Genomic DNA, 144179 nt, shown 5'->3' with positions numbered 1-144179 from the left:
CCGATAGTGGGATAAAGGAGTTTTTAATTTTAAATCTTTCTGTTTTAGTCCTAATGGAAAGGAGACGACCACTTCGTTCAGATCTTATGTAACAGTGATTTAATTAGGAATAGTTAATCAGCTAATTGTTAATTTTTATATTTTTTTTTTACAGATTCTTGTGTTGTCAGGTAAAAAAGATAATTGAGCAAAAATTTCAGTTTGATCCAAGATTGGGTGTGGGAGAAATAAAGTGTACACACTTTTTACCAGACAGACAAAGTGAGTTGATAAAAGCTTTGTTCAAATAGCTGTTTCTATTTTGTACCCATTTAGAAACGTTGAAATAATAAGGGTAAAAAAAAAAGAAACTTGGTTCAGATGTGTTTCTAATTGTAACAATGGTTTAGGCTGGTGCATGTGTCTGTGTACTTTCAGAAGTGAAATCAGATGACCGCGATATCCAAGTGTATGCCGGACATCCTGGCTTAATTTTTGAAATACCAGGATTCTTCTTTACGAAACAAGTAGAAGTCATGAAAAGGTTGAACACACACCAATCAAAAATACACTTAATAATCAATGAAAGTTTCACAACTGTAGGTAACAAAAATCTACCAACTTAGGGTGTGAATAAACTCTGAAATATGCACGTCTCTTGTTTTGATTGGTTTTCAAATCCAAAGTTCTAGAAAGGGAACTAAATTTAAATTTTTAAAAATTACTTTTAACTATCTCGCTTACATTATTTACTTTTTGTGTGTGTAGAAACTCGAAGCTAATGGAAGCCTAAGTGTACATTTTTAGTTCTACACACTTCTCTAGCAACCTTGACGCGTACATCACTGGACACAAATCTACTCTATTTCAATCGAATAAATGCACCTTTAGAACAAATGTTATATATATATATATAAAAGACTATGTGAACGATACAGAGTGTCAATAAAAAATATAAGTTGCTAGAGCCATCAAGGTAACCAGGGCCGGATTTAAAGGAGAGGACTCAACATGAGAGGGGCACAAACAAGAGAAAAAAAATCCCATTTCGATAGATCAGAAACTTTCACTACATTTCATTACAACATTTGTTTTCCTCGTAGTCTTTAAATCTTACAGTTGGCAACACTTTGGTGGTTAAGAAGTGTGTCCGTTTGTAGAGTACTCTTACAGTTGGCAAAACTTTGGTGGTTAAGAAGTGTGTCCGTTTGTAGAGTACTCTTACAGTTGGCAAAACTTTGGTGGTTAAGAAGTGTGTCCGTTTGTAGAGTACTCTTACAGTTGGCAAAACTTTGGTGGTTAAGAAGTGTGTCCGTTTGTAGAGTACTCTTACAGTTGGCAACACTTTGGTGGTTAAGAAGTGTGTCCGTTTGTAGAGTACTCTTACAGTTGGCAACACTTTGGTGGTTAAGAAGTGTGTCCGTTTGTAGAGTACTCTTACAGTTGGCAACACTTTGGTGGTTAAGAAGTGTGTCCGTTTGTAGAGTACTCTTACAGTTGGCAACACTTTGGTGGTTAAGAAGTGTGTCCGTTTGTAGAGTACTCTTACAGTTAGCAACACTTTGGTGGTTAAGAAGTGTGTCCGTTTGTAGAGTACTCTTACAGTTGGCAACACTTTGGTGGTTAAGAGGTTTGTCCGTTTGTAGAGTACTCTTACAGTTGGCAACACTTTGGTGGTTAAGAAGTTTGTCCGTTTGTAGAGTACTCTTACAGTTGTACAGAAGCTCGTCAACCCTAGAATGTGCTCCTTCAATGTAAAAAAAAGAAAGAGAATGATATGAAATGAACAAATACCCGATTTCTTTCTACTAAAGTAGGACATGCTTTCATATATAAATAGTATCATTAAAAAGTGGATTATTTGTATGAAGACATTCGAAAAAGTTTACAGGTCTCCACAAAATCCTGTCCCATGGCCTCCACTTACTTAGATCCGACCCTGAATACTGACCATTTGTAAATAAGTTTTCTTTTTCATCTTATTTGGGAGACAAGCAGCTTCAAAGCAGTGTCCTGTTCATATGTATACTAAATACAAAGATTAAAAGTAGATTTAAAACTTGGTTTTAAATAAATCAAAAGTTCTAGTAACTTTAAACCAGATAACAAACAGATAATTAGGCGGCAGGTCAGTCGTACTCGTTACGTTTGCACGCCATACTTAAACCTACATCGCATTCTTTAGTAACCCAGAATCAACCAAACACAGACAATTATTATCAGTATGATTTGTCGAGATAAAAGATGATCTTTATCGACATATGTTACTTTCTATTGCTATGACAATCCTATGCGGCTGTTAAATAACTATAATGGCCTCTTACAAATTTTGATTTAAAAATGGTTTACACATAGATGCATATAATATGTCTGGTTCATACTTAGAATTGTTCAAGATATACTTAGTAAAAAATGTTACTAAATGATCTAGAGCAAATAAAAGAAAATCCAATGGGAACTGTTGGAGAATACATTGAGGTGATCACTTTGACACTTGCTTTACAGTTTCAACAATCAACTTTACTTACACGTACTATTGGTGGAAACATGATTTGGTCTGCCTTCATTTAATCTATCAGCGTAGCAAGGTATCCGTGGGGCCTGCTTCAGTGATTTGGTCTGCCTTCATTTGATCTGTTAGCGTAGCAAGGTATCCGTGGGGCCTGCTTCAGTGATTTGGTCTGCCTTCATTTGATCTAGTAACGTAGCAAGGTATCCGTGGGGCCTGGTCCAGTGATTTGGTCTGCCTTCATTTGATCTATTAGCGTAGCAAGGTATCCGTGGGGCCTGCTTCAGTGATTTGGTCTGCCTTCATTTGATCTATTAACGTAGCAAGGTATCCGTGGGGCCTGGTTCAGGAATACATTTCACTTCCTTCAATAAGTTGAATGTGACTGAACCCAAACTGAGCCATGCTGTATTTAATGAGAGACTAAATCTCCAAGTCAACTAGACAGCACGCTAAGAGCACGTGCTCCGCGTGGAGTAACGAGAATGAGGTCCTCTAGCTTCGGGTCATTTGAAAAGTCAATGTCATTGGTCTACCATGTAGCTTACTAGGAGTCCATGCAGAATCTTCCGATATTCTGAATGAGTATGGCTCGTCACTAGTATAGGAAACTGCAGATATTGTCCTAAAGGGCTCAGCCACAAAAACAAAGTCATCTTATCTTATCTTATGTAATATAGACGTTACTTCAAAAAAAGAAGATGATTACGTCCTACGCGTCATGCATATTAACCAGCCAGCGACCGCATCATTACAGATCGACTCTAAGCAAACCAAATAAAAATCACCACCATCCAAGTGTATGCCCCTATAGAAGATGCAGAAGCAGGGCCGGCCCAAACAAGCGCGGTGCCCTATGCGAAACGGATTGAGCGGGGCTAAGTCTGGGTAGGGATAAGAATAATAAGTGAAAATTAAGATTTGTGTTAGAAAGTAAATCAGTCTTTGCATTACATTTTTTATTAAATGAAATCAGACAATGCCGATTTTTCTTTTAAATCGCGCGTAAGATTGGCGTTTTCCATATTGAATAACAATCTAAAATAAACGTTTTTGTCTATTTTTCATAAGATCTTTTATGAGTGTTCATGAGATTTTAATAATTTCAGATTTTCAAGCGCACCTGTAAAATTAGGAGTCCTCGAGAAGCATGTTCTAAGTTATAATGATTTAATATAATAATTGACACCTAGAATTAGCTCGAGGCCTATGAAAGTGCGGGACCCACTGCAGCCGCATAGGTTGCAGTGGCCTAAGACCGGCCCTGTGATGAAGATACCATCAAAGATAATTTTTAACTTCCAACCACACTTGATCAAACACCCAGCCATGATCTAATTCTACTGATTGGAGACTTTAACGCCAAAATCAATCCCAACCGAACTGGCTTTGAATACTTAATGGGACCATATGGCTCTGCAGAAAGCATTAGTGATAATGGTGATCGTTTGATTTCTCTCTGCACATCAACAGCCTGTCAATTGGAAACACATATTTTAAGCACAAACAAATACACATACAAAAACAAAAAAACATGGCGATCCCTAAATGGAGAAACCTTCAACGAGATAGATTACATTTGCATCTCCAAACGATGGAGGTCATCTCAAAGACGGCAATATTGCAGCATAGTTCCAATTGAAACTAAAGAACCGCTTCGAGGCTCTTGCAGATATACTGACCCTTGAAGAAGTGTGGGCCAACTTCAGAGAGACCACTATTGAGTGCGCGGAAGAAGTTATCGGAAGGAGGCGAGGTTCATACAAGGAACGGTGGATACAAGCCAGAACACGGAAATTGATAGATGAGATTTAAACTTGTAGACATTTAATTGACTTGTGATTTCTACAAAAAAATTGGACCGCCCCCTCCACTCGAACGGGACGGGAAAGATGCCATCGCCCCCTCCCACCCCACCTAATCGGTCAACATACTAGAGGGGGGGGGCGAAGTAATCTAAAAATAGTTTTCAACGGACAATCGACAAGATCATAGAACAAGAGTCACTGACATTACATATTGACAACATCACCAATTGTGGTAAGGACACAGAAGAGCATGATAAACATCTGCTTAAATTTCTTGGGGCCATACAAAAATATGGACTAACTCTTAATGAGGAAAAGTGTGCATACGCTTCTTCAAGACTAAGATTACTATGCTATGAAGTCTCCCATAATGAGATGAAGCCAGACCCCGACAGAATACTGCCCTTGCGTCAACTTCCTCCATCCGAGAACCTAAATGCACAAAGGCGAGCTATTGGTCTATTCTCCTACTATGCCAACTGGATAGGACATTTCTCAGATAAGATCCATCCTTTGGTACACAACAGAACTTACCCACTCCCCGAGAGAGTCAAAGATGCATTTCAAGCGCTAAAAAAAGAACTAGAAATGGCTGTTGTCACTAATGTAGACCACAAAACGCCGCTGGAAGTTGAAACAGATGCATCCGGATATCGCTATATCCGCTACCTTATCCCAGAACAAAAGACCAGTTTCCTTCTTCTCCACAACACTATCTCTGAGCGAGAGACGTCAATCCTCAGTAGAGAAAGAAGCAATGGCTATTGTTGAATCAGTCAAGAAATGGAGACATTTTCTATTAGTGTCGCATTTCAAACTCACCACGGATCAAAGGTCAGTATCATTCATGCTTAACACGGTCAAATAAAAAACGACCAAATTCAGAGATGTACAGTTTTGTGAACTGATTTGTTCTAGTGTGTCAAAATGTCATGGTGTCCAGGTCAGCTTGTGTGTGTGTGTGTGTGTGTGTGTACTGTGTTATTATGAACAGTTTTGTCATTCTTGTTCAATAAAGCCTAGGATCAAGACATGTCTTCCTGTAGTCTTTTATTAGGTCACTACAGTCTGTCCGTAACTTGATGTTTGAGAATGTGTGTTGGTATGTAGTGACTATTGGCTTATTCTGTACATTACCCCTAATGTAAATGAGCCGCACTGTATGTCGCGTTCAATCTCCGTCAAGTGAATCTTTTTTTTTGTATTCAGTACTGACGAGATTACATTGCCAACAACATATAAGACACAAACATAAGTTTACGGTTTACACAATGGTTCACGTTAAAATTGTTCATAAACTGTCCAAACTTGACGATCACTGGGCTATCCATTGTCCTTTGCTGTAGACAAACAAAATTTTTGGGATTCTTTCGGAAGGATCTGTCATTACTTCCTATGGAAGCCCAAAGATTCCAAGAAATATAAATGGTTATTCAGTACTGAAGAGATGACATTGTCAACAACACATAAGACACTATTTTTTTTTAAGGTGTTTGATGACGTTTTATTAAAGACTATTCGTTGTCTTATAATTCTCTTTTTTTTTCAGTACTGAAGAGATTACATTGCCAACAACATATAAAACACTAATTAAGTTTACGGTTTACACAACAGTTCACATTAACATTGTTCAGAAACTGTCCAAACCTGACGATCACTGGGTTGTCCATTGTCCTGTGTTGTAGACGAACGAAGTTTTTGGGATTCTTTAGGAAGGATCTCTCCTTATTTCCTACGGAAGCCCAAAGGTTCCAAAAAGTATAAATGTTTTTATTGGTGCGATTGAATTCCTGAAACTGTTGTTATGTACCACAAAGCGGGCTAATCAACAAAAAAATTTGTTCGTGTACATCACTCAGTCATAAGTCCCACGCCATTGTATACAGGCTGAACTCTATTACTATGACCGCTTTCCCACATCACTAGTAGAGAAGCCTCCACAAGTTGACAGACCGGTACCGGCTTCCAGATGTTAACTTGTCGTCAACCCAAGATTGAGGACACACAGCATTGTAGTGAGCTCTTGAGGAACATAGAGGACTAGATATAATCTAAGATTAATTATACATTCCAGTATGTCTGGTCTTTAGATAATGTTTTCCCCAATGATGTCCGGGGACAACTAATCTCCACCAGTTGACACCGAGAGGTCCTGGAGTTCTGTTAGAATCACCACAGACTGAAAAACAACCTTCTTGGCCATGTAACGCCTTCATTTGGTCAAACTCTTACCTTACAAAATTATAATAATAATATATTTTTTTTCTTTTAAAGCAAAGATATGCTGAATAAATATTGAAACCATCAGAGAACGAAAAATGATACAAGGATTAGCAAATTAACACCTAAAGGGTAACTAACCAAGAATAAAATTAAATGCACACCAATACATACATGATCGCACCCACATAAACAGACATAGATATAATATATACACACAATTATCTAGTACATAACCAAGAGGGCTACAAAACAAGGTGTCGAGGACTTCTGAGTGCGAAGTCCAACACATTAAATATCTCACAATACAAGCCAAACATTATTTATTTTTTTTTAAAAGGAAACCTCAGAATTTGCGCTATTCAATTTTAGCTTTATCATCATAGCAATCCTTGGTCCTTAGGCCTCTTTTCTTTGCCTCTTTTTTGGGCTTTATGTTTAAATATAAGATATATATAACAGCAGATTAGGGGGATTAAAATATACCGTTTTTGCAGTAAAAGTAGACATGTCCCAGTATAATAAGTGGTCAGTAGACTCGAGAATCTGTTGTGGCAAGTATTTGCAAAAATGTAAATGCCAATATCGGTGTGTCCTTATTTGTCAAAGCCAGCTGTTGGTTTATAAACTTTGTTACTTCGTTATGGTGACATAGGTAGGCTGATCATTATAAAATCTAGTTTTAGAATTTAACAACACGCTTTACTGACATTTATCTTATCTTATCTTATATAATACAGACGTTACTTCAAAAAAGAAGATGATTATGTCCTACGCGTCATGCATTTAGTCATGCATTAACCATTTAAGAGTTACATTAATTTAAAAGATTTCCCACTAGAGTAATAAGATTTATATCTATTTGATAACTTGCTATTTCGATAAATATAGCAGATAATTTAAGAACAATAAACATACAGCATCTATCCCTTGGTCTGTTGGACCGTTGGGGCACTAGGCAAGATTTGTCTACCGTCTTTCTCCATTCCTCTCTGTCTTTTGTCTTGGATATTTAGTTAATTAACGTCATTTGATCTATTGATATTTAGTTAACGTCATGTGATCTAGGAGCTCTGGGCCTACGGAGGCTTGTCCTAAGAGTTGAGTCTACGACAGATTTGATGGTGGCCTATTCTACCCGAGGCGTCTCAAAGCAAAATCAAAAATAAAATCAGCAGATATCAGGGACTTGCTATTTGCTGAAGGCTGTGCCCTAAATGCCTGCTCTGAAAATGATCTGCAGAGCATCGTTAGTGACTTCTCAAGAGCATGCTCAGACTTTGGCCTGACCATTAACCAGAGACGCCTACATGCCAAAAAGGAAATGCGTATTCCTAGACCTGGAAATGTGTATTTTGAGGGTCAAATTCGTATTTTCCTAAATATATAGAAATACACTGAGGAAAGACTAAAACATCATTCAAGCACGTAACATACACGAAATGCAACAATCCTAAAGTGAACACAGCATCAAGTTATAGAAGTCATTTTGTACATCTGTTAAAATATGGACACATTGAGTTTTTGTCATAAACTTTTCTAGAATATGTTAGAATGATGCTGTTCTTGTCACTTGGCAATGATTTTACGATCATAATGACTCTAGTGTATTCCACATTTCATAATAGCGGCAACAGAAAATTTTTTTGAAAAGAATAGGAATTTTTGTTACAAGTGAAATTAGAGTTAAACCAGATGTAATGTTTAGCTGGATCAGTGACATCTTATTTTATAAAAGTATTTTCTTTAAAAGCATTTTCTTTACACTTTATAAGGAATCCAGATACTGAACATATTTTAATCACATTTTGAAAGAATTCCGATTTTCTTTCAAATCATTCTTTGCAGAGTTAGCAATGAAAGCTTTATTAATTGGCATCATCTACAATCGCAAATTATAAAGATTTTAAGGATTTTTTTTTCAGGCAGATAATCCTAATTAGCCATTGAACTTGTTTCTAATATAAAAGCTGGGCTACTGAGTCTGCTGAATAACTATTGTAAGAAAAAATTTATTCATTCTGGTTTCTGATGCTTGAAGTTGTTTTATAAAAACCAACAGATGTGTTGAAGGGGGGCGCAAGGGATCATGAATTTTGTATTTTTTGTCAGCATAATTAAAGCTTTTCTTTTGCAAACACACTCAGCCTTCATAAGTAATGGGGTATCTAGGAGGGGTAGCACCTCTAGTGGACAGGCAGTCGTACCCTCTTTTTAAGGGTAGCTTGGCTCACTCTTGGTCCCCACTCGGTACCGAACTCTCAACCCAACCCAAGTGGTCAGCAATAAACTTATAAAAACAGAGATATCGTTCATGAGAAATTTTGTCTTTACCTCGCTTCGACTGCACTTTGTCCATTGTTTATATAGACTGCCACCAGGTTTTCAGTTAAAAATATAATAGAATGAAATAAAATAAATGAGAAATGGACGAGCTCTCACCCAAATCACAAGAAAGATGACGCTTACTATAAGTTATCTCGACAGGATCAACGTCTAATTTTATTTTCGACAAGGGGGAACATCTTGGGTAAGCACTTGAGAAACACTGGTGTAAAAGTTATTTTTGGATTTTTTAAAGCAAGGGAAATAATTAAGCAAAATAGTTTGATTTAACTAGATTTTAAAAGTTATTTCCCTTTCTTCATCTTTCTTTCATTTCAGAAGTTTTTTCATTAAAATTAAATCGTGCAATCTTAAGATCCCGTTTACGTTCTTCATGCAATACAAGTTAGGAAAAGGAAAAAAAAAAGAATAGAAAGCGTTATGGAGAAATGTGGTGGCGACATATTGAAATGTAAAGAAAAACGTCACATATAAAGAGTATATGATTGTAAATGTATAGGCACGAAACACATATACGCAATGTCAAAGCGACAATACTGAAAGGTCGACTGTGGCCAACTTCATAATAAAAGTACTTTATGTGCTCGAAAAAATGAAACGATAAGAACTTTGATTCGACGCAGTTGTAAAGTGTACGGATATTATTCTTTTGTTTCTTCAAATAATTCACTTATCAATACTTCCGTGTACATCGGTCGCGAGATACTCCAATAGGATATTCTCCATGAAGTGGGCGAACACTTTAAACCTTCGACATACAAATACAAACACGCACACTTATACATTTGATAACACATACATAGTATACATTCATACATGCATACATCTTCTACACAATAAAATCCTTGGCCCTGATCATCACTAATTGCTGTGAACAATCTAATACGACAATTTAACCAGCTACTTCTTTCTTGGTCATTTTCATGATCGAAAGATTAGGTCGTTAGATTGACCAAAAACGAATTTTTAAATTCAATTCGACCCAATATGTTTTTAAAGCCGACATTTTTATTTCTAAAGTACAAAATTATACATCCTTAAGCACTTAAGAAGCATCAATGACTCAGTTAAACTCATTAAATTCGCTGATGATACTGCCATAGTCGGTCTTATTTCAGGAGACGAAACTCAGTATCAAAGCTCGATAGTAGAGTTTACAAACTGGTGCACCGACAACCTTCTAGAACTGAATGTCACAAAAACTAAAGAACTTATAGATTTCAGAAAGAAAAAACAAACAATACATGAACTGCAAATAAACAATACATCTATAGAACAAGTGAAGGCATATAAATATCTAGGCGTTATCATCAACAACAAGCTTTCATGGGAAGACCACCTTGGAACTCTGACAAAGAAAACAGCCCAGCGACTCTTTTTTCTATACAAACCCAATAGCTTTAAAATAAACAAGAAGATCCTTAAGACGTTTTACGGCGCGACTATACAAAATCTGCTAACATACGGAATAACTTGTTGGCAAGACAACGCCTCATCTAAACTGTTGCGTCGTCTAGAAAACATCATTAAAAAAGCATCAAAAATTACACTCACAACATTTTTGAACAAACGTGCCTAAGAAAAATCGAAAAAATCATGGAAGACAACGGCCACCCGCTCCATCAGAACTACGTCAGGTCGTCGCGAAGTTGGCGACTTCTGTCAATTAAAACAAAAACTCGTTCGTACCTCACTCGGTCAGACTCTATCACCGCCACTCATTGATCAGGGAACATGAAATGCACCAAGATACCTGTGTGTAGTCGCTGATTGAACTCTTTATGTTGTCTGTCGTATTTATGTGTATTTTTCTGTTGTGTTGTCTTTATATGAGAAAAGAGTCCTTGTAATCACAAAAAATTTCCGTAAGGATCAATAAAGCAGTCTTAGTCTTAGTCTTAGTCTTAACACTAATTGGGTACATTTCTTTGGTTCCAGTTTTTTTTTTTTATGTATGTTTCTTTCTATACAGATCTAGACCTAGATGTAATTCTCTACACCTACAACAAATGATAGTGATGATTATCCTTAGATCAGAGTGATTATCAAATGTGCGTTACAAAGAATATGGAATATCTGAATGAAAGTTCTAGAGTTTGAAATATAAAGACTGTAACTAATGATAATGTGTAGTACAATTTTAGTAGTACAATCTACCAGTAGATTCTAAATCAAAAACTAACAAAGACAGTTTGTGTGGAAACTGGAAACACAAACTCAAAATCGGCCCTCGAAGTGGTCCACCCAGGCAGGTAAAAAGGCAGGTTTCAATATTTTTAGAAAGAATATCAGAATGAAATTCTATCAAAGACAAATGACAGAGAAGAATGGAGAAAGAAGGTTGACAGATCCTGTGTGGTGCCCAAAGTTCCAGCAGACCAAGGGATAGGTGAAAGTGTATGTGGAGTTCGATGTGAACCTGGCCTAACTGATGTCTTATAATGAGTATCTAATTGATCTAATTGTTTTGTAAAGGGACAATCTCTTATGTAAAGACTCAAGAAAATAATATTCGTAAAAAAAAAATAATTAAAAAATTCCTTTAGTTACATTTTCTATGGTTGGATAGTTTCATTGCAGTTCACGTGATAATATGAAAAATTACTTATTAATTATTGTTTTAAACTATGCCCAACTTATATGCATACTAAATAGATTTTTTCTCTTTAAAAAGGTAAACATTTTTTTTTTCAAATGTAGTAGCTAGTAGCCTATGACAGAACTTATTAGCTTAGCAATAAAAATGTAAAAAAAAATAATATTTAGACAAAAATCTAAAACTATTTACTTTAATGTGTTTACAACAATGGTACATAACCATCTCCCCAACTAAAGAGCCACCGAGTATTGCGATATCATAGGCTAGGACGCAGCTAGGATGCAATGGCTGGCTCAGGGAAGTGTTCCCTTTCAATTGAAGGATGCCAAAATGTATGCGATGTTATTGTAATGCTGGCTGTTCCACTTGTAATAAAAGATTCAGGTCAAACTAACCAGAACTACGTTACAGTTATGCGACTTTTGGAACTCAAGGAGCTAAAAGGTGTATCGTTTGTATATGTCAGTGTATGGTCAGCCGTTCCATTAGAATGTACAATGGCCAGAAAGTGTTGTATTGGGTGTGAGAGGCGTTTCATTTAAAAGTAGATTGTTCATTGTGTGTGTGTGTGTGTGTGGCGGACGTTCAATGCAGGCACACGAGAGGGATACAACTGTGTCGGGTCTAAGAAATGTTTGTGCATACAACTGTCGGGTCTAAGAAATGTTTGTGCATACAACTGTCGGGTCTAAGAAATGTTTGTGCATACAACTGTCGGGTCTAAGAAATGTTTGTGCATACAACTGTCGGGTCTAAGAAATGTTTGTGCATCCTCTTTATTAGGAGATCTCAAACCAAGCACAGCACGGGTATCAGCTCGTATAGAACATAAATAATGGTAATACTATGTTGGGATATATTCGTTTCCTCTCTATTTCAGATTATTGTCATTTCTAAATTGCCGTAAACATGATTTTGATTTGGGTTTTTTTTAGAACATTATATGTGGATTTTAAAATCCTTTAATATCGGTACGGTTCCGCAAGGACAAGGGCGGGTAACGTCTGGCTAAATCAGTAGGTTGAAGGCACGAGGGGGTGGCTACCCACCTAAGAGAATGAAAACTCATACCCAATCATAGGAAATGCTTCGGGAGTTAATTATGAGAAAAAATCCGGAGCCGGTTACCCTTAGGCAGTTTGCAGCACTGAGTGATACATCCTGGCAGAGCATGCGACGCCGCTGACCCCAAACTGTATCGGCACTTGCTATTCAATTGGATACATCAGTTGCGTGTAGAGGGGAGGGGGAACTGATTGACTCCCAGGCATTCACCTCATTAGCACGAGACGATCCATAGCGACAGAAGGAGACCGTTACAAACTGGTGCGGAGAGAGCCAAACGAAGTTTCAATTGATCACAAGACAACGGTTATGTTTGCTTTCCACTGTGTAGCCACGTGAAATAATGTATTCTTCATTTATCTGCGGACTCGAAGAGATGACTTATTATTTATTATATAGTTTCAATCAATTGGATATCACTTCACTTTTAAATGAACTAAATGCAGACGATATTAGTGGATAGTATAGTAGTAACAGACTGCATCTCTATAGTGTTATATGTATATAATAATTATATATTTATTAGCCATTGTATCCATAGATGCCATTGCATATTTTGATATTTATATTCATACTCTTCAACTCATATTTATTTTAAGATAGTATTTGCTAGGAATTTATTTTTATAAATTAATTATTGGGGTTGTGGTGAATTAACAATGACCTAGAAAGAACTTTTTTGTTATTAAAGAGAGATAATCGTAGGATTTTCTGCCATTGTAGCATTTTTTTCTGAATTACTTCCCTTGGAATTTATTACCTTTTATATTTACTGGATAGTTTCCCTTAGACCGAAATTCACAAATGGACTGTTTTTACATTTATAATTTTGTTAGGTTCATTTTCTTGTTATGATGAATGAGGATTGAAAAATTATACACAATGTATTATATATAAAGTTTCATATCTATTTATGTCTATATGAGCACATCTATTTATCGAACTCAACAGTAAAAAGGGGTGGGGGGGGGGACTCTTTCTTTATTAACCCTTAAAGTGCTGAGCTTTTCTTTTACAATGAGTATACAATAACATGGATTTACAATGCTAGCGTTAAGAGACAAACTACCACAAGCGTCTTTTGGTTAAGGAAACTAACAATTTCGATTAATAATGTTGTCTGCCATGTAGAGGTGTGTATGTGCGTTGCAGTCAAAGGCTTTAGTTACCTCTCTTTGGGGAGTAGAGATGTTGTCAGCCCACAGTGCTACATTACTGCTGTGACCCAGAAGTGCTACACTACTGATGTGACCCAATAGTGCTACATTACTGTTGTTACATATCAGTTCTACATTACTGCTGTGATCCTCTAGTGTTTCATTACTGCAAATGACTATTTTGTATCCACTAAATATTACTATAGGCCTACCATTCAGTTTTATTGGTGTCTGGTAAGTGACGGCCATCTACTCGAAAGTTGTCATGAATTGTTTGTACACTAGCTCCTTCTTCCTAATGTACACATCAGTCACTGGGGAAGAGGGGTGGGCTAGACACGAGTCATACTCAAGTTTTTAAATAGTCTTCGAGTGCTCCGGCTAAATTTAGAAAATCTGAAAATAGCGTGAAAAAAACAACAAAAGAAAAAAACTAGACGAGTCAAACATACGCCGCAAGTGTGTGTAGGAGAGAGAGCATGTGTGTGTGAGAATGTGTGTGTGCGTGTGAGAGAGAGAGAGAGAGAGAGAGAGAGAGAGAGAGAGAGAGAGAGAGAGAGAGAGAGAGATGCAGACAGCGAGAGCGATAGAAAGTCGGTGACCGAGATTTTATTATTGGACCAAAAGATTGGGACACTGTGTACCGGAGAATGAAGCTGTTGGTTTGATGTCTATTTACACGTACGGTGTCTACACAAATTGTAGTAGTGCTAGATCTAGTCCCGAGCTGGGGAGAGACTAAGTTTGTCATCTTGTTAGACATAACTTTCTTGTATCACTTGGGACCAAACATTACATTGAATGTTAGGTTTTTGTTTGGTTTGTTGTTTGGTTGTAAATGTGTGGGACGTTTCTTCATTAGTAGGAATGATTAGCCCACTAACTAGCCAGAGCACTACCAGTCAGCCATACTTGTTATTGTTTTAAGCTTTCATTGTATTGTTTTGTTTGTTGTCGCTGTTGTTTTGATATTTATATTTCGTTGGTTATTATTATTTATGTCGTTTCTGAAATGTGGTGATGATTAAGTTGTTGTTGGTGAAGATGTTGGTGATGGAGGTTTGTTGTTTTTTCTTGTTGATGTTGATGGTCGTGGCGGTGTCGCTGCTCCATTTCTTATTCTAGATATTGCTGGGATGATGATGACGTTGTAGCTGTTTTGAGTTGTCTCCCTTGCTTTATGAAGGCTGGGAAAAGTTGATTTTTTAAATATTTTATATGTGCAGATGCTATTTCAAGAAATTCGGACTCGGATAACTCCTGATAGGGAAACTTTATTAGTATCGTATAAATTTCGAAAAAAAAACAATATTCGCTAGTACTTTCGATAACCTTCATTCATAGAAACATCTGCCATCTAGATCGCAAGATCTAAAAAGGGTACTTTACTGGGTGTTTTTTTTTTTTGGCAACTGTCTTGGTTACTTAGATTAAGCTTCTAGTGAGAATCTTGGTTTCAAGCTACCACACAGCATGTGCAGTCTAGATGGCGCTCATTGCATCGATTGACATAATCTTAGCCAGCAGAGGTGATCTAGCAAACTTTGTGAAACGCTAGGGTCACCGTGGGTCATATAGAGCGCACTGGTCATCCACTGCACCTCAAACCAGCTCCAGTTGTCTGGATCCTGTACTGCTACAGTACTGCTACAGGTTGAAGCTGTCCAGGGACGAGAGAGTGAGGCAGAGGCTGAGGCAGAGCTAATTTCTTTCACTGACAACAATTTTGTATCGCACAAGTCACAAGCCACATTGTCACCTCTTATGTTCTCCCAATGTTGTTTCAAAATGTCATGCAGCCTTGTGTTGCTCAAGAGTTGTGGCCCATTCACATTTCTGACACGTAAAAAATGGAACCATATGCGGCTTAAGTGTGCACTGTGAGGTGTGCAGAAGTTTAGAAGGGTCGGATATGACCCGCAAGCCATAATTTAGACATTGCTGGTGTTTTTGTTTTATATTACATTTAGATTTGGTTTTGTATTTCGATGATGGGCGTGGTTTGCGTTTTGAGTCACACAGTTGAAAGGAAGGATTGAACAAGGTCAAGGCTGTTAAGTAGACATGTGCGGGGGCCTAATTAAGTACACTAACAAGGAAATCGCGAAATCAAAGAGTTTTTAGTTTTGTTTTTGTCAACATTTTTTTTTACCTCTAGTCCACTTTGTTGTTCCTCAAGTTTTTCCCAAGTCAATGACTATAGTCAGTTACCTGGGCAATGACTAAAGTCAGTTACCTGGGCAATGACTAAAGTCAGTTACCTGGGCAATGACTAAAGTCAGTTACCTGGGCAATGACGTAAGTCAGTTACCTGGGCAATGACTAAAGTCAGTTACCTGGGCAATGACGTAAGTCAGTTACCTGGGCAATGACTAAAGTCAGTTACCTGGGCAATGCTTCTCAGCCCTGGTAGAAACGTTCGTTAGAAGAGATGATTGAGCCAATATGGGAGCCCAACGGAACCTCAGTTGTGGCGCCAAGAACCGAGTTCATTGCACTGGCGGAGATGTAAGAAATTCTCCACAAAAATGTCCACACATCGTTCCTCAAAGGGCAGTTAGTATATGGCGACTTCCGCACGGGTGAGGTCTCTCCCAGACAAAACAGCTGTTCAGACAGGCAGATTCAAGGTAGCTTCCATAGGCCTAGAGCTCCAAGAGTCTTCGACTCAATTCTTTAAAAAATTACAAAGAAGAAATTAAATTGTGGGGACAGAGTGCAACTCTACCCCCCTCACGACTCCACACTTCGCTTCTGAATGAGGGACGCACGCGCTTGGGGGGACCCAAAATAGATCGCGACGAATTAGCGTACGATATTCAAAATATTCTTAAACAACAGTGAATATAGACAAGAAAGGTCAGTAAAAGGTCAGGAGTAGAAGTTCATCATAAGTATTAACTTTTTGTTTCCAACTATCTACTAACTCAAGTGAGTTTTAAACAAATATTTTCGTGAGAGCACTACATAACTTTACTACTGTGGCCTTAATGGCTGCGTAATGTATTCAAAAATGTTCCGGATTCGAACCTTGCCATGCATTGCGTTTGGGCTAGATCGTTTCGTTCCAACGTCCTTGAAGAAATGTTTGAAATTTGTCAAATCAAAACCACTAAAATAAATTACACGTGGATTCGAACTCGTGTCTTCTTGTTGTGCTAATGTCAGTGCCCTAACACAAGGATGTACTATGTGGTAGCGTTGTTTAACTAAAACAAACACTAATGTGAACTTTACAATTTACAACTAGATTCTAGTCATAAGGCAAAGTTATAAAACTCAAGATTAGATACTTCTCAAAATGTATTAGAACCCAACTGTTGACCCAAACATCTGGACTGTGTGTCATCAACAAACTGACCGTCTCGTACCCAAACAAAACCTCCTCTTTCCTAAACAAACCTGTACTTCAGACAGTTACAGTGTAAAACCTTGTTTACGCCCAGGGCTGAGCGTTTGCCGTACCCCTGTTATAGTCTGTTTTAATAACACGAATCTTATCTTCTGGGGGCGTATCGGCAAGAGAGATAAGTCTTTATCCATGTAATTACATAGTTATCGTTCTTCCACCGTTATGTGTCCACATTCATGGTTGCATCATCAACTCTTTTCCTCTACTGTCTACACAAACATTCACATGTCAGTTTTGGAAAATCATTTTTTTTGTGTTGCAATTCTTTATTACTTCCCTTTTATACACGTCGTATGCTCCCCTCTCTGTCTCCTTTTCCCGCTTATGTCAGTGTGTTTTACACCACACACACACACACAGAAACATGTTTTGAGCCTGGCACCCCTGCATCAGGCTTTATACCCATTCAATGGTTTAGAGTTTTTAAATAGTTTTTATCTGGCAGCGCCCAACGACATTTTGAATAAATAAATTTAAAAAATAATGGAAAATCGAAATATCAAACTTATATGTTTTTTGAATTATCCCCCCGTTACATTAATTAGAAAAAAAAATTCAAACAAATTCATTAAACGTTGTGATGAGCAACGCGACAATATTTTAATTAGCAAACAAACATTTGTAAAAAAAAAAGTGTTTAATTTCAGAGACAAGCAACTTTAATTACGCCCTTGACCCCCATCCCTCCCGGGTACTTGTTCATCTAATGACGTATTGAAGCGGAAATTCAAAAGTTCTGTATAGACCAGAAGCACCACTAGATCTTAAAGTAGTGCGACATCTCTAATTGGTATTCTACATGTACATCTACTAGATCATAAAGTAGTGAGACATCTCTGATTGGTATTCTACATGTACATCTACTAGATCTTAAAGTAGTGAGACATCTATGACTGGTATTCTACATGTATATCTACTAGATCTTAAAGTAGTGAGACATCTCTGATTGGTATTCTACATGTACATCTACTAGATCTTAAAGTAGTAAGACATCTATGACTGGTATTCTACATGTATATCTACTAGATCTTAAAGTAGTGAGACATCTATGACTGGTATTCTACATGTATATCTACTAGATCTTAAAGTAGTGAGACATCTCTGATTGGTATTCTACATGTACATCTACTAGATCTTAAAGTAGTGAGACATCTCTGATTGGTATTCTACATGTACATCTACTAGATCTTAAAGTAGTGAGACATCTATGACTGGTATTCTACATGTATATCTACTAGATCTTAAAGTAGTGAGACATCTCTGACTGGTATTCTACATGTACATCTACTAGATCTTAAAGTAGTGAGACATCTCTGATTGGTATAATACATGTACATCTACTAGATCTTAAAGTAGTGAGACATCTCTGATTGGTATAATACTAGTACATCTACTAGATCTTAAAGTAGTGAGACATCTCTGATTGGTATTCTACATGTACATCTACTAGATCTTAAAATAGTGCGACATCTCTGATTGGTATTCTACATGTACATCTACTAGATCTTAAAGTAGTACGTCATCTCTGATTGGTATTCCACATGTTCATCTACTAGATCTTAAAGTAGTACGACATCTCTGATTGGTATTCTACATGTACATCTACTAGATCTTAAAGTAGTGAGACATCTATGACTGGTATTCTACATGTACATCTACTAGATCTTAAAGTAGTGAGACATCTATGACTGGTATTCTACATGTACATCTACTAGATCTTAAAGTAGTGAGACATCTATGACTGGTATTCTACATGTACATCTACTAGATCTTAAAGTACTGAGACATCTCTAATTGGTATAATACATGTACATCTACTAGATCTTAAAGTAGTACGACATCTCTGATAGATATTCTACATGTATATCTACTAGATCTTAAAGTAGTGAGACATCTATGACTGGTATTCTACATGTATATCTACTAGATCTTAAAGTAGTGAGACATCTCTGACTGGTATTCTACATGTACATCTACTAGATCTTAAAGTAGTGAGACATCTCTGACTGGTATTCTACATGTACATCTACTAGATCTTAAAGTAGTGAGACATCTGAGACTGGTATTCTACATGTACATCTACTAGATCTTAAAGTAGTACGACATCTATAATTGGTATTCTACATGTACATCTACTAGATCTTAAAGTAGTGAGACATCTCTGACTGGTATTCTACATGTACATCTACCAGATCTTAAAGTAGTGAGACATCTCTGATTGGTATAATACATGTACATCTACTAGATCTTAAAGTAGTACGTCATCTCTGACTGGTATTCTACATGTACATCTACTAGATCTTAAAGTAGTACGTCATCTCTGACTGGTATTCTACATGTACATCTACTAGATCTTAAAGTAGTACGTCATCTCTGATTGGTATTCTACATGTACATCTACTAGATCTTAAAGTAGTGAGACATCTCTGATTGGTATTCTACATGTACATCTACTAGATCTTAAAGTAGTGAGACATCTCTGATTGGTATTCTACATGTACATCTACTAGATCTTAAAGTAGTGAGACATCTCTGATTGGTATTCTACATGTACATCTACTAGATCTTAAAGTAGTGAGACATCTCTCATTGGTATTCTACATGTACATCTACTAGATCTTAAAGTAGTGAGACATCTCTGATTGGTATTCTACATGTACATCTACTAGATCTTAAAGTAGTACGTCATCTCTGATTGGTATTCTACATGTATATCTACTAGATCTTAAAGTAGTACGACATCTCTGATTGGTATAATACATGTACATCTACTAGATCTTAAAGTAGTGAGACATCTATGATTGGTATTCTAGATGTACATCTACTAGATCTTAAAGTAGTACGACATCTATGATTGATATTCTACATGTACATCTACTAGATCTTAAAGTAGTACGTCATCTCTGACTGGTATTCTACATGTACATCTACTAGATCTTAAAGTAGTACGTCATCTCTGATTGGTATTCTACATGTACATCTACTAGATCTTAAAGTAGTGAGACATCTCTGATTGGTATTCTACATGTACATCTACTAGATCTTAAAGTAGTGAGACATCTCTGATTGGTATTCTACATGTACATCTACTAGATCTTAAAGTAGTGAGACATCTCTGATTGGTATTCTACATGTACATCTACTAGATCTTAAAGTAGTGAGACATCTCTGATTGGTATTCTACATGTACATCTACTAGATCTTAAAGTAGTACGTCATCTCTGATTGGTATTCTACATGTATATCTACTAGATCTTAAAGTAGTACGACATCTCTGATTGGTATAATACATGTACATCTACTAGATCTTAAAGTAGTGAGACATCTATGATTGGTATTCTAGATGTACATCTACTAGATCTTAAAGTAGTACGACATCTATGATTGATATTCTACATGTACATCTACTAGATCTTAAAGTAGTACGACATCTCTGAGTGGTATTCTACATGTACATCTACTAGATCTTAAAGTAGTGAGACATCTATGATTGGTATTCTACATATACATCTACTAGATCTTAAAGTAGTACGACATCTCTGATTGGTATAATACATGTACATCTACTAGATCTTAAAGTAGTGAGACATCTGAGACTGGTATTCTACATGTACATCTACTAGATCTTAAAGTAGTGAGACATCTGAGACTGGTATTCTACATGTACATCTACTAGATCTTAAAGTAGTGAGACATCTATGACTGGTATTCTACATGTATATCTACTAGATCTTAAAGTAGTGAGACATCTCTGATTGGTATTCTACATGTACATCTACTAGATCTTAAAGTAGTGAGACATCTATGACTGGTATTCTACATGTATATCTACTAGATCTTAAAGTAGTGAGACATCTCTGACTGGTATTCTACATGTACATCTACTAGATCTTAAAGTAGTGAGACATCTATGACTGGTATTCTACATGTATATCTACTAGATCTTAAAGTAGTACGACATCTATGATTGGTATTCTACATTTACATCTACTAGATCTTAAAGTAGTACGACATCTATGATTGGTATTCTACATGTACATCTACTAGATCTTAAAGTAGTGAGACATCTCTGATTGGTATAATACTAGTACATCTACTAGATCTTAAAGTAGTGAGACATCTCTGATTGGTATTCTACATGTACATCTACTAGATCTTAAAATAGTGCGACATCTCTGATTGGTATTCTACATGTACATCTACTAGATCTTAAAGTAGTGAGACATCTATGACTGGTATTCTACATGTATATCTACTAGATCTTAAAGTAGTGAGACATCTCTGACTGGTATTCTACATGTACATCTACTAGATCTTAAAGTAGTGAGACATCTCTGATTGGTATAATACATGTACATCTACTAGATCTTAAAGTAGTGAGACATCTCTGATTGGTATAATACTAGTACATCTACTAGATCTTAAAGTAGTGAGACATCTCTGATTGGTATTCTACATGTACATCTACTAGATCTTAAAATAGTGCGACATCTCTGATTGGTATTCTACATGTACATCTACTAGATCTTAAAGTAGTACGTCATCTCTGATTGGTATTCCACATGTTCATCTACTAGATCTTAAAGTAGTACGACATCTCTGATTGGTATTCTACATGTACATCTACTAGATCTTAAAGTAGTGAGACATCTATGACTGGTATTCTACATGTACATCTACTAGATCTTAAAGTAGTGAGACATCTATGACTGGTATTCTACATGTACATCTACTAGATCTTAAAGTAGTGAGACATCTATGACTGGTATTCTACATGTACATCTACTAGATCTTAAAGTACTGAGACATCTCTAATTGGTATAATACATGTACATCTACTAGATCTTAAAGTAGTACGACATCTCTGATAGATATTCTACATGTATATCTACTAGATCTTAAAGTAGTGAGACATCTATGACTGGTATTCTACATGTATATCTACTAGATCTTAAAGTAGTGAGACATCTCTGACTGGTATTCTACATGTACATCTACTAGATCTTAAAGTAGTGAGACATCTCTGACTGGTATTCTACATGTACATCTACTAGATCTTAAAGTAGTGAGACATCTGAGACTGGTATTCTACATGTACATCTACTAGATCTTAAAGTAGTACGACATCTATAATTGGTATTCTACATGTACATCTACTAGATCTTAAAGTAGTGAGACATCTCTGACTGGTATTCTACATGTACATCTACCAGATCTTAAAGTAGTGAGACATCTCTGATTGGTATAATACATGTACATCTACTAGATCTTAAAGTAGTACGTCATCTCTGACTGGTATTCTACATGTACATCTACTAGATCTTAAAGTAGTACGTCATCTCTGACTGGTATTCTACATGTACATCTACTAGATCTTAAAGTAGTACGTCATCTCTGATTGGTATTCTACATGTACATCTACTAGATCTTAAAGTAGTGAGACATCTCTGATTGGTATTCTACATGTACATCTACTAGATCTTAAAGTAGTGAGACATCTCTGATTGGTATTCTACATGTACATCTACTAGATCTTAAAGTAGTGAGACATCTCTGATTGGTATTCTACATGTACATCTACTAGATCTTAAAGTAGTGAGACATCTCTCATTGGTATTCTACATGTACATCTACTAGATCTTAAAGTAGTGAGACATCTCTGATTGGTATTCTACATGTACATCTACTAGATCTTAAAGTAGTACGTCATCTCTGATTGGTATTCTACATGTATATCTACTAGATCTTAAAGTAGTACGACATCTCTGATTGGTATAATACATGTACATCTACTAGATCTTAAAGTAGTGAGACATCTATGATTGGTATTCTAGATGTACATCTACTAGATCTTAAAGTAGTACGACATCTATGATTGATATTCTACATGTACATCTACTAGATCTTAAAGTAGTACGTCATCTCTGACTGGTATTCTACATGTACATCTACTAGATCTTAAAGTAGTACGTCATCTCTGATTGGTATTCTACATGTACATCTACTAGATCTTAAAGTAGTGAGACATCTCTGATTGGTATTCTACATGTACATCTACTAGATCTTAAAGTAGTGAGACATCTCTGATTGGTATTCTACATGTACATCTACTAGATCTTAAAGTAGTGAGACATCTCTGATTGGTATTCTACATGTACATCTACTAGATCTTAAAGTAGTGAGACATCTCTGATTGGTATTCTACATGTACATCTACTAGATCTTAAAGTAGTACGTCATCTCTGATTGGTATTCTACATGTATATCTACTAGATCTTAAAGTAGTACGACATCTCTGATTGGTATAATACATGTACATCTACTAGATCTTAAAGTAGTGAGACATCTATGATTGGTATTCTAGATGTACATCTACTAGATCTTAAAGTAGTACGACATCTATGATTGATATTCTACATGTACATCTACTAGATCTTAAAGTAGTACGACATCTCTGAGTGGTATTCTACATGTACATCTACTAGATCTTAAAGTAGTGAGACATCTATGATTGGTATTCTACATATACATCTACTAGATCTTAAAGTAGTACGACATCTCTGATTGGTATAATACATGTACATCTACTAGATCTTAAAGTAGTGAGACATCTGAGACTGGTATTCTACATGTACATCTACTAGATCTTAAAGTAGTGAGACATCTGAGACTGGTATTCTACATGTACATCTACTAGATCTTAAAGTAGTGAGACATCTATGACTGGTATTCTACATGTATATCTACTAGATCTTAAAGTAGTGAGACATCTCTGATTGGTATTCTACATGTACATCTACTAGATCTTAAAGTAGTGAGACATCTATGACTGGTATTCTACATGTATATCTACTAGATCTTAAAGTAGTGAGACATCTCTGACTGGTATTCTACATGTACATCTACTAGATCTTAAAGTAGTGAGACATCTATGACTGGTATTCTACATGTATATCTACTAGATCTTAAAGTAGTACGACATCTATGATTGGTATTCTACATTTACATCTACTAGATCTTAAAGTAGTACGACATCTATGATTGGTATTCTACATGTACATCTACTAGATCTTAAAGTAGTGAGACATCTCTGATAGGTATTCTACATGTACATCTACTAGATCTTAAAGTAGTACGACATCTCTGACTGGTATTCTACATGTACATCTACTAGATCTTAAAGTAGTAAGACATCTGAGACTGGTATTCTACATGTATATCTACTAGATCTTAAAGTAGTGAGACATCTCTGATTGGTATTCTACATGTATATCTACTAGATCTTAAAGTAGTGAGACATCTCTGACTGGTATTCTACATGTACATCTACTAGATCTTAAAGTAGTGAGACATCTCTGATTGGTATTCTACATGTACATCTACTAGATCTTAAAGTAGTGAGACATCTCTGATTGGTATTCTACATGTACATCTACTAGATCTTAAAGTAGTGAGACATCTCTGATTGGTATTCTACATGTACATCTACTAGATCTTAAAGTAGTGAGACATCTCTGATTGGTATAATACTAGTACATCTACTAGATCTTAAAGTAGTGAGACATCTCTGATTGGTATTCTACATGTACATCTACTAGATCTTAAAATAGTGCGACATCTCTGATTGGTATTCTACATGTACATCTACTAGATCTTAAAGTAGTACGACATCTCTGATTGGTATTCTACATGTACATCTACTAGATCTTAAAGTAGTGAGACATCTCTGATTGGTATTCTACATGTACATCTACTAGATCTTAAAGTAGTACGACATTTCTGATTGGTATTCTGCATGTACATCTACCAGATCTTAAAGTAGTGAGACATCTCTGATTGGTATTCTACATGTACATCTACTAGATCTTAAAGTAGTGAGACATCTCTGATTGGTATTCTACATGTACATCTACTAGATCTTAAAGTAGTACGACATCTCTGATTGGTATTCTAGATGTACATCTACCAGATCTTAAAGTAGTACGACATCTCTGACTGGTATTCTACATGTACATCTACTAGATCTTAAAGTAGTACGACATCTCTGATTGGTATTCTGTATGTACATCTACTAGATCTTAAAGTAGTACGACATCTCTGATTGGTATTCTACATGTACATCTACTAGATCTTAAAGTAGTACGACATCTCTGACTGGTATTCTACATGTACATCTACTAGATCTTAAAGTAGTGAGACATGTTTACTGTAAATAGAGATGAGTTAAATTTTTCGTTTTGTTGTATTAAATCAAACCAAATTCATTAAAAAAGCTATTTAACTAATAAACTAATTTCTTTAAATTATATATTTAACTTAATTCAGCATTTTTTCTACTAATTAATTCAAATTAACAATTCTAATTTAGGACTATTTTGTCTCACTAATCCTTATAATTTATTAGATCTAGATCTAGTCTATATTTATTATTATATCCTTAGATTTTAGATCTAGTCTGTCTAGTGTTAGACTTAGACTTTAATTAAGGCTTTAGATCTACTAATCATCTACTAATACTACTAATAATAACTAATAGTAATATTCTATGTAATTTGATTTAATTGTCATTGTAAACTAGCTTTCACTTTAGATTTAGACTTAACTTAGGCATTGTAAACCTTAAACTAGATTTAGACTAGACTCCTTTAAAAACTAAAATCAAGAACAGTCATCATGAAATTGCTCTGGCTATTTATCCTAATAATCACCAAATGCACACTAGCTGAACACAGAACTAGATCTACCTTTGTCAACACTAAACTTAAAAAGGAAACAACAGTCATAATCAATCATCACACTTTAAAACAATGCAACTTCAAAAATAACCTAACATACACATCTATAACATTAAAGAAGATTACCCATCACAAATGGAAGTTCTCAATCAGACACAGCAGAAATAAATACCTATCACTGTTAATATTAATGGCAGGAGATGTAGAGTCAAATCCAGGGCCTAGATCTAAAGATAGATGCAACATCTGCAAAAAAAATATGCACCCTGAAACAGAAAGCCATTCAATGTGACACCTGCGATGAATGGTACCATGCATCATGTCTCCATATGAATACACCTGTGTATTATGCCTTAGGCAACAAAGACGCATCATGGCACTGTGTACCGTGTGGGTTACCTCAGTTTACATCAGGACTGTTTGATTCCTTTGATGCGGACACTTCTAACCCATACAACATCCTAAACACCATCCCGAACCAAACTCACCAACCACTAGCTAGATCCACTCCTGTTAAACCTAAATCTACTAAAATTAATACAACAGCCTCACTAAACAAACCTACTAAAGAAGTAATACCAAAATACCTTAAAACCTTAGTTATAAATTTTCAAAGCATTAGGAACAAAACAGCAGACTTAGAAATTTTATTAGAATGTGAGAAACCAGACATAATTGCAGGAACAGAAACTTGGCTGCATCCTGAAATTTATAATGCAGAAATTTTCAATAGTAATTATGAAATTTTTAGAAAAGATAGGGCTGATAATCATGGAGGAGTTCTTTTAGCAATAAAAAACACTCTTATAGCAGAAGAAATTACCTTACCTAACTCAAAAAATGTAGAATCAACATTTTGTAAAATTAATACCACCTCAACATCCCTAATAATAGGCAGCATTTACAGACCACCAAATTCTAGTTTAGAATACATGCAGGAACTATGTAATCAGATTACTACACTTAAAGAGACAAATAAAAATGCAGTTTTTTGGATTATGGGTGATTTCAACCTACCTGATATAAATTGGAAAACACTAACCATAGATAAACACCAAAACCTTAAGGACATAAATGAGCTTTTCATAGAAACTTTACACAACCTAAGTTTAGATCAAATCATTAAAAAGCCAACTAGATTAAACAACACATTAGATCTCTTCTTAACCAACAGACCTGGATTAGTAGTTGATTATGAAATTATCCCTGGTCTATCAGACCATGAGATCATAAAAATACACAGTCAGATAAAAGCAGTAGCCAATACAAAACCCAAAAGAAAAATCTTACTCTGGAATAAATGTAACCTAACACAACTACACCAAGCTGCACTAAACTTTCAACAAACATTCTTATTAGAAAAAGACATTAACCAACCAGTCGATGACCTCTGGAATTTCATTAAAAACCATCTTAAAAGCATAATAGAAAATCATATACCAACTAAATACACATCAAACAAAATAAATAAATGCTGGTTTAATAATAGACTAAAGAAGCTTTGTAAACAGAAGGAAAACCTCTATAGAAAATTTAAAGAAACTAATGCAGAAAGAGTTTACAAAAAGTATATAAAAATTAAACACTTAACCCAAAAAGTAAGCAGACAGCTGCAGAGTGAATACATAAACAAGGTAATATCTAAAGATAACAACAAAAACCTATGGTCATACATTAAGTCTAAGAAAATGGAAACAACAGGCGTAGCGCCATTAAAAGATGAACATAACATAATACATAATGATAATGAAACTAAAGCAAACATTCTAAACAAATACTTTGCATCAGCATTCTCAGCCCCAGGAGACAAAGACATATTACTGAATTTGAACCAAGTAGACAACATAGAAGATATAGTAGTACAAGAAAATGGAATTCAAAAACTATTAGCCAACACCAAACCAAATAAAGCTTCTGGACCTGATGGTATTCCATCTAGATTACTCAAAGAACTAAGTAATGAGCTAGCCCCAGTGTTCAAAATACTCTTTCAGGCTTCACTTAACCAGGGCAGAGTACCAAAGGACTGGAAAGAAGCTAATGTCACCCCCCTATTTAAAAAAGGAGAAAAATCTGACCCAGGGAACTACAGACCAGTATCACTTACCAGCATCACATGTAAAATCCTAGAACACATAATATGTAGCAACATCATAAACCACTTAGACAAACATAATGTCCTCACACCATACCAACATGGCTTTAGGAAATATAGATCATGTGAAACACAACTAATAGGACTAATTGATGATTTTTCAAAAGGTTTAGATAATAGTGAACAAATAGATGCTATCTTACTAGATTTTTCTAAGGCTTTTGACAAAGTTCACCACCATAGTTTGCTTAAAAAATTAAAATATTTCGGCATTAATGGTCCACTGCATCAGTGGATTAAAGACTTTCTGATAGGGAGAGAACAAACTGTAGTAATAAATGGCTCTAAATCAACACCGATAACAGTAAACTCAGGTGTACCTCAAGGTACAGTCTTGGGTCCACTACTATTTTTAATTTACATAAATGATTTACCAAATTGCATTAGTTCAGGAACAAAAGTCAGATTATTTGCAGACGATTGCATAATATATAGAACAATAAAAACAACACAAGACACAGATATTTTACAAAGAGAATTAGATGAATTACAGAAATGGGAATGAAATTGGAGCATGTCTTTCCACCCAGAAAAATGTCAGTTGTTAAGAGTAACAAAAAAACTAAAACAAATTAATTCCACTTATCTTATTCATGGCAAACCAGTATCACAGACTAAAAACGCAAAATACCTAGGTGTTATAATAAATGAAAAACTGTCATGGAATCCACATATTGATGAAACTACAAAAAAATCAAACAAAGCATTAGGATTTATTAAAAGAAATTTCTATAAATCAAATAAGAACATAAAACTAAAATGTTACTTAACCTTGGTTAGGCCAATAATAGAATATGCATCCTCCGTTTGGGACCCCTCAACTCAAGAAAACATTAAGAAACTGGAACAGACACAAAATAGAGCAGTGAGATTCATAACAAACGAATATTCACATTTGACTAGAGTAACACCTTTAGTAAAATCATTAAATTTAGAAAGCCTTCAGGACAGAAGGCTCAAAAGTAAAGTAGCAATCATACATAAAACACTGAACCATAATCTTCAAATACAAAAACAAAATTTAATAAAATACTCTGAAAGACACAAAGATAAAGGCACATTCCTCGTCCCATATGCTAGGACAAATTTGTACAAATACTCCTTCTTCCCTAGTGCTATTAGAGCATGGAATGGGTTGCCTGAGCTAGCCAGGAAAACCAGTGACTTGGCAGAATTTAAGTCATTGGTTAATATGCATGACTAAATGCATGACGCGTATATATAAGAAGAAGACATCTCTGAGTGGTATTCTACATGTACATCTACTATATCTTAAAGTAGTGAGACATCTCTGATTGGTATTCTACATGTACATCTACTAGATCTTAAAGTAGTGAGACATCTCTGATTGGTATAATACATGTACATCTACTAGATCTTAAAGTAGTGAGACATCTCTGATTGGTATTCTACATGTACATCTACTAGATCTTAAAGTAGTGAGACATCTCTGATTGGTATTCTACATGTACATCTACTAGATCTTAAAGTAGTGAGACATCTCTGATTGGTATTCTACATGTACATCTACTAGATCTTAAAGTAGTGAGACATCTCTGATTGGTATTCTACATGTACATCTACTAGATCTTAAAGTAGTACGACAACTCTGATTGGTATTCTACATGTACATCTACTAGATCTTAAAGTAGTGAGACATCTCTGATTGGTATTCTACATGTACATCTACTAGATCTTAAAGTAGTGAGACATCTCTGATTGGTATTCTACATGTACATCTACTAGATCTTAAAGTAGTGAGACATCTCTGATTGGTATTCTACATGTACATCTACTAGATCTTAAAGTAGTACGACATCTCTGATTGGTATTCTACATGTACATCTACTAGATCTTAAAGTAGTGAGACATCTCTGATTGGTATTCTACATGTACATCTACTAGATCTTAAAGTAGTACGACATCTCTGATTGGTATTCTACATGTACATCTACTAGATCTTAAAGTAGTACGACAACTCTGATTGGTATTCTACATGTACATCTACTAGATCCTAAAGTAGTGAGACATCTCTGATTGGTATTCTACATGTACATCTACTAGATCTTAAAGTAGTACGACATCTCTGATTGGTATTCTACAAGTACATCTACTAGATCTTAAAGTAGTACGACATCTCTGATTGGTATTCTACAAGTACATCTACTAGATCTTAAAGTAGTGAGACATCTCTGATTGGTATTCTACATGTACATCTACTAGATCTTAAAGTAGTACGACATCTCTGATTGGTATTCTACAAGTACATCTACTAGATCTTAAAGTAGTACGACATCTCTGATTGGTATTCTACAAGTACATCTACTAGATCTTAAAGTAGTACGACATCTCTTCTACTATATTAAAGAAAGTAAAGTTTCCATTTCAGAGCTCGCGATCTATAGGCAGATGATTGGCCAACGCTTTACAAGCAGGGTGTCATGTGGCTAGCCTTTACTTTCCCTAATATAAGTCATTAGAGTTGGGTGGACTCAGGGCGCTTTAAAAATCCCCTAATTCAAAATCCCCAGCCTTCACCGAATTTCGAACCCACTCCGCCACCACGCCCCTCCAGCCCCCGCGCATTTAGTTTTAAACATTAAATAGGAATTGATTTTTTTTTTTTTGGTTAGAATTTACAAACTTGTTATTAGAACTACAATCAATTGTATGAGTCATTTTTTTTAAATACTGTGATGAAGTACTTCTGGCCACCTAATCAGTGATTTGTTTATTCCGCACACCAATCCAAGTACCAACCGAGATAGCAAGAGAGCCAATTTGGTCACTAAAACACATTTGAGCTGAACTGTGTTATCAGCCTGAACCAGCCCCGATGAGCCCTGTGACAGCATTCCCATACTGACCGACACCCACGCGAACAGAATCACGCAATCTGTGTACTTTAAGATGAAACCTCAAAGAGTAACTGTGGATAGGATGAGAGAGAGCAAACTAAACAGCGTAGTTCGAGTCCTGATATCACGCAACGTTTTCAAACTAGGTCAAAATTTAAAAAAAAAAAAATTAAAACAACGTTTATGACAAGTTAAATTTCCCAACGGCGTGTCTTTTGGAGGGGACTGATCTAAGGGTGCTGAATGTGGTAGATTAGAGGAAAAAACTATGTGTTAGTGTGTGCATGTGGGGGGGGGGGGGAAGAAAGAGTTTTGGTCTAGTTCGGGGAAATTTTAACGGGTCTTCCCCCCCCCCTTTTTTTCCCCATTAAACACTTTTCATTTAAACAGGTTGGCCACGGATAGAAGGGACCATATAAACCTTAAAACCTTTAGGTTCTGTAGGAAAACATAATATAGACAGAAGACGCGCATTCTCATGACATGAAAACTATTACATACACCAGTGATGCCCAACCTAATTCGACCTTCGGGCCATTTTAATTTTCACTCGTGTCGCGGGCCATATGAACGAAAACGTAGGCCTATAAAACGTAGGCGTATAGAAACGTAGGCCTATAAAACGTAAGCCTATAAAACGTAAGCCTATAAAACGTAGGCCTATAAAACGTAGGCGTATAGAAACGATATCGACCTGAAACCCGTAGATCCTGTGCTTCATTAATTGATGGGATATTTGAAATGTACCTTTTTTTCCCCGCCTCAGAAGATGGCTTCATTTCTTTACTTTACTAAAGTACCAGCAACTTTCTGTGCTTAGAATATGAGCAACATTGTAGTAAGCTTTACAACCGCGTTGTTTTCCTGTCTCTTTTTAATACATATCCTCCAATTTCTAGGCTTAGTTTAACAATCTTTTATTCGCGGCTCAAACCAAGAATGCCGTCATATTTGTTTCATAATGTCGTCTATATGTTTTCGTTTTTTAAAATAGCCACACTTTCTGTATAAAACAAAGATGTTGGCCTAGTATCATGTTCCACATAAAAGTAAAGAACCGTGTCACTTTTCCTGCCTGAAAACATACATTCTACACTCAGATACCTATTTCATAAACGCACAAATGTTAAATGTCATGGTACCAATCAATCAGGAGAAAAATTGAGGGCTCTAACGTAAGTACAGATACATTTTTACACCTTCTAATCTATTTATCCCTTTTTTTTTTTGGAAAAAGGGGGATTTTCTACACTTTGTGCTGACATATCGTCGGGCCGGATGGACTCAGATCGCGGGCCGGATCTGGCCCGCGGGCCGTGCTTTGGGCATCACTGAATACAGTGATCATCTGTACAGTTGTATACTTAACATATTCTCGTTTCTGCTTTGTGCTACACAATCATTTAGGATTACAATCATTTAGGATTGTATGTTCAACTGTTACCACATGAATGCCCTTGAATCAATCCATATAATATAATATTGTTTGCTCAAAAAAAAAAGGGGGGGGGGGTAACCTTGTAAGTTTACTCATTTCTATTCTGAGCCTATCATGAAAATTGTGGGAACCACTGAAGGCCTGGAGATGGTTGATAAGAATGCGATTCATTGTTTCGTTGTTTTTTAATTGTTATTTTTTTGTTTTATTCTAGATTTGATTTTAGAGATAAAAGGTCCGACGTAACAGTTCAAAGGCCAAATTTATGAGTGCCAGAATAGCTGCGTATGGAACAGTGGAGGCTCTAGTTCATTCAGTTATTATAGTGTAAATTCTACAAAAATAAAATAATAATAATAAATTCAGATAATTACATATTATTAGCGTTATTTCCCTTGCACTATTTAAATCAATTGAAAAGGGTGCTCCTGTAAAAACAGCTTGGTTTATGAAGCAAAAACATAAAGCTGCTCTCTATCTCTCTCTCTCTCACACACACACACTTAAATTTAGAGCAGGGGTCGGCAACATTTTTTTTTTTACAAGAAGGACCACATAATTATTAGAAACCTAATGTCGGGCCACATGTTACGATATTAGAAACAATACCATGTATTATTCCTTATAGTAATTCTCTGGTTAGCTTCATCGGAATATGGCGTTAGGACAGTTTGCTTATGAATGTTGCAGTACCGGTACTTAGTTTTATTCTAAACAGCAAAGAGTTCTTTCTGTACACTTTATTTAGAGGAAGATGTCAAGTTGAGAGTTCTGCTGGCCGCAATACTCTCTGATTAAAGCAAAACAAAAAAATACATATACAAATAAACAAATACATTTTATATCATTTTGTTGATGGATGGTAGATGTCACAAGTTTATACACTACACCACACACTTCAATACACTACAACATACACTTCAATACACTAAACCACACACTTCAATACACTAAACCACACACTTCAATACACTACATCACACACTTCAATACACTACAACATACACTTCAATACACTAAACCACACACTTCAATACACTAAACCACACACTTCAATACACTACATCACACACTTCAATACACTACATCACACACTTCAATACACTACATCACACACTTCAATACACTACATCACACACTTCAATACACTACATCACACACTTCAATACACTACATCACACACTTCAATACACTACATCACACACTTCAATACACTACATCACACACTTCAATACACTACAACATACACTTCAATACACTACATCACACACTTCAATACACTACATCACACACTTCAATACACTACAACATACACTTCAATACACTACATCACACACTTCAATACACTAAACCACACACTTCAATACACTAAACCACACACTTCAATACACTACAACATACACTTCAATACACTACAACATACACTTCAATACACTACATCACACACTTCAATACACTACATCACACACTTCAATACACTACATCACACACTTCAATACACTAAACCACACACTTCAATACACTACAACATACACTTCAATACACTACAACATACACTTCAATACACTACAACATACACTTCAATACACTACAACATACACTTCAATACACTACAACATACACTTCAATACACTACAACATACACTTCAATACACTACATCACACACTTCAATACACTAAACCACACACTTCAATACACTACAACATACACTTCAATACACTACAACATACACTTCAATACACTACATCACACACTTCAATACACTAAACCACACACTTCAATACACTACAACATACACTTCAATACACTACAACATACACTTCAATACACTACAACATACACTTCAATACACTACAACATACACTTCAATACACTACATCATACACTTCAATACACTACAACATACACTTCAATACACTACAACATACACTTCAATACACTAAACCACACACTTCAATACACTACAACATACACTTCAATACACTACAACATACACTTCAATACACTAAACCACACACTTCAATACACTACAACATACACTTCAATACACTACAACATACACTTCAATACACTACATCATACACTTCAATACACTACAACATACACTTCAATACACTAAACCACACACTTCAATACACTAAACCACACACTTCAATACACTACAACATACACTTCAATACACTACAACATACACTTCAATACACTACAACATACACTTCAATACACTACAACATACACTTCAATACACTACAACATACACTTCAATACACTACATCACACACTTCAATACACTACAACATACACTTCAATACACTACAACATACACTTCAATACACTAAACCACACACTTCAATACACTACAACATACACTTCAATACACTACAACATACACTTCAATACACTAAACCACACACTTCAATACACTACAACATACACTTCAATACACTAAACCACACACTTCAATACACTAAACCACACACTTCAATACACTAAACCACACACTTCAATACACTACAACATACACTTCAATACACTAAACCACACACTTCAATACACTAAACCACACACTTCAATACACTACAACATACACTTCAATACACTAAACCACACACTTCAATACACTACAACATACACTTCAATACACTACAACATACACTTCAATACACTACAACATACACTTCAATACACTACAACATACACTTCAATACACTAAACACACACACTTCAATACACTAAACCACACACTTCAATACACTAAACCACACACTTCAATACACTAAACCACACACTTCAATACACTAAACCACACACTTCAATACACTACAACATACACTTCAATACACTAAACCACACACTTCAATACACTACAACATACACTTCAATACACTAAACCACACACTTCAATACACTACAACATACACTTCAATACACTAAACCACACACTTCAATACACTACAACATACACTTCAATACACTAAACCACACACTTCAATACACTAAACCACACACTTCAATACACTAAACCACACACTTCAATACACTACAACATACACTTCAATACACTAAACCACACACTTCAATACACTAAACCACACACTTCAATACACTACAACATACACTTCAATACACTAAACCACACACTTCAATACACTAAACCACACACTTCAATACACTACAACATACACTTCAATACACTAAACCACACACTTCAATACACTAAACCACACACTTCAATACACTAAACCACACACTTCAATACACTAAACCACACACTTCAATACACTAAACCACACACTTCAATACACTAAACCACACACTTCAATACACTAAACCACACACTTCAATACACTAAACCACACACTTCAATACACTAAACCACACACTTCAATACACTAAACCACACACTTCAATACACTACAACATACACTTCAATACACTAAACCACACACTTCAATACACTAAACCACACACTTCAATACACTAAACCACACACTTCAATACACTAAACCACACACTTCAATACACTACAACATACACTTCAATACACTAAACCACACACTTCAATACACTAAACCACACACTTCAATACACTAAACCACACACTTCAATACACTAAACCACACACTTCAATACACTACAACATACACTTCAATACACTAAACCACACACTTCAATACACTAAACCACACACTTCAATACACTAAACCACACACTTCAATACACTAAACCACACACTTCAATACACTAAACCACACACTTCAATACACTAAACCACACACTTCAATACACTAAACCACACACTTCAATACACTAAACCACACACTTCAATACACTAAACCACACACTTCAATACACTAAACCACACACTTCAATACACTACAACATACACTTCAATACACTAAACCACACACTTCAATACACTAAACCACACACTTCAATACACTAAACCACACACTTCAATACACTAAACCACACACTTCAATACACTACAACATACACTTCAATACACTAAACCACACACTTCAATACACTAAACCACACACTTCAATACACTAAACCACACACTTCAATACACTAAACCACACACTTCAATACACTAAACCACACACTTCAATACACTAAACCACACACTTCAATACACTAAACCACACACTTCAATACACTAAACCACACACTTCAATACACTAAACCACACACTTCAATACACTAAACCACAAGTAGTCAGAGAAAACGAAAGAATAAATGACTACAATATAAATTCAAGACACTACAATATAAATTCAAGACACTACAATATAAACTCAAGACACTACAATATAAATTCAAGACACTACAATATAAATTCAAGACACTACAATATAAATTCAAGACACTACAATATAAACTCAAGACACTACAATATAAACTCAAGACACTACAATATAAATTTAAGACACTACAATATAAATTCAAGACACTACAATATAAATTCAAGACAATACAATATACATTCAAGACAATACAATGTGTCATTTCTTGCTCAGCCATTGAGGACAATGTCACATTCTTTAGGGCGGAGCATAAATTGAAGGAGGTACGACATTAGCTTTGCAGTGAAGTAAACACTGCTGAATGCTGTGGACCTAACCAGCGATGGCTTAGAAAAAATATCGCTTCGTATAAACACATCTATAGGACATGTGACCTTGAAGAGTGCTTAAGCTCCTACATTGAGTTCTACCCCAGAGGCCAAAGACATGTTTTAGGACAATCTTTCATCTTTTGTCAAACAAATCCTTGATATCATTGGTGACCTCAATGCACACCTCGAGGAACAGTTGTATTGGACATATTGATGTTGGGAAATTGAATGAAAATAAAGATTACTTGAGATCTGCTCTCTACACTCCATCTGCATCTCCAATACATTCTTTAAGAGTACACCACAGCACAGAGTATCATGAATGGACATAATTAGGTCCAATTGTTGCCAAAGTTTGAAACGAGGGTGTTGCCATGGTACTCATAATTAGACGTAGATATCTGAAATTTGTCAAGAGTACCCGACCTTACCGCGGTGCAGACTAGACACTGAAAACTCCCTTGTATGTTGATAGATTTATTTATTGCTAAAAAAGATGTACCAAACAAAACAAAACAGAGTATTCCACTTCAATGTTAGCTCCTAGATCTCCAGCTTCTGTTTGTAGAGTCTTTCCAACGGAAAATGCATCTGGAAGCTCGGCTACATCTTAAGCCTACCATTTAGAAAACTTACTTGAGAACACAAATCAAAGCGAAAGAAACGAATGGTACGACCCCAAATCAGCTGTTATTGAAGCCTAACGTACAAAAAGATTCACTTACTCCGTATAGAAACACTGCATGACGCTGTGCCAATGAATCTTGTATTAAGCACAGGCAAAGTATCCATTTCACAGCTCAAAAAGGCAGCACCAGAGGCATGTAGGATGGCATTGGTAGACACTTGCTTGGATCCACCCAAAGGCAGACGGCTATTATAAGGCTAAAATAGAAAGTTTAAAAAAAAAAAGTTGCCCTTTCAGGTCATCTGCTTCTAAGGCCTACAGTTAACGAGGGTGTCATGTGTCCAGCACAATGACTAACCGCCTTCACTTATCCCAAACTAATGTCAGGTACCTACTAGAGCTGGGTGTACAGACCTTCAAGAGATCGCAATGTCTGAAAGACTAAAATTAAGGCTGCCTTATTGATCCTTCTTTGAAATGTGTTATGAGCCTCTTGAGATATCATCACAGACAAACGTAAACAGATGCACTATTCTCGGCATCAACAACAATGTTCCGTAAGGTTGTCATTGCCGATAGTGGTTATAGAAATAAACACTTCACTACGTATAAATGCTTCCAATGGCATGCGTCTCAAATCGGTTCTGAGTACCCGTCCAACTCCTGGCCTTCACGAATGGCTCAGATATTGGGTCAGGGGAAACTGATAAAACAGGAGAAGTCGAGTAACTGGCATCTAAACCGGTAGGCTTCGGGCAGGAGGGGTTTGTTTGCCATGAGACATGGCTGGCTACCCACTTAGGAGAAAGAAAACTCTAAATTCAAACCTCTGCTTCCTGGTACCTATACCCAAAGATGGGAAAGGCTTTGGGAGACAGCCCTGAGGAAAACTTAGGAGCTGGCGACTCTTAGGTAGCTTACAGATCACAGTGCTACATCCTGGCAGAGCTTGCTATGTCGACGATCCCAAACTGTATCGGTCCTTTGGATAGATCAGCTGCGTGGAGATTGAGGAACATCTGTGAGGGAAACATCGTTCCTACCATAGCTAATGCCCAGGCATTCATCTCAATGCCATGAGATGATTCATAGTCGTTTCGTCACTGAATAAGGCTATACAATAACAAACTCTGCCCACCTTGAAGAAGCTGGATGAAGAAACCAGCAGATAGCTGCTGGTAAAACTAGTCTAGAAGAGCTTCATAGAGATGTAGACCAGATAGCTGCTGGTAAAACTAGTCTAGAAGAGCTTCATAGAGCTGTAGACCAGATAGCTGCTGGTAAAACTAGTCTAGAAGAGCTTCATAGAGATGTAGACCAGATAGCTGCTGGTAAAACTAGTCTAGAAGAGCTTCATAGAGCTGTAGACCAGATAGCTGCTGGTAAAACTAGTCTAGAAGAGCTTCATAGAGATGTAGACCAGATAGCTGCTGGTAAAACTAGTCTAGAAGAGCTTCATAGAGATGTAGACCAAATAGCTGCTGGTAAAACTAGTCTAGAAGAGCTTCATAGAGATGTAGACCAGATAGCTGCTGGTAAAACTAGTCTAGAAGAGCTTCATAGAGATGCAGACCAAATAGCTGCTGGTAAAATTAGCCTACAGGAGCTGTAGACAAGATACTGGTCAAACTCCTGACAATACATATACAAGACATTACACTACAGATGCTAGACAGACCGATACAAATTGTTGACATTGGAAAAATAAAATGCTAACATCAACTTGTTAATTCACAGTACAGTATTACAACGTTAAACATGACTGCTCTGAATAACCCTTCGGGTCTTTTCCCTGCTGCGTCCCTGCATCTTTTCACTAGGCGTAAGTCTAACAAGCAAAACGTGATTTAAAATAAAACAAAAATAAACCACTTGAATCTAAGTGTTCCCCTCATGTTGTTTTGTTGGTTTTTTAAGCGCTTAGTCTACCCCTCCATCTTGTACCCGCCTGTTGAGCTTAGAATGTAGTTTACGATGTGACCTATGACCTATGAACCCACGCTACACATTCAAATGTAGGCCACGTTAGTGACGTAATTGTAGCGTATAAATCATGTGATATGATTAGATGGAGGGGCGGGTTAAAAGCAGAGCTTTAGGTTTTTTTGTTTTTGTATGTGCGTGCGTGTTCGTTACGTGTGTGTGTGTGTTTGTACACCAAAAAAAAATGTGAGCTTCTTGTGGCAACGTATTTCGCCGTATTTGCATACAACTTTTTAAGAATGTTTCTTTTTTTTTTTTCTCTTCTAGAATTGAACTCAGCGAACAGTTGGGCGGGGGGAAGGAAGGGGGGGATGCAGTCGGGATATGACACGGTCTTTGAAACAGTTACTGACGCAGTGCGCCCCCCTACAGCCATCTTTCATCAAGATATGTCACAGGGAACAGTGTCAACCCTCTCCTCCCCCTTCCTTTCCCTCCATGGCCCCCATGACCATACCCCCCCCCCCCGAAACTTTTTTTTTGTCCGTTTAACTTGTCTCCTGTTGCTGCTCTATCTACACTCTGTGCATGGACCAAACTGTCAAGTTAGAAGTGTGTCTAGTCGGGGAGGGTTGAGAAAAGGGGGGGAGGGATGGATGCCGCAGGTAACAATAGGAAGATGGCTGAAGAGATGGGCGATATGTGAGGCGGTGAGAAAGGGACTTCTGCCATCATTGCCACATATACACTACATCACTACACTTAAGGCAACACTCCTGTGGGGCGCTGCGATACGTTGTGTTGCAAAAGATACAGACATAGGCTCAAGAAACCTTGCGACAGACATTGGCTCAAGAAACCTTGCGACAGACATTGGCTCAAGAAACATTGAGACAGACATAGGCTCAAGAAACCTTGCGACAGACATTGGCTCAAGAAACCTTGTGAAGATTTGACAAGCCAGCATAACGTATTAACCTGACTACAGAAATAGACCGCCACATGTCTGTACGACGTGGCAACGTGCTATTGGTCTAAACTGCCCTCAGGATGTGACGTTGCAGGTCAGTGTTCAGGCCTTCTCTAACGATTGGCCTCGAACAGACCCTGTTGGCCGTACACTTGGCATTCGTTAGATCGCCTTAGGAGTAATTAGAGGGGCGTGTTGTAAGGCGCTTGAAGACTGGGATTCCGAATTTCGGGAATTCTGAGGCGCCTCTGAGTCAAACCTGAAAGTAGTTGGATAAGCAAAGGCGTTTGGGTTCTGTGCTGGCCACATGACATTCTCGTTAACCGTCGGCCATAGAAACCTTAACATCATCTTCCTTATAGATCATAAGCTCTGAGACCGGGGCACCTTACTTACTTTGCCTTATAGAGTTAACTAAGAATAAAGACTCTCTTTAACAGTGTCACATTATATCACTTTTGCTTCTTTGTTTTTCCTGAAGTTAGTTGACTAAGTTGTTAAAATATGTCCGAGACCATACGGTAAGCCGGGGCAGTGGCCAACACTTCTGTTACTCTCTTGAACAGATGCCAGGTGTCTATGACATGCTGCTGGTCAGAGGCGTTTAAACTCTTTACCTGGATTCGAGCCCCCACCCTATATTCAGCAGTCAAGCTTCTTCCACGTGCGTCACTTGCCAAACACGCCGTAGATCTCCACACACACAAATAAAGATTGAAACATTCTTACACATTTACAATTAAAACTCGGCATTTACTCTACATACACACATACACATATATAGAGACACACAAGTAGGCCTATATTACTACACGCTCATAAAAACCACATAGACGCACACACAAAGTAAAAGAACTTTGAAGATAAGGTTTCTGCACTGTACATTGTTTGTGTGTTTATATGTGTTAGTGACTGAGTGTGTGTCTTGAATTCCCATAGATATCGCCATTGAGAAAAAAAATGTTTCTGAAGGTGAAGGCCGTCCTTGTTTTCCAGACTTTGCCCTGCGACCTTGAGTTACATAAACGTCGATCACTGAAAATGTAACAATTCAAACAATATCCCTTTCAAACTTTGAGACCTATATAGCAGATTAATGATAACTAAGATGTCACGTGACTAGCACAACGAGCTTTACTTTCCACAAATAATGTGGAGTTGGGTGGACTCAGGGTTATCCTGAAAATTCATATATATATATATTTTTTTATTAAACCTGACAATTCATATATATATATATATATATTATTAAGTCAAGCACTTTTCTGAACTAGTAGTAGGTTGTTGACCAACAAAACGAACAAAATACTGAAATGAAGAGGAAGACTTGAGTGTAACTTGAGGAAGAGAAGACAGAAGCACAACTTGAGGAAGAGAAGACAGAAGCACAACTTGAGGAAGAGAAGACAGAAGCACAACTTGAGGAAGAGAAGACAGAAGCACAACTTGAGGAAGAGAAGACAGAAGCACAACTTGAGGAAGAGAAGACAGAAGCACAACTTGAGGAAGAGAAGACAGAAGCACAACTTGAGGAAGAGAAGACAGAAGCACAACTTGAGGAAGAGAAGACAGAAGCACAACTTGAGGAAGAGAAGTCAGAAGCACAACTTGAGGAAGAGAAGTCAGAAGCACAACTTGAGGAAGAGAAGACAGAAGCACAACTTGAGGAAAAGGAAGTCCTGGGTAAAAACGACCAATGACAATCCTACAATGTTACAAGACACGGTGGGTGGGTTGCCTGGTCGTGCCGAATGCGCTCAAGACCGACGTCAGGGTTTGAATCCTGTCTACCGCATTCATTTGCCGTCCTGCAGGAAGTCTGGGCTATGGCGTGTCAAAGTTCACGAATGTGAGAAAGCTCACTCCTTACAAAACATACTAATGGTGCAAACAGTTTAATGTGCAGGCAGTGATGTCGTTCTATCCTGCCCGGTCGGCACAAAGTAGAAAATCCCTTAGCCCTTTCCAAATATCAAAAAGGTTGAAAAAAGTTTCTTATGTACGTTAGGGTCCTGACTTTATCTCTGATGGATTGGTACCATGACCTTTAACAATGGTACTTTTATGAAATGGAAAGAAAATACAAGTGAACTCTGAATGAAGAATCTACCAGGAAAAGTTGAACGGATCTTTTACTTTTTGTGGAACATGATAATAAGGCAACATATTTGATTTGTACAGAAAGTAGCTTAAAAAACAACAACAACATAGAAGCAGCATTATAAAATAGATATGAAGGCATTCTTGGTTTGAGCCGCGAATAAAAAGAAATGTGAAGTTACGTTTAGAGATGGATGTATGGGAACATTGAACAAAAAGTGACCAAAAAAAAAGTCGTCAGCTAGGTAGATGTTGCTGACATTTTAAGTATTAAGCTATTTTCCGACGCGTAAAAAAAAAGATAACTTGTAGATATCCCATTAATTCATGTAAGTGCTAGGTCCTCAAGTCTCTAATCAAATTGTTACAGGTCGAGTTCATTTCATTTTTTTTACCTTTGCGGTCATGTGGCCCGCGACACGAGTGTCGGAAATTAAAATGGCCCGCAGGTCGGATTAGGTTGGGCATCACTGTGCAGCATAAGTATTAAATGTGTAAAAACAGGTTTCCATGACTTTTTACTTCTACAGAATAAATCGTGCGTTTAATTTGACACCGTTGACTGTTCATCTTCCATCTTAATGACAAATATCGAATTAAAGAGAAAAAAAATTACAGTGACCGAGACTTTTGCTCCTATTAAGATTTGACTCTGTCCTCGTCACTGCTTCTCAAACTGCCTTTGGCGGAGCCGTTATAGTGTTGTCAGTACTACATAGTGATGAGATATAGTTCAAGAGTGTACTGCCTGGCTCTGAGTATTAGAACATTTCATTCACGTCTCGGCTTAAGTAAATGCGTCATCTCGCCTCGTTCTGGTTAAAGGGAGTGGCCATTAACTGGAGTACGGTAACAAGAGTCGTTTGCTTGGGAAGGGGGGAGTGCAGTTTGTACTGAAACGAGTTCATTTAGTGCTCTTGCAATAGGAACAGAATGACGCAATGATTAGCAAGAGAGGGAAACAAAAAGAAACTGGTGGAGAGTGACAGAACAGAAAGTGGCTATGAGAAAGAAAACAAAGACAAACATCGTGAAATTGAAGATAGAAATGAAAGAAAGAAAAGAGAGTGTGATAGTGAAATGGGAGAATGGAAAGAATATGGAAATATGGAAAACAAAATATTAATGAAATGAATTTATTTTCGAGTTGTCACACCCATCAATATGACAGGTCACTTTTGTGTCATTCTTTGATTAGACTGACCTAGATCTATGCTGGAAGACATTGTCTTTTGTAATAATCAGCGTTCAATTTGTGTTTATATGTTTACAGAATTTTATTGTCATTCCAGCCCACCCCAGAATTATTTTAATTATTATTATTTTTCTTCCATCAGCACAAACTTTGTATGAAGTGATGGAAATGAAAACCACATATTTTATTTATTAAGGTAGAAGCAAAATTTTGTGTAACATTTAGTAACGTGAGAGGCGCGGTGGCTTAGCTCTAAAGTGCTTGGCTTTCGAACCGGGGGTCCCGGGTTCGAATCCAGGTGAAAACTGGGATTTTTAATTTCGGGATCTTTGGGCGCCTCTGAGTCCACCTAGCTCTAATGGGTACCTGACATTAGTTGGGGAAAAGTAAAGGCGGTTGGTCGTTGTGCTGGCCACATGACACTCTTGTTAACCTTGGGCCACAGAAATAGATGACCTTTACATCATCTGCCCCATAGATCTCAAGGTCTGAAAGGGGAAACTTAACTTTTTTTAAAAAACGTGACCAAAACTTTAACCAAGTTGTGTCACGATAAACTAAACAATTTCATGGACTCCTAATTCAAATTCACTGCTGTCAACTAAATAAACAAAAAAAAGAGTACTGCTCTAGTTTCAACACTATCTGAATGGTACTTCACACCGGAGTCACCAAAAAGCGAACTATTTATGTTTTGTTTTTTTTTCGCCTTATACGAAACTCTTCAGTAAAGCTTCTTGCTGTTGTAGAAGAATTATTTTCTTAGGACAGCACCAAGTTCTGTAGATTGACTCTAGTGGTACTTTGTCACGTTGGCAGCCGTCGGGGTTCCAAGCAACATACTACGTCAATAGGATTATTTAGTATGCATGTCTTTGTCTCCCAAATAAAGGTGAAAAAAAGACAGCCATTTAATTTTAGTCCAGGATACGTACACACCCCCCCCCTCCTTCCCTGTCTGACCATAATACATTTTGTGCCCCCTGTCTGACTTGTACACCGTGTGCCACTTTCTGCTGCCGCCTGTCTCGTGCTTGTCAAATGAAGACTTTGTATACGTCACACACGGGAATGAGTGTGTGGGTGTATGACGTCCTTCTGATTGTCTGTCAAGTGTCGGAAGTCGCACATCATTCTAAAAACATATGCTTACTTAGATCTACTCTACTTGTACAAACTCTGTGTGTGCTTGAGTAAGTTCTTTAGTCACCGTTTGAAAAGAGGCTGTAAAACAATTATGAAATGCCTGTCTGATCTTGTGGTTTGAGTTCGCCAAAGTGTCGTCACTCTGATCTCAAGCGAGAACTCTGTTACATCATTGTATGGAAATAAATAAAAGAGTCGAAGTCTGCCATTGACAGCACAGCTCTTCTAAGCCAACTCTGTTTACTAACAAAGATTTGTGTATCGTTTTTATGAATTAAACCTTTAATCCTTGAGTTGTGCAGTGAACTGGACACAAGACACAGTTTTTGTAGTAGCCATTAACGGTTACCTCTTTTCAACTTATTTCCAAAGCTTCTATCAACTCACTATGTCTGTCTGTCTGTCTGTCTGGTAAAAAGTTTGGAAGTTTCTCCGACACCCAATCTGGGATCGAGCTGAAATTTGGCACTATTATTTCTTTTACCTGACAACAAACAAAAAAATCAATTTTAAAAAAGTTAACCAATTTGTGAATTAACTATTGGTAATTAATTATTTTGTTTGTTTTTTGTTTGGTATCTAGAACAAGGGAAAGAAATTGTACATGAATGAAACGGTGATATAATTTGAAATAGTCCCCTTTTATAGGTCACTTTAAATTGAATCAAGCAATATATAACTATACAATCTTCTCTATGTATAAATATCTCATTAACAGAGCAGAATGGTTAGCATGCAGGCCCGAGGAGGCATGAGCCACGAGTTCGAATTCAGGTCAATCCTTTCTTTAAATTTATAAATGCTTTTAAAAAACAATTATCTATCCAGATATCCCTTTCTTTGCCCCCCCCCCATTTTCCCAACTGGTCTAGATAAGTGCTAGGATCATGGCGTAGTGAAAACGCTAAACAAAAACAATGGACCTCATTCACTAATCGTAAACAAACAACATTGAGCCACGTGATTCTCTCTTTCTTCTAATTTTAATCAACAATGGTTATCACGGAATATCACGTACAGTTGTTTTTTTTTCCATTGTTTTATCACGTGACCGTTCGTTGTAGTGAATGAGGTCCATTGGTAAAACTAAAATTCATCGCATAGATTTATTATTGTTGGTCTAATACCAATGTACTGACATGACTGATTGATACAACAACACTTAATATAAGCTTTGTTTTGTTTTGTTTTTTCAAAAGTATTGATCTGTTTTTCTTGTCTTTAGTTTTTGTATAAATTTCTTCTACAACGAATTTTAGTGTCCTGGAGTTTTACACTAGTTTACATCTATATTTTGTATGCAAATATTATGCTATTTAGTTGTAGGTTGGGGATGAATGGGTTTAGTAAATTAAATACATGGTTTATGGCCAGGTGAGTAAATTAAGTCATTGTGTACAATTAATCAGTAGTTATCTCAACAAGTCCCATCCAAAATATAGGTCAACCAAACAGACCAATAAGAGAACAAAATACATACAATGAACAACGAAAGAAACTGAAAAGATTGTAAGAGATTTTAAGCTAAATAGACAAACTCGACAATGTCACAGTGGCCAAATAAAATTAAACAAAGCATTTTCTGCTTACTATATAAGAGCTTCAACTCCCATTCCGAAAAAAAAAAAAGTGAACACAGACTATTCTAATGTTTGTACAATCACATTTGTACATTCTACCCTGTTATGATTAAACGTCAATAACACTTTTGTTTGTATTCAGAAAACGTTACTTTCGGTATAGAATTATAGGAAAATGCATGCTCTTTGTATATAACACAATTACACCCTTATAAACCAAAAATTAATTTAATTTAAAGGGGTCAAATCATCGATGGTATCGTCAGTTAGGAGAGAGAGAGTGAAGAACATCCCCCATAGTAATAGTTTCATTAATATTAACCATTTGATTCAGCCTTGAACTTTAATTAAAATGTTGTTTTTTAAACTTGTATTTTTAATACTAACAGTTTATAACATCAAACCGCTGCAAGAGAGAAAAAGAAGAGAAAGCGAAATAAAAGAATGTTGGGGCTAGGTATTGATACTAGAGCTTTTAAAATTGATTCGACGGTGCTGAAAAGTTGACAAAAGTATTACATGGTTTAAAAATACCTCGCTTGTCAATACTCTCGTATTCTGTACACTGGATATACCTAAATGCAGGGCCGGCCTTAGGGCACTGCAGCCTATGCGGCCACGGTGGGCCTCGCACTTTCGTAGGCCCCGCGCAAACTCAAGTTGCAAATTATTAAATTAAACCATTTTTAACTTATTATAAACATGGTTCACGCGGCGTCCTGATTTTTCAGGAGCTCCTGAACTTATTAAGATATTTACTTTATTTACTTTAATAGTCATCGACATATAAATATAGATCTAAATCTATCTCGATCTCTTTAAAAAAATCAAAAGTGATATTTTTCTAGCTGATATTAAATCTAAAAGGCAGAACTACCATCTACTCAAATCTACTGTAAATGGCTCGTAAAGTAAAGTTTACCACAATTTTGCACTTAGTAAAGCATGAATAAAGTAGAAAGATACATTTATTCTCTAACAAAAAATTCTTCATTTTTACCTACCTAATATCCTTATCCCTACCCAGACTAGGCCCCGCGAAATCCTTTTCGCATAGGGACCCGCAATCTGTAGGACCGGCCCTGCCAAAATGCTTGCTATTCATGGATCTCCAATAAAATATGATCTTGTTATGGTCTGCTTATGGTTTTCCGAACGCTTGCCTTTCTTTTTATTGCAATTCCTCTTATAAGCTTGAAAACTCTTCATCGATCGGTGGATGGACGAGGATTTTCAAAAACAGCTCTTAAGATTATTCTAGGACTTGACAGTTTATGTATATCTAGGTTGGGGGGGGGGGGAATTACCAGCTTATTTACGACACAGTGAAAACTCTGGTTTAATCGTTATAAGTTTTCAACATATAATCATCTTAAAATTAAATTAGGCTATTTCGAACACGCACTCATCGGGTATTCCCAAACTCGACTCCAATGTTTCTTTGCATTGACTAAAGAGTTGAATAAATAATTAGACGCTCCTGAACATATTGCGCACCATTTTTTTTGTAGAAATGAGCTGGACTGTAACAGAAGAATTTGATTGTTTATGGTCACTGGAAAGATTCCTTGCAATAGTGAAGCAACCCAAGAAATAAATAGAATGAGAAATTATAGGCTACCACCAGCTTCTTAAAGGAGAACTTGATTAAAAAAACAAACATTTTTTTATAAAGGCAATGTTGATTTGGGGAAAGAGGGGCTGAGTGGTTAAGCACGTGGCTTCTGAACCTGGGGTCCTCGGGATTTTTGTGTCGCCCCTAAGTCCACTCAACTCTAATATGTACCTGACTTTAGTAGCGGTTTAATTTGGGTTGGTCGTTGTGCTGGCCACACGACACCCTGCTCGCTAACCGTTGGCCAAAGAAACAGATGACCTTAACATCATCTGCCCTATAGATCGCAAGGTCTTAAGGGGGAACTTAATGTTGACGTGTAAGACATAGTATAATGGACCATTTAGTTTCAATAATACAACGATCCAAACATTTCTATTATATAAAGAGTGGTTAGAATCATAATGTTTTTAAAAACAGGACCAATGAAACTTTATCTTAAAATCTTTTCGACTCGTGCAACGCCTGATTCTGATCCATTCAAAAGATGACTTTAGACCTACAACTGTCGCCTTATGACGGCCCGAATTTACTGTGCAAACTCACTTCGTATTTTTTTAGGGACCTCCGTGGTGAAAAGTTTTTTGGTTTTGTGTTTGTCCGTCTGTCACGTTTAGTTCTCAAAAACTAAAATCGAAATTTTGTTTTACTGACTGTATGAAAATTAAAAGAAAGCAAGATTTATTAGCCAATTTTTTATGATCTATATAGATGTTTTAAAACCAGAATTAACGTTGGCCGAATTTAGGAATCAGGACTTTGTGCAATGTCTTAACTCTTGACATTATTCGTACGTGCTCTGCTATGGCATCACGGGAAATCTAGTTTGAAATGTTCATTCTGCAAGGAGGAAAAACTCTCATGATTAAGACTTTGTAGAGAACATGGTATTTTTTTTTTTTTTTGCAAACACGAACATTTTTTTTTATTTTTTGATAATCTTAAAGTTCATGCAGTTCTTTAATCTAAAGTTTCTTGTAGTTTTTTAATCTTGAAGTTCTTTAATCTTGAAGTTCTTTAATCTTGAAGTTCTTTTAAAATATATATTTATAATCAGTATTACGGATATGTGGCTTCTTTGAACCCAAAAGCTCAATAGAAATCTGATTTCACCTCATAATCGCGTCCTCAAAAAGTACCAAAACCTGCCCTTTAATTCTCTTTGTTTATCAATAAACGGACCCACGTGAGCAGCCTTCGAGTTCGTGTGAAAACGGGCAAAAGCGACATACGCTATTCCGAAAACGAGCAGAGAGAGAGCACCGTGTATTCATGTGTAAGCATACATAAAGAAAAGTAAACTTTCAGAGGCAGTTGCTGTTAGCTTGAATAAGATAATGTCATGTGATTGTGCAATGTAATGTCTCAGTCCCGGTAGATCAACAGGAGCAGCAGCCCTCGCATCAAGTGTCCATGACTAACTCTCGTTGTTATCTTTCTCCATTGACAGTTTCTCTTGCACCTCAGCTACAACTAATAGCTCTATCTGATGACCTCCACCCCTTCCACACCTCCCTCAGTGACTTTCAATATCCCCCCCCCCTTTTCGCCCTATTCTAGCATCTCATTTTATGTGACACATACAATGTAAAAGCTCCAAGCAAAACACAGGGGCGTGTCTGAAGTCGCTGATTAAACAGAAGAGAAAAAAAAAACACCAGAAAACTCAAGCCCTCATTTATTGACAGGTGATTACGTGATGAGGGTAAGTCTTGATAAGAGAAGGGGGGATACACAAGAAGGCAGGCGGCGTGTACTTTTATGTATAATTGGCAAAGGTCATGTGTACTTTACTGGGGCTGAAAGAAAACAATGCTGAAATGGGGGGTGGGGTGGGGGTGGAGGGAGTGTTTGCAATCAATCAGGGGTTCTGAATCTTTTCTGTCCTTGTCCCTTTGTAGATTTGACTCTATCGCTTTCTATTATTCTTTTAGTCCTTCATCTAAGCAATGCGATATACATGCTCTCCAAATGTGTCTAGAGTCAGTCACTGAAAGAAATAATCCTACATCAATAATACAGTGAGCTACGTATTATATAAGTCTATCATATTTACATAATATTTCTGCTACCGCTCTCTTTGGCTCACTCCATTGGCTTCCTGTAAAATCAAGAATAGACTACATGGTGGCCACACTTTGTCATCAGTCTATATACAATAAATAAATATCCATATGTCCCTCAGAGAACACTGCGCTCCATGGACTCAACGCTTTTAGTGGTACCACGTTTCTCCCTCAAAAGTTACGATTTGGGGGCCTTTTTCACTCACTCCCCATAAATCTCAGACAACATGCTTCACTACATTCAAGAAGAACATAAAGACCTATCTGTTCAAAACTAGATTAGTTTGAAATAAGAAACCCTATAACCAGCAGATAAAAGCAAAAAGTTCACAATTCTTAGCGATTGGCAAGTCTTCCAGTTCAAGTGATTGGAAACATCGTCATAAAAAAAAAATAGACAAATAAAACCTTAACTTTTAATCATCTTTTTATTTCTTTAGAACCCTAAAAAATGTAAACTTCCTGGCAAGGAAATGTTTAGTTTCGTTTTAAATGTACAACAGCTATTTGGTTTCCCGCCATTTCTCTCCTATGTGCACTCTTTGTCCTCGACTGCAGACGACTCTCTCGTCCTTTATTTAGTCTACAGGAGAGTCGGCTTCATCAAGATTGAGACACACTGCAATTAAAAAAATATGAAATGTACTTCCTAGGGCCTGAGACTCCGTTGCAGTGACTAGTTCATTTTGGCAAACACTGAGAGTTGCACTTTTAAATCAGATTACTTTCGTCCGCCGCCCCACAACCCCCTCCCCAGTTTCACAGTGGGATACATCATGAGATCTGATTGAGATTTACATACAATACACGTTTTAAAAAAAAATCCACCATAGAATTAAACTCCCAGTACAAAGCAATCCAAATAAGGAAGTTCGACGCGGTAACTCAGCACTTCTTATTAATATCAGGTTCTATAGATCCAGGGCCGGCACAGACAATTGGGGGGCCCTATGCCAAACGGATTGCGCGGGGCCAAGTCCGGGTAGGGATAAGAATAATAAGTAAAAATTAAGATTTTGTTTTAGAAAATAAATTCGTCTTTTGCATTTTAATCATTTTAATGAAGTAAACTATTAAATACAATAAAGTAATGGAACTTCCGGTTTTGGTTAAATTTCGCCATATTGTTACATTCTGAAAGCTGACAATGCCTTTTTTTTATCGCTCTTAGGGTTGGCGTTTTCAATAATGAATGACACTCAAAAATGACAAATTTTGTCTATTTTTCGGGATATTTTTTTATGATTTTAATACATTCAGGAGATTTCCATAACTTTTTTTTGTTTGTACACTTTGTGATTTCAGGAGATTTCCAGGAGCTCCAGGAAAATCAGGAGGCCGCAGGAATATAAGTTAAAACGTTTAATTATTTACACCTAGAATTAGCGCGGGCTACAAAAGTGCGGGGACCACTGCGGCTGCATAGGTTGCAACCTACAGAAGAACTATTTTATTTTAAAAATACATATAGTCGAAAAACACTTTTTTATAGTATAAAAAAAATCATTTATGTCCATGTATTTATGTATGTCCATGTATTTATGTATGTCCATGTATTTATGTATGTCCATGTATTTATGTATGTCCATGTATTTATGTATGTCCATGTATTTATGTATGTCCATGTATTTATGTATGTCCATGTATTTATGTATGTCCATGTATTTATGTATGTCCATGTATTTATGTATGTCCATGTATTTATGTATGCCCATGTATTTATGTATGTCCATGTATTTATGTATGTCCATGTATTTATGTATGTCCATGTATTTATGTATGTCCATGTATTTATGCTAATTGTAAAACTCTTGATAGCAAATGTACTATAGCAATTTTGATTACATCAAGTCTTAGATCAAGCTCGAAATGGCTAATTAAAAAAAAAACACGATGGATTTATTTTTTACTGCCGGGTAAAATGACGTAACCTTGTGATGTACAAGTAAGGTGACCTGTGCAGGTGACATGTACTGTTTTTACAAAGCCACATGTCAACGTGATCTGACACACTTCAGAGCAAACGATTTAATTAATTGACTTTTTGTGTCTCAAAGAAACAAATGTGTGAATGTATGGAGTGGACACTGGAAAACTCAATGTAAGTTGTCTGTATAGAACTGGAAACAAGTGTTATGGACAATGGTCTCTTCCTTGAATAAATATCAGATGAATCACAACACTGACAAGTTTTTGTCTCGCTCTTTCATTTCAATCTATTTTTAACGGCAACTACTAGAGATACACTATTGTGTTTGTGTTTTCTGTCTGTTGAGCTCAATTCTCGAAAACGTAAAGCGCTAGTACAAATTTGTCGTCTGCACGGTGTTTGATTGCAAAATCTATTTATTGGAGATTTTCAAACATGGATAGAAATCTATAAATAGCTTTTTGGTGTCTCCGGTGCACAGAAAGCGGAAGTGTTTGACTAAACCATAGAAAAAGTTTTTTATAACTTTTCAGAATGTGTAGAAACCAACTTCTTAGTTTGTAGCACATGAATCAACTTTCAATATGGCGTCCTTTCAATTACTTTGTCTTAATATCTTTTCATTATATCGCCTCCGTATTTCTTCATATTCCTTCCTCTCTTTTTTTCCCCTCCATAATTTCATAATTAATTGTTTGACTTATCCGCATAATTTTCGAAAGTCTCTCAACTTATAAGAAGCTATATAAATACGTAGAGATTATTTCTTAAAACCAACAAAAAAATGGACTGACTTTAAAGTGTTCGTCACAGGTACTATTTTGATCAAGCAAAGTGTTGGGAGTTGGCAAGAGCAGTGGCGGAGCAGTCATAGCGCCAAGAGGCTCGTTGATTTCAGGCCCTTGTGTAAGAAGGGCCTACGGGGGCCATTGAAAGAAGGTGGTTTATTACTTTTTTACAAAAGACTTATAAGCATGAGGGGGGGGGAGTTATAAGCACTATCACTTGAAAGAAGTCGTTACTGGGTTGAGTGTGAGGATACTTCTTCTTATGAAAGGTTTTACACATCCGATTGTAACTATTGCAACTCTATAGGTACAGACATGAAGACATGACTTTGTGTTCTCTCTTGATATATATATATTATGTCACTCAACATTCATGTTTCCTCTTTTTTTTCTTTTTTTTTTTTGGGGGGGGGGGGTTTGGGGGGGGGAATGGGGGAGTTGCACCATCATATAATTAAACTCAGGCCTGCGGCTACATTGCCACGTCACGGTTGCATACAGGCTAATAAATGTCGAGTAAGAAAACTTCTCTCGATCAATGAAAAAGGGGGGGGGGGCAGAATGTACTTTTAATCTTTGAATTTCACAAGTAACAAGTGATAGTATTCACAAGTAACAAGTGATAGTATTCACAAGTAACAAGTGATAGTATTCACAAGTAACAAGTGATAGTATTCACAAGTAACAAGTGATAGTATTCACAAGTAACAAGTGATAGTATTCACAAGTAACAAGTGATAGTATTCACAAGTAACAAGTGATAGTATTCACAAGTAACAAGTGATAGTATTCACAAGTAACAAGTGATAGTATTCACAAGTAACAAGTGATAGTATTCACAAGTAACAAGTGATAGTATTCACAAGTAACAAGTGATAGTATTCACAAGTAACAAGTGATAGTATTCACAAGTAACAAGTGATAGTATTCACAAGTAACAAGTGATAGTATTCACAAGTAACAAGTGATAGTATTCACAAGTAACAAGTGATAGTATTCACAAGTAACAAGTGATAGTATTCACAAGTAACAAGTGATAGTATTCACAAGTAACAAGTGATAGTATTCACAAGTAACAAGTGATAGTATTCACAAGTAACAAGTGATAGTATTCACAAGTAACAAGTGATAGTATTCACAAGTAACAAGTGATAGTATTCACAAGTAACAAGTGATAGTATTCACAAGTAACAAGTGATAGTATTCACAAGTAACAAGTGATAGTATTCACAAGTAACAAGTGATAGTATTCACAAGTAACAAGTGATAGTATTCACAAGTAACAAGTGCTAGTATTGTTCATTGCAACGGAATCGTCTATTTAAAAAAAAGATTTATGAGAGGGAGAGGCGGGGGGAAGGTGGAAGGGGAGCAGGTTTAGAGATGGTCAAACTGATCTCCTGTACACGAAATGTACACATACTAGGCCCAATTTAAAGAGAAAACCACACAAAGCTCTCAGCGTAACATGCAACACTGCAGTTTATTGCCGCGCTTAGAATTGTGGGTAGTCGTGGGTCTTTGAATCTAGGTCAAGGCCGATGTTGCGATTTTTAAGTGGCAGTAAATAAAAAAAAGATTTATTTAGCTTTGCGTTTCGAGTAATAAATGTAAATCAATCTACAACTATTGCAAAACGTATATTTTGATGATTTGAAAGTAAAAAGCTGGCCAAATAAAGAGACATTCAAATGCACAATATGCTAGTAGTCAAGGACACTAAATTTAAGTTTCACTTTCAACCAATTTTAAAAATTAAGGTGCAAAAAAAAATTAACTTCACCATTAATTCTGCAGTGCTAAAAATTCAATACAAATTAAATCGCTTAGTTACGGATTGACCACAATTGGGCTCCAGTCTGAATCCCAACTGGAGCAGAGCTGTGTTTGCTGAGCGCCCAAAAGGCAGCATGAAAACCTCCTACCAGATACTCCCAAAAGGGCTTGCGCTTTATAAAAGCAATTTTTAAAAATGTTTAGCTCAGACAAATATTAGAATTGATCTAATGAAACGTTCCATTTTAAGTTAAAAATGAAACATATAAAAAAATACTTTGTTAAAAGACAAAGTTTATATTAGGCATAGTTGTGTCCATAAGTTCATCCTGTATGGACAACTCCGTATGGGAACCAGAAAACTGATCACCCCCACCTTTGAATTGTGGATGTAATCCAACGAAATCTCAAAGCAGTGATAATCGATATTGATTTCTGGGAAAATATGGCAATAGGTCGCACTAAATGGCAAAGACAGCCAAGGGCATCGAAAAAGCTGGAAGAAAAGCTAAACGAACAAACGACTGGTTCCTAACTTCTGTACCCCCAAAACAAATGGCACCTTAACCCGCGTTATATCTGGACGGGACGGTAATGTCTCTCGAGAATAGAGCCCTAAACCATAGTTACTGTACGAATAGGGCACTACAGTCCCAGATACGAGATGAACCATAGTTATTGTACTAATAGGGCACTACAGTCCCAGATACCAGATGAACCATAGTTACTGTACGAATAGGGCACTACAGTCCCAGATACCAGATGAACCATAGTTACTGAACGAATAGGGCACTACAGTCCCAGATATGAGATGAACCATAGTTACTGTACGAATAGGGCACTACAGTCCCAGATACCAGATGAACCATAGTTACTGTACGAATAGGGCACTACAGTCCCAGATATGAGATGAACCATAGTTACTGTACGAATAGGGCACTACAGTCCCAGATATGAGATGAACCATAGTTAGTGTATGAATGCTGAAAGTAAATAAATAAATATCCAATGACCTTTTGAATGCAATTTTCGGAACGAGTCAAAAGTGATTGACCTTACTTAATATTTTTTTCACCTCTGGCTAAGGTAAGATATGCAAAACGCTTGAGTTATTCTCGATACTTGTATCCCTAGGAATTTCAAAACATTCACTTTTCTTTCAGAGTAGAACTGTTTACTAACATTGTATGTATTTAAGATTCCCCACCCCCTTTTTTAGGGTAAAAGTAAGGCGAACCCCTATCGTCCCCTTCTCCATCTCCGGAATTTTGCAATCACGTGATACCTGATGACCAACCGCTGGGAGCGGAAGGACGCGTTAAGACGCCCAAACACGACAAGATCGCAGTCACACGATCAGCGATGTCTAAGTGGACGCAACAAGTTGAGACTCGCTGTAAAATATTTACGCCAAACATCCGGTCTCTCACTGACGCGTACTCCACCCTCCCCCAGCTTTTTTACATTTTATATTTCCTTGCGATTCGACTCTCTCCCTCCCTTTTATGTGTACCCCCCAACCCAACACCTATGCCAGTTACTCACGCATTATGTCACAGAGAGTGCCACATCACTCACGAGCACTACAACTCTGTTCACTTTGCAGGAGAAAAGGTGTTCCCTCAGGCACTTTATAGCCTGTTGTTTCTAACTGGCGATGGGGTGGTGGAAGGACGCTGGCAGCAAGAACTCACAGCATTTCATATGTTTTGTTTTGTTTTTGTTTGTTACGCTAGGCAGTAAATTAATTGTCACTAAGAGTGACAATTGTTCAGGGACATTGTTTTTTTTTTGTTTTTTTTTTGGGGGGGGGGGTTGCATGCAAATCAAATAGTAGTAAAAAAAAACAACAACTAATTATTTAAAGACAATTCCTAACAATTGCACTAGTCTCGTGCTGCCTTGCACGTGCACGGAGAGTTGAACGAAATGTTGGCTTAACATTTTAATTTGTCACTAGAAACAACTGGTCCACCGGATCTCACCATCATCAACAAGAACAACAACAACAACAACAACAACAAACAACACCAACATTGTCGAAAAGAGACCTAGAAGTGGCCCCTGAGGTGATGCCGTGCTCACATATTACATTACAGACTAACCATTCAATCCCATAGACTCCAGTGACCCCTGAGGTGATGCCGTGCTCACATATTACATTACAGACTAACTATTCAATCCCATAGACTCCAGTGACCTCCATTCGCAATTATTTTCAGTTTACGACTTTGTAAGAGAACAACTTTTGTTAGAGAATGAATGAAAGGTTTGCATCTATTCTAACGTCTGAATGTTATTAGGACATTGTTACTGAAACTGTGGCATCACCACAAACACCAAGCTAGGGGTCTACAGAGCCGTCATCCTCCCTACATTGCTCTATGCCTCAGAAACATGGACAGTGTACAGTAAACATGCAAAGAGACTAAACCGCTTCCACATGACATGTCTGAGAAAAATACTAAATGTCAAATGGCAAGACAAAATACCAGATACAGAAGTCCTTCGAAGAGCGTGTCTGCAAAGCATCCACACAATCCTGATGCAGTCCCAGCTGCGATGGGCAGGTCACATCTACAGAATGGAAGACCACCGCATCCCAAAACGACTCTTGTATGGCCAACTAAGCGAAGGAAAGCGCTCGCAAGGTGGGCAAAGAAAGCGCTTCAGGGACACCCTCAAAGCTTCTCTGAAGGCGTTCAGCATAGACCCAGGCACTTGGGAGACAGAGGCACATGACAGAGCTCCATGGCGTCACGCTGTAAAAACTGGCGCACAGGTTGCTGAGGAAGAAAGAACAACGCAGGCAGAAGAAAAACGCCAGAAAAGAAAAGCAAGACAAACGACACTAGCTCCAGCTGGAAAAACCTGCCCAGTGTGCAGCCGAACATTCCGGGCTCACATAGGTCTCACCAGCCACATGAGGAGGCATAAAACCCCAGTGCAAAGCCCTCAGCCCCCTGGATGACAAAGTGGTCATCATCGAACCACGATGGACGAACTATATACTGAAACTGTAGTTTAAAAGTGTTCGTAAGTTGAACTGTTTCCGTCACAGAAGAGTGGAGTTCCCCTTTCAGACCTCGCCATCTACATATATATAGAGAGAGACAAATTGATTTTAGAATAGTTTATATAATTTTAATTTTAAATATATCAAGCTGCGTAACTTGCAAACAATATGCAGATTTAATTTTAAAAATAAAAATTATGCGATTTCAGAAGTAACCAGAAGTAGCCGTTCGCATCTCTGTAGTAACAATGCAGCTAATGGTGAACTCAGATTTTTCCGAGAGCTTTTATCTTGTAAGGTCTAAACGAGACAGAGTGAGGGACAGACAAATAACACAAATAGTGGGTTGCCTTTTAAAAGAAGTACTCGTACAATTTCATCGATCGCTCTCTAGATGACGAGGTCAACTAGAAAGAGAGGTAACATGTGAACGTAAAGAGCTGGCTCGTCGAACGTTTCAAATGGTTGCTCTCTATTGGCCAAGTCATCAGACGATCCTGATGTAGGTTGGGTTTTCAAGTAAGTCACAAGTTCCATTCTACTTTAGTGACCTTTTTTTTTTCTTTTACGTATTTCTTATCATTAGTTAAAAACATTTTCCAAGCTAATCAAATGTTTGCATTTAAGTGAAATGTTGAAACTGAACTTTTATTACATGGGTCTACACTATGTCCACGTTGAAACCTAGGGCCGAAATCAGGCTGGAGTAAATAACGCTGGCCAATCCTTGCATTTAAAAAGCTGTCAAAACCAAGAGATTGTGAAGTGTCCGTCTTGGCTGCATGTAGCGCCAGAAACTCTTTGCGGCGTCTTTGTCATACTCGTTGTTCATACTGGCTCGAAATACCTGCATCTGACAGAATTACAATTCAAATGGCTTGAATAGCCTAAACCTTTATGTGAGTCCTGGATTAACTGAGGTAAAATTTGGATTAAGTTCGTGTTTTTAGGTGGATAAACAAATGAGATGACTAGGAGTTATTTACAAGGATATGACAAATGATGGTCTCAGTCTAGAGCTATGGCAGTGAGAGTTCTCTCGACCTTTTTCTTTCATTATTTCCAAGGTATATGTTTTAGTATTTATAAATAGATTACACTTCCAGCATATTTAGATTGATAGCTTTCGTCCTCTTTTATGAGTCCATGCCAGTGGCACTACGTCTCCACGCCCTGACTCTTAGCTGTTGTAGATCTGCCTCTACATCATCAAGCCTGCGTGTCGTGGTCTGCCTCTACATCAAGCCGCCGTGTCGTGATCTGCCTCTACATCATCAAGCCGCCGTGTCGTGGTCTGCCTCTACATCATCAAGCCTGCGTGTCGTGGTCTGCCTCTACATCAAGCCGCCGTGTCGTGGTCTGCCTCTACATCATCAAGCCTGCGTGTCGTGGTCTGCCTCTACATCAAGCCGCCGTGTCGTGATCTGCCTCTACATCATCAAGCCGCCGTGTCGTGGTCTGCCTCTACATCAAGCCGCCGTGTCGTGGTCTGCCTCTACATCAAGCCGCCGTGTCGTGGTCTGCCTCTACATCATCAAGCCACCGTGTCGTGGTCTGCCTCTACATCAAGCCGCCGTGTCGTGGTCTGCCTCTACATCATCAAGCCGCCGTGTCGTGGTCTGCCTCTACATCAAGCCGCCGTGTCGTGGTCTGCCTCTACATCATCAAGCCTGCGTGTCGTGGTCTGCCTCTACATCAAGCCGCCGTGTCGTGGTCTGCCTCTACATCAAGCCGCCGTGTCGTGATCTGCCTCTACATCATCAAGCCGCAGTGTCGTGGTCTGCCTCTACATCAAGCCGCCGTGTCGTGGTCTGCCTCTACATCAAGCCGCCGTGTCGTGGTCTGCCTCTACATCAAGCCGCCGTGTCGTGGTCTGCCTCTACATCAAGCCGCCGTGTCGTGATCTGCCTCTACATCATCAAGCCGCCGTGTCGTGGTCTGCCTCTACATCAAGCCGCCGTGTCGTGGTCTGCCTCTACATCATCAAGCCGCCGTGTCGTGGTCTGCCTCTACATCAAGCCGCCGTGTCGTGGTCTGCCTCTACATCAAGCCGCCGTGTCGTGATCTGCCTCTACATCATCAAGCCGCCGTGTCGTGGTCTGCCTCTACATCAAGCCGCCGTGTCGTGGTCTGCCTCTACATCATCAAGCCTGCGTGTCGTGGTCTGCCTCTACATCAAGCCGCCGTGTCGTGATCTGCCTCTACATCATCAAGCCGCCGTGTCGTGGTCTGCCTCTACATCAAGCCGCCGTGTCGTGGTCTGCCTCTACATCAAGCCGCCGTGTCGTGGTCTGCCTCTACATCATCAAGCCGCCGTGTCGTGGTCTGCCTCTACATCAAGCCGCCGTGTCGTGATCTGCCTCTACATCAAGCCGCCGTGTCGTGGTCTGCCTCTACATCAAGCCGCCGTGTCGTGGTCTGCCTCTACATCAAGCCGCCGTGTCGTGATCTGCCTCTACATCAAGCCACCGTGTCGTGGTCTGCCTCTACATCATCAAGCCGCCGTGTCGTGGTCTGCCTCTACATCATCAAGCCGTCGTGTCGTGGTCTGCCTCTACATCATCAAGCCGCCATGTCGTGGTCTGCCTCTACATCAAGCCGCCGTGTCGTGGTCTGCCTCTACATCAAGCCGCCGTGTCGTGATCTGCCTCTACATCATCAAGCCGCCGTGTCGTGGTCTGCCTCTACATCAAGCCGCCGTGTCGTGGTCTGCCTCTACATCAAGCCGCCGTGTCGTGGTCTGCCTCTACATCAAGCCGCCGTGTCGTGATCTGCCTCTACATCAAGCCACCGTGTCGTGGTCTGCCTCTACATCATCAAGCCGCCGTGTCGTGGTCTGCCTCTACATCATTAAGCCGCCGTGTCGTGGTCTGCCTCTACATCATCAAGCCGCCATGTCGTGGTCTGCCTCTACATCAAGCCGCCGTGTCGTGGTCTGCCTCTACATCAAGCCGCCGTGTCGTGATCTGCCTCTACATCATCAAGCCACCGTGTCGTGATCTGCCTCTACATCATCAAGCCGCCGTGTCGTGGTCTGCCTCTACATCAAGCCGCCGTGTCGTGATCTGCCTCTACATCAAGCCGCCGTGTCGTGGTCTGCCTCTACATCATCAAGCCGCCGTGTCGTGGTCTGCCTCTACATCAAGCCGCCGTGTCGTGGTCTGCCTCTACATCATCAAGCCGCCGTGTCGTGGTCTGCCTCTACATCAAGCCGCCGTGTCGTGGTCTGCCTCTACATCATCAAGCCGCCGTGTTGTGGTCTGCCTCTACATCAAGCCGCCGTGTCGTGATCTGCCTCTACATCAAGCCACCGTGTCGTGGTCTGCCTCTACATCATCAAGCCGCCGTGTCGTGGTCTGCCTCTACATCATTAAGCCGCCGTGTCGTGGTCTGCCTCTACATCATCAAGCCGCCATGTCGTGGTCTGCCTCTACATCAAGCCGCCGTGTCGTGGTCTGCCTCTACATCAAGCCGCCGTGTCGTGATCTGCCTCTACATCATCAAGCCACCGTGTCGTGATCTGCCTCTACATCATCAAGCCGCCGTGTCGTGGTCTGCCTCTACATCAAGCCGCCGTGTCGTGATCTGCCTCTACATCAAGCCGCCGTGTCGTGGTCTGCCTCTACATCATCAAGCCGCCGTGTCGTGGTCTGCCTCTACATCAAGCCGCCGTGTCGTGGTCTGCCTCTACATCATCAAGCCGCCGTGTCGTGGTCTGCCTCTACATCAAGCCGCCGTGTCGTGGTCTGCCTCTACATCATCAAGCCGCCGTGTTGTGGTCTGCCTCTACATCAAGCCGCCGTGTCGTGGTCTGCCTCTACATCAAGCCGCCGTGTCGTGATCTGCCTCTACATCATCAAGCCGCCGTGTCGTGGTCTGCCTCTACATCAAGCCGCCGTGTCGTGGTCTGCCTCTACATCAAGCCGCCGTGTCGTGGTCTGCCTCTACATCAAGCCGCCGTGTCGTGGTCTGCCTCTACATCAAGCCGCCGTGTCGTGATCTGCCTCTACATCATCAAGCCGCCGTGTCGTAGTCTGCCTCTACATCAAGCCGCCGTGTCGTGGTCTGCCTCTACATCATCAAGCCGCCGTGTCGTGGTCTGCCTCTACATCAAGCCGCCGTGTCGTGGTCTGCCTCTACATCAAGCCGCCGTGTCGTGATCTGCCTCTACATCATCAAGCCGCCGTGTCGTGGTCTGCCTCTACATCAAGCCGCCGTGTCGTGGTCTGCCTCTACATCAAGCCGCCGTGTCGTGATCTGCCTCTACATCATGCCACCGTGTCGTGGTCTGCCTCTACATCATCAAGCCGCCGTGTCGTGGTCTGCCTCTACATCATCAAGCCGCCGTGTCGTGGTCTGCCTCTACATCATCAAGCCGCCATGTCGTGGTCTGCCTCTACATCAAGCCGCCGTGTCGTGGTCTGCCTCTACATCAAGCCGCCGTGTCGTGATCTGCCTCTACATCATCAAGCCACCGTGTCGTGATCTGCCTCTACATCATCAAGCCGCCGTGTCGTGGTCTGCCTCTACATCAAGCCGCCGTGTCGTGATCTGCCTCTACATCAAGCCGCCGTGTCGTGGTCTGCCTCTACATCATCAAGCCGCCGTGTCGTGGTCTGCCTCTACATCAAGCCGCCGTGTCGTGGTCTGCCTCTACATCATCAAGCCGCCGTGTCGTGGTCTGCCTCTACATCAAGCCGCCGTGTCGTGGTCTGCCTCTACATCATCAAGCCGCCGTGTTGTGGTCTGCCTCTACATCAAGCCGCCGTGTCGTGGTCTGCCTCTACATCAAGCCGCCGTGTCGTGATCTGCCTCTACATCATCAAGCCGCCGTGTCGTGGTCTGCCTCTACATCAAGCCGCCGTGTCGTGGTCTGCCTCTACATCAAGCCGCCGTGTCGTGGTCTGCCTCTACATCAAGCCGCCGTGTCGTGGTCTGCCTCTACATCAAGCCGCCGTGTCGTGATCTGCCTCTACATCATCAAGCCGCCGTGTCGTGGTCTGCCTCTACATCAAGCCGCCGTGTCGTGGTCTGCCTCTACATCATCAAGCCGCCGTGTCGTGGTCTGCCTCTACATCAAGCCGCCGTGTCGTGGTCTGCCTCTACATCAAGCCGCCGTGTCGTGATCTGCCTCTACATCATCAAGCCGCCGTGTCGTGGTCTGCCTCTACATCAAGCCGCCGTGTCGTGGTCTGCCTCTACATCAAGCCGACGTGTCGTGATCTGCCTCTACATCAAGCCACCGTGTCGTGGTCTGCCTCTACATCATCAAGCCGCCGTGTCGTGGTCTGCCTCTACATCATCAAGCCGCCGTGTCGTGGTCTGCCTCTACATCATCAAGCCGCCATGTCGTGGTCTGCCTCTACATCAAGCCGCCGTGTCGTGGTCTGCCTCTACATCAAGCCGCCGTGTCGTGATCTGCCTCTACATCATCAAGCCGCCGTGTCGTGGTCTGCCTCTACATCAAGCCGCCGTGTCGTGGTCTGCCTCTACATCAAGCCGCCGTGTCGTGGTCTGCCTCTACATCAAGCCGCCGTGTCGTGATCTGCCTCTACATCAAGCCACCGTGTCGTGGTCTGCCTCTACATCATCAAGCCGCCGTGTCGTGGTCTGCCTCTACATCATTAAGCCGCCGTGTCGTGGTCTGCCTCTACATCATCAAGCCGCCATGTCGTGGTCTGCCTCTACATCAAGCCGCCGTGTCGTGGTCTGCCTCTACATCAAGCCGCCGTGTCGTGATCTGCCTCTACATCATCAAGCCACCGTGTCGTGATCTGCCTCTACATCATCAAGCCGCCGTGTCGTGGTCTGCCTCTACATCAAGCCGCCGTGTCGTGATCTGCCTCTACATCATCAAGCCACCGTGTCGTGGTCTGCCTCTACATCATCAAGCCACCGTGTCGTGGTCTGCCTCTACATCATCAAGCCACCGTGTCGTATCTAGTTAGTCAAAGACCTATCTAGCTTGTCAAAGACCTATCTAGTTTGTCAAAGACCTATCTAGTCTGTCGAAGACCTATCTAGTTTGTCAAAAACCTCTCTAGTTTGAAAAGTTTTACAAATGTATCTTGTGCTAATGAATGGTGCATGTCTGTCTTTACAAAATAACTACATTGAATATATAGTTATATAGTTATATTTTATCTGCGCTCTACTGACTGGGACAAATAATATGTTGTAGACACCAGGAGAAAGAATTTCTGAAGCCGAGTCTCAGGATCGAACCTCGTTGTAGAAGCATACTGCTTTTCCCTATGTCCCTCTAGCTCAGCGGTTCTCAACTTTTAAACTCGGCGACCCCATTTTACAATCCCCCACACTGCCGCGACCCACACACACACACACATATATAGAAATAGAAGAATAGGCAATAACAATCCATAGTTTCGATGGTCTAAGGCGACCTCTAGCAAATGGTCAATCGACCCCCAAAGGGGTCGCGACTCACAGGTTGAGAACCCCTGCCCTAGCTGGTTAAGAAAATCACTAGAAAATGTTTGAGAAATACTTGGTTAAAGGAAATTTTAAAATTATGAACTCAACACTAAATAAACTTATGCTCACACATACCATTGGTCAATTGGATAACTGATCTTGGGGAGGATGTGCATGTTTTACCATGGACTTAATCGAAGCAATGCGCCTCCAATCGATCACAACCTTTACATTGAGAAGAGAACACGCCCCCGAGAAGATCTTAATTAAAAATACTCATCCGCAAAGAGCACGCAAGTACTTCATAAATATTAAATCAGAGAGACTTTCATTATAATGGTTCATTTATTCAGCGCAAATAGGCGATTTTTTTTATTGGTTGCCATTGGTTTCAGCACAAACAGTCCGCAGAATCAATGCAGCCAGCCCGAGAAAATGGCTACTTGATTACTTTTGTGTTGTTACTTCATTGTTACATTCTTACCTGGACAAAAATGTCCATTTAATCCTCTCTAGGAAAGAGATTTCTTCCTCAGAATTTCGCGCAAGACACGTGACTAGCACGCGAATCTTAAATGAAATAGTTGACCTGTTTTTAGCACCCCCCCCCCCCGCCCGTCCTTGTCCACTGTTCCATCGTTTTCAGAGAGTAGGACCGTTGCATGGTGAAAACTGGAGACAAAGAATGAGGGGGTGGGTGAGGGCATCATTAAACAAAAGACAACAAAACTCACAAAACGATGGAATTTGAAGCAAATATTGAAAGAGGGCCGGTAGCGGGAGCCTTGCTGTCTGGGGGGGGGGGGGGCTTGAGTAGAGCACATTCTTTGAAACCTTGATTTGGGGAGCTAGAGGTAGGGTTAGGATGTCTAAGTATTGACTGATCAAAACTAAACTAGTTAGACTAAATAGAGTCTCAAAGCCCTCTGCCTATTTAACTATCTATCTATCTATCTATCTATCTATCTATCTATCTATCTATCTATCTATCTATCTATCTATCTATCTATCTATCTATCTATCTATCTATCTATCTATCTATCTATCTAAGCTATCCATCTATTAATGTTTCTCTCTCTCTCTCTCTCTCTCTATATATATATATATATATATATATATATATATATATATATTGTTACGTATTTCTGAATCTTCTGGCTAGATGTACTAGTAGGCACACAAATAAAAACACTGCAAAGAACTTGACGACTAAACTTTCAGTTTCATATAACTTTAATGACTATTAACTCTAACAATTCGTTACTTGAACATGTAGCGTAGAAGACTGTACAATATCTGTCAATTTACAGTTAGCTATACTTCGTTGCAATACATCTCTTCACTTCGTTGCAATTCATCTCTTCTCAACTTTCCTCGAGCCGTATTACACAGAACAGACCAACGACACACTTCCCAGTGTCGCTCCAGGTCTCCTAAAGCTGAACCAAGTCGTACTCAAGTCTACCGAATCAGAGCCGCACACGTCTTACATCGACTGTATCGACTGTAACGGCTCAAGTCCACTGTAGTTCGCTGTATAGACTTTAACTTTAACGACAGTAGTCCACTCCAGTTAACTCTACCCTAGTTAACTTGCATCGAGTCGTACACATTTCTCTTCCACAGAGCCGCACACGTCTTACACCGTCTGTATCGACTGTAACGGCTCACTCACGACTCCATACGACTCCATACGACTGACTTTCACATTAACTCTCTGGCTTATATAGAGTCCCTAATCGCTTGTCCAAAGTTGCACAAACACGGCTAGTATTCTCTGAAATAACACGTGAGGAAACGTCACATCCTGTCTTTGTTTATACACGTAGATTCCAGAAAACACTCGCTGCAGTGTCATCAAGTCGGGGTCACACGTAGTGACCTTTATCTGTCACTGTTCATTAGTAACTGTCCCCCTACTTAGATCTGTTCGTCCCCTGGAACAACACGTGTGGACACGTCACATCCTGTCTTTGTTTGTACATGTAGATTCCAGGGAACACTAGCTGCTGTGTCATCTCGCCGGGGTCATACGTTGACCTCTACCTATCACTGTTCATTTGTAACACTGCCCCCTTCTTAGATCTGTTCGTCTCGAACAGATTCTACTTCATCACGATACTGATGAAATCGATCGACGATCAAGTAGGAAGCTTTGGTGGTTGCCCCCTTCTCAGAGATGTTCTTTCAATCTGGCAGTTGTCCATCTTCTTTCCATAGAAGAATGGGAGCCAAATCCTCATTTTTCAGCAGTTCCTCACAAATGTTTTCATCAATCTTGATATGGAAACATCGACCTTCAGATGACTACATTGGGCACTCTTGTCGAGAAAATTCATCAGCATTCTAACGAGTTCGTGCTTCACTGGCTGAGTTTTACATTCTCCAGCATCTTTTTACAGAGCTTCTTCAGAGATACACAGGTTCATAACAGTACAGCAATATTCACATGTTCTTCTTACAACAGCAACTGACTTTGGGTTTGTACAATGCCTGTTGGGTTGATCTTCTTGTACAGTTCTGTCACAGATGGTTACTCACTACAGTTCTGACATCTTAAACTACTTCTTTTCTGTCCTTCTTGCTTCTGACTTAATTAGCGTTTTTCTAAAAACCTCTGTTATAATTCATCAAACCTATTCTTATGAGAAATGTTCTTACATTATTCTTTAGTGGCTTCACACTTTCAACTGATTCGTAAGGCTTTCTTCTTTGGTTTATGGTCCCGGACAGAATCTTTCTAAAAACATGGGCTGTGGAGTTTCATTAGTGCAGGTGGGGGTCTATCAGTGGGAGAAGTGGTGGGCTTGTTTTCTAACAAGATGGGCTATGGAGTTTCATAAATGCAGGTGGGGGTCTATCATTGGGAGAAGTGGTGGGCTTGTTTTCTAACAGCATGGGCTATGGAGTTTCATCAGTGCAGGTGGGGGTCTATCAGTGGGAGAAGGGGTGGGTTTGTATCTTGATCTTGTTGGAGCCATCCACGTTGCACTCTGCATATGTCGCTTTCTCCGCCTCCTCAATTTGATATTTCTTTGGTTGCGTTGATGTCGTTGTCGTTGTCTTGCTTTCCTGTCGATCAATGCTGATGGCAGCGACTTAGCACATAGGAAGGCATAGTATTTCATAGCTGTAGTCATCAAGACTGTTGATCTAACAAGTTGCTTCAGCATTATTCTTCGATGGGTGCTTTGCGACTGAGCTGCAAGTCCACTTGAAGGCAAGGTGTCAAACACGTCATCACCTTCATCCGAGTCTGGAGGACTCGATTGTGGGGCAGGTTGATAACATTCAACGTGCAAAGGTCCATCAACTTCAGCATCAGTTTCTATTGTGTTTCCTTGACTTTGACCAGGACTTCTCGCGCTGATCTTGACAGCTGGACAAGCTTCTGTTAAGTCTAGAGCTTGTTGGTGTATTTCTAAGCATTCACAGTCTTCTTGCATAGCTACGTACGTACAGTTCTTGTCAAACGCATGGGTGCAATAATCCAGCTTCGAGTTCCTCTCGTAGACAATGGCAGATAGACAGAAGTCTTTAAGGCCCACAGCAACAGGCTTGGACGCAGACCCAACGTTGTCTTGATCTGTTTGGCTAGTTGAGGTACTCATATCAGGTATATCTATAGCTAAAGCTTCGGTCAAACTATAGGTCTCTTCTATTGTTTCTTCAGCGGTCTCATTCTGCTTCTCGTTGAAATAGTAACAGCTACCGTCTCTTTTCATTTCTTGTGGGCCACATTCGTTTGGTTTGCTATCACAGTCACAGACAGCACAACCATCACCAGCATCCCTATCGTAATTGTCTGTATCGCCACATTCTTGGTTGGACAATTGTTCGCTGTTCATCAATGGTGTAGTTCTTTCATCTGTCGACTCAATCTGATACTGTTGAGTGTTCAGTAGCTCGTTCATCATGATTCTCGTTTGATCTTTTATCGTATTTGTTTGTTCTTCTGTCTTATTGGGCGTGGTAGCTATTTGTTCATTCTCATTCATGACTTTGATCAACTGGTTAAATGAAGAAAATCTAGTGTTGATTTCTGATTCTATCTCCTTAATGCTCTCTTTCACCGAGTTCATTTTGTATTGCAAAGTTCTCAGGAGCTCCATCGTATTAGGTTTGATTTCAAATTGGCAGGTGTCTGGATTCTCATCTTCCTCCAACAGGGCTTGTCTGAGACGTGCTGTTAGCGTTTCCTTATTTCCGTTAAGCTGTAGACCTCTTTCTCGAAGCTCTTGTCTAAGTTCTTTCATGTCAAGTTCATTAAGAAGTTTGATGGAACACATTCTAGCCAGAAAGATCCCACTTCTGACACCAATTGTTACGTATTTCTGAATCTTCTGGCTAGATGTACTAGTAGGCACACAAATAAAAACACTGCAAAGAACTTGACGACTAAACTTTCAGTTTCATATAACTTTAATGACTATTAACTCTAACAATTCGTTACTTGAACATGTAGCGTAGAAGACTGTACAATATCTGTCAATTTACAGTTAGCTATACTTCGTTGCAATACATCTCTTCACTTCGTTGCAATTCATCTCTTCTCAACTTTCCTCGAGCCGTATTACACAGAACAGACCAACGACACACTTCCCAGTGTCGCTCCAGGTCTCCTAAAGCTGAACCAAGTCGTACTCAAGTCTACCGAATCAGAGCCGCACACGTCTTACATCGACTGTATCGACTGTAACGGCTCAAGTCCACTGTAGTTCGCTGTATAGACTTTAACTTTAACGACAGTAGTCCACTCCAGTTAACTCTACCCTAGTTAACTTGCATCGAGTCGTACACATTTCTCTTCCACAGAGCCGCACACGTCTTACACCGTCTGTATCGACTGTAACGGCTCACTCACGACTCCATACGACTCCATACGACTGACTTTCACATTAACTCTCTGGCTTATATAGAGTCCCTAATCGCTTGTCCAAAGTTGCACAAACACGGCTAGTATTCTCTGAAATAACACGTGAGGAAACGTCACATCCTGTCTTTGTTTATACACGTAGATTCCAGAAAACACTCGCTGCAGTGTCATCAAGTCGGGGTCACACGTAGTGACCTTTATCTGTCACTGTTCATTAGTAACTGTCCCCCTACTTAGATCTGTTCGTCCCCTGGAACAACACGTGTGGACACGTCACATCCTGTCTTTGTTTGTACATGTAGATTCCAGGGAACACTAGCTGCTGTGTCATCTCGCCGGGGTCATACGTTGACCTCTACCTATCACTGTTCATTTGTAACACTATATATATATATATATATATATATATATATATATATATATATATATTTATATATCTTTCTGTTGTATTAAGAAATATTAGAACCTAGGCATGTATTTGTGTAAGGAGGGTAGCTATATTGAACTTGTATCTCTAAGGCTCATGAAGAAAGAGCAAAACCTTGTTTAAGAAATTATATTTAAAGTTCTGTTTATTTATGTATGATGTAAGTTTAATGTAGTCAAAATGTTTTGGGTTCTCCCTACCCAGCCCCCCCCCCCCTTTAAGTACCCTAACCATCTTTATCCTTTTTTTCTCTCCCAACTCAGGCGTTGTATAGTTTGGATATCATATATACACCAGCTCAAGTAGGTCATATAGTACTGTTATGGCCCCGCCGTGCACACCGCCATCCAGAATGGTGCGGAAGGTGCGCACTATTAGTGACTAGACTAGCAAGTCATGTCCACAGAGAGAACGATTTCCGCCCAAGTCTGGAGCTAATGAAGATGTTGTGTTCAAGGCAGACGTTGTCTTATGTATGTGATGTCCTCGTGTGAATAAACATCTATCCCTCGTTGAGTTGCCTCCCTTCAGTTATTACAGTACAGAGTTATTCCTTCTATAGTACAGAGTTATTCTTTCTATAGTACAGAGTTATCCTATCTATAGTACAGAGTTATCCCATCTATAGTACAGAGTTATTCCTTCTCCCGACCTTGGATACGGAAATATATTAATGTTATTTTTATTACATTGTTGATATTCATATGTATTCAATGAACTGAGAGTTATGGAGATATGGTTCAATGTAAACCTGTGGCCTAACTGATTTGCTGACTGATAAACTAATTGATGGTTTTCTAAAGGCTATTCCTTCATTCAAGGCTTTAAGGTTTTTTACTACTACTAGTGAATCATTTTTTTTTTATTTTTAATTTTTAAAAAATGCTTTCATTGTAAATTTTCCAAAAATTAAACGGTTTACTTTTAGAAAACAAAAAACAAGTAGCCGTTGCGCCATTTAATGCTAATCTATTCACATTTATGTGAAAGAGTGTATGGAAATCCAAGAGTTTCAGCTGCCAAATTCTGAAATAAGTTTTTCTCCACAAATATAGAAGTATGAAGTAAATTACAAGAATTATACAGGTCTTAGGGATTTTTTGTAAAGCAAACTTGTTGATATAAAGAAAAAGGACTGGGAAGATCAATGGGAGAGATCAACTGAATAATCAATGAACAGGGGGCAAGCTAAAACCTTTTCACACCAGATATTTGCTCTTTGCTGTTTAATTCAATCTTGTTCTATTTAGCGGATTGTTCTAACTTACTGTAATTGTATCGACCTAATGTGCTAACATTTTCAATTCAGCGATCTACAATCTTGACTTGAGACACGCGACGATAGAATGTTGTTTTAACCCTTAACGGCCGCTCCGTTCTTATGATCCCTCTTGAAATGTAACGCAGACTCGAAACTTGTCGACACTTAGTTATCTCAGAGACAAATCTTCCATTTCGGAAACTAGGCAAGTCAATGCCAAGGCCCTCACGGTAGGTGCTCAGCACTGGAGCGAAGTGACAAGATACTTTTCACTGTCAGTGGCCCAGAACGACAGTTTTTTTTTTTGGGGTGTCACTATTAGCGTGTCACGTTTACCTACTCACCTTTGTGGCACGTCATGACACCGGTTCTCAAACGTCAACTTTGGAGAACTATTCTGTATAAACTTTTGTCAGCTTCAGTGAGAGGTTCCTATTGTCGTGTTTCGCCCGGTACACATTTACTTTTGATTGCTTTTGTTTCTTTCAAAATTACTTTACTAACTTCTTTTAAACAAGGTTACAAAGATACTTTGAATATTGTAATTTATTATGTCTTCTATCTTTTCCAATTAATTGTTTTTATCCTGGAATCAAGCTGAAGCCCCGGGCTAAAATGGGTTGCTTTATATCTGTGGTTTAGAGATTAGTAGAATGTAATCATAAATTAACATCTCGATTAGATCATCCTCAAGACATCCGCTCCTCAGTCAAGTGTTGTATACACCTTTCAGTCTTCACATTTTTTCTGACTTCTTTTTAAATTTGTTTCCAGATCAATAGCTGTTTGGGGGCCTTCCTCCAAAGCGTTTTGCCAAAGCTAGGATGCATTAGGAGCTTATTTATTGATTGATTTATTATTGTATAAAAAGCAGTTGATAATCCTACAAATCCTTTCTGTGTCCACTTTTGAAAGTGAGGCTCTGTTGTTTCAAGAATCCTTTCCTTCAATGAAAAGGTCTCACTATTTTAGGTGCGAGTATATGTTAAGGTGATATCTGTGCTTGGCTAACGGAAATGTCAGACTTAGAGAATCGTCTAGCAAGCTGTGATGTTGAATGTCTGTCTGACATGCTCATAAACTTAAATAAAGCTTCAGGAGGCGGAGCTATGTTATTAGAAAGCTGGGATATTTGGCCGGGTATAGGATGTGGTGGGGGGTGGGCAGGGATGTCGAGCTCGGTAAAGCTCGGATGTCACGTGTGAACATTTGTGGCATGAAAAAAAAAGTCACCTATCAAATATCACTTTGGAAAGCTGTGAGGAGGCTTTGTTATCGATCCTGTCCGTAATGAATATTGTTCAGTATTTAATGGGATAAGAAGTTAGTTTTAAAGCACTCGGCCTAGCATAAAATAGTCACTAATTGGAGTCCCGGGTGTAGAGTTGTCAAAGGGAAAGTAAAGATGGTTGTTGTAGTCATTTACTGCAAGTGTTGGTCATAGAGACGTTTAAAAAAATATTACATCAAAATATTTGGTCGAAAATGTAAGACTTGTTCTTTTTAAACAATGGAAAAAAATAATAATTATCTGTTGCATGGTTTACTGAAGTTCTTGCAGAATGAAAGAATAAAATATGTCCTCAACAAATATGTAATAGACTTGTTGATATTTATATGAAGTTTGGACAGACTTAGGCTTAGTTTTAGGTCCTCCCGCGCCTTTCGGGGCATTGGCCGGCAAGCTCTCTTTTCAGAGATCGGTCCTACAACCTCTTCCCAATTGATGCCCATGGATGTTAGATTTTCTAGGAAGCTACGACGTCTTGCTGTGAGTGGACGGGCTGGATTTCCTATTCGCTCTTCATGTTATGGCTACCTTTGGTCCACGTGATGCGTCTTGTCTGAGGATGTGTGAATCCAGTACGGCGTTCAGTTACCACTTCACATGGAGGAGGGGAGGCCAGTGCCTGGGCGAGAAAAGACTTCTCTTTAGGTCACGTGATCTCAATAGGCTATTCTCAGTCATCGCTGTTAAGTCAAATTAAAGTTTCTTCTTCAACCTTTATGGATGACTTTGTGAATGACTGTGTAGATGACTTCCACGTCTCACAAGAACAGACTGATAATGTAAAAAAAAAATATTATGAAAACGTTTACGAACATTTTAGTAAACACACACACACACACACATATACATAACTTATCTTATTAATTACAGAGTTTACTTCAAAGGAGATTATTATGTCCTACGCGTATCCATGTCTCAAGCTTATCATGAATGTTAAATTAAATTGTTAATCAGTGAATTACAATCTTGTCGTTGGTTTTCCTGGAGACAACCCATTCCATTCTCTAATAGCACTAGGGAAGAATCTGCACTAATGCAAATTTGTCGTATCACATGGAACAAGAAATGTGCCTTTATCTTTGTATCTTTCTAAGCATATAATTTAAGGCGCGTTGTCTGTGCGGGTGTAGTGTAACTGAGTTGATTTTCTGCGTGCGTCCAGTGTGTCAGACGGTCATGTCCAGTGTGTATGTTTCTTGTCCAGTGTGTGTGTGTGTTTATAGTACTTCATCAGTGTTATGCCAGACGTGCTGGTTTCATTCACTGTTTACTGTAGTCTAATTTTGTCGAATTAAGCCATGTTATTGGTATACTAGTATTTGTTGTTTCATTACACTGGAATTTTTAATTTCGGGAAATTTGGGCGCCACTGAGTCCGCCCAGCTCTAATGGGTACCTGACATTAGTTTGGAGAAATTAAAGGCGGTTGGCCGTTGTGCTGGCCATATGACACCCTCGTAGACAGTCGATCCTTGTGATCGCATGGTCTGAAAAGGGAACTCTTAACTATTTCATTGGTTGTATGTATTATTGCTTCTTTACTTGTATGTCTTCTATCCTAGAGTGTCTCTAAATTTAGTAATTTTACTAAAGGTGTTACTCTAATGAAATGGGAATATTCGTTTGTCATAAATCTCGCTGCTCTATTTTGCGTCTGTTTTAGTTTCTTAATATTTTCTTTAATTAAAGGGTCCCAAACAGAGAACGCATATTCTAATATTGGCCTAACCAATACCTTACCCCACTCACCCACACGCGCACCTTAAAATGCTGTTCATTCAGATTAGACCATTGTGCAACATGTTTATGTCTAGCGAGTCCACTTTAGTAGAGATGTGGGAGTGAAGAGGTCAACTAAAGGAAAAGTTTGACTTCCCACGTAAAGTTTATAGTTCACTGCGTAGTCTGTACTCACGTCTCGTGACCTGTGTGGGTGGTTGCATTAGCATAGTTTAGTACCTGATTTAGACTGGAGTACCCCACATGCCCAAATCTGAACTTTAATTTATCATTGCTCTGACACGAAGTCGAGTAAGGGTAATAAAGATATAATTAAGAGACACAATCTTCACTTGATCTAGAAACAGCAAAACATAGGACTTGAGATAGACATACATAACTAGGTCTGGACATCATACTGCTAACACTAAGCCACTAGTAGATGATTGAAGCTTTATTCCCCCCCCCTCTCTCTCTCTCTTTCTTTCTCTCTCGCTGCCTTCTGGCTCTTTAAGCCCTCTCTTTCTGTCTCTTTCCATTTCTTTCTCGCACTTCCTCTTTTCTACCCCCCCCCCCAATTTTGTTAAAAAATTTTTTTTCTCTTTTTCTGTTAACCACACACACTGACATACTGCCACACCAAATGACCAAACACTGTGTCTGCTCTGCTAACCACACACACTGACATACTGCCACACCAAATGACCAAACACTGTCTGCTCTGCTAACCTGTCACGATATTGACAATGGCAACAACCTGACACAAATAACGTTATTTGACAGCGAAACACTGGCTCTGAAACAAACCATTAGATTGAACATTGAACACGAGCTTTCGTTCAACTACACTGAACACAAATGACTTAATGTCTGTTTACAAGTCATACGTATGACTAGAATATGGCTGCCTGGTCGTGCGGTTTGCGCGCTGGACTTTCGTTCGGACCCGGGTTCAAACTCTGTCCACTCCCATCCCCCTCCTTCAGGGCCGGTTCTACAGATTGCGGGGCCCTATGCGAAACGGATCGCGCAGGGCCTAGTCTGGGTAGGTATTAAGATAATAAGTGAAAATTAAGATTTTTTGTTAGAAAATAAATTCGTCTTTGAATTTTATTCGTACTTTACTAAGCGCAAAATCATGGTCAAATTAACTTTACGAGCCATCTACAATAGTAGGTAGATTTCTAGTAAGCAGCCGAGAAACCTTCAGATCTGCCTTTTAGATTTACTATCGAGTAACAAAATAATCTCTTTTGATTTGTTAATAAGAGACCGAGATAGATTTAGATCTATATTTGTATGCCAGTGACTATTACAGTAAATTAAGTATGGCAACGTACTGTTTCGGTTCAAATTCGCCCAATTATTTTAATTAAATAAAAGCTGATAATGCCTTTTTTTTAAAATCGCGAGTAGGTTTGGCGCTTTCCATATTGAATGACACACCAACATTACAATTTTGTCTATTTTTCAGAAAATGTTTTGAGTTTTCAGGATATTTAAATAATTTCAGGAGATTTTCATGACTTTTTTCGTATACTTTGCATTTTCAGGAAATTTCCAGGAGCTCCTGGAAAATCAGGAGACCACGGAAACCCTGCACTAGAGTTAGCGCGGGGCCTATGAAAGTGCGGGGCCCACTGCGGCCGCATAGGTAGCAGTGCCCTAGGACCGACCCTGCCCTCCTTCCTGCAGGAGGTTTGGACTAGGAAGTCAATCATCTTCAACTCTGAAGGAACATCCGAAACATGTCAAACATTTTACAAAGAAACCTTCTTTTAAGTTGTTGGGCTTGTTCATTCAATAGCGAGAGCGTTGCCTATAGACAGTGTATCGCGGATAATCGCAGCCCAAAGAGGTATCAGAATATATCTGCCTTGTTTCTTCTTTTCTGTGCCTTCATTTTGTCATGGCGGATGGTTCAGGTTACTAGTCTTAGTACTGTCCAGATCAGGCAGCTCTAAATAAAGTTTTTCTCCAGTGTGGTTTTTCTCTTGTACGGGCCTCTTGATAGAGTATTCAGCTTTAGAGGACATGTTCGTCAGTCTCTGGTGACAGTCCACAATGGCGAAATTTTCAGCTTCCGGAGCATGCGTTCTCTCATTCAGTTGTGTCCAGGTATTGTCTCGTTCAGTTGTGTCTGGGTACTGTCTCATTTTGTTATGTCTGGTTACTGTCTCATTTTGTTATGTCTGGTTACTGTCTCATTTTGTTATGTCTGGGTACTGTCTCATTTTGTTATGTCTGGGTACTGTCTCATTTTGTTATGTCTGGGTACCGTCTCATTTTGTTATGTATGGGTACTGTCTCATTTTGTTATGTCTGGTTACTGTCTCATTTTGTTATGTCTGGTTACTGTCTCATTTTGTTATGTCTGGGTACTGTCTCATTTTGTTATGTCTGGGTACTGTCTCATTTTGTTATGTCTGGGTACCGTCTCATTTTGTTATGTCTGGGTACTGTCTCATTTTGTTATGTCTGGGTACTGTCTCATTTTGTTATGTCTGGGTACTGTCTCATTTTGTTATGTCTGGGTACTGTCTCATTTTGTTATGTCTGGGTACTGTCTCATTTTGTTATGTCTGGGTACTGTCTCATTTTGTTGTGTCTGGTTACTGTCTCATTTTGTTATGTCTGGGTACTGTCTCATTTTGTTATGTCTGGGTACTGTCTCATTTTGTTATGTCTGGTTACTGTCTCATTTTGTTATGTCTGGGTACTGTCTCATTTTGTTATGTCTGGGTACTGTCTCATTTTGTTATGTCTGGTTACTGTCTCATTTTGTTATGTCTGGGTACTGTCTCATTTTGTTATGTCTGGTTACTGTCTCATTTTGTTATGTCTGGTTACTGTCTCATTTTGTTATGTCTGGTTACTGTCTCATTTTGTTATGTCTGGTTAGATTTCTGCCTTATGAGATATCAGAATATCGTTGCCCTGGTGATAATTGAATATCACTGCTTTTTATTAGGCATTGGTCATAAAATATCGCCAGCCTACGCGGAATTATAAAATATCAGCCTTATATGGCATCGGTGATAAAATACAACTGCCCTTTGAAGTATCAGATTATAACTTATCTTATATCTTATGTTGAATGTCTCAAGAGAATGGGAAGTGGGAGAAATAACGTGTACAATAGTTGTACCAGACAGACAGACAGACGGAGTGAGTTAATATCAGTTTTGTAAAATAAATTTTCCTCGTCTGACTCTTTTTCCCGCATCACTTGTTAAGCCTTCACCCTTTTATAATGTGAGATTCCCCGGACTAGTCTGCCCCTACGACTAGCCACAAAATCAACCATGCAACTTCACATCGCCTAACGCCCGTTTTAAAAAAAAGTGCATTCCTAATGTCTGACACTTGGTTTGTTCTTCCCTTTAGATGGGGGCGCCCCAAAACTACCGAGTCAATACCAACAGGGACAGGGGAGGGAGGCGGAACAAACAGGAATGAGTTAAATATCGTTAACATTATTTGTCGGCCTTCATCTTCCCGTCGTCCACCATTTTCTGTGTCACAGTTGAGACTTTGTTGACACTTGGTACTAAAACTGATGGCATAGCCATAGACGATCAAGGGATGGGGGTGGGGGTGGGTGGGGGCTAGACTCATGGGGAGGGCTGCAAAAAGTCTGTCTGGTTAAAACAAAAACGACTTTGTTAATGAGCGCAAGGGAGGTAAACGAGGATTCCGGAAGTTGTGTTTAAATTCCATGTTTGTCGTCAATTGGAAGCTTTTCGTGTACACAAACTTACAATTGTGTGTGTGTTCGTATGTGTGTGCGTCTGTGTGTTTGTTATTCTGCTGGGAAGAAAACAACAAAATGGAGAGTAAGAAACATGGAGAGAGGAGAGAGAGAGGAGAGAGAGAGGAGAGATAGGAGAGAGAGGAGAGAGAGAGGAGAGAGAGAGGAAAGAGAGAGGAGAGAGAGGAGAGATAGGAGAGAGAGGAGAGAGAGAGGAGAGATAGGAGAGAGAGGAGAGAGAGATAAGAAACAAGAAACAAATAGAGAAACAAAACTTACAAACTTTAAATTGGCGATTTCAACTCGCGACAACATTACAGTTTTGAGGGATTCTAGAATCTAACAGCCACCTTTGGCAAGAAGAAAGTATCTAACTGGTACATTTGAATGAAGTATCACAACAATCCAGTGGGAATCAAGTCTTTAATTGCTTCAGTTTGCTGACTGGAATAAATCTACTTAAATTTGGCTGGAACGAGGTCTGCTACAGTCTACTAGTAGTTTCAGACCTTACAATCTATGTGGCAGATGATGTTAAGGTCATCTGTTTCTATCGTCATGTGGCCAGCACACCAACCAACCGCGTTTACTTTCCCCAACCCAGGTACCCATTAGAGTTTGGTGGAGTCAGGGGCATCTTAAAAATCCCGAAATTCAAAATCACAGTCTTCACCTAGGTTTGAACCCAGAACTCCAGGTTCAAAAGCCTAGCTCTTAACCACTCAGCCACCGCACCCTTACTGTCTATTAGTGTCTATAACATATGTAATATTTTAATTGGGCGGGAACGAACAAAGTGAACAATTACTATTGGGCTCGAACGTTGTAATGTACAATTGTGCACTGTGTCTATTCACGTGAATGACGCTGATTGACGCAGCTTTGAAGTATTGTTTCTCCCGCTCACATCTGCAGACTTCCGGTGAAAATTCCGCCAAATTTTGTTCTTTATGACAAAGTATTTGAGTGGAGTTATTGCTGAGAGGTGAAAGAAAAGAACAGGTTAGGGATATTTACTATAAGACAAAAGAATTGCTACAAAATTCACGAAACTTGGACAATTCTATCACAGTAAAGGAGGAGCTTGATTGGTGTGTGTTTCAAAGACTCACCTTATGTTTCTGTCTTCAGTTGTACGTAGTCCATTCGTTATAGCAGGACTCAACACTGACCTGCAACGCCGCAACCTGTGGGCAGTGGAGACCAATAGCTCGTTGAAATACTGACCTGAGAGGTGACAACGATCTATTGCTCTCGACTGCCCACAGGTTGTGACGTTGCAGGTCACTGTACAGGACCTCTATGACGATTGGTCTCGTTCAGAGCAGGTGCTCGTTTCGAATGCCCTCAATGATTCTATAAGTCTGTTATATCTCTATGAAATAGCATCGGGTTGAAAATTTAATTTTTATTTATCTGCGCCCACTAATGGCTTTCGTTCTTCAAAGAGTCCAAGACATTGCTGCCTGGTCGTGCGGTTTGCGCGCTGGACTGTCGTTCGGATTTATCGACGGTCGAGGGTTCAAACCCTGCCCTCTCCCATCCCCCGTCGTCCTGCGGGAGTTTTGGACTAGGAAGTAAACTATCTTCAACTCTGAAGGAACATCCGAAACATGTAAAACATTTTACAAACATTTTTACAAACATCTGACCTCGCCCCCGACCCCGCCTCTAAACATGTTCCAGTTGTTTCTTCTAGGAATCCGCTTAGGAACTAAAGACAAAAACAAAGGAAATAAAAAAAAATGATGAGAAAGTTGTCGACTGGTTTCGTTCCTGAAACGTGGTAAATGTAGATTAATTGCTCTAGACCATGTCAACACACAGCTGGTCATTGACGTACTCGACCTACATGCGTGTTGTTATTTTGTAAATGTCGTCAACACCTTCAGCTTTGAACTTGACACGTTCCACTCAGTTTCACCTTTTATCTCGCAGCGGCGCCCCGGAAACGAACCAACTGAATCCAATGAAATACACACAAGGATGATAAGCATCAGGTCAACGCGGCGATGTCAGGACATCGCAATGTATCCGACCATGACATGTCACTTGTCTCCCCCATAGTTTTTTTTCCGACGCTAAAAGGAGCCGTTGAAGCGTTGATTTCTGCCACACTTTTTTTTTACCTTCACGCTGACCTAAATTGACCAGTTTTGACACTCTAGTTGCCCTGAATCAACTTTGGTCTAAATAGGATCTTGTATATATTAGTGAGATGAATGAGATGAATGTATCAGCTACCCAAGCTTCTCGTAAACACTTCCATCATCTTAGGTTGAATAGCCTTTTGCACTGGATGCCTTATAAAATGTTTGTGCTCATTTTTCTTGGAATGTTAAATGTCGAGAGTTGGGGATTATGGTTGCTTTTGGGATGGCTTTTAAAAGATTCTGTTCATTTTTTTTTAATGTTAAATATCAAGGGTTGGGAGGTTGTGTGCCGTGTATTATGTCCGGTATAGAGCACCTGACATAAAAACATATTGTTACGTATTTCTGAATCTTCTGGCTAGATGTATTAGTTGGCACACAAATAAAAACACAGCAAAGAACTTGACGACTAAACTTTCAGTTTCATATAACTTTAATGACTATTAACTCTAACAATTTATTACTGTAACATGTAGCGTAGAAGACTGTACAATATCTGTCAGTTTATAGTTAGCTATACTTTGTTGCAATGCATCTCTTCATTTCGTTGCAATTCCTCTCTTCTCAACTTTCCTCGAGCCGTATTCCACAGAACAGACCAACGACACACTTCCCAGTGTCGCTCCAGGTCTCCCAAAGCTGAACCAATTCGTACTCAAGTCTACCGAATCAGAGCCGCACACGTCTTACATCGACTGTATCGACTGTAACGGCTCAAGTCCACTGTAGTTCACTGTATAGACTTTAACGACAGTAGTCCACTCCAGTTAACTCTACCCTAGTTAACTTGCATCGAGTCGTACACATTTCTCTTCCACAGAGCCGCACACGTCTTACATAGTCTGTATCGACTGTAACGGCTCACTCACGACTCCATACGACTGACTTTAACATTAACTCTCTGGCTTATATAGAGTCCCTAATCGCTTGTCCAAAGTTGCACAAACACTCCTAGTATCCTCTGGAATAACATGTCAGGAAACTTCACATCCTGTCTTTATTTATACACGTAGATTTCAGAAAACACTCGCTGCAGTGTCATCAAGTCGGGGTCACACGTAGTGACCTTTATCTGTCACTGTTCATTAGTAACTGTCCCCCTACTTAGATCTGTTCGTCCCCTGGAACAACACGTGTGGACACGTCACATCCTGTCTTTGTTTGTACATGTAGATTGCAGGGAACACTAGCTGCTGTGTCATCTCGCCGGGGTCATACGTTGACCTCTACCTATCACTGTTCATTTGTAACACTGCCCCCTTCTTAGATCTGTTCGTCCCGAACAGATTCTACTTCATCACGATACTGATGAAATCGATCGACGATCAAGTAGGAAGCTTTGGTGGTTGCCCCCTTCTCAGAGATGTTCTTTCAATCTGGCAGTTGTCCATCTTCTTTCCATAGAAGAATGGGAGCCAAATCCTCATTTTTCAGCAGTTCCTCACAAATGTTTTCATCAATCTTGGTATGGAAACATCGACCTTCAGATGACGACATTGGGCACTCTTGTCGAGAAAATTCATCAGCATTCTAACGAGTTCGTGCTTCACTGGCTGAGTTTTACATTTTCAAGCATCTTTTTCCAGAGCTTCTTCAGAGATGACCAGGTTCATTACAGTACAGCAATATTCACATGTTCTTCTTACAACAGCAACTGTCTTGGGTTTGTACGATGCCTGTTGGGTTGATCTTCTCGTACAGTTTTATTTGTACAGTTCTATCTCAGATGGTTACTCACTTCACAGTTCTGGCATCTAACACTAGTTCTGTCCTTCTTGCTTCTGATTTGATTATCGTTCTTCTAAAACCTCTGTTATACTTCATCAAACCTATTCTCATGAATGTTCTTAGATTATTCATTAGTGGCTTCACACTTTCAACTGATTCGTAAGGCTTTCTTCTTTGGTTTATGGTCCCGGACAGAATCTTTCTAAAAACATGGGCTGTGGAGTTTCATCAGTGCAGATGGGGGTCTATCAGTGGGAGAAGTGGTGGGCTTGTTTTCTAACAACATGGGCTATGGAGTTTCATAAATGCAGGTGGGGGTCTATCAGTGGGAGAAGGGGTGGGTTTGTATCTTGATCTTGTTGGAGCCATCCACGTTGCACTCTGCATATGTCGCTTTCTCCGCCTCCTCAATTTGATATTTCTTTGGTTGCGTTGATGTCGTTGTCGTTGTCTTGCTTTCCTGTCGATCAATGCTGATGGCAGCGACTTAGCACATAGGAAGGCATTGTATTTCATAGCTGTAGTCATCAAGACTGTTGATCTAACAAGTTGCTTCAGCATTATTCTTCGATGGGTGCTTTGCGAATGAACTGCAAGTCCACTTGAAGGCAAGTTGTCAAACACGTCATCACCTTCATCCGAGTCTGGAGGACTCGACTGTGGGGCAGGTTGATAACATTCAACGTGCAAAGGTCCATCAACTTCAGCATCAGTTTCTATTGTAATTCCTTGACTATCACCAGGGCTTCTCACGCCTACCTTGATAGCTGTACAAGCTTCTGTTAAGTCTAGAGCTTGTTGGTGTATTTCTTGGCATTCACAGTCTTCTTGCATAGCTACGTACGTACAGTTCTTGTCAAACGCATGGGTGCAATAATCCAGCTTCGAGTTCCTCTCGTAGACAATGACAGATAGACAGAAGTCTTTAAGGCCCACAGCAACAGGCTTGGACGCAGACCAAACGTTGTCTTGATCTGTTTGGCTGGTTGAGGTACTCATATCAGGTTTATCTATAGCTAAAGCTTCGGTCAAACTATAAGTCTCTTCTATTGTTTCTTCAGCGGTCTCATTCTGCTTCTCGTTGAAATAGTAACAGCTACCGTCTCTTTTCATTTCTTGTGGGCCACATTCGTTTGGTTTGCTATCACAGTCACAAACAGCACAGCCATCATCAGCATCTTTATCGTAATTGTCTGTTTCGCCATATCCTTGGTTGGACAATTGTTCGTTGTTCATCAGTGGTGTAGCTCTTTCATCTGTCGACTCAATCTGATAATGTTGGGTGTTCAGCAGCTCGTTAATCATGATTCTAGTTTGATCTTTTATCGTATCTGTTTGTTCTTCTGTCTTGTTGGGCGTGGTAGCTATTTGTTCATTCTCATTCATGACTTTAATCAACTGGTTAAATGAAGAAAATCTGGTGTTGATTTCTGATTCTATCTTCTTAATGCTCTCTTTCACCGAGTTCATTTTGTATTGCAAAGTTCTCAGGAGCTCCATCGTATTAGGTTTGATTTAAAATTGACAAGTGTCAGGATTCTCATCTTCCTCCAACAGGGCTTGTCTGAGACGTGCTGTTAGCGTTTCCTTATTTCCGTTAAGCTGTAGACCTCTTTCTCGAAGCTCTTGTCTAAGTTCTTTCATGTCAAGTTCAATAAGAAGTTTGATGGAACACATTCTAGCCAGAAATATCCCACTTCTGACACCAATTGTTACGTATTTCTGAATCTTCTGGCATCACGTCACATCCTGTCTTTGTTTGTACATGTAGATTGCAGGGAACACTAGCTGCTGTGTCATCTCGCCGGGGTCATACGTTGACCTCTACCTATCACTGTTCATTTGTAACACTGCCCCCTTCTTAGATCTGTTCGTCCCGAACAGATTCTACTTCATCACGATACTGATGAAATCGATCGACGATCAAGTAGGAAGCTTTGGTGGTTGCCCCCTTCTCAGAGATGTTCTTTCAATCTGGCAGTTGTCCATCTTCTTTCCATAGAAGAATGGGAGCCAAATCCTCATTTTTCAGCAGTTCCTCACAAATGTTTTCATCAATCTTGGTATGGAAACATCGACCTTCAGATGACGACATTGGGCACTCTTGTCGAGAAAATTCATCAGCATTCTAACGAGTTCGTGCTTCACTGGCTGAGTTTTACATTTTCAAGCATCTTTTTCCAGAGCTTCTTCAGAGATGACCAGGTTCATTACAGTACAGCAATATTCACATGTTCTTCTTACAACAGCAACTGTCTTGGGTTTGTACGATGCCTGTTGGGTTGATCTTCTCGTACAGTTTTATTTGTACAGTTCTATCTCAGATGGTTACTCACTTCACAGTTCTGGCATCTAACACTAGTTCTGTCCTTCTTGCTTCTGATTTGATTATCGTTCTTCTAAAACCTCTGTTATACTTCATCAAACCTATTCTCATGAATGTTCTTAGATTATTCATTAGTGGCTTCACACTTTCAACTGATTCGTAAGGCTTTCTTCTTTGGTTTATGGTCCCGGACAGAATCTTTCTAAAAACATGGGCTGTGGAGTTTCATCAGTGCAGGTGGGGGTCTATCAGTGGGAGAAGTGGTGGGCTTGTTTTCTAACAACATGGGCTATGGAGTTTCATAAATGCAGGTGGGGGTCTATCAGTGGGAGAAGGGGTGGGTTTGTATCTTGATCTTGTTGGAGCCATCCACGTTGCACTCTGCATATGTCGCTTTCTCCGCCTCCTCAATTTGATATTTCTTTGGTTGCGTTGATGTCGTTGTCGTTGTCTTGCTTTCCTGTCGATCAATGCTGATGGCAGCGACTTAGCACATAGGAAGGCATTGTATTTCATAGCTGTAGTCATCAAGACTGTTGATCTAACAAGTTGCTTCAGCATTATTCTTCGATGGGTGCTTTGCGAATGAACTGCAAGTCCACTTGAAGGCAAGTTGTCAAACACGTCATCACCTTCATCCGAGTCTGGAGGACTCGACTGTGGGACAGGTTGATAACATTCAACGTGCAAAGGTCCATCAACTTCAGCATCAGTTTCTATTGTAATTCCTTGACTATCACCAGGGCTTCTCACGCCTACCTTGATAGCTGTACAAGCTTCTGTTAAGTCTAGAGCTTGTTGGTGTATTTCTTGGCATTCACAGTCTTCTTGCATAGCTACGTACGTACAGTTCTTGTCAAACGCATGGGTGCAATAATCCAGCTTCGAGTTCCTCTCGTAGACAATGACAGATAGACAGAAGTCTTTAAGGCCCACAGCAACAGGCTTGGACGCAGACCAAACGTTGTCTTGATCTGTTTGGCTGGTTGAGGTACTCATATCAGGTTTATCTATAGCTAAAGCTTCGGTCAAACTATAAGTCTCTTCTATTGTTTCTTCAGCGGTCTCATTCTGCTTCTCGTTGAAATAGTAACAGCTACCGTCTCTTTTCATTTCTTGTGGGCCACATTCGTTTGGTTTGCTATCACAGTCACAAACAGCACAGCCATCACCAGCATCTTTATCGTAATTGTCTGTTTCGCCATATCCTTGGTTGGACAATTGTTCGTTGTTCATCAGTGGTGTAGCTCTTTCATCTGTCGACTCAATCTGATAATGTTGGGTGTTCAGCAGCTCGTTAATCATGATTCTAGTTTGATCTTTTATCGTATCTGTTTGTTCTTCTGTCTTGTTGGGCGTGGTAGCTATTTGTTCATTCTCATTCATGACTTTAATCAACTGGTTAAATGAAGAAAATCTGGTGTTGATTTCTGATTCTATCTTCTTAATGCTCTCTTTCACCGAGTTCATTTTGTATTGCAAAGTTCTCAGGAGCTCCATCGTATTAGGTTTGATTTCAAATTGACAAGTGTCAGGATTCTCATCTTCCTCCAACAGGGCTTGTCTGAGACGTGCTGTTAGCGTTTCCTTATTTCCGTTAAGCTGTAGACCTCTTTCTCGAAGCTCTTGTCTAAGTTCTTTCATGTCAAGTTCAATAAGAAGTTTGATGGAACACATTCTAGCCAGAAATATCCCACTTCTGACACCAATTGTTACGTATTTCTGAATCTTCTGGCTAGATGTATTAGTTGGCACACAAATAAAAACACAGCAAAGAACTTGACGACTAAACTTTCAGTTTCATATAACTTTAATGACTATTAACTCTAACAATTTATTACTGTAACATGTAGCGTAGAAGACTGTACAATATCTGTCAGTTTATAGTTAGCTATACTTTTTTGCAATGCATCTCTTCATTTCGTTGCAATTCCTCTCTTCTCAACTTTCCTCGAGCCGTATTCCACAGAACAGACCAACGACACACTTCCCAGTGTCGCTCCAGGTCTCCCAAAGCTGAACCAAGTCGTACTCAAGTCTACCGAATCAGAGCCGCACACGTCTTACATCGACTGTATCGACTGTAACGGCTCAAGTCCACTGTAGTTCACTGTATAGACTTTAACGACAGTAGTCCACTCCAGTTAACTCTACCCTAGTTAACTTGCATCGAGTCGTACACATTTCTCTTCCACAGAGCCGCACACGTCTTACATAGTCTGTATCGACTGTAACGGCTCACTCACGACTCCATACGACTGACTTTAACATTAACTCTCTGGCTTATATAGAGTCCCTAATCGCTTGTCCAAAGTTGCACAAACACTCCTAGTATCCTCTGGAATAACATGTCAGGAAACTTCACATCCTGTCTTTATTTATACACGTAGATTTCAGAAAACACTCGCTGCAGTGTCATCAAGTCGGGGTCACACGTAGTGACCTTTATCTGTCACTGTTCATTAGTAACTGTCCCCCTACTTAGATCTGTTCGTCCCCTGGAACAACACGTGTGGACACGTCACATCCTGTCTTTGTTTGTACATGTAGATTGCAGGGAACACTAGCTGCTGTGTCATCTCGCCGGGGTCATACGTTGACCTCTACTTCGCATTGTTCATTTGTAACAATATTTAACCTACATATGGCATGTCGTAATTGTCTAAATGTGGTCCCTCTAATTTGAATATTAAGAGTATAAATAGTTAGATAACGTAACGGCACTTGAATTAATTAATCACAACGTATTCAAGGTAAAAGCTTCATGTTCAAACTGCTTTACAAATCCAAGTATGTGGCATGTGACATGACTTGAACAAGCCACGGGGCGTTCTATTTTCAATCTGGCCCCATATACTTAGTAACTATTAGAATAGTCTTCACTTTCTCATTACAATGCTTAAAATAACTCACTCCGCCTGTCTGTCTGTCTGCCTGTCTGGGAAGATTCATTTAGAACTTTTTTTTAATCCCACTTTTTTTATTCTCAGATCAAGTCTGAAATTTTGCATAAATATTAATAGTCGAAGACAATACACGAATCAGTTTTAAAAAATAATTAATTAGTTAATCTATTTGTGGTTATTAAATATTTATTTATATAAAAAGGGAGACAAACCTTGCAGTATTGAGATATAATGCAGGTATGATGTAGGGCTTTCCCTTATACAAGCTTTGTTTTTTTTTTAATTAATTTTTGAAAACAAGATTTTGATTCTTATATTGTCTTCTTGTTTCTTTCGTCTTATTTTCAATACAAGTTTCGGACGTTCTTTTCAGAAACGAGAATTGCGTCCTCGCTCATGTCTCCTGCAGGACGGCTGGGGATGGCTAGGGTTCGAGCTCGGGGCCATCGTCAAGACAGTTCGAAGCGCATACCACACGACCAGTTTTTATAATGACTAATACTCGTCTATATCATGTTCATGTAAGAAAAACGTTTTAGAGTCACTCTCTATGGAATTCAAATCTCTTTCAAAAGGTGATGAGATAGCTGGTATGCTTATAGCTGGTATGTTTATATATCTGGTATGTTTATTTAGCTGGTATTTTAATAGCTGGTATGTTTATATCTGGTATGTTTATAGCCGGTATGTTTATAGCTGGTATTTTGAAAATAGCTTGTTTTAATGCCCCAAGTATTCCTTAAATCTTTATCCCTTTTCCTTTTTTCTAAATTCAACACTATGACCAACAGAAGACAACGACAATCATATGTTTGGCCAAGATTCAAAGGAGATTTGTCCGCTTGGCCAGGGCGACTATCTCGGACTGGGCGATAACCACAGCTCGGGGGCTAAGCCGATCGGTTTGTGAAGACACATTTTTTTGTTTCCTGTGCAGATAACTTCTGTTTGTCTAGGGTTTTCAAGGGAAATAACTCCTCTGTTTGTTTAGATTTCTTTCATGTAGTTGCATGCCCTTGATCTTCTTCCTCTTGTTGCGCTCAGAGTGTTGCCTTTGATTGTCGTGCTATGTCGTACATCTTGGGCGGATTAGTCTTGAAAAATATAACCGATGTAATCCCCGGAGTTAAGCGGAGTAGAGCCCTGATGTTGAAAACAGACGAGAATGAGGGGTCGACAGCCAGCAACTGGAGGCTTAATGTTCAAACAGTGAATTATATGTAGGTTAAAAATAGATTAAATGCTCGTAGCATCGGGCGGCTATTTGAGTTCTTGCTCGCTCGTCTGTGTATCTAATTCTTAGAGTTCGAATTCCGAGTATGGCCTTTTGCTTAGACTTCCGGTCAGCTTAAGTGTAAAGTAGCCTTTCCCATCTTGCGTAATATAGAGCAGTTGATGATAAGGTAATCTTTTTCTAGGGCCGAAGTTGAACAACGTGTTATGTGGCCAGCAGGAGGCGCGATGGATGAGTGTTAAAGCGCTCGTCTTCTGAATCAATAACAAAAAAAAATATATACCCATTTAGTCAATTAATTATTTATAATTAATTATTTTGTTTGATATCGAATTAGAGAAATAACTTGCACATTATTGATGCATATAGTTTTCAGGGTGGAGTTCTTCAACTTAAGATAAGCTTTGTATTTTATAAAAATGATTTTTTAACTATTTTGTTTGTTGCTTGATTTCAGTGATGCCCAAAACTACGTCCATGCGGGCACATCGTGACTTGGTGCCTTCCGGCCCCCAAAACATGTGTCAATAGTACACAATGAAGCCACCAATGTTCAGCTCCATTGATCTTCATGTCCTGCTGTCATATGGCCCGCGACAAGCATGTTAGGAATGTGCATAGCTACAGACCTTGAGATATATATGGCTGATGATGTAAAGGTCATCTGTTTGAGTGGCCCGCTGCTAACGAGGGTGCATGTGGCCAGCACAACGACCAACCGCCTTAGCGTTTCCCCAACTAAAATCAGGTACCCATTAGGGCTAGGTGGACTCAGGGGAGCCTTAAAGATCCCCAAAGTAAAAACACAAGAGTTTATGAAATACTTAAATGTTGAATTAAGAAAAATCTGAGATTAAATATTTTTTAGGGGTGATGACGAAGAAAGTCTGAAAAGTAAAACTAGAATACTCAGGTCAGAAACATGTATGTGTGTGCTGATGGTTGGTCTAAGCGGGTCGTTCTAATTCAACGTAACAAACTATAAATCATGCGCCAAAATTGGGTTAAGGAGAAGTTAAAATTTGGGGGGGGGGGGGGGGCCGAAATATTATGCGACCATTTGATACGCAGGATGGAATAGTAAATAAGGCTCCTGTCGACAAGCATCATCGATGTTTTGAAATACTTCGATACAGAGCTAAAAAGTCGATGAATACTCAGAGATTGTATGTCGGACTATTTACTGAGGCGTAGGGTGGAAAAGTGGATGGATAATAAGTGATATCGGTAATCGAATTCACAGGTAAAAAAAAGGTGGACATTGAGTTCCGTACTTTTTAGCGGCCCCCTAAAAGGGGAAACGACGCTATTAGTTTTGTGTGAAATGTCTGTCCATCTGTCCGATGTCTGTCCGTATGAGGAGAAAATGACAACCGGACATCATGATATTTTAGAGCATTCAAAGTTCTGATGCAATGGCTACTTTTTTCTTTTGTAAAAGCGAAAAATCTAATTTTTTAAATCACATATGCGAGAAGTTTTTTTTCATAAAAATACACCATTTTTACAACTATTCACTAATAATAGTAACAATCACGGGAGGCTCTTTAGTATTGGAAATCGGAAATTACCACATATCATATTTCAACACATTTATACAAATGGTTTTAGATTTTTTGTTAAATAAAATTATTTTGTTTACATTTGTATTGCTACGTTATGTAAGTTCTGTCCTACTATTTACTACATTTACCCAAAAATAATGTTTACATTTTTTAATAGTAAAAAATCTATTTGGTATTCATATAAGTTGGACGTAATTTAAAACAACAATTAATAAGTAGGTTTTTATATTGTCGATAGCATGAACTGCATGATGCCCACACAGCCATAAAACACTTAACTAAAGGATTTTTTTTTCTTTTTTTGAGGATGTGAGGAGATTGGAATAAATGTAACCTAACACAACTACACCAAGCTGCACTAAACTTTCAACAAACATTCTTATTAGAAAAAGACATTAACCAACCAGTCGATGACCTCTGGAATTTCATTAAAAACCATCTTAAAAGCATAATAGAAAATCATATACCAACTAAATACACATCAAACAAAATAAATAAATGCTGGTTTAATAATAGACTAAAGAAGCTTTGTAAACAGAAGGAAAACCTCTATAGAAAATTTAAAGAAACTAATGCAGAAAGAGTTTACAAAAAGTATATAAAAATTAAACACTTAACCCAAAAAGTAAGCAGACAGCTGCAGAGTGAATACATAAACAATGTAATATCTAAAGATAACAACAAAAACCTATGGTCATACATTAAGTCTAAGAAAATGGAAACAACAGGCGTAGCGCCATTAAAAGATGAACATAACATAATACATAATGATAATGAAACTAAAGCAAACATTCTAAACAAATACTTTGCATCAGCATTCTCAGCCCCAGGAGACAAAGACATATTACTGAATTTGAACCAAGTAGACAACATAGAAGATATAGTAGTACAAGAAAATGGAATTCAAAAACTATTAGCCAACACCAAACCAAATAAAGCTTCTGGACCTGATGGTATTCCAGCTAGATTACTCAAAGAACTAAGTAATGAGCTAGCCCCAGTGTTCAAAATACTCTTTCAGGCTTCACTTAACCAGGGCAGAGTACCAAAGGACTGGAAAGAAGCTAATGTCACCCCCCTATTTAAAAAAGGAGAAAAATCTGACCCAGGGAACTACAGACCAGTATCACTTACCAGCATCACATGTAAAATCCTAGAACACATAATATGTAGCAACATCATAAACCACTTAGACAAACATAATGTCCTCACACCATACCAACATGGCTTTAGGAAATATAGATCATGTGAAACACAACTAATAGGACTAATTGATGATTTTTCAAAAGGTTTAGATAATAGTGAACAAATAGATGCTATCTTACTAGATTTTTCTAAGGCTTTTGACAAAGTTCACCACCATAGTTTGCTTAAAAAATTAAAATATTTCGGCATTAATGGTCCACTGCATCAGTGGATTAAAGACTTTCTGATAGGGAGAGAACAAACTGTAATAATAAATGGCTCTAAATCAACACCGATAACAGTAAACTCAGGTGTACCTCAAGGTACAGTCTTGGGTCCACTACTATTTTTAATTTACATAAATGATTTACCAAATTGCATTAGTTCAGGAACAAAAGTCAGATTATTTGCAGACGATTGCATAATATATAGAACAATAAAAACAACACAAGACACAGATATTTTACAAAGAGAATTAGATGAATTACAGAAATGGGAATCAAATTGGAGCATGTCTTTCCACCCAGAAAAATGTCAGTTGTTAAGAGTAACAAAAAAACTAAAACAAATTAATTCCACTTATCTTATTCATGGCAAACCAGTATCACAGACTAAAAACGCAAAATACCTAGGTGTTATAATAAATGAAAAACTATCATGGAATCCACATATTGATGAAACTACAAAAAAATCAAACAAAGCATTAGGATTTATTAAAAGAAATTTCTATAAATCAAATAAGAACATAAAACTAAAATGTTATTTAACCTTGGTTAGGCCAATAATAGAATATGCATCTTCCGTTTGGGACCCCTCAACTCAAGAAAACATTAAGAAACTGGAACAGACACAAAATAGAGCAGTGAGATTCATAACAAACGAATATTCACATTTGACTAGAGTAACACCTTTAGTAAAATCACTAAATTTAGAAAGCCTTCAGGACAGAACGCTCAAAAGTAAAGTAGCAATCATACATAAAACACTGAACCATAATCTTCAAATACAAAAACAAAATTTAATAAAATACTCTGAAAGACACAAAGATAAAGGCACATTCCTCGTCCCATATGCTAGGACAAATTTGTACAAATACTCCTTCTTCCCTAGTGCTATTAGAGCATGGAATGGGTTGCCTGAGCTAGCCAGGAAAACCAGTGACTTGGCAGAATTTAAGTCATTGGTTAATATGCATGACTAAATGCATGACGCGTAGGACGTAATCATCTTCTTTTTTGAAGTAACGTCTGTATTATATAAGATAAGATAAGATTGGCCCTTTACAAATCAATTAGATATTCATAAGACATCAGTTAGGTCAGGTTCACATCTAACTTCATATTCACTTTCACCTATCCTTTAGTCTGCTGGACCGCTGGGGCACCACACAAGATTTGTCAACCTTCTTTCTCTATTCTTCTCTGTCATTTGTTTTTAATCGAATTTCATTCTGATGTTCTTTCTTAAAATATTGATACCTGCCTTTTTACCTGCATGGGTGGATCACTTCATGGGCCGATTTTGAGTTTGTGTTTCCACACAAACTGTCTTTTAACCTTGGGGGTTTTTTTAGTCTTGCGCTAACAGTTCTTCAAAAAAGTCACTTCGTCTGAGAAACTTTTGATAAACATAATAATTAATTTAAACTTATGATAAACATAATAATCAATTTAAACTTACGATAAACATTATTATTTAACGTACAGCCAAGGACTGACTAACGTTTTTCATTACATACTTTATAAGTCTAGTTTTTAATGTTCACTTTGTGTTGTTTGTATTTTCTGTCTTTCTTTGTAAGGCTTGATCATTGTCAGATCCTCTTCTAGGTTTGAAAGTGTCTGTCAAACCACAGTGGGTCTCACGAGGTTCTATAGAATGTCTGCATTTCAAACTTGGCTCGAAACATATACACTCATAACACAACTGTACATGACATATACACACACACAATCAAATTCACATACACATATACGTGGTATAATTAAAATCACATCTACAAACAAACACATGACACAATTAACGTTAAATGTACAGGTATCTACAACAATAACGTTTGGTATAGCCCATGTCGCGCTTTGAGAAGCCCCCATCACCACTTTCCATCAGCTCGGAATCACTCAGCCAGGTACAAGGGCCTGGAAATTGATCGCGTCTATTTTATGAGCCATAATTCAGCTCAATATCTAGAGGCCCATACTCCGAATGCGAGCGAAAAAAAAATTAGCAAAAAAAAAAAGAGGAGGGGTGGGATGATGTAAATATTTCCTCCCTACACTCCCTACAGAACCAAGTTTCGATTTAAAAAAAAAAATTCCCATTCCTTGGCTCTTAACCCCCTTCCCCTTTTTTTTTTATTTCACGCAGACGGCAGATAAAAGTGAGACGCTAGTTTCTAGTTCTCACATATAAAAACACACACACACGCTTGGCGGGAAAGTTTCTGTGAATGTCGTTTGAAGGTGCAGATATGCTCAAGCAGCCAGACACAACAGGGGTTCTCCCATCTTGAGGAACGTGCACCTTAGAATGGGGCGGGTCATTCTTCAAGGGCGCGGGCTTACCTCGAAAAATATTCAACTGACTTACGAGTTTCATAGTGTGAAGCGTTCTCCTGTGGGGTGTGGCAACATGGAAAGAAAATTTAAGAAATTCTCAAAGTTTAATTTCTCTTGTTGGTTTCAAACAAAATAATGTATTGCCAGTAATTAATTGACTCATTGATTATTTTTTTGCTAAATATATGAATTGTTCACGCCAATGATCTGAGAATCGGTGTGGGAGAACTAAAGTGTTCAAACGTTTTACCAGACAGGCAGACAGACAGACAGAGTGACTTGATACAAGATTTGTAAAAAAAACAACATATAACGAAGTAAAACTACTTCCAATTTGAAGCTGCTATCTCTCATGGCTACAGAGCTGTGAACAGTTAACGACACACGAATTCATTTTATAATCACATTTTTTTTCCAATTTTTATAGTCCAATTTCATACACGTAAAAATCTTTAACTTTTCTCCTATACGATCTAGAATGTCATCTTGGTATCGTTGGAATCAACATCAAGCTCTACATAACTAGAAACATTTTGTTGTATTATATTAATTTAAAAATTGTGTCAAAGTACTCAAGTATATCTAGATTTTATATAGTATTATGACAATTAACGCGGATTTCTCAATGTCGTTTTCAGTTATTACTTATAAATCCAGCTCTATGGTTTGCAACCTATATCTAAATCAAATCTTTAAATATGGAATATGAATTTAGATCTACGTCTAAATCTATAGAATATGCCTATTGACTATATCAAGTTTAGATCTTGACTTAGATATATAAATAGGTTATCGCGTCTCTGACAAGTTTATTATTGAAATTATTCAATGTTCATTATTTAAATCTTACTTACTTAGACTTGGATCCTCCATTTCGTTCGGCGCATTGGTCGTCAAGATGAAATTGAAATGAAAAAAAATAATGATCTAATAATAGGTGCATTTTTTTTTCTATCAAGGCGTTAATACATCAATGAAGCCTGCAGTCAAAATGTCTGTGACCTTTTTTTTAAAAAAAGACAGCTCTCCTAAAGTTTTGTATAAAATTTGTTGTATGTATTTACATACAATCATATAGGGATAATCATATAGTTAATATTACAAATGTAAAGGGTTCGCTTTCAGAAAAACAAAAAATAACTGATGCCTAGAACTTTGCAAGTTCTAAAATATTAGTTCGGATTTTCACTATATTTATTGTTTCTGCGATCTCAACGCTCTGCGAACAAAACTAAGTGCCGCTTTTCCCCTTTCGGGGGCCGCTAAAAAAGTGAAAATGGGGTGGGGAGAAATGGGAAAAACACTTCATTGGGTGGGGTGTGGAGTTAAACATTGAGTAACCCGGATGTTTGTTAGAATATCTATCTATCTATCTGAGCACTTTGCTATACGGAAGTGAAACTTGGTCAACCTATTCATGGCAGGAAAAAAAGCTGAATGTCTTCCACCTCCGATGCCTAAGGAGGATCCTTAAAATAAGGTGGAAAGGTAAAATAACCAATGAGGAAGTGCTACGAAGAGCAGGGTGCCAGGACATCCGCTCTGTTATCAGCTTGGCCACGCTCGTAGAATGCCAGTAGTTCGACTTCCACAGGACATCCTGTATGGCGATCTAATAGAAGTCAGGAGAGCCGCTGGTCGCCCAATTTTACGGTATACTGATGTATGCAAACGTGACATGAAGCTCTTCAAAATCGATACTAGCAGCTGGGAAAAAGTAGCACTGGATATATCTACATGGAGAGAGAACATAAAGGAGGGGTCTCGGATTGAAGATGCCATACACAACAGAAGCAGAAAGAAGGGTGAAAATGCAAACAGTCACGTATAATAAATTGTTCTATGTGACATTTTGACGAATCGATGAACTTTAGTGTACGGAATAAAGTTCATATTAAAAAAACAAATAAAAAATTAACAGATACGGCTGGAGGTTCTCAAGTGCAGTAGTCCTCAGGATGAACACGGATTGATGTCATGTGTCCTATTGTTTGTATAATGGTAGATCTTCAATCCTTTCATCATGTTCTAGATCTTTCCATCATGTTCTAGATCTTTTCATCATGTTCTAGATCTTTTCATCATGTTCTAGATCTTTTCATCATGTTCTAGATCTAAGCCTTTTATGTTGGTAGCAGAGGAAATAAAGCAAACAAAAAAAAAAAACTTTAGTCCTCCTTCAAACAGATGAAAGCCACGTTTCTAAGGCATTGTCTTCGTGTCCGAATATTAACTGGTGAGTGCAGTATTTCACGCCATCCTCAGGCCCAGTTGAGACCTACATATTTTGCCACTTCTTATGCAGATAAAGCCGTTGTCCGCCGTCATTGTATGTGCCTTTCTTCAGCGACGGCTTTACTTTGGTACTTCAATGTGTGTCCCGTGACCTTCGTGTGAGCTATCCAGGCGCCTGTTCGAAATTCAATTTTCTGTCATCTTCTGCTGGAAGGCTGAAGCCGGTGTAGACAGTGTACGGGCACTACTTACTGGTCGTCAGCTGCGCTGCATTGGCCACCTATCCCTTATGGGGGGATGACCGCATGCCAATGGCGATCTTTGATAATTTCAAGGAGGACAGGGTAATAGAGAAGCGCTATAAATATCCGTTCACTCCCTGGCTGTTAGTTTCATAGCCAAGAGATGAGAGAAAACAATAGGAAACATCTTGACAGATTGTGAACAACACAGAACAAGAACAAAAACCACAAGAACGTTGTCATGGTAACAAAGACGATGACCACATGGAGATGTCCATATCTCGCGAATAACTATAGATAAGTACTTTGGTGTTTCTGGTGTATTGCAAGTGTTGAGAAGCTATGCATTTTTATAAAGTATTTTAATACTCAAATATATAAGCTTTTTCACTCGTAGCAAAAGGTATTTATGCTATTTAGCTGGCAACAATGACCTTTGAACCTAACGTCTTGAATATTGTTTTTTTGTCTATTTATTTTAAAATCTCTCACAAGTTTCATCTTTTTAATTTTTATCGCGCCCCCCAGCCCCCATTTTCCCATATTGCCTACTCTTCTTTTTCTGTTACTGATTTGTGTTGCTTAAATAAAGTCAACCGGATGAGAAAAAAAAAAAGCAAACAAAACAGAAGCAAGATAAATGACTGGGCTTCAAATGTAGACTAATAATGTGAACTAGTTCGAGATTGAGAACATGGAGTTTCCTTACTGAGTAGACCTGCTCTAATCGATGGACCCTGTCTACATCTCGTGCAGAGGCTACAATGGGTCAGATCCAGAAACGCGGAGCGTACAACTTTAAAGTGTCCCTGGGCCTGGTAGAAAGTCATAAAACCTAATACCTGTACACGCGTGGAAGTGTCGTTCGGTGCGCTTGATGGGATTGATTCATGTCATCTGTTTGATGAGTTGGTTGCTTGGAAAAGGGGGGGGGGGGGGAATGTAGGAGGAAAACTGAAATAAAACTGTCTTCCTTGTCCTTTAGGGAGATCTAGATAACGTCGTGTGTGTGAGTGTGCGCGCTATGTTTAGAAAGAGGTAAATGATGCACTTTTATCATGAACATGTTCATCCCAAACGGATCATTGTTGTAGTCCTGAAGGCGCTCAGAAGATGTACTGATAGAGTTATCTACAACAGATCAAGCATGGAAACAAAAGGCTTTGGAAATATCTCTGTTGGTCAAAGCCAGGACACCCCAAGTAGGTCACTGGGAGGGATGTAATGCTCATTTTGATCAGAGTTCAATTTAGGGCAGGATGAATTGTTGCAAGTTAAATGAACATACAACTAGAGATTGATAGATTGGTAAAGACAGCATAAAAGGAAGATTCCTTTATTTATGTATTTATTTCTATTCACACTTTCATTGGATTGACATTATCGTTGTGTCATGCTATCAATTAGGGGCGTAGCTAAAAATTTTCCATCATTTGGAGGCCCGGGAGTGGATTGACCTCTTTGGAGGCCCCTGCATTTTGCGTAATATTTAAAGTAAAAAAAACACTAATTTGGGGCCCTCCCTTAAGTGGGGCGCGGGGGTATTTTCAAATTCCCCCCTCCTACCCCACCCTAGCTACACCACTGCTATCAATCTTAAATTCCCCCTCCTACCCCACCCTAGCTACGCCACTGCTATCAATCTTAAAATGATCTTTTTAAAGACACCGATGCAACAAAAACTAAAAACGTTCAGTTTAAACTTAGAGGTGAAAGTATATTGGTCCAGGACTTCCGGTTTCGTTTTATTTCTCATTAGCAGCCACGCTAAATGTGCTAGTGAAGTCTTGTGAGAAGGTTGTAGGAGCTCAGTGCTGGGGGTCACAGAGCAAGGCTGTTTTTCAATGGTGCATACATGTACTTCGTGACTTCATCCAAGACTCACCTGATTTTTGGTCATTTAGCACTCACTTGATCTTTGGTCATTTAGCACTCACTTGATCTTTGGTCATTTAGCACTCACTTGATCTTTGGTCATTTAGCACTCACTTGATCTTTGGTTATTTAGCACTCACTTGATCTTTGGTCATTTAGCATTCACATTGATCTTTGGTCATTTAGCACTCACATTGATTTTTGGTCATTTAGCACTCACATTGATTTTTGATCATTTAGCACTCACTTGATCATTGGTCATTTAGCACTCACTTGATCTTTGGTCATTTAGCACTCAAATGATCTTTGGTTATTTAGCACTCACTTGATCTTTGGTCATTTAGCACTCACCTGATCTTTGGTCATTTAGCACTCACTTGATCTTTGGTAATTTAGCATTCACATTCATCTTTGGTCATTTAGCACTCACATTGATCTTTGGTCATTTAGCACTTACATTGATTTTTGGTCATTTGGCATTCACATTGATCTTTGGTCATTTAGCACTCACATTGATTTTTGGTCATTGAGCACTCACATTTATTTTTGGTCATTTAGCATTCACATTGATCTTTGGTCATTTAGCATTCACATTGATTTTTGGTCATTTAGCATTCACATTGATCTTTTGTCATTTAGCATTCACATTGATCTTTGGTCATTTAGCATTCACATTGATTTTTGGTCATTTAGCACTCACATTGATTTTTGGTCATTTAGCACTCACATGGATTTTTGGTCATTTAGCACTCACATTGATTTTTGGTCATTTAGCACTCACGTGGATTTTTGGTCATTTAGCACTCACATTGATCTTCGTTTCATTAACAAGATAATCAAATATTTCTAACGCTGGCGTTTTGCTAGAATCCCCTTGGACTTAAGTATCAGTTGCCATGACAATCAAGTATGCAATCAAAACGTAACTCTTTTTTAACGTTATTTCGTATTTTTTGTCTTCCCTTGTTTTTCCATGCTGCAACTGAACTAGATTCTTCTTGACAATTGATTTTCAGGCGTGTTTTTTTTTTTTGTCAACTGAAACGTTCAAGTTTGTTGTTGTGGTCAGTGGTCTGGTCACTAAGAAGCTAATCATCTAAGTTGTTTGAATTTATCAGTATTTGAGATTTTCTTGATGTTACCAATCAATTCAGATCTCTTGACTTCCCCTAATGTCTGTGTAGTTCAGATAAATCTTATCTTCTGTCTCGTACATGTTTCATTTATTTTGAAGCTGGCTCGGGATAACTTGCTCCGTCTCTCCTGTAGAAGAATGTCAAAGTGACCTAGATCTCTCGTCGAAGTGCACAATGATCAGGGAAAAAATCTGAATAATTATAACCTTAAATATAATATACTTTAATATATTTTAATAATGCACCGGAAGCTCAAAATTGGAACCAGTGAAATCTGCCCATGTGGAGTATCACCAGAGAATGCCGACCACGTCCTCCAAAACTGCTCTTTACCAAGAGGCCCGCATAAGACAATGGCCCCAAAACACCCCAATAGAAAGAAAACTATATGGAGAGCTCCCTGATTTGGAAACCACTGCGCGGTTCATCTCATGTATTGGTCTAGTCATCTGAACACTCCAACATAACAATGAGAACGAAGAAGAAGAATAACCTTTAATGTTACCTATGATAAATACAGAACACTTCTATCTCCCTTTTCCCTCTTACTCATAATTCAACTGTTTGAGAACCCCTCCTTCAAAATGTAAAATCTAAATCGAATTGTATAACAATATATTTAACACTGTTCTCTTGGTGTGATGATGATGTTTCAAACACATTGTTTCCTGTTTCCATTACTTTCCTGGAACATGCATGTCATTCTGTGTGGTCATTGATTGTATATGTTCCCATTTGCAATGATTGATTCAATAGTGAGGACAAATTTGAGTGAATTCTGTGTCTTCTAATTACCCAGCTAGATTTCGAAATAAATTAACCAAACATTAAATTCAAAAATAGAAATCTCTAAAACTTTAATTCATAAATACAACTACAATACATTCAGGTTTTTATTTAAACTATTGAATCGCATAAAATATAGGTGTTAAGCCAGACTAGTCGTATTAAAAGAACAAAGTGTTAAGCCAGACTAGTCATATTAAAAGAACAAAGTGTTAAGCCAGACTAGTCATATTAAAAGAACAAAGTGTTAAGCCAGACTAGTCATATTAAAAGAATAAAGTGTTAAGCCAGACTAGTCATATTAAAAGAACAAAGTGTTAAGCCAGACTAGTCATATTAAAAGAACAAAGTGTTAAGCCAGACTAGTCATATTAAAAGAACAAAGTGTTAAGCCAGACTAGTCATATTAAAAGAACAAAGTGTTAAGCCAGACTAGTCATATTAAAAGAACAAAGTGTTAAGCCAGACTAGTCATATTAAAAGAACAAAGTGTTAACTAGACTAGTCATATTAAAAGAACATAGTGTTAACTAGACTAGTCATATTAAAAGAACAAAGTGTCAAGCCAGACTAGTCATATTAAAAGAATAAAGTGTTAAGCCAGACTAGTCATATTAAAAGAACAAAGTGTTAACTAGACTAGTCATATTAAAAGAACAAAGTGTTAACTAGACTAGTCATATTAAAAGAATAAAGTGTTAAGCCAGACTAGTCATATTAAAAGAACATAGTCACCTATTGCTAAAGGTTATACCCCTTTCATAGTATTTACAAAACAAAACAAAACACCTTTAGTAAAATCACTAAATTTAGAAAGCCTTCAGGACAGAAGACTCAAAAGTAAAGTAGCAATTATACATAAAACACTGAACCATAATCTTCAAATACAAAAACAAAATTTAATAAAATACTCTGAAAGACACAAAGATAAAGGCACATTCCTCGTCCCATATGCTAGGACAAATTTGTACAAATACTCCTTCTTCCCTAGTGCTATTAGAGCATGGAATGGGTTGCCTGAGCTAGCCAGGAAAACCAGTGACTTGGCAGAATTTAAGTCATTGGTTAATATGAATGACTAAATGCATGACGCGTAGGACGTAATCATCTTCTTTTTTGAAGTAACGTCTGTATTATATAAGATAAGAAGATAAGAAAACCTAGTACCTACGAGATAGATCTCATAAATTTACAGTCTAGTTCTATTTAATAGAGAATTCATTTGTTCATAGGCTTAGGCTACTTAATAACTTTCAAAAGAAGGTCTGAGAGTAGTTCTATTTAGATCCAGTTGAGATGAACTAGTCTCAGAGATCGTATTGTCAGCTCTTTAAAGCATGAAAGCTATGAATTCTAGATGGCACAGATTCAAGATGGCGGTACATGCTAAAAACGGCGTGTTTCTTCTTTGGAACATTAATCCTGAATTCTGTCTTTCGTAAATGTCGTCGTAGGATTTAAAATATAAGGATTAAGTTACGGTCGTTACGGTTAGGTTTAGTCGTGAAGTAAGATAAACTTTGAACATATATTCATATTCGATAACACTACACGAATCAATCCAAAAAATCAGCCAATTAGTTAATCATTAAGTACTCATTAATTAATTTTGTCTTATATAGCAAAAAGGAAGATAAACCGGTAATTTTCAGATAAAGTTCTTAGCGATTCCTTCCCTTAGTTAAGCTTTGTTTTTAAAAAGTATTTTTTTTTAAAACTCTATTGGTTGTTAAATTTTGTCTCCAAGTGGAGAAACGGAATTTGTTCTGTGCAATTTCCCTCAGCCGGGTACACCGTACAAGTCTATCCTGCCAATTTTGCTTCTTGTTCTACTAATCTCCATCTTTAATTTGGTCTCCGCCTGTTCTCTTTCCCTGTGGGCTCCAGTCTGTGTAGCGATATATTCTGATGTTCTTCGTATTTGTGTGTCGAATCCAGCATCCTTTGATTTTTTATGTACTATTGGTGTTGCTGGTTCGTTCTATCCCGGGTACGCTGTTCTGCCTCAACGTGGCACTCGGGTGGAAACGATCGCTAGAGGAAGTGATTAGGCTGAATGAATAGCAAAACAAAACTCCTGTGGGAATGTCCACGGGAATGCCAGAGCTTTCCCATTGCACAGTGCGGAGTTGAAAGAGAGCTTCCATGTCCCTGTCGATAATTAATGCGCCGTACCTCAAGGGACCGTTACACTAATGGCGAGTCCTGCACGAATATCTTGGTACAACATAAGAAAATGGCGGAGGTTCCAGGTGTACTCGGCCTTCGGCCAAGCATTCTAGTCCATGCGCCCGGAGTGCCAGATATATCGGAAATAGCAATGCTTTACATAGACAGAACGGTTGTTCAAGCAGGCTTACACGCCTAGAGCTCGAAGAGCCTTCGGCTCAGCTCTTTTGACAATCAAATGGTTTGTTCTATTGGTGTTGCTGAGTTGTTCTATGGTGTTGATGAGTTGTTCTATTGGTGTTGCTGAGTTGTTCTATTGGTGTTGCTGAGTTGTTCTATGGTGTTGATGAGTTGTTCTATGGTGTTGATGAGTTGTTCTATTGGTGTTGCTGGGTTGTTCTATTGGTGTTGCTGGGTTGTTTTATGGTGTTGCTGAGTTGTTCTATTGGTGTTGCTGAGTTGTTCTATGGTGTTGCTGAGTTGTTCTATTGGTGTTGCTGAGTTGTTCTATTGGTGTTGTTGGGTTGTTCTATGGTGTTGCTGAGTTGTTCTATTGGTGTTGCTGGGTTGTTCTCTTGGTGTTGCTGAGTTGTTCTATGGTGTTGCTGAGTTGTTCTATGGTGTTGCTGAGTTGTTCTATTGGTGTTGCTGGGTTGTTCTATTGGTGTTGCTGGGTTGTTCTATGGTGTTGTTGGGTTGTTCTATTGGTGTTGCTGGGTTGTTTCACACAGACTATGTAGTTGGAAAAAGGTTAGTATTAAAGATAATTTTCACGGTTATTATAAGGCAAGAGTAGTAAACGGTTACTTTAAGAGTGTGATGATTATTCTTCGTAAAGATAACTAAGAACTTATATTCTGATCATATAGTAGTGAGTATTTTATCATTTGTCTTTTAAAACACAAGAATCCCCGTTAATTCCAAACGAATTATTTCATTGTAAATATTGTATTCTGTTTAGGAAGGCGTATCCTCTGACATTAACAGTAAGTGATTACAAAGGTATTCTGATCAAGTTGGCGGCCAGGTGTGATAGAAAGCTGCTGTTAGCTTATTGCTACCTTTATCTGATTATCAGAAAATCTTTACTTCGATGATAAGATGACATAGACACAGGTCCATCTAGAAATCTGTCTAATTAAAAACTTAACACCTGCGGCATAACTAACAGGTGATACAGGTGTTAAGTCACGGAAGGCAGAGGTTTTATCTCTTGTCATCTGCTCAGAACTGTAGGTTTTGTGGTGCGTGTGCCGTATCACGCCAGGAACGTGCTGTTTGGTTAGTCTGTTTTAAATGTGCCAAGATTCGTGTGTGTATATAGTCACACGGTGAATAAATGCATATTACACATGTACTTCTAGTCTAAAATTTGTTCAATCTCTCTTTGGGCACATATACACTCTTGAAGCGAGCGAGTTTTGCCTGAAGAAGCCTCCATCGTCATTAAGGTAAATATGTTTCTATGCCGAGTTTGGGCAATGGCGTATCAGTATCTATTCCCCTGTATCAGTGTGATAGAAATGTCCTCACGACTTCTTCTTGTTCACCATCTCTAGTAAACTACTTTGAGAGGAACAAGGAACATCTCAAAGTCGCCGGAGGAATCGAGACCACTGCACTTTGTAGTAATGAAAGAAAATGTTCGCCAGTGTCCAGCTAATACTGCCAAGTCATTAGTTTTCGTGACTGACTCAGGCAACCCATTCCATACTCTAATAGCACTAGGGTTACTAGGAGCATTTGTACAAATTTGTCCTAGCATATGGAACAAGGAATGTGCTTCTACCAGACAGACTGACGGACAGACATATTGAGTTGATATAAACGTTGTTTAAAAGAACTCAACCAAACATACACTATTCAAAATTGGTCTACCCCCCCCCCCCCCCCCAAAAAAAAAAATTGCAGGATTTCGTGGGGCTAACTGGCGCAACTACAATTAAGTAACAATCGCAGTATGTGTCATATTCAAATATTGTATTTGCTGAGTGAGATATTCATTATATATATTATATATATATATAAACACACTGGTTTAAAAAAAGGAAGGCTCTACTAATTTTATCTGTATTATGAGCATATTATATTATTAATCATTATTCTTAAATGAATGATAGAGCCCTAATCATTCTCTGGTAATGTCAGGATCAGATTCGTTTGAAGGAAACACTGTTCATTCTATTTCCCTTAACAGTGTCCAGGCAGCGACCCCCCCCCCCCCTGACAAGGGACGAGAATATTCTTAGAAACGTTCTTCATTTTATTTGATATTCAAAAGTTTTTCTTTCAATTTGTAGTTAAAACATCAATATTTGTTTGTTTCTTATCTTATCTTATATAATACAGACGTTACTTCAAAAAAGAAGATGATTACGTCCTACGCGTCATGCATTTAGTCATGCATATTAACCAATGACTTAAATTCTGCCAAGTCACTGGTTTTCCTGGCTAGCTCAGGCAACCCATTCCATGCTCTAATAGCACTAGGGAAGAAGGAGTATTTGTACAAATTTGTCCTAGCATATGGGACGAGGAATGTGCCTTTATCTTTGTGTCTTTCAGAGTATTTTATTAAATTTTGTTTTTGTATTTGAAGATTATGGTTCAGTGTTTTATGTATGATTGCTACTTTACTTTTGAGCCTTCTGTCCTGAAGGCTTTCTAAATTTAGTGATTTTACTAAAGGTGTTACTCTAGTCAAATGTGAATATTCGTTTGTTATGAATCTCACTGCTCTATTTTGTGTCTGTTCCAGTTTCTTAATGTTTTCTTGAGTTGAGGGGTCCCAAACGGAGGATGCATATTCTATTATTGGCCTAACCAAGGTTAAGTAACATTTTAGTTTTATGTTCTTATTTGATTTATAGAAATTTCTTTTAATAAATCCTAATGCTTTGTTTGATTTTTTTGTAGTTTCATCAATATGTGGATTCCATGATAGTTTTTCATTTATTATAACACCTAGGTATTTTGCGTTTTTAGTCTGTGATACTGGTTTGCCATGAATAAGATAAGTGGAATTAATTTGTTTTAGTTTTTTTGTTACTCTTAACAACTGACATTTTTCTGGGTGGAAAGACATGCTCCAATTTGATTCCCATTTCTGTAATTCATCTAATTCTCTTTGTAAAATATCTGTGTCTTGTGTTGTTTTTATTGTTCTATAAATTATGCAATCGTCTGCAAATAAACTTTTGTTCCTGAACTAATGCAATTTGGTAAATCATTTATGTAAATTAAAAATAGTAGTGGACCCAAGACTGTACCTTGAGGTACACCTGAGTTTACTGTTATCGGTGTTGATTTAGAGCCATTTATTATTACAGTTTGTTCTCTCCCTATCAGAAAGTCTTTAATCCACTGATGCAGTGGACCATTAATGCCGAAATATTTTAATTTTTTAAGCAAACTATGGTGGTGAACTTTGTCAAAAGCCTTAGAAAAATCTAGTAAGATAGCATCTATTTGTTCACTATTATCTAAACCTTTTGAAAAATCATCAATTAGTCCTATTAGTTGTGTTTCACATGATCTATATTTCCTAAAGCCATGTTGGTATGGTGTGAGGACATTATGTTTGTCTAAGTGGTTTATGATGTTGCTACATATTATGTGTTCTAGGATTTTACATGTGATGCTGGTAAGTGATACTGGTCTGTAGTTCCCTGGGTCAGATTTTTCTCCTTTTTTAAATAGGGGGGTGACATTAGCTTCTTTCCAGTCCTTTAGTACTCTGCCCTGGTTAAGTGAAGCCTGAAAGAGTATTTTGAACACTGGGGCTAGCTCATTACTTAGTTCTTTGAGTAATCTAGCTGGAATACCATCAGGTCCAGAAGCTTTATTTGGTTTGGTGTTGGCTAATAGTTTTTGAATTCCATTTTCTTGTACTACTATATCTTCTATGTTGTCTACTTGGTTCAAATTCAGTAATATGTCTTTGTCTCCTGGGGCTGAGAATGCTGATGCAAAGTATTTGTTTAGAATGTTTGCTTTAGTTTCATTATCATTATGTATTATGTTATGTTCATCTTTTAATGGCGCTACGCCTGTTGTTTCCATTTTCTTAGACTTAATGTATGACCATAGGTTTTTGTTGTTATCTTTAGATATTACATTGTTTATGTATTCACTCTGCAGCTGTCTGCTTACTTTTTGGGTTAAGTATTTAATTTTTATATACTTTTTGTAAACTCTTTCTGCATTAGTTTCTTTAAATTTTCTATAGAGGTTTTCCTTCTGTTTACAAAGCTTCTTTAGTCTATTATTAAACCAGCATTTATTTATTTTGTTTGATGTGTATTTAGTTGGTATATGATTTTCTATTATGCTTTCAAGATGGTTTTTAATGAAATTCCAGAGGTCATCGACTGGTTGGTTAATGTCTTTTTCTAATAAGAATGTTTGTTGAAAGTTTAGTGCAGCTTGGTGTAGTTGTGTTAGGTTACATTTATTCCAGAGTAAGATTTTTCTTTTGGGTTTTGTATTGGCTACTGCTTTTATCTGACTGTGTATTTTTATGATCTCATGGTCTGATAGACCAGGGATAATTTCATAATCAACTACTAATCCAGGTCTGTTGGTTAAGAAGAGATCTAATGTGTTGTTTAATCTAGTTGGCTTTTTAATGATTTGATCTAAACTTAGGTTGTGTAAAGTTGCTATGAAAAGCTCATTTATGTCCTTAAGGTTTTGGTGTTTATCTATGGTTAGTGTTTTCCAATTTATATCAGGTAGGTTGAAATCACCCATAATCCAAAAAACTGCATTTTTATTTGTCTCTTTAAGTGTAGTAATCTGATTACATAGTTCCTGCATGTATTCTAAACTAGAATTTGGTGGTCTGTAAATGCTGCCTATTATTAGGGATGTTGAGGTGGTATTAATTTTACAAAATGTTGATTCTACATTTTTTGAGTTAGGTAAGGTAATTTCTTCTGCTATAAGAGTGTTTTTTATTGCTAAAAGAACTCCTCCATGATTATCAGCCCTATCTTTTCTAAAAATTTCATAATTACTATTGAAAATTTCTGCATTATAAATTTCAGGATGCAGCCAAGTTTCTGTTCCTGCAATTATGTCTGGTTTCTCACATTCTAATAAAATGTCTAAGTCTGCTGTTTTGTTCCTAATGCTTTGAAAATTTATAACTAAGGTTTTAAGGTATTTTGGTATTACTTCTTTAGTAGGTTTGTTTAGTGAGGCTGTTGTATTAATTTTAGTAGATTTAGGTTTAACAGGAGTGGATCTGGCTAGTGGTTGGTGAGTTTGGTTCGGGATGGTGTTTAGGATGTTGTATGGGTTAGAAGTGTCCGCATCAAAGGAATCAAACAGTCCTGATGTAAACTGAGGTAACCCACACGGTACACAGTGCCATGATGCGTCTTTGTTGCCTAAGGCATAATACACAGGTGTATTCATATGGAGACATGATGCATGGTACCATTCATCGCAGGTGTCACATTGAATGGCTTTCTGTTTCAGGGTGCATATTTTTTTGCAGATGTTACATCTATCTTTAGATCTAGGCCCTGGATTTGACTCTACATCTCCTGCCATTAATATTAACAGTGATAGGTATTTATTTCTGCTGTGCCTGATTGAGAACTTCCATTTGTGATGGGTAATCTTCTTTAATGTTATAGATGTGTATGTTAGGTTATTTTTGAAGTTGCATTGTTCTAAAGTGTGATGATTGATTATGACTGTTGTTTCCTTTTTAAGTTTAGTGTTGACAAAGGTAGATCTAGTTCTGTGTTCAGCTAGTGTGCATTTGGTGATTATTAGGATAAATAGCCAGAGCAATTTCATGATGACTGTTCTTGATTTTAGTTTTTAAAGGAGTCTAGTCTAAATCTAGTTTAAGGTTTACAATGCCTAAGTTAAGTCTAAATCTAAAGTGAAAGCTAGTTTACAATGACAATTAAATCAAATCAAATGGTTTATTAAATTCAAAATGTGGACCTAGACTAGATCTAGATTCTAGATCAATATATTTACGTGTGTATAACTAACTACATAGAATATTACTATTAGTTATTATTAGTAGTATTAGTTGATGATTAGTAGATCTAAAGCCTTAATTAAAGTCTAAGTCTAACACTAGACAGACTAGATCTAAAATCTAAGGATGTAATAATAAATATAGACTAGATCTAGATCTAATAAATTATAAGGCTTAAACTATTATTAAGGATTAGTGAGACAAAATAGTCCTAAGCTAAGAATTGTTAATTTGAATTAATTAGTAGAAAAAATGCTGAATTAAGTTAAATATATAATTTAAAGATATTAGTTTATTAGTTAAATAGCTTTTTTAATGAATTTGGTTTGATTTAATACAACAAAACGAAAAATTTAACTCATCTCTGATTACAGTAAACAGGGAGCAGCCATCTTGCCAAGAGCGCGTAACTATAAGCATTCAGCATTCAACGAGAGTGCAGAAATATATGTAGCCATTGATAACAATCTTGATGCCCTTGATTATATATATAAAATGTTCATCTCCCTGATAGTAAGCAATATCTACACAATCCAGATGGGAGCGGAGCTTAAAAGAGGCTTAGAATCCCTGATCTAGCCAATTTAGACAGGGGTCATGCTACCCCCCTATCACACCAACCACTCTCCCGCTCAGGACCCATGACTCCGGCTAGAAGACGCTCAAGTCTCCAATGACTCATACCGAGCTAGAGGCATGACATCTTCAACAAACAAAAACATACCCCACCCTATTACACACACACACATACACTGGAAACCAATTTCCCTTCCCCACCCCCCCAAAAAAAAAAACGAAGTTTTATTTTAAAAACCACAAACCACAACAATTTTATCGTAGAGAAGTATAGTAAACACACATCCCAGCTCAAGTCACACACACACACACACACACAGCAAGACGCATGTCTACACAAAGCTGCACACGACATCCCATCCTTCCCATGTCCCCTCATGACTCCCCCCCCCCTCCCCTCTTGGCCTTTAAGGCCAAGGTAAAACGCAATAGATTTTTTTTTTTGGCGGGAAAACCAGAAAGTAGGTTACACAAGATATCAGTGTAGTGTGTGTGCGGGTGACCTCGGCCTGAATGAAACGAGGCTAGATACAGTTGCACCACCTCTGAAACCTGTTGGTAGAGGAGGAAAAACAACTTACATAACCAACAGACTTTACACTCTAATAGTATGGCTTTCAAATAGGTTTGTGAGAAGTTATTTTCCCCTGATATAAAAACAGGCTAGTTTGGCATCAGTGGTCTAGAGAGTCTAGACATGAATAGATCGTAGAATCACCTAAGTGTTTCATTGTCCATCATTCCATCATAGTACCTCAACAGGGCAACAGAATTTAGATATCTAGATATGTGTAACTATTGTAAGCTATGAGTTACTATCAATATAATAGCATGCTAGAAGTGTCTTGATTGAGACTCACGACAATCCAATCGTTCGGGTTATTGTATGCATCTAATTATACATAACACAATTGTTCGTTATATATATAAAATATATATATATATATATATGTGATATCGTTAAATAAAACATGCATGTATTGATTTATGACATGTTTATAGCGCCGTTGCATTTTCACCCTTCTTTCTGCTTCTGTTGTGTATGGCATCTGCAATTCGAGATCCTTCCTTAATGTTCTCTCTCCATGTGGATCTATCAAGTGCTACTTTTCCTCAGCTGCTAGTGTCCATTTTGAAGAGCATCATGTCGCGTTTTACTGTATACATCAGTATACCGTAAAAGTGAGCGACCAGCGGCTCTCCTGTCTTCTTTTAGATCGCCATACAGAATGTCTTGTGGAAGTCGAACTACTGGCATTCTACGAACGTGGCCAAGCTGATAACAGAGCGGATGTCCTGGCACCCTGCTCTTCGTAGCACTTCCTCATTGGTTATTTTATCTTTCCACCTTATTTTAAGGATCCGCCTTAGGCATCGGAGGTGGAAGACATTCAGCTTTTTTTTCCTGCCATGAGTAGGTTGACCATGTTTCACTTCCGTATAGCAAAGTGCTCATCACACAGGTCCGGTAGACTAAGGCTTTAGTATTGTTAGTCAGCAATATGTTGTTCCATACTCTTTTCTGTAACCGAGACAAAAAAAAAGGTGCCCATTGCTTTGGCTAACCTGTTGTAAATGTCTTTATCCAGTAGAGCATTGTTGGATATGATGGAGCTAAGATAGCAAAAGTGATCAACAATTTCTAGTGCTTGGCCATTAATGTTTACTCTCTCCTCAGCATAGTTGGCAAAATCTTTGCTAGAGTGGCACTATCCATGCTGCAAATGATAGCTTCTAGAGTCTACACAGAGTCTCAGTGTGGATTCAGGAGTGGTAGATCCACCATAGACATGATATCCTCTCTACGACTACTGCAGGAGAAATTCAGAGAGACAGACCCCTTTACATCGTTTCTGTTGATCTGACTAAAGCCTTTGAAATGGTCAGCAGAAGTGGCCTTTTCAAACTCCTAAGGAAAATAGGTTGCCCTCCCAAAAATACTGAAGTTCATTGAGTGCTTTCATGAGGAAACGAAATGTACTGTCCAATTCAATGATCTGAGCTTGACGACATGACAAATGAGAACGATGAAGAAATGTACTGTCCAATTCAATGATCTGAGCTTGACGACATGACAAATGAGAACGATGAAGAAATGTACTGTCCAATTCAATGATCTGAGCTTGACGACATGAAAAATGAGAACGATGAAGAAATGTACTGTCCAATTCAATGATCTGAGCTTGACGACATGAAAAATGAGAACGATGAAGAAATGTACTGTCCAATTCAATGATCTGAGCTTGACGACATGAAAAATGAGAACGATGAAGAAATGTACTGTCCAATGCAATGATCTGAGCTTGACGACATGAAAAATGAGAACGATGAAGAAATGTACTGTCCAATGCAATGATCTGAGCTTGACGACATGAAAAATGAGAACGACGAAGAAATGTACTGTCCAATGCAATGATCTGAGCTTGACGACATGAAAAATGAGAACGATGAAGAAATGTACTGTCCAATGCAATGATCTGAGCTTGACGACATGAAAAATGAGAACGATGAAGAAATGTACTGTCCAATGCAATGATCTGAGCTTGACGACATGACAAATGAGAACGATGAAGACATGTACTGTCCAATGCAATGATCTGAGCTTGACGACATGACAAATGAGAACGATGAAGACATGTACTGTCCAATGCAATGATCTGAGCTTGACGACATGAAAAATGAGAACGATGAAGAAATGTACTGTCCAATGCAATGATCTGAGCTTTACGACATGACAAATGAGAACGATGAAGAAATGTACTGTCCAATGCAATGATCTGAGCTTGACGACATGACAAATGAGAACGATGAAGACATGTACTGTCCAATGCAATGATCTGAGCTTGACGACATGACAAATGAGAACGATGAAGAAATGTACTGTCCAATGCAATGATCTGAGCTTGACGACATGACAAATGAGAACGATGAAGAAATGTACTGTCCAATTCAATGATCTGAGCTTGACGACATGACCAATGAGAACGATGAAGAAATGTACTGTCGAAGTCAATGATCTGAGCTTGACGACATGACCAATGAGAACAATGAAGAAATGTACTGTCCAAGTCAATGATCTGAGCTTGACGACATGACAAATGAGAACAATGAAGAAATGTACTGTCCAAGTCAATGATCTGAGCTTGACGACACACAAATGAGAACGATGAAGAAATGTACTGTCCAAGTCAATGATCTGAGCTTGACGACACACAAATGAGAACGATGAAGAAATGTACTGTCCAATTCAATGATCTGAGCTTTACGACATGACAAATGAGAACGATGAAGAAATGTACTGTCCAATGCAATGATCTGAGCTTGACGACATGACAAATGAGAACGATGAAGAAATGTACTGTCCAATTCAATGATCTGAGCTTGACGACATGACCAATGAGAACGATGAAGAAATGTACTGTCGAAGTCAATGATCTGAGCTTGACGACATGACCAATGAGAACAATGAAGAAATGTACTGTCCAAGTCAATGATCTGAGCTTGACGACATGACAAATGAGAACGATGAAGAAATGTACTGTCCAAGTCAATGATCTGAGCTTGACGACACACAAATTGGAACGATGAAGAAATGTACTGTCCAAGTCAATGATCTGAGCTTGACGACACACAAATGAGAACGATGAAGAAATGTACACTGGAGACGCCAAAAAGCTATTCCTTGTTTTTGTCGCCATGGAGGAAAATATTTAATGATGCGTAGTTTTTACAGAAAACAGAATTGCGCTGACGTGGGAATGCGAAAAGTTTTCCCGCCACAAACAGATAACGATACACTGCCTGGAAGATGGTGAAGAATAGTAAGTCTTGTGGAATGTTGGGGGTGAGGGGAGAAAATGGTGAACGCATGAGATGAGGGCGTACGATACAGATTATTTTTTGGGCCACCCAGATCTAAATAAATCTATTTTTTCAATATTAAATTATTATTTAAAATAGCAGGGAAAGTCTACTTTTACATTCAGTAAGACTAGAACTTTTAATTAGTAGTCACTGGAAGGTAGGGGCGTGGAAGTATCATTGGGTGACTCATTAACTTCAAGCTACGTCTCTGCCCTGTTCTCAATACAATCTGGTAGGACAGTCCATCTTCTCTACTACCACCATTGCCTTCTTCCATCTGGTGCTGTGCCTTGTAGGATTGTAAGCCTTAACCATTACCAACAAAACAACTAGATCTGGGTTTTAAAACTTATCTATTATTTTAACCAAGAGTAAAGGTATATATATGATCCTTATACAAATTTAAAACCGTTTGACCAATCTTAATGTTACTTGGCATGCATTTTCCTTACATCACTGCGTAGGTCGTGGACAGTCGTGGTATATGTTAGAACCTCTCCCTCCCCACAACCACACGCACAGCCGTGTACTACTACTTGTGAAAAAATAAAATAGAAAATACTTTAAAATTTGCACATAGGCACATAGCATCGCTATTCCCACAGAACAAGCGTTTCCTTGAAAACAAACTCACTCACATTTACACAGACACATATACACACATACACGTGCTCACGACCAGCAGATTTCGTCTTCAAGGTCGACTTGAATTCTTGTGTTACGCGCTGCAGCCGACCTCATGTTGAGGCAACCACTTTGTCAGCCTGGTCTGGCGCTAACAAGTGGCAGAGGTTCGTTTCGGTGGATGTGACGTTTTATTTTCTTCTCTTTAAACACCAGATAGTTCCAGATAGTTCCACTTCGATGTTTTTCCAAGTTCAAAGACTCTCTTTATAGGATGCACGTGTGGTTTGATAGCGCCCATCCCAATAGCTAGATCTAGATCCAGTGAATGCTATGTATCTATCTATCTATCTATCTATCTATCTATCTATCTATCTATCTATCTATCTATCTATCTATCTCTATCTATTTATCTATCTATCTATCCATCCATCCATCTATCCATCCATCCATCTATCTATCCATCCATCTATCTATCGATCTATCTATCTATCTATCTATCTATCTATCTATCTATCTATCTATCTATCTATCTATCTATCTATCTATCTATCTATCTATCTATCTATCTATCTATCTATCTATCCATCTATTCATCCACCCATCTATCTATCTATCTATCTATCTATCTATCTATCTATCTATCTATCTATCTATCTATCTATCTATCTATCTATCTATCTATCTATCTATCTATCTATCTGTCTATCTATCTATCTATCTATCTGTCATTTTCTCTTTCTCACTGTCAAGCTATCCTAAATGCTTTAATTAAAAGCTTGAATGTGTTATAGATTTCTATCTTACAATTGAACTTCTTAAATTAAATACTTCAAAATAATTAAAATCGAAAGAAAATTTTTTTTTAGTTCAATACAATGTCAATGTTCAATGTCAATGACAACCAAATCATTAAAAATATAAGTTAGTCTGAAGTGTGTTTCTAGTCCTGCAGTTTTGTTTACTTTTTAATTAGGTGTCACTTTATATTCAGTGAATGTTAAAGTGGCGTTTGAAATAATCCTTCCAATTATATTGTGTTTTGATTCATTCGTCTCTTGTATGCAGCGGTCGCAGTGGGAGGTTGCTATGAATGTTTCAAAACTTGCTTTGAGACCATAAAATAACAAACACCTAGCAGCTTGATGTTTTCGGGGTTTCGGGGAGGGGGGGAGAAGATATTTTGTAAAAAGCATAGGGGGTTAGGAGATATATATTTTGATATTATGCAAATTCGGTCATTTGAAACTAGAACGAATCTTGTTGTGATAAATGTGGGAGACTTTACAGTAGAACGACAATGTCATAAGCCAATTGGGAAAGGGGTCTGTCCGGATAATCGATCGTCCGGATAACCCAATGCGGGTTGGTATAAACAGTCTATTTCTCCAAAAATATTTAGAAAATTCATATAGCGCTGTACGTAGGCATAAAATTCAAGTAAAACATACAGGGGAACCAAGCGTCATACGTAGTAGCCTACCTATATTGAGAGACACAATCACCGATCTTTCGCTGCACGTCAGTATGACCACTTAAAACAAAAAATAAAAGGTCGGGATATTGGACATTCCGGATAAATGACGTCCGGTTAAAAGACGTTCTATTGTAATTGATTTCTGCTGATGCTTCTGCCGGCCTCAGACCTATATGGAGACAGCCCAAGTGGTGCTTTAAAACTGTGGTCGGTACTTAAAGGTTTTAGTGTTGAATATATTCCGTGGGAAAAGGGCGTTGTCTTCCTCCCTAGCCCATTGTTTTAATAGAAAAAAAAGTTATTTCAAAATATTTTTAATTTGAAAAGAATGCAGTGTTTTCCCGCCAAAATGTATAAAATAAAAATAGAGTAAGACGTGAAAGATCTTGGAAGGTGCTTAATATGTCTGCATCGGCCGGAATCTGTTGGTCGGAATCTGTCGGTCGGAATCTGTCGGAAAGATAACATTTGAACAATTCATTCTAATTATAGTTCAATAGACTAAAATGAAAAATATAAAGCAAAATAACACACACACGCACACACTAATGATGCACACAGTTCAAAGGGCGGCTTTAGGGTTCAGTTGTATTCACGTTACTCACACACTACAAAAAGAAATCTGATTCTAACGTATTTGCTTTTTATGGCCGAAGTCTGAAGAGAATGTCAAGTGGCTAGCACAACGATCAAGAACCTTTAGTTAAACCCTACGTAGTTCAATAGTCAATTAGAGCAGGGGGTACGCCCCGAAAAAACTAATTCAAAATTCGAGTCTACACACGAATCTCTCTCGTAAGCATTTTACCAATCAGACCTATTATACCGACATACATTTATTTAATACTCAATTTAACGTTTACAGTTTGAAAGGTTTCACTGGTAAAATAGTGAGCTGGTTGTATTTTGGTGAATTTTGTTGAATACAAAACGTAAAAGTGTAATTAGTGAACACGAGTTATGTCTGACCGGAAGTATGCAACAGAATTATGAGTAGGCCGCCAGTTCAATGCTTGCTATAGAATAGACATACATAGACATACATAGAAATACATAGAAATATTTAGACATTCATAGAGAAATATACAACTAGTAGGCTGATACTACCTCAACAATATCATTTTGGTTGCTACGAGTTGTAGTTTTAGTAACAATGCAGTCAAGCATGACAAGGTCCTGACCTGGCTTCGTGTCTCATCGGAGTTCACACATGGGTACACATGAATGTCACGTTGTCCTGTTTTCCAATGAGGCTGGGGAGGTAGATAAAGTTTGAAATGAAAGAAAACAATAGGAGTAAGTGATGAACAACACACACATGCTAACACCATGACACATAATGGCACATTTCTTATTCCCTATGCTAGCACAAATTCCTACAGGTGCTCCTTCTTCCCTAGTGCCATCAGAGGAAAACCTACGACTAAGCAGAGTTTAAGTCTTCAATTAACATGCATGACTAGATTGACACATGCAATGCACAGGACGTAATTATCTTCTTTTTTTGAAGAGACGTCTGTAATATATAAGAAGTAGAAACGTGAACATGTTAGGTCAAGGAACTTTTTCTTCCAATAACCAGACAGCAAAACAAATCATCTTATGATTAACTGAATATAGTAATTAGTACTTTTTAGAATATGTGTATTGTGGCCGAACCTCAAAAGAGAAAAAAACCGATATTAGTTTTGTGCACACATGTCCGTCCGTCTGTGACGGTTTAATTTTTTAAAGAAATCCATTACTACCGTCTAGTCTATAAATGTTGACCACTTCTATACCCTGCCCCTTTTGCCCATAAGAAACTCTTTCCAACCTTAGAGACTACAGGAGCTTTACTTCCAACCTTAGAGACTACAGGAGCTCCACTTCCAACCTTTGAGACTACAGGAGCTCCACTTCCAACCTTAGAGACTACAGGAGCTCCACTTCCAACCTTAGAGACTACAGGAGCTCCACTTCCAACCTTAGAGACTACAGGAGCTCCACTTCCAACCTTAGAGACTACAGGAGCTCCACTTCCAACCTTAGAGATTACAAGAGCTCCACTTCCAACCTTAGAGATTACAAGAGCTCCACTTCCAACCTTAGAGACTACAGGAGCTCCACTTCCAACCTTAGAGACTACAAGAGCTCCACTTCCAACCTTAGAGACTACAGGAGCTCTACATCAAAACAAAATGTCTACTTTTTCTTTATTATCGTCTATTACCTTGGAGAGATCACGTGACTGTGATTGTCTTCAGCTGAGTTCGAACCGTGACACTTGTATTCCATATCCGAAGTCGCAACCACTCAGCCACCTGGCCACTTCAGCAGCGTAAATCAACGCTACTTGACAGTGATTAGCAATCTCTCATCTGTTCTACTGACTTCACAGACCTGCCCGATAACCGTCAGCTGATACCGAAAAACACAACAACCCTGCAATGTCATTGCAATGATGGTGTCCCTTGTGAGAGTCAGCTTAAGCTTTAGGCTAACTTTTGGCTACGAAACGTAAATGAATAATTTACCCACCCAAAGAACAATTAAACGCCTAGAAAAAAACGGGACTTTAAATCTTTCTGTTGCATTTCATCTTGAAGTTATCACTGACATTTGATATCAGTAAACGAGCTACATGACGTATTGCAGCTGTGATGGCCGAGTGGTTAAGGCGTTGGACTTGAAATCCAATGGGATCTTCCCGCGCAGGTTCGAACCCTGCTCGCAGCGACAATTTTTTTAAAAACTGTTAATGTATATTTACTAACATGGAAGAATTACAGATCAATGTCAATAGTTCAGCGAGTAGAATTGGGCAGTCAAAATAGAATATTAAATTCACGAATTATTTATTTTGTATCTTATTTTTAAAAGCAAGTATTTAAATAATATACCTGACTTTTATAAAACTATGGCATTAGTGTTTGTATGCCTATAAATAGAACTTAAGCATTTTCTGTTCCGCCCAGCGAGGACGGCAAACTTGCGCAATTATTTCTCGATCGTCTCGATCTAACATAAAGTTCTAATTTAGAACTCTTGAAATCTAATTCTAGATCTAGAATCTAGATATAATCTATATTAGATGTGCATTAAAATCTAAGCCACGCTTCTATAAACTTCAATAAAATTGAAGCAACTTTAAATGTACTTTGTTATCGCATCATTACGGTAATACGACTGGCATGTTGGCTCTAAACCTAGATATAGTCTCCAGCCAAATTTACATTTATTTATTTTGTACTTTGAAAAATTATAACGGTCAAGACCTTGAGTGCTTGGTGACTTAACAATACCTTGACTGTTAGGCGACTAAACAAGATCTTCAGTGCTTGGAACACTTGCTGAAGATGAATGATCAAAGAGGAATCCTTGACATTTGCAAACACTAAGCTAAATCACTAGATTCAAAGGATTTCCACTCAGATATTTATCCAATGCGATGGCACTTCTTTTAGGGTATTGCCTCCACTTTAGGGCATTGCTAAGCTCGTTGGCACTTATTGGATTAGAGGCAATAATTTAATCAAAAGGAAACTATACGAGGGCACACTTTTGTGGCCAGTTATTGGACAGCACTTAATTTGTTGACCCAAATTTGAATAGACGCTAAATGTGTTAGCTATTTATAGACCGTCGTTCCCATGATTCACTTGAAGTTCCGTGATTGGTTTTCTTGTTGTTTTAAGTTGATTGCCAAACTGAATTCTGTGTGGAAATTTAGTTAGTGGCTGTTTAAAAGAAATATAATTAAACGGTTGCTACGTTATATGGGTCAGTGGTACCCAGATTGGTTCAATAGTCAAACTGGGAAGAACCAGAAAGTGGAGCTAGAGAATGTTGGAACATTCTATTAGAGGAAAAACAGGGAAACTGTGATTTATATATGCAAATTATTTTAAGCAGGAAAAAAAAACACAAATATATTTATAGGCATACAAAATTGAATGCATAAGTTTTTATAAAAATCAGGTATATTATTTACATTCTTGCTAGCCATTTTTAAAATTAAGATATAAAATAAATAATTCGTGAAATTTAGAACGTAGTTTTAGAACTCTAGATCAATACATCTGTAATTTATCCCCAAAAAATGTAACATTAGTTCACTAACCCCATTCACGAGATTTGTTACTAAAATCTATTCCACCAATTCCACGAGGTTTTTCTATACTTTTGACATAGAAAAGTCATTAAATAAAATTCCTTTCAGTCTGTACACCGTATTGAAAAAAAAACAACAACTTCCAATGACGTAAAGACAAATCCTTGAGAAGCTTTGTCCAATGGCTAACACGTGACTGATTCTACAGTGTTCCATAGTCTAATGTATTTGGGATGTTCATTTGTTATTAGTTATTTAGATGACTTCTGTCTTTCAATGAGTATTTACATTACATGTGTTGCTAGATCTAGATTTGTTCAACTTTAGGTATTCTAATATAAATAAAAGAAGAAAATGGGGACCCAAGATGGCGGCTGGTCTAGTCCTCGGTCTATCCATTATGGTAGAGACCTACTCCTCAAACTTCATTTAAAGAAGAAGCCTCCTCCACCATGTTATGCACATATAAATTGTCTGTACCCTTCCTCTGTTAGTACAAGGAAAAGAGGGGAAAAAGGAGGACAACGGTAAAGACTGAGAAGAAGAGGTTTTCGCCCACCACTTCCTTAAACTTCCTATGATTATTCTAGCTAACGTCCGTTCAATTAGAGACAAAGTGGATGAGATCTGTGCCCATATACGTTACGACAACGGACGCACCAGTAGTTATACTGGCTGATTTTAATAAATGCACCTTGAAGGCTGATCTACCCACCTTCTATCAACACATCTCATGTCCAACAAGAGGGAACAGAACTCTGGACTTATGTTGCTGTAACATCAAAGGAGCATTCACATCTCGTGAAAAACCACCACTAGGATCATCGGATGACAAATTTTGTGAAAAATGTACTAAGAGTATCAAGATCTACCCCAACAATAAACCATGGGTCACTGCAAAAATAAAACGTGAAATCATCAAAAAGAAAAGAGCATATATGGAGTGGCGACAGACAGGAAAGGAAACGAGCTCAACGAAATCTCAATGTCACTCTTGAGGAAGGGAGGAGAAACTACCGCACCAAGCTGGGAGACTCGATTGAGATAAGTGACATGAGACAGGCGTGGAACAAAATGGAAAGTCAAAAGTAAAAATAATCTTGCTACAAAAGACGACAAAATATCAGTGCTTTTTTTATGACGGTACGCACCGGGGAAAGAATTAGACTTTTTTTGCAATTAAACGACGTTTATTATTAATTTATTAGTAGATAAAAGTTAGGCAATCCATCACTGAGTACCGGCACCTAAGTCAGACCCTTTACAATTTGCTTACCAAAAGGGTAAAGATGTAGACGATGCCATCCTAAATATTTTAAATGGTGTCTACAAAAATTTTGACTTACCTAACACTTATGTAAGATTGTTCTTTATTGATCTCAGAGGGTTAGGGTAAACAATGTAATATCAAATGCACGCATAATTAACACAGGGGCGCCCCAGGGGGCTGTGACATCGCCATTGTGGTTCATTTTGTACACCAATGATTTTCAATCAGATAGTCATTTTTGCTCCTTCACAAAATTCGCTGACGATGCGGCTCTTCTTGTCCTGCTCTTAGAGAGCTCAGACGTAAACGAGTATTTCAGAGAAATAGAACACATTGAAAAATACTGTAAAGATAATTTTTTATTATTAAATGTAAAAAAAAACAACAAAGAAATGATAATAGATTTTCGAAGGGCAAAGAAGGAAAATGATATTGTACCTGTAGCTGGAGAGACTATTTAAAAGGTGTGAACTTTTAAATACATTGGTACTATCCTCGACAATAAACTAAATTTTACTGCAAATACTGATTACATCAGCAAAAAAGGGGCAGCAAAGATTAAATGTACTGAGAAAACTGTCCTCGTTTAATGTTAGTAAAAAGGCCTTGGCTATGTTTTATCACGCTCACATCTGCAATATTTTAAGTTTCAATATCACTGCCTGGTATGGCAATCTGAGCATTAAAAATAAAAATAAACTTTATAGGAAATGCTGCTGTTAAAGTCATTGGCAAAAGACAAACCCCATTTAGGCAGCTGTTTGAGACCAAAAAAAAAAACAACAACTAAAAGCTATTGAAAATTTGATAAACCTTTAATTTTCCTTCCGAAACATCGCAATAGTTTTAAGCACCTATATATACCTAGAATTCCTGATAAATCAAATACCGTTAATTACATTTTTGGGATGAAATTTTTGATGTGCCATAGTCCTGTGGAGAGATTTTCAAACCATACTTTGGTGTTAGGAAGATGTTTTACTTAAAAATCTAAACATAATATTAACGAAAATTAGATTTTAAAACGTTTTAGCTAGACAATTAAATGTAGTGTACGAGAGAAGTAAATATTTATATAAATAGAGTTAAAATATTTTTATAAAAATCCGGAACAACCAATTTTCGTAAATAAGAAGAAGATTATTTGTTTTATTTATTAGAAGAGAGATTTCAAACAGTTATTTGGCTTTAGTAGATTTTTCATAATTTTTCGGAAATTTTTGGCGACGATTTGTAATAAAAATAAAAAAAAAATAAAATTTGATTATTTAAAAAATTTTGAGGGTACTGATTAGTACAATTTTGCGGCTGCTTATCATGCTACTGCCCGAAAGTCGCTGCATAAAAAGTCCATTTTAAAACATGTGCGTGATATTTAAATACAAAGTCCATTCTTAGCCTTAATAAACAAACATAAATGTTTTCTTTTAATTTAAGCAGCTAGTTGACCAGAAAAAACACCTGTAACTAATATTTATATTTGTTGTGAACATTTCTTGTACATTATTAAATCTATTTGGCGTAGTGATACCAAAAATACACACACTCAAAAACAACATGACTAGTTTTAAAATAATAAAAAAAAAAGAAAAGAAAGGGGTTTTCAGGAAAGAGAGGATGAGAATTTTACTGTAAGAGATATCCTAATTCACGGGCTAGAAAAGTATGTAAGGTTGTTAGTGAAAATGTGGCCCGTTTATTAAAATTAAAAAAAAAAAAAAAAAGAGTGTTCCGGCCAAAATAAAATTATAAAGCCTAGGAACAAATCAACGGGCGTAACCGGTGTGTACTGCTAGTATTATTATATTTAAAAAATCATAAAACCAGAGGTTTCCTCGTGTGGCAAGTTAGCAAGTAAATTGTTTTCTTAAAGATATACATAAACTGTCAAATTTCAAGGAAAATCGTTAGAGCCGTTTTCGATATCCGTACCCTCCCCCCCTTTAACCCACGAAGAGTTTAGAAGCTGAAAAGAGGAATTGTAAAAAATTAAAAAAAATAATGATCAATCTTTTACTAATGTCTACCGTGTTAAATGTATATGTGTACTATGAAGTATATAAAACAAACTTCATGTTATTTTGAGAAAACTTTGAACTTTTTAACGAACATTGAAGTACAAATGGATTTAAAAGAGATGTCTTTTTTTTTTTTACTTTCTTGTTGCCTTCGTAAGTCATTGTCTTAATCTCAGAGATTTAAAAACAAACAATTAGGCTTTCCAACACTTTGTAAACATTTTTTATGTTAAATAGTATGAAAGTACTTGTCAATCAAATGTGCAATTAAGCCGACAGAAAGTTTAAGGATCAGTCCTTGTTACAAAGCTTATATTAAATTACTCTGTCTATCTGTCTGTATGATAAAAGTTTGTACACGATTTTTCTCCGACACCCAATCTCGGATCAAGCTGAAATTTTGTACAAATATTTATTTTACCTGACAACACAAGAATCAATAAAGAAAATTAACCAATTATATAGCTCCTCCTTCGCAGTCGAAGATGAGCACATTTCTCATTTCCTATGGATTCGAAGATGGCTGTAAAGTCCAATCCTCGCTTTAAAAAGCCGGCCACATACGTGGCATGGGTGGGTTAGGTCTGTTGCAGATAGGCCTGCTTCTTCTCTCAGCTTTTTGTTGGTTCGGCGCTCTTTCGCCCTGGCCACTCTTCTTGTTTCAAATCTTCTAAAGAAAATTAACCAATTAGTTAATTAACTATCGGTTATTAATTATTTGTTTGGTATTTCGAATAAGGGAAAGAAATTTTACTTCACTGAATTGGTGGTATTAACCGAGTTAGTACCCTTTATATGTTGCCGTTCTTAATTGTAATAAACAATATATAAGTATACAATCTTTGTGTTAATTAAGTACCTCACTCGCAGAATGGTTGGGGCACGTTTTGTCGAGGAGGCCTGAGCTACATGAACCTTTTCCCCCCCCCCCCCCTTTTTTTTTGGTACAGGCTTTTAAAAACCAATTACGGTGAAATCCACCCAGATATTGCTTTCTGTCTCCCCCCCCCCCTCCCCGATTGTCCCAACTGGTCCAGATCTAGCGCATTGAGAAAGCTAAAGGCATGAAAAAGCGCCTAACAAAAATAATTCGTAAAAAAAATATTAATGGCACAGATTTATTGCTGTTGGTCTGGATCTATTTACAAGTGTAATTATATGACTGATCCAAACTAATTGATACAATTACACTTCATTTAAGGTTTGTTTGTTTTCTAAACTATTTTCAAAGTTTTTCTTGTTTCTTGTTTCATTTATTTCAGATGTTTATTCCAAAATGTAAGATTATTACGTCCAAATTCAATTCTCCTGCCGGACTTCTGTGGGTGGATGCGGGCTGAATTCCAACACGATGTCGTGTGCACGTCAGTCCGAAGAGCACATATCAATACCAGTCTTCCTTGCTACACTGACACTCTTTGTCTTCTAACCACCAGCCAGTAGTTGAGCAGACGAGAAGTCAACGTGAAGAAAAGAATGGACAACAGAAAAACAAAAGCGCCATTTTCGTTACATCGAGTTCTTTCAAAAGATGGAATCGTTCCATCAGAACTGAAGATTGTCACATTCTAGTTCAAAACTCAGGACCCTCGTGAGTAAAGTTTCAGGGCATATCACACCATGAGGCAGCCATCTTTATGAATTCAATGAAAACTTCTAGAACCTAGTACATTACCATCGTGTTGAATCGGCCACTCATGCAGAAAACCATAAGTGCGTCTCAAACCTTTGAAATAGAGGAACTGCTTCAGGTTGTGAACAGCATAGACAAAAAGTTAGATGATAGCAAGTTGAGAACCGCCATACTTTGACAAGGCAGTCTTGACAGCAGAACAGCGATGGTCGCATAACTGCTTGATGATTTCTCTCCCTCCTCCTCAACCCCCCCCTTTTGCTCGTTTTTTTTTTCCCTATGGGGTGAGAGCATTTGTTTAGATTTGAAGGTATGCTGTCACAGGTCATCGTCCGCTTGCGGTTGACCCACACGCCGCATTGACACCTGATGGCCGTGTTAACATAACTCTGAGGATAAGTCCGAACCTGGGGTCTGTCACCTTTCTCCAGGGCGGACACGTTCCTATTTTCACAGCGGATCAACACGCCTTAACGCGGATTAATTCCCCCCAGTTAATGGTGTGGAAGGGGAGGGCTGGGGCGCTTGATCTTTGGTTAGTCCTTCGTGTAGATTGTGTAGTTTGACTTTCCAATGGACGTTTACATTAAGAGAGAGAGTAAATATTGGCTCATTGGAATCGACTGGTTCGTTTATTGGCTTTACTAATCAGTGCCGGAACTACAGTGAGGTCAGCCCTAACAGATCCACATATCAATTATACAAACTTGAACATTATTGTAGATTACATTACTTATTAAACATAATCCTATAACCATCGATACCCCTTAAAACACAGACACCAGTAACTGGATAATTTTTAGATGTCCATGATTTTTTTTTTCAATAATTGTTGGGGTAAAAATATTTACAAGCGCATATGGTACTGTGATATTAAAATGGTTAATTATTTCGAAACCAATTAGTCAGGATGCATGGTTAATAGTAGATTTGTCTGCATCAAATGTTGAAAAATATGCAGGTCGCAACTGTTTTTATTTATTTATTTGAATAGCAACTTTAATACTTATAGCATGCTCAGAGTGCTATGGTCCAATCTCAGTTGTGGACCAGTGGGGGAGGGGGAGGGGATAGTCGATATGTTTTCTGTGCTACATTTGGGCGTTCATAAAACACTCTGCTCAAGTCGGGTGTCGAACCTCGAGCTCCCTTGATAGGTAGCCAAACCAAGTTCAAGCGTACTTCTCGGCCACACATCCCACCTTGTAGTCTAGTGAAACACGGCTAACTGCACTCATCCTACACATCAATGGCATTACTATTATGGTCTGTTTGCAGGTATATAAAACAACAACCAACAAACCAACCAACCAACAAACCAACCAACAAACCAACCAACCAACAAACCAACCAACAAAACAATCTTTAAAACAAACTTTCTAAGTATCGAGGGACGTGCTTGACATGCGAGTTGTGGAAACATTTGGTTCGAGTCCTATCGTCCGATCTTCGTGTTAGTCAGTGGAACTGTGTCCTGTTTCCGGTTCATCTGTCCATCTCTACTAATGAGCGTTTCCACCAGGGTGCCGTCTTGAGATGGTAGAGGTATGACACCCCAACACAAACATACTACTCCAATACAGTCTGACCAGTTGCAATAATATAACACACTGGTCACTAGAATGGGCCATGGTAAAAGCATACGACAATTATTATCACGAATAATCTCTTATAATATTTGCTTATTGTCTTCTGTCAATTTGAGTCTCAAGTCTTTGATTTCAATCTACTGCACACATTCCTTCTATTACTCTCTCATTCAGTAATCTTGGTCTTCACAGTGTCTTGCCAATGTGTTCATTTCTTTGGCCCAGGACGTCTTCTGATTGGCAGCTCTTGCTCTAGTGTTTGTTACCTATTGCTTTCAATTCATTTCTAATCAGTAGACTAATGACATATGTCTAGTTTTTGTCTTCAGGTTTTAAAACGAGTTTTAGGGATTGGCAATGGACCAATACGTTTCCAATTTTTAGTCGCTAAATGATTATTTCTATGCTTTTTATAGTTAGCTCAATCTGTATTGTCTACCCAGGAATATAGCGACTCGGTGCGCAAGTAGATAGAAAGAAAGAAAGAAAAATAGATACATAGACAGATAGATAGATAGATAGATATAGATAGACAGACAGATAGATAGATAGATAGATAGATAGATAGATAGATAGATAGATAGATAGATAGATAGATAGATAGATAGATAGATAGATAGATAGATAGATAGATAGATACAGGACCGGTCTTAGGCCACAACAACCTATGCGGTCGCAGTGGGCCCCGCGCTTCCACAGGCCCCGCGCTAATTCTAGGTGTAATCATAAAATTGCAAAATATATACGAAAAATTCCTGGAAATCTCCTGAATGCATTAAAATCTCATGAAAAAAAAGACGAAATTGTCATTTATAAGTTGCGTTTATTTCAGAAAACGCCAATTCTACGAGCGATAAAAGAAAAAATAAAATGTAATAATCGGGCTAATTTTCACCTTAATCGGAAGTTCCAATATTTTATTTACTTTTATAGTCATTGGCATATAAATATGTCTTAGATTGCAAGGTTCGTAAAGTAAAGTTAATTTGATAGCAATTTTAAACTTAGTAAAGAATAAATAAAATAAATAAAATAATAAAATTCAAAGTCGATTTTTTTTTTCTAATACAAAATCTTAATTTTCACTTATTATTTCCAGACTATGCCCCGCGCAATCAGTTTCGCATAGGGCCCCGCAACTGTTAGGACCGACCCTGGATAGATAGATAGATAGATAGATAGATAGATAGATAGATAGATAGATAGATAGATAGATAGATAGATAGATAGATAGATAGATAGATAGATAGATAGATAGATAGGTAGATAGATAGATAGATAGATAGACCTAGAGAGAGAGAGAGAGAGAAATGGTGGTGGTGTGAGTGCTAAACAAAATCTAGACCTGCCTTCTGATGTTGCTTACAAAAATGTGGACACATAGGGGCAACCTATGAGTTGTATAGGGGCAACCTATGAGTTGTATAGGGGCAACCTATGAGTTGTATAAGGGCAACCTATGAGTTGTAGCCTATATAAAAAATAAACTCTTTGAAATCTTGTTTATCCTTGACATGTTTGTGCAAGTCTCAAGGCGTTGTTGGCTTTGGAGCAACAGCAAAACATTTGTCCAGCTTCGATCTCTGACCAACGTCTCATTCTCCGTGGCTGTACTTTCGCTTTTAAAGTTGGTGACTAGGTCAAACAGTTACATCCGTTTAAGAAAATTCCTGCAGTTAAAAAATATGAACTGTAAGAATTGAAACAATAAATGTAACGCTGTTGTACGTTCAATTGAACCAATTTTAACATCATAACTACACAAAGTAAATGTCAGTAGTAGGGGTAGTGCTGAATTATTCTGCCACCACACATACACCCACACTCACCTTTATGTCTTCAAACCACCATAAAATTGTCCTAACACCAGTCGGGGCCAATGAAAGAAACTATTATACGCCTGGCAGAAGTAATGGAAACGATCGCCGGTCCAGCAAATCCTTGCTTTCACCAGGTTAGTGAAGTCTCGTGTTTGCATTGTCTTCCTTTGAGTCCACCATTTTCCGTGGTTTATTGCCCCTGAAGGAGAGAAACCGCAAACGCCCGAAAGCAATACCATTTCATTCTTTCATCCTCCGTCAAAAGTTGTTCTCTCTCTCTCTCTTCTTCATTTCTTTTATTCCGAATGGTTTTCAAAAGGGAGTATTTCCTGGTTGGATAACCTGAAAGTTAGTAAAGACCCCAGGGGAGAGAAGTCGGTGATCTGTTTACGGGAGAAAATGAACCAGTGTTGATGTTGACTTTCACATTTAATGCTATTGTAGGGAGGGTCAGAGATCGAGAAGTTGTAGAATCAGGAGTAGATATTTGGGTAGAACGTACAGGCTGTATAAGAAGTTCGGCGGAGCATTAGGGACCACGGCGCTTTCGTAAGAGATATGTGGGCTAAACTTCAAGTCGTATTTGTTCAATTGTTACATGCTTTCTTCATAGTAAATATTATTTAAACCTTAATGTGTCATTTTATTGTTTGGCGTGAGCAGGGCCAAGGAGATTGGGGGTGGGGCGTGAGCAGGGCCAAGGAGATTGGGGGTGGGGGTGAGCAGGGCCACACAGATAAGCGGTTTCAGCTCTTCAGCCTTGTAAGCTAATTCATCTAAAAGATGGGTACTCTGACTTCAAATTCTCACTGCCTAAATGTTTCAAGAGACAACTTTGAAATTCGGAGTAGAGCCCCTTAGACGTTGGGAGTATCAATAGATGACATTCCCTCCAGCAGCTTCTGCAACTACGTGCGAAACATTCCTTTGGATCACATCAGTAAGCTGGAGAGCGTGACATATGATCCAGCCATGATCCATTTATCTCTCAGGAATGCTCCTAGGAGTAACATCGCAAACAACACAATAGCTACTTTGTATACATCAGCTTGTCTTCACAATTTCGATTCTTCCAGTCTGACTGCCAAACCTCACTGCCAGACTTCACTGCCAGACTTCACTGCCAGACTCACTGCCAGACTTCACTGCCAGACTTCACTGACAGACTTCACTGACAGACTTCACTGACAGACTTCACTGCCAGACTTCACTGACAGACTTCACTGACAGACTTACTGCCAGACTCACTGCCAGACTTCACTTCCAGACTTTATTGCCAGACTTCACTGCCAGACTCACTGCCAGACTTCACTGCCAGACTTCACTGCCAGACTTCACTGCCAGACTCACTGCCAGACTTCACTGCCAGACTCACTGCCAGACTTCACTGACAGACTCACTGACAGACTTTACTGCCAGACTTCACTGCCAGACTCACTGACAGACTTCACTGACAGACTTTACTGCCAGACTTCATTTTCAGACCTCAATGTCAGACGTCAATATCAAATCTCTCACACAGATGTGTCATAGCCGAAGACTAAATCTTATACTTACACGCAGTTGTTTCCTCAATAGCTATACAATAAGTGGCTGAGTGGTTAAGCACTTGGCTTCCAAACCTGGGGTCCTGAGTTCGAATCTACGTGAAGGCTGGGATTTTGACTCTCTGGATTTTCAGGGCGCCCCAGAATACACCCAACTCTAATAAAACTCTAACCTGCTTTTAGTTGAGGAAAGTAAAGGCGGTTGGTCGTTGTGCTGGCCACATGACACCCTAATCGTTAAGCGTATAATATAAACAGATGACCTTAACATCTGGTCTAAGCCCACTTTGAATTAAACAAAACTTTAATTTTCAATTCGAACTATTTGAAGATTTAAAATGAAACTAATCAATGTCAAAGACGCTAAATTAAAATTCAATGTTGGCAACTGAGTTTTAAAAAACAAAATTTGATTCTACAAATGCTGAAAAGTTCAGGCAAATTATCATATAATTTTTGTTTTAAAAGCCTATCAACACTCTCCGTATTCTGCACACCGGAGACTCCAAAACATATTGCTATTTGTAGATTCTCCGCCATAGATGAAACTCTCTAGTAAAATGACATCTTAAGTTTGAACAAAATCTCCAACAAAATCTAATAAAGTTTCTTCATTGTTTTCTATTTGAAATGAGCACACTATTCTCCAATCAGTACAATTTTATCAAAGACGCATTTGGTAACCTAAGATTCAAACATTTCCAGTGACGTCTGCAATTTATAAGATAAGAGCTAGGATTTCAACTTTCGTGGGTTAACTTTAATTTGTAAGTAGGAAGTGGGTGTCATTTCTGGCATCTGTTGCCATCGTCTTATCTGTCATCCGGAACTATTCGTGTATCCGGAACTATTCGTGTATCATATGCCACCTTGTGAATGAGGAAATGGTACATCTCACTTCCGGGTCAGCAGTGCCGTGAAATTCTGAATAATGGTTGGAAAACTGGATACATTTTAAAAATTGTAATTTTTTTTACAAATTAAATAAAAAAATAAGAGGTGTGGAATGCCTGATTATCTTTAATATTTATCTTTTAAATTAAAGACTTTCCTTTAAAAAAGAAAGATAATCGCGTCATTCTAATCTAAGCGTGCATGTTAATTAGAGACTTAAAATGGGATAAATCATTACTTTTCCTGCCTGATTCAGGCAACCGGTTCTCTGACGACAGTAAGGAAGAATGACCACTTAAACGAATTTTTCCTATCATATGCAATACAAATCATTACAACGCTCACCCAGCTGGAGGAGGTGGGAGATCTTGAACGGAAATTAATCTGTAAGGTAAAAGTTTGATGGACCTTTAAAGAAACATCTTTTAATTTCGTTATCTGGATGGCATCTAAAGAAGCTGCCCGCGATAGAAATCAAATACCTAAGTTACGCCACTGGTTCAAGTCTTTTTTAATCAATTATTTGAAACCTTTATTCTATCAGCTTCAATGTGTCTGTGTTGGTAGCATCTAACGAAATGTCTGTACCTGTGATAATGTTGCTTTAGAAATTTGCCTTTTTTAGTTGTTCTGACCACTCAATTCTCTTGTTCTATCTAGATTATGGAGGCTAAGGTTGTGAGCTCTTGGGCAATGACATTCGCTCTAAACGTCTTCCTACGCCATGAGATATCGATCGTATTTTTGGAGGGAAAACCACGAGAATGAAAAGATCAACATCTTTTTTTTTTAGAACGCTGAATTTGGGGAATATTTTTGACCCAGTTTTGACAATAATAAATACACGACGACAACATTCCTGTAGTAAACTCGACACCTGCCTCTCAGAGTCACGTGACTAGAAAACCAAAATATTTTCTGTTCACGCCAAAGTGTACAGCGTGGGAAGTTGACTACTAAAAATTCCTTTAAAAAAAAACACTACTTTGTAGTGACCTCATTTTTTCAAAAAGTTAAATCTGTGTGACCTAGATTTGTATTGTTACTATTTCCGTTGCACACACACACACACACACACACACCAATCTGTACTTTAAGCGACGTGTCCATTGAAAGTACAAATCATAAAAGTAGCTTGAATGAATTTCCAACTTGTTTCCTACAACCATAAATACCATAGGGTAGTGGCTTGACATACCGGAAGAGTTCAGCTTCCACAAATTGCAACAAACTTCCATATTTTGGATATCTTTAGGGCCGTGCCCTTCGATCACACCTTTGCCCCATATATGTCCACCACTCATAAGCCTCGAATAGGAATAGGCCACTACAAAGTACAATAACAGAGGTGCATGCAGTAGTACAAACTTTGTAAACAAACCAGAGTTACTAAAAAGTCCTTCTCACCGAGTGTCTCCCCAACAAATGTAATACACAAACTAGAGGGTTGGACCGAGACCATTCAATATGGAAGGCCTCACCACTGACCTGTGACCTCGACATCTGTGAGCAGTGGAGACCATTAGTTCGTTACCGCGTCATATTACAGCATTGGCATGACGTAATGCACAATCTTATCAAATCTACCGTTACTTACTAATAGTGGACTTAGAATCTAATAAATCATTGGTTTTCTTGCCTGCTTTCAATCAACCCGTTCTTATGCTCTATTGACACTAGGAAATAATGACCATTTATATGTATTTGTCCTAGTATATGAGATAAGAAAAGTGGATCTTCTGTCTCTCTCCCTCACTACCCACCCTATCTCCTTCTCTCTCCCCCTCCTCCTCTCTCTTTCTTCATCATCCCTACGTCTGTTCCTCGCTACTCCCCTCCTCTCTCTCTTCATCATCCCTAGTTATGTTCATCACTACTCTCCTCCTCTCTCTCTGGTTCCAAACCTCTCCCCGGCCCGGTATCTCGACCTGTGTCTCTCCATCTACTCCGGACATTCACAGCTAATCAGTCCTTTCACACTACACGTTTCTCCCCACTGTTTATTGTTGTATCGCACTGTAAACTCTGGAACCCCAGGATGCAGGGGGCGTAGGAGAGAGGGGCATGGGGGGTGTATAGGAAGGGGAAAAAAAAACAAAGGTAACAGGAGGGGAACATATTTTCACCTCTCAAACTTTTTTTTCCGAACGTTACAGGAAAATGGCCTCCTCCGTACGTGTTAACAAATATTTAAGAAAACAAAAACCCTTCCAAATCAGGTCACACATAGTTTCCGTAGATCTGCCCTTCAGTCAGACGTGACCTACTAACCGTTTTTTTTCCAAGTGTGTATGTGTGTGCATCCGACAGTACTTTTGTCTTTGACCATAATACTCTTAGTCTTTGAACGCCATATCTCCCCCCCCCCTTCCCGGCCCCATGCTTACCAATGGTGTCAGAAAGCTCACATACTGTTGTGAGGCAAAAAGGTTTTCCACAAATCTCTTGGCGTAGTCGGAGAGGCGACGTGGAGAGGCGGGGAGAACCGAAACAGTCCCTCCCCCCCTCCCCCGACCTACTCAGGTCTTGCTAAATGTCTACTGTTTGTGTCAACTTTCTAGGTTCAGGTTTATGTACCGGTCTGCTGCTATTAGGTATTGTTTAGGAAAGCAAGAACTAGATTTTATAAAAAATAATAATAGACTTAATTATCCTTCAATATATTTCTGTTACAACTGTAGATTTCACTATTAAGTTAGCAATAGTAACAAGGGAAAAGGTATATAAAAAAAAGTAAGAAAAGTATACGAATGTATTCATTACATGATATAATGATAAACACTGCAAAGTGGCGCTTACAGGTTTTTGTTTTTTATTTGGTCAAACAAAAAATATGTTTCTGTTCCAAGAAAATTAATATTGAAGCCCTACTTGCGTTGGAGAGACTTTTAGTTGATGTCAATGATCAAATAAATTTGTATCGCTGTGGTCAATGCAGATATCTGAACACTGGTCAATACAGATATCTGAATACTGTAGTGAATGCAGATGTCTGAACGATGTGGTCAGTGTTGATATCTTAACGCTGTGGTCAGTTTTGATATCTGAACACTGTGGTCAATACAGATATCTGGACACTGTGGTCAATGCAGATATCTGAACGCTGTGGTCAAACAGATATCTGAACACTGGTCAATACAGATATCTGGACACTGTGGTCAATGCAGATATCTGAACGCTGTGTTCAATACAGATATCTGGACACTGCTGTGAATACAGATATCTGGACATTGAGGTCAATGCAGATATCTGGACACTGTGGTGTACTTACTTCCTCTTTATCCCCACCCCATTCTTTCTTTAATTCTTTACAATGATTATCTCTATTTTCTCTTTAGTAATAATTTCATTTCTCTCCTCTTTGTTTCCCTCAATCTCTCCCTCCTTAGTTTCAAAGTCTTTATCTTTCTATTCCCTCATGTTAATAGACTACTCAAGTTGATATGTAATGAATCAATTAATCAGATCGAATTTCCTTGACTATAACAATGCAATGTTCACTTATCATACACGAGATCTCGCCGGCAATTTAAAGGTAAACAAACATTATTAAATCATTTCTCCTCCAAACGTCCTGAAGGTCCTGACCTATATACATTCAGCTGGTTCACCGTGAACTAATTTCCTAGTTTTCCCCACCCCCAACCCCTTTTCTTCTTTCTCTCTCTCTCCCTTTAAAATACCTTATTTTTAATTGAGTGAAACTCATTGATGAGCTGCGTGAGTTACTACTTGACATATCCGGGTACTTATGGAACACAAAATTTAGGTCAAAAGTGTGTGTGTGTGTGTGTGTGTATAACTGAAACAAGGTGTGTGGGTGTTTATGTTCTCCCCTTCACCCGTACATCCAACCACACAAAAAAGTATTCAGTGTTGTTCCGGTTTCCTAACGCCGCCTGCTAGTCCATGTCCTCTTTGAGGCGACTTTTTTTTTCACCTCACGCCCCCCCCCCTTTCCCGCTCATCATTCTTTTCAATGAGTCAAACTTCCCACGGGGAGCAACAAATTCTCTTACAGGGACTTTAGGGATTCCTTTTTTATTATTTTTTTTTTATTTTAACCTCGTAAGTTTTAGCCCCCCCTTTTCCCTCCAAATACTGTCCTTCTATTTTTTCCCTTCCTTTCCATTCCTCCTCCCCCACACACTATCGCATTGGCTGAGTTGTTGTTGGCTTTTTTTTTTAAACAAAACTTCTATCAACTCACTCTGTCTGTCTGTCTTTCTGTCTGTCTGGTACAATGTTTCCACACGTTCTTTCTTCCACTTCCCATTCTCTGATCAAGTTGAAACTTTGCACAATTATTCATTATTCCTAACTAAATGTGAATTAAAGAAATTAACAGTAAATTAATTTATTAATAATAATAACTCATTTAATTAATGGTAATTAATTAGTTTACTTTGAAATTCATTAAGGGCCATAAATGTTACAGTATAGATATACATATGGTTATAAATTTAAAGTTGCTTCCTGTATGTAAGCAGCTTTGTTTAATTTTGGTTTTTGCTTGTTTATTTGTTCGTCAGAATGTTGGGATGTTTTCGTGGTCTCGCTCTCTAACAAAAATATTCAGAATATCTCCAGAGTTATCTCTCCATGAAATTTTAAGGACATCTCTTTGTCTTCTATTTAACGTCTGTTATTCTACAAGATACATTTGGCGAATAAAAAAAAATTAGGATTTGTTTCTTTTGTTTCTATAGAGAGATGAAAAATAAGTAATTGATTGACTTGTTTCATAGAAGGCATTCGAGTTTTCCATTAAGAAGTTTTAGACTTAGTTATTTAGTATAATGACAGCTATGGCAGTGGTTTCCCTTCATTACTGCATGTAAAGTTCTGAACTATCAACCCACTTGATCAACTCATTGACTCTTGGCCTTCGTCTGTGTTCTACTTGTTCTTTACAAGTAGTTCTCTCCGCCTTATCGTAGTCATCACTCTACGCAGGACGTATCGGAAGGGCTCACATCTCAGGTATATCTTTATGAAATCTCTAGGACAAATGCTCCTTCTTCCCTAGTGCTATTAGAGCATGGAATGGGTTGCCTGGGTCACCAAGGAAAACCAATGGCTTGGCAGAATTTAAGTAATTGGTTAACATGCATGACTAGATTAACTTAGGAACACGCGTAGGACGTAATAATCTCATTTTTTGGAGTAATGTCTCTATTTTATAGGATAGATAAGATAAAAAGAATCTTCTGAGAAATTTCTAGGACATCTATAAGAAATCTCTAGAACATCCTCACTCTAAGGTCTCTATCATCTCCTGAATATCACTACAGTTTATGAATACAGACTATGGTCTTAAAAGAGATTCCGCTATGCAATAGTTTATAATAACAACCTAATAAGAAAGGAATTCCGTAAAAAAGGTAATTAGCAAATTAGGTAGTGTGTATTTGATATAAAACTTATAAGTAGTGTTTTCTAAAGCTAAATTTATGGAATTTAGTGACAGAACAAATGCGTAGGACGTAATTATCTTCTTTTTTGAAGTAACGTCTGTAATTTATAAGATAAGATGAGTTTACATAACAATGCCTATGACACTATAATGACAGGTCCTTTGCTGTATCGATATTCTTAAATCTAATGTCTTTTCGGACAAATAAAAAGGAAGGGGACACTAGTAAATAGAAAAGTATCACTGGCCTCTAAAACCATCTCATCCTCTAGCCCTGAATGTGTTTTGATCTTCAGGCGAACAGCCAAACATTTGGAGGAAAACATTTGGACAGATATGGTCAATTCAACTTTTTTACAGGAGCCATCACACACACACACATAAACACACACGCACACACATTTCTGACTTTCTAATCGTGTTGTTCTAACGTGACGTGACCTTTGACCTGTTGAGGTTTCTCTCTGGTAGGAGAGATAATAACATAATTAAATTCTAACATTGATAAAAAAAGAAAACTCTTGTGTAGAATTCGAAAATAAAAGCAAGATAAAGATCTCAACAAAACTGTTTCACAAACTTAGTCTGTCAATGAAAAACACAGTTTCAAATAAACTAATACAACAAAACACTGTGTGAATGAACTTGTTTTCAAACTGTCTTGAATAAAATCATATTATAATAATTATAATTTAAAACTTGTTGAAACAAGAGGAGAAGAGGGGAGGTCTAAACAAACTCCCTGGCTCAATTCTTTGCCGGGCAATGAATTCAATAGACGCATCTCCAAGTTAAATTCAGTAAAGACATCTCCAGGTTAAATTCAATAAAGACATCTCCAGGTTAAATTCAATAAAGACATCTCAAGGTTAAATTCAATAAAGACATCTCCATGTTAAAAAGACATTTCTCCAGGTTAAATAGACACAATTCCAGTTTAAAAAGACACAACTCCAGGTTAAATAGACACATAACAATTTAAATAGACACTTCTCCAGTTTAAATAGACACATCTCCATGTTAAATAGACACATCTCCAGGTTAAATAGACACATCTCCATGTTAAATAGACACATCTCCATGTTAAATAGACACATCTCCAGTTTAAATAGACACATCTCCATGTTAAATAGACACATCTCCAATTTAAATAGACACTTCTCCAGGTTAAATAGACACATCTTCAGGTTTAATAGACACATCTCCAGGTTAAATAGACACATCTCCAGATTAAACAGACACATCTCCAGGTTAAATAGACACATCTCCAGGTTAAATAGACACATCTCCAGTTTATATAGACACATCTCCAGATTAAACAGACACATCTCCAGGTTAAATAGACACATCTCCAGATTAAACAGACACATCTCCAGGTTAAATAGACACATCTCCAGTTTAAATAGACACATCTCCAGGTTAAATAGACACATCTCCAGATTAAACAGACCCATCTCCAGGTTAAATAGACACATCTCCAGTTTAAATAGACACATCTCCAGTTTAAATAGACACATCTCCAGTTTAAATAGACACATCTCCAGGTTAAATAGACACATCTCCAGTTTAAATAGACACATCTCCAGTTTAAATAGACACATCTCCAGGTTAAATAGACACATCTCCAGTTTAAATAGACACATCTCCAGATTAAACAAACACATCTCCGGGTTAAATAGACACATCTCCAGGTTAAACAAACACATCTCCGGGTTAAATAGACACATCTCCAGTCTAAATAGACACATCTCCAGGTTAAATAGACACATCTCCAGGTTAAATAGACACATCTCCAGTTTAAATAGACACATCTCCAGTTTAAATAGACACATCTCCAGTTTAAATAGACACATCTCCAGTTTAAATAGACACATCTCCAGGTTAAACAGACACATCTCCAGGTTAAATAGACACATCTCCAGTTTAAATAGACACATCTCCAGGTTAAATAGACACATCTCCAATTTATATAGACACATCTCCAGGTTAAATAGACACATCTCCAGATTAAACAGACACATCTCCAGGTTAAATAGACACATCTCCAGTTTAAATAGACACATCTCCAGGTTAAATAGACACATCTCCAGTTTAAATAGACACATCTCCAGTTTAAATAGACACATCTCCAGTTTAAATAGACACATCTCCAGATTAAACAAACACATCTCCAGTTTAAATAGACACATCTCCAGTTTAAATAGACACATCTCCAGTTTAAATAGACACATCTCCAGTTTAAATAGACACATCTCCAGTTTAAATAGACACATCCCCAGTTTAAATAGACACATCTCCAGTTTAAATAGACACATCTCCAGATTAAACAAACACATCTGCAGGTTAAATAGACACATCTCCAGATTAAATAGACACATCTCTAGGTTAAATAGACACATCTCTAGGTTAAATAGACACATCTCCAGATTAAATAGACACATCTCCAGTGTAAATAGACACATCTCTAGGTTAAATAGTCACATCTCCATGTTAAATAGACACATCTCCAGTTTAAATAGACACATCTCCAGATTAAACAAACACATCTCCAGGTTAAATAGACACATCTCCAGTTTAAATAGACACATCTCTAGGTTAAATAGACTCATCGGGGTCAAACGTCGTTGCATAAAATAATAATTACTGAATGGTGTTTGAAGAAGGGAGGGGGCTGGGGTTGTCGCTACATCAAAGAACATTAAAGGTGAGTTGTGCATGGTGTCGTTCTGGGTCAAGCGTGAGCAATGAGTGCTGGTTGACCGAGATACTCTGCACCACTCCTCTCCGCGCCTCCCAGTGATGCATATGTTCTAATACAAAGTAGTTGCTGGTGTGTCACGTGGTCTGGGGACATTCATACATAGCCAGAAGCAGTGTGATATATATAATATAGACAGACAAACCAGATCAGACCAAACCAGACAGACAGACAGACCCGGCCAAACCAGACAGACGGACAGACAAACCAGATCAAACCAGACATACAGACTGAACGACTGACAGACAGACAGATGGATCAGATCAGATATTACCAGACCAGACAGACAGACCAGACCAAACCAGACCAGACATGACCAGACAGACGCAGAGAAATAGACAGACCAGACAGGCATAGAGAAACAGACAACTAGACATACAGACTGAACGACCGATAGACAGACAAACAGATCAGATCAGATCAGACCAGACCAGACCAGAGAAATAGACAGACACAGAGAAATAGACAGACACAGAGAAATAGACAGATCAGACAGACACAGAGAAATAGACAGACACAGAGAAATAGACAGACCAGACAGACATAGAGAAATAGACAGACGAGACAGACACAGACAAATAGACAGACCAGACAGCCACAGAGAAATAGACAGACCAGACAGACACAGAGAAATAGACAGACAGACACAGAGAAATAGACAGACCAGACAGACACAGAGAAATAGACAGACAGACGCAGAGAAATAGACAGACCAGACAGACACAGAGGAATAGACAGACACAGAGAAATAGACAGACCAGACAGACACAGAGGAATAGACAGACACAGAGAAATAGACAGACACAGACAGACACAGAGGAATAGACAGACGTAGAGAAATAGACAGACACAGAAAAATAGACAGACATACGCAGAGAAATAGACAGACCAGACAGACGGGTCTTTCGTTCGCCTTCTCCTAAGTCCTTAGCAATCTAGCTCCTTTTGATGATGTTGATTCAAATGAGCAATTAGTTAAAACTTTGAAATAATCTTCAAGAATGTTTCGAGACTTCTGTTCCTATATAAAGAATCTGGTCTTTATTTCAAATGAGTGTATTTCTGTTTCTTAGGTCTTCCTTCAATATCTGTCAATCAATCCATCAAGTTGCTCCAGCGATGGTCTAGTTAGTTCTTTTGTTGAGTTTTCCCTGGCCTCTGGCATCAAGGCATCGAACGAATGAATACGTGAATTAATTTGCTTTGAATCAGGTCATGGATTCAAACATTCTTTTTAAGTCTGCTTTTTATTCTTCCCCCTCCCCCCTCCTTTTCTTTTCTTTCTCACCCCCCCCCTCTCTCTCTGTCATTAAATAAACTATTGTTTCCATGACAACACAGATTGTAAAACATGTTTAGATATGAAGACAGGAGACGGGGAAAAAAAACGACTGGAATTCATCGACTGAATGACCACTACGTCATTTCCTCCCGTTGGTTGAATGGAATGGTTGACCTGGATACAAAAGCGTGAATATTAAATAGATTAAACTTGGAGTAACACTGGGAATACATAATCTATGATAATAAAGTTGAACTTGACATGCATGACTAGATTGACACATGAATACGAGTAGGAAGTAATTATCTTCTCTTTTAAAGAAATGTTTGTATTCTAAAAAATAAGCAGATAGTAAGTCCTAAACAAGTGATGGGCAAACTACGGCCAGCGGACCGACTCCGGCACGCAGAAAGTTTTAATTCGGCCGGCTATATTTTATTAAAGTAGTTTAAATAATAAAAAAAAACTGTACTATTATATAATATTTCAAATCTGGTTTTATATGTTAATATAGTAAAAGTTAACTTTTTGTTTTCAAAACGAGTTTGTTACCGAAGACCAAAGTTAGCCATGGTCTTTTCTCGAGCCAAGATACAGTCCCATTATTATTAGCGCTTTTAGTTTTTGGGATATAATCATGACAGACAGACAACACAAAATCAATAGTCGCATAACGTAAAATTTTTCTAAGCACTTAACAAGTCACAGTTTGAAAATCAGACACACAAAAAATAATAATCTTTAATTAAAATCTCTTCACTTTCTTTAAACTTTTATGAAGAGCTCTTATGTTCAGATAACTCCATTTCTTTTCCTGTCTTAGTGAAGATGGTTTCCCTTTTTGTCTTGAAGTTGTTGGGTTTTTTTTTTTACTTTCTTTCTCTCTCTCTCTTTCTTTCTTTCTCTTTTTCTCTTTCTCTCTGTCTTTCTCTCTCTGTGTCTTTCTTGTTCTCTCTCTCTCTTTCTCTCTCTCTCTTTCTCTCTCTCTCTTTCTCTCTCTCTCTTTCTCTGTCTTTCTCATTCTCTCTCTCTTTCTCTCTCTGTCTTTCTCGTTCTCTCTCTCTTTCTCTCTCTCTCTCTCTGTCTTTCTCGTTCTCTCTCTTTTTCTCTCTCTCTGTCTTTCTCTTTCTTTCTCTCTCTCTCTCTCTCTCTCTCTGTCTTTCTCATTCTCTCTCTGTCTCTTTCTCTCTCTCTCTGTCTTTCTCGTTCTCTCTCTCTCTCTCTGTCTTTCTCATTCTCTCTCTCTTTCTCTCTCTCTCTGTCTTTCTCGTTCTCTCTCTCTCTCTCTCTTACACGCACACAGTTCCCAATGATGTCAGTTAGTGAACAACTGCAATAAAGAACTTCTTTGTTCTTGAAAGATGCATTTAGAAACATTTAAAGCAGAGTTACTGAGAAGTAAACATGAAATAGAGTTTCCAACCAGTAGCTGTACATAAATGTTGAACTATGTGACCTATACACTGCCGTATTCAAAGAGTGCAAGACTTTGTGGCAGCGCGATGACATACCTCCGATTTGCAGACGTTTAATGTTTAACCAATAAACATGCATATTAACTATAAGCAAATAAGATGAAAAGTGGTAGTATTGTATTTATATCTTACCAAATACGACGTCGATATCTATATCTATACGATTATGTGTATTCATATTTAAGCTTTAAGGGGGTACGGCGGTAGTAAGAGCCAGCAGAATATTACTGCACGAGGCCTCCAATTACTAAATTTTGTACTGAGACTTTCCATCTTTCGTTTCTAAATGTCTTGTCCATGTGGGTCATATATTTTAGGCTTTAAAAAAAAGTGGATTATTATTACTATAACATTGAAGTTCCAGTTTCTCTTCATCACTAATTAGTTCTCACGCGTTGGTCTCAACTTTAAATGCATTCCTTTTGATCCTATTGTCATTATATTCTTGGTTAGCTCCCCTCCCCCTTTTTTTTAAACGTCAGTGCTGAGAGTTTGAAATTACTTCCCCTTTGATTAGCATTATCTCGCTTGCCTTTGTGGTCAGTTGTTTTCTCTGGAATTATTTCCCCCTTCGCGTTCTGGCTTCAAGCAATTTTTCATTCAGATTCCACTCTTCTTCTGGCGTCGAGGGTAGGCCAGCGCAAGCTCCAGGAATGGAGTCCATTCAAGTGGGTCAGCACCGCGGTCACGCAATAGCGGGCTCGAAGATTGACCGATTGCAAAATGAGTGGCTGCGTGTTCCCTTTGAAGTCGCTTCTCTTTGATCTTTCACAGTCGCGCTGGTCAGTTTCGATTCTTTCCCCACCCCTCCACCCCCCACACATCGTGTTGATGCTAGTTATGAATGAACGGAATGGCAGCACGTAACTTGGTGTGGAGGGGGAGGGAAGTATGAGGGCGGGGAGGGCAAAGGTCATAAGGGCGAAGGGTGTGATTACGGCAGCTGCAAGGAAAACTTGATTGACGAAGCGATCATCAGTGATGACGTGTCACTGTGAGAATGTCATGTGAATATACCAAATATCAGGAGAGAGAAATTGCAATAATGACTGAACAACTGTAATCTAAGTATTCATATCAAAGAATCGTCAATTATCAGGGTTCGACTGGATTCCATTTAAATATATTTGCTAGTGCTTTTAATGTTTTTCTTTAGTTCAATCAAATATCCAACTTCAAATTCCTCTTATTTAAATTATCCGTTTAAAACAAACATTGTCCATCGATTCCATTTAAAAAACAAACAAACGATGTTTCTAATTATAACTTTAATTTTGCTTTTTTATTTACATCAGTACTTTCCCTTTAACATTGAATTGTGTTTGTGCTTTCTTTCTGTTTCCTTGTATGCAGCAGTCGGTTGGTAAGGTATTTGCTTACAAGTTTTAAGTATCCGCGTAACACTTTGACTACTGGATATATTTTATTTAAAATAATTTATTTTTTTTTATAATCAGCGAATATTGCCACGTAGTGAGAGAAGTCAATTATATACTACAAGTATGAGACCAGAAGAAGTACAAAATAAAATTTTATTTAGGATTTAGTTTGTAAAAAACACAAGCACTGCAGTAAAACAAACATAAAAAATACTTTTAAAACAACAAAAGAAAAAAAGAGTACTTCAAAAAACAAAAGCTTATCTAAAGGAAGGGTTCCTGTCCTGGTGAAGACTGGGATTTTTAATTTCGGGATCTCCGGGCGCCTCTGAGTCCACCCAGCTCTAATGGGTACCTGACAAAAGTTGGGGAAATGTAAAGGCGGTCGGTCGTTGTACTGGCCACATTACACCCTCGTTAACAGTAGACCACAGAAACAGATAACCTTTACATAATCTGCCCACAAGGTCCAAAAGGAGAACTTTTTTTTTTTGAAACGATTAACCAACTAGTTAATTTTTGGATTGATTCGTGAATCGTTATCGACTATTAATAATTATGTAAAATTTCAACTTGATCCAAGAATGAGAAGTGGGAGAAACAAACGTGTCAAAACGCAATCCATGACGTGGCGCTGTGTTCTCCCCCTCCCCGGGGAAACTTCTTGACATAGTGCATTATGTTACTGCTGACATTCTATTGGACCCGACGGTATTTTTGTTGTGTGAAAATCGGTTGGCCACCATTAAATGGTCTACATTCTTGAAATGAACCTTTTTCTGTTTCTTCTCTGGACACACTCTCAGTCTCTGTCACTGTCTCTGTCTCTCTCTCTTTCTCTCTCAATCTCTCTCTCTCTCTTTTGTTTGTTTAATCTCCCAAGCACTACACGTACGACCCCTACCACTAAGTGGCCAGTGTTAGGTCGAACAAAGAAAAATAAATACACAGAGTTTTGTTTGTGGTTCAAATCCAGAAAGCGGATAGTTAGTCCATTACTTGTACATCTTATCGTGACTGACTACATGTGTTTGTAGGTGAGCACTAATGTATGTGACTTCTCTACTTTAAGCGTGAGTTCGTATCCTGGAAGTGAGTGAAGAAACATCCCCCCCCAACTACACAACGTCTTAAGGGTGTTTGTGTCAGATAAAATCCCGCCGTTTCTCTTTCAAATGTCAAAAGCTCGTGGGGGGGGGGGGGGGGGAGAGGCTGGCGCGGCGCCACTAGAAGTGGTCCAACAAAGACCAGGCGCAGCGGCTGAGATAAGACCCGCTGCCAATGGTCAGTCTTAGCACCGTAAATCTGGGGCTTCCCCAAATGTTCCTGGTTGACCATAATTATCTGCCGGTCAAGCGCGGTAGCTCGCACCTCGAAGTCAGAAATAATCTGGGTGATGGTCACTTAAGTTCCAACCTAATGGTCAGCTCTCTCCCTTTCAAAGTCCCATAAATGTCGAATCGGCCCATACATACATCTAGGACCAGAGCCAACGACCATTATGCCTTCATTAAAGCTAATCAGCATCCCAGTGGTTCTTTTACGACTGAAAGAAAACATTGAAAAAGTAGAGCATTACCAATTAAATTTGAAGCGTTGTGGTTAATGGGTCAAGCAGATTTACTTGGATACTAAACAGAGACATGATTATTTCGGGGGTGGGAGACATATATATATATATATGTTTGCGCTATGAGGTCAACCAGCGCTAAGCATTATTTCTGGTATATAAAATTAAAAGGCTACTATCATTGACTTTGGTGACTGTAGTTATAAGTTGAATAGGGGAATTTTAACATCAAAACCCGCGGGAGTAGGTTTTAAAGGCAAAACCCTCTGGAGGGGGGTTTTAAAGTGAAAGCCCATCTTGGCTACGCTCATATAATTTGGTGACTTGTTTGCTTTAGTTTTATATTGAAGAGGGTTTTTTTTTTACTTAAATTTACCCCCAGCCCCATTTTCCAACGCTCGTGGAATTTGGTGACTGTCGTTTGCTTTATTTTTTTTGTTTTATTGAAGAAGGGTTTTAACTTCAAACACTCAGGATTGAGGTTTAAACCCATTTCCCCCCCCCCCCCCTTTTAGCTTCGCTGGGGTAAGTGATGGTTGAACATTAAAATCTGACTAATAACGAGCAAAATTAAAGCAAAATAAAAAAAAACATTCAGACAATCCCACAGGGGAGGGGGAGAATTTAATTTTGGAGGGGTTTTGAACCCCCCCCCCGGCTATGCACATGAAAGGGAGGGTCTAGTGCGTGAATCCCGATAAATTCACCACGTGTCTCAAGTGACTTGTACATTATAAAAATAAATTAATAGAAATATAAATGACGGGCCGTATTAATTTTAAAAGCAATCGTTAAGTTCAACGGAATCGAGCTTTAGAGACTTTATTGTATGTTGAAGTGCGGGGGGGGGGGTCTCTTCTTTGTGCTTACATCTTTTTGTTTTTTTGCTTACGTCACTTTCTCTTAAGGACAGATGCTCCTTTTTGGTTATTGTGGCCACCATTCAAGTCTAGTTGTTTTGTTATAGATATGGGATAGTTATAGAATTAAATATTACACGTGCTAGTAAATTACATGTGATGTTGGTGAGTGATATTACTCTATAGTCTCTAATTTCCTGGTTTGCGATTTATCTCCCTTTTTTAAATAGGACTTTTTATCAAATCTCCTGTATTCACGCCATTTAGTTACCATTTCTTTCAAAAGAAAACATTTGAGTCCAAAAAAAAAAAAAAGGATATTATACTGAGGACATAGACGGCGAAAACAAAATCTTAATCGACCACCGGTGGACAATGGTTATGCTTGCCTTGGGTATGTCGAAATATGTAGGTCACAGCTGGGGCTGCGTAGCCACGGGATATACTGCATTCCTCATTAATCTTCGGACTTATTATTATTATTGTTAAAAAGAAAAACATTTAGGTCATATGTTGAAAGTCTAATGTTTCCTACA

At 38.3% G+C, this 144179-nt stretch overlaps 1 protein-coding gene and 1 non-coding gene across 2 annotated transcripts; both read left to right on the top strand.

Moving 5' to 3' along the window:
• Window positions 1-39289: 39289 nt before the first annotated feature.
• On the top strand, window positions 39290-116363 carry LOC129926877 (uncharacterized). The gene is made up of 3 exons (XM_056033349.1): window positions 39290-39353; window positions 41772-42107; window positions 115861-116363. The coding sequence occupies exons 1-3, from the start codon at window positions 39290-39292 to the stop codon at window positions 116361-116363; spliced, it is 903 nt and encodes a 300-aa protein (XP_055889324.1).
• Window positions 116364-116675: 312 nt separating this feature from the next.
• Window positions 116676-116757, top strand: Trnas-uga (transfer RNA serine (anticodon UGA)). The gene has a single exon. It is a non-coding gene; the product is annotated as a tRNA-Ser (tRNA).
• The last annotated feature ends 27422 nt before the right edge of the window (window positions 116758-144179 follow it).

Source organism: Biomphalaria glabrata, chromosome 6 (genome assembly GCF_947242115.1).
Source record: "Biomphalaria glabrata chromosome 6, xgBioGlab47.1, whole genome shotgun sequence".
Classification (NCBI taxonomy): domain Eukaryota; kingdom Metazoa; phylum Mollusca; class Gastropoda; family Planorbidae; genus Biomphalaria; species Biomphalaria glabrata.
The sequence above is the reverse complement of the archived record's forward strand: the minus strand, read 5'-3'. Positions and strand labels throughout refer to the sequence as shown.

Coding starts and splice junctions, on each gene's coding strand:
- LOC129926877 (XM_056033349.1), top strand. CDS start 39,290: ATGACTGCTCTGAATAACCCTTCGGGTCTTTTCCCTGCTGCGTCCCTG. Junction 39,354..41,771: donor CCTGCATCTTTTCACTAGGC/GTAAGTCTAACA, acceptor AACTTGAGGAAG/AGAAGACAGAAGCACAACTT. Junction 42,108..115,860: donor TGAGGAAAAGGAAGTCCTGG/GTAAAAACGACC, acceptor TTCCAACCTTAG/AGACTACAGGAGCTTTACTT.